This window comes from Idiotropiscis lumnitzeri, chromosome 4 (assembly GCF_059441095.1).
Source record: "Idiotropiscis lumnitzeri isolate Australia: NSW breed Sydney's pygmy pipehorse chromosome 4, RoL_Ilum_1.0, whole genome shotgun sequence".
Taxonomy (NCBI): domain Eukaryota; kingdom Metazoa; phylum Chordata; class Actinopteri; order Syngnathiformes; family Syngnathidae; genus Idiotropiscis; species Idiotropiscis lumnitzeri.
In genome coordinates, this window is record NC_142394.1 from 31,434,077 (window position 1) to 31,537,951 (window position 103,875).

Consider the following 103,875-nt stretch of genomic DNA (forward strand, 5'->3'; position numbering starts at 1 on the left):
TTAGGATTGATTAGACTGATTGATTTCCTGCAGGAGTCGACTAGCGGCACAGCAGCGTTTCATTTTATTATTTTTTTTCGGGCTGCTCTATTGCTCGTAAATCATCCAGGATGTTTCTGAAGCAAACGCGAAGGCATTGATCACTGCCCGCCGCTCGGCGGACGCTTCATTAGGTACACCTTGATCTAATGACAAATGCCGCATGCTTACCTTTGCGAAGCGGCAGCAAGTTAGTCAATGTCATACACGATGGATACCGTACCATTTGAGCAAAATCTTATTTGCTATTTTAAGCTGAAGCTATTTTCATGCCGTGGCCTGACGACACGTGAAGTGCTGCCACATCAAGGGAAAATGCAAGGCAGTAGAAAAACAGAACGGAACAAAGTGGAAAGTACACATGTCCGTTTTCAAATGGCAGCCGCAAGTGTAAATTTCCACCAAAAAAAATGCCCAAAAACATTGATCTGTCTGGTTGTGAGTAGGTTCCCTTTTCATATTTTGCCTCTTTCAATGGAGCTGAAAAACTGTGACAACATTGGGACATAAATAGTACCCAAAAACAACAACAATGGAGTGGAGAGATACAGATATCAGAGGTATAAAAATAACACACCCGTGTCTCAATCCCTTCTGATGCTGCTCAAGGCTCTCGTGTCTGTTTGCAATCGAACGATAGAGGGCGCTAGTCAGCAAGGAAAAGCGTTGCTTCGAGCCAGAGCCAATCCGCTTTTTTTCTCTCTTTTTTTTGTGCACCTCCAGTGCTCGCTCGCAGCTTCACAATAGTCTCAAGCACAACGTCAATTTCAACTCTCTTGAAGTTGCTACAGTCAGCTTTCCTTTTTGCGGTCTTTTCTCAAATCATCGCAACAGTCCGGTGTGCGCGCGCAGCCTGTCCCGCTCCTTGAGCGCGTCATCGAAATGGATTCAGATGTTACCAAGTCCTGCCTGACAGCATCGCAAGCGCGTGCATGTTTACGCGCAGTGCTGGAGAGGAGGTGGGGGGGGTGAAGCGAGAGAGAAGAGAGAGAGAGGAATATCATTTGCGCGTCCCTCTCCGGCTGCTGCAGAAAGAGGCTGCCGACACTCGTCTGCAGGCAAGTGGTCAGGTCGCTGCATCCGCGACGGCTTGTCGTCAAAACTAAAGAACAGAATTCACATGGGATCTACATTCATTTTGCAGCCGTGTCGTCTTTTTTTTTCGTGGATTTGCGTGGCAACGGGAAACATAACTAAGTGACTTGCAGGATGAGATCAGCTTGAGCAAGGAGGCTGTTTTTTTTTTTCACTGACTCGCGTGGACGTCAGAGGAATATTGGCCAGCAAGAAGGAGCGATCCTGCGCAGAAAAACGTGAGTGACAACCATGCGAACAGCTTTCACTCGCAGGCGCCTTTTACGCGAGTGAAAATTCAGCAGTGCGCCGAGCCTCCTTTTTTTTTTTTAACTCGAGGCATCATTTAAATTCATAGAGGAGGCGAGAGGGGGAAACTTCCTGTCTTCCACTGCAGCAGGAGTGATGTAGAAGAAGTCTCGCTTTATTCCGGCATCCAGCAGTGATTTTTTTTTTTTGTGGTCATTTTGGTGGACACTGACAAGGGAGCAATGAGGACTACTGGTGCAGTGGACTATTTCTACTACTGCATGCTTATCCTGCAGTTTGTGCATCAGCCCGCCGCCAAACAGGTGCTCCGGTACCGGCTGGCCGAGGAGGGACCGCCGGACGTGCGGGTGGGCAACGTGGCCGCCGACCTGGGCATCGTCGCGGGCTCGGGCGAGGTGACTTTCACGCTGGAGTCGGGCTCGGATTTTTTCAAGATCGACAACATCACGGGCGAGCTCAGCACCAACGAGAGACGTATCGACCGCGAGAAATTACAACAGTGCCAGATGATATTCGACGAGAACGAGTGCTTCATCGATTTCGAGGTGTCTGTCATCGGACCGGCCCAGAGCTGGGTTGACCTCTTTGAGGGAAAGGTCATCATCTCCGATATAAATGACAACACCCCGTCTTTCCCCTCGCCCGTGCTGACGCTGTCCGTGGAGGAAAACAGACCCATCGGAACCCTTTATCTGCTGCCCACGGCCACCGACCGAGATTTCGGCAGGAATGGCATCGAGAGGTACGAGCTGATTCAGGACGGCGGCGACAACGCCCGGCGTTCGTCGGGAGACAAGCGGCGATCGGACGAGGGCGCCGGCAGGAGCGGCGTTTTCGAGCTGCAAGTGGCCGACACCACCGACGGCGAGAAGCAGCCGCAGCTCATCATTAAAGGGGCGCTGGACCGGGAGCAGAGAGACTCCTACGAGCTGACGCTGCGCGTGAGGGACGGGGGCGATCCGCCGCGTTCCTCCCAGGCCATCCTGAGGGTGATGATCACCGACGTGAACGACAACAGCCCTCGCTTTGAGAAGAGCGTGTACGAGGCCGATTTGCTGGAGAACAGCTCCCCCGGCGCCCCCATTCTGCAGCTCAAGGCGGCCGACGCCGACGTGGGGGTCAACGGTCAAATCGAGTACGTGTTCGGGGCCGCCACCGAGTCGGTGCGGCGGCTGCTGCGCTTGGACGAGAGCACGGGCTGGCTCGGTGTGCTGCACCGCATCGACCGCGAAGAAGTGAGCCAGCTGCGCTTCACGGTGATGGCCCGCGACCGAGGTCAGCCGCCCAAATTGGACAAGGCCACCGTGGTGCTGAACATTAAGGACGAGAACGACAACGTGCCCGCCATCGAGATTCGCAAAATCGGACGCATTTTCCTGAAGGACGGCGTGGCCAACGTGGCCGAGGACGTGGTGGTGGACACGCCCATCGCCCTGGTGCAGGTGTCGGATCGCGACCAGGGCGAGAACGGCATGGTGACGTGCACGGTGGTGGGCGACGTGCCCTTCCAGCTCAAACCGGCCAGCGAGATGGAGGGCGAGCAGAATAAGAAGAAATACTTCCTGCACACGTCGGCGCCGCTGGACTACGAGGCCGTGCGGGAATACAACGTGGTCATCGTGGCGGTGGACTCCGGCAGCCCCAGCCTGGCCAGCAACAACTCTCTGATTGTCAAAGTGGGCGACACCAACGACAACGCGCCCGTCTTCAACCTCAATGTCGCCGAGGTGTCCTTCTCGGAAAACAACGCGCCCGGCGAGAGGGTGACGACGGTGGCCGCCGGCGACGCCGACAGCGGCAAGAACGCCGAAATCAGCTACTCGCTCGACTCGTCCGCCAACGGCGTCTTCTCCATCGACGCCGACAGCGGCGACATCCGGGTGAACGCCGTCCTGGACCGCGAGCAAACGGAGCGCTACGAATTCAAAGTGATCGCGAAAGATAAGGGCGCCAACGCCTTGCGGGGCTCGGCCACGGTCGTCGTCCTCGTGGCCGACAAAAACGACAACGAGCCCAAGTTCATGCAAGACGTCTTCACCTTCTACGTCAAAGAGAACCTGGAGCCAAACAGCCCGGTCGGCATGGTGACCGTCATCGATGCCGACCGAGGTCAAAACGCACAAATGAGTCTCTTCATCGAGGAGGAGGAAGAGATCTTCTCAATCGAAAACGACACCGGAACCATTTTCTCCAGCCTCTCGTTCGACAGAGAGCAGAAGAGCACGTACGCGTTCCGCGTGAAGGCCGTGGACGGGGGCCAGCCGCCGCGCTCGGCCACCGCCACCGTCTCGCTGTTTGTCATGGACGACAACGACAACGCGCCCGGCGTCACCTTCCCGAACAACGGCTCGTACACGCTCCTGCCGCCCTCCAGCAACGTCAGAACCGTGGTGAGAACCGTCATCGCCGCCGACACCGACACGGGCATCAACGCCGACCTCAGCTACGGCATCGTCGGCGGCAACCCCTTCGGGCTTTTCCAGATCGACGGCGCCACCGGCGTCATTTCACTGGTGGCGAAGCTGGGGCAGAAGCACTACGGGCTGCACCGGCTGGTGGTCCGGGTCAACGACAGCGGGCAGCCCTCCCAGAGCACCGCCGCACTGGTCCACGTCTACGTCAACGAGACGCTTTCCAATTCCACCGTGGTGGAGGCTCAGGTGGCAAAGAGCCTGAGCACGTCGCTCGGCACCGACATCGCCGGCGACCCCAACTACGACCTGAGCAAACAGCGCCTCAGCATCGCCGTCGGCGTGGTCTCGGGAATCGTGACCGTCATCCTCATCATCCTGGTGGTGGTCACGGCCCGCTACTGCCGCCCCAAGAACAAGAACGGCTACGAAGCCGGCAAGAAGGACCACGAGGACTTCTTCACGCCGCAGCAACACGACAAGTCCAAGAAGCCCAAGAAGGACAAGCGCAAGCAGAAATCCAAGCAGGCCCTCTACAGCAGCATCGTCACCGTGGAGGCGTCCAAACCCAACGGCCAGCGCTACGACGGCGTCAACGAGAAGCGCTCCGACAGCCCCGGCATGGGCCGCTACCGCTCCGTCAACGGGGGCCCCGGCAGCCCCGATCTGGCCCGCCACTACAAGTCCAGCTCGCCGCTGCCCACCGTCCAGCTTCACCCGCAGTCGCCCACGGCCGGCAAGAAGCACCAGGCCGTTCAGGACCTGCCCCCGGCCAACACCTTCGTCGGCACCGGAGATAACATTTCGCTGGGATCGGACCACTGCTCCGACTACAGCGCTCAGACCATCAACAAGTACAACAAACAGGTAAGAAGAGGCGTCGCCGCCGTGTTGCTTTTCTTTCGCCGCCGCCGCCACTCTTAAATGTATTCCGTTTCCTTCTCTCCGTGTTTTGTCTGGCGTAATGCGTTCTGACAGGGCGAGTCTCAGTAGTCGTGTTGCCTTTATGTCGCTAATGTGTGTCAAGTTAGCAGTATTGATCTGTTTTGGTTTGGAGTGCCATTCACATGCAATATCGGAAGGGAGCGCAATGCTTGCGATGAGGGAAATCGTGACCGCTCGGGGCCGGGCCCGACGTTTCTTTCGCTTGCTGCGAATGTGTCCGGAAGGTTGCAGGCAGCTCGCATAAGGCTTTGCTTTGCGCTTAATTTATCCCAGAGGCGGGGGGGGGAGGGGCGGGGGCGTGGGCGGCCTTTTTCTTCTTGCAGAAAGGGGAGGCAGGTAGACGAGAGTTCAGCAAACACGCTTTGGTCCTGGCCAATAAGAGGCCCCATCTGGTCATGAGATGGCGTCAACATTCCCGCGTACGTTTCATTCCGATGAGATTCCGTTTGCACATTTTCGTTTCCATCGCCATCGATATTGTGTCTGACTTTATCTCTTCCCCGAAACGCTTCTCTTGTCTCGTCTGCCCTGCAGCGAGTCTTAGCTTCCTTCTGTTTGCTTCTTCACAAAAGGAAAGAAAAAAAAAAAGCTTCTGGCCTAGTATGAAAACTCGGAGGCATGACGAGAAAATGGGAAAAAGAAAAAAAAAAAAAGCAGGTGATTTGCCGAGGTGCTCCGTCGGGCTAGATTAGGCAAAGAAATTAATTATTGATCTGTTTCTGCTTTTATTTGACATTGAGTATATCTTTTTTTTTTTCTCAACCCGGTGTGGGGCACGCACCCACCCGTGCTGTACAAGCTTTTTTTTTTCTTTCCCCATTCGCTGCCTGTCATCACATCACGCCCTTCGAAACGCTTCACTTGTTCTTCTTGGCAGGGGGTGCGGGGGGGGTCCTGCACATATATATATATATGTGTGTGTGTGTGTGTAATTGTCTTGCCAGCTTCTAATATTGTCTATTTGGCCAGCGACTCCCCCGCGGGTGTCGAGCGTTGTTGCTTTTGGATGTCTCCTACATAATTAAAAGGGCACTCTATCCTCCGCATTGTCTTTCGTGCCACTGTGCTCCACTTCTGGAATTATTTACTGCTGAATGTTCGCCGCAGTCTCTGCGTTTGTTGTCGGCAGCGTCGCTAATTGCCACTAAACGTATTATTGTTTTGGTTCGGATTTGAAATGCAATTTACATTTTTTTTTTTTTTTTTTTTGGACGTGACTGGGTCAGCGTTTTTGGGAGTTTTGATACGTAGCGGCTTGCGGGTGCGTATTGCATTTGACGGCCTTCATAATGATCGTTGCGCTCGTCCCGTCCATGAGAAGAGAGCGAAAGCGGCAACAAGAAAGACGGGCCTGTTGCAAGGTCCGGAGAAAGGCCCCCAGTGTTCCGACAAGGACCCTCGGGGAGGGGGGCGGGGGTGCGGGATAATAGCAAGCATTCACTGTAACCTCTCGCTCTCGGCTTTCTTTTCTCGGCGCCCTCATCCTGGTGATCTTGCCATAATTGCAAAGGCAACCTGGCCAAGTGGGTAACCAGGCAACCGTGCGGGATGAGCGGCCTTTCCGCTTTTGACCGACTTGTTCAAAAGCAACTCATCTGGACATTTCCAAACTATTAACGCACGTCGCGGCGGCGTCATCTTTTTCGGATTCTTGGCGGCGGTTTCCTTTGTGACACGAACGCAGGGCGGGGATTGAAATAAATGAGCAAAGGTCTTTGCTTGTGTTTTGTGATTGGGCCTCACAAGGATGACCTTTGACCTGCGGCAAGCGAGGCCTCGGTCCACACGCCGACGTCGGGATTTCTCGTCTCGGGGCCGACGCCTTGGCGATGCGTCGCCGTCCGTTGCCGCGGCAACACCGGGTCACCTGAGGAGCATTCGTAGCCACGCAAATCTTCAATCTGGAAACGTATGCGGCGCGTGGATGTACAAAACACGGCCGAGCGTTTGCCCCACTTGGCGAAGATTGAAAATCAAATTCAATCTTTTTGCAATTTTCATTCACGCGGCGAACGGAAAGCCAACGCTAATGAGCGCAACTTGACAACTCGACAGAGCGAAGATCAAGATGGCGGGCCTTCCTTATTTGTCTTTTAATCCATCGAGATCCACTTTAGCGAAGGTCGGATCGAGATATTTTAGTAAGAAACTGTTGAGTACAAAAAAAAACAAACTTGGGCCAATTTTCAAAAATAATGATCGGCTCAGCGTCTTTTCTTCAATTTCTTGTTCATTTTAATGTCTGCTGCCACTGAAAGTTGAACAAGAGACGAACTGACACGCAAAAAAAAAAACATCAAATGCTGATAGGCAAAATTTTGGGCTCAATAGAACGTCAGAGTTATTGATTTAAGATCTTGTGAGGAGAGTTTAGCTCTGAAAATATTTGGAAAGTGTCTCGATCCGCTCGGAAATTCAACTCGTAGGAACTCTTTTTGTTGTTGCGACGAAACAAGTCCAAACAAATTCGTTTTCAAATAAACGGGAAGTGAAGAAACAAGGCCGGTCAGTCCGTGCAGCTCTGCTTACCTTTTGACACGTTGGCGGGCGTGTCGTGCCCCCTTGTCGCTCACAAATATTTTCAGAAGAGAAAAGCGAGAAGTGGCCCGACATTCCAGAGAGCCAAGTGCTTGCATTTGGAAGCAAAACCAAAACAAATCTTTGCTTTCGAGGTTCCCAGTCCGGCTTTCAGACGGTTTGATCGCTGAGGTCGTCAGTCACTGTCCACGTCCGCAAAACGAGAGCGCTCTCGAGTGAGTTTCAATCGGCCCGCCGGCGTTGAGGTTGAGGCGAACGATCGTCGGGCCGACCGTCGCCCGGCAACCGCTCCACGCCGAGGAAAAAAACAAACAAAAAAACAAAGATGGGCCCTCCATCGTCGTCCGTGCCGATGCAAAAAGCGTTTGGTTCTCTTCAAATTGATTTGGATTCATTTTTGTTTCAAGCATTCGCTTTGGGAAAAAAAACGCTGCCTCGAGGTTGCGGACGTCAACTTGGACATTTGCGACGTGACGGTGGGAGGATTTATTGATTTTGGTGACGAAAAGGCAAAGCTTTGTCTTTGCGTTCAGTCGTCTTCTCTGCCGATGATAAATGCGCCCGCGAGCTTGAAATTCGTCTCAGAACAACAACAACCCCAAAAAACGCCACTTGTGATTGAAGGAGCCGCTCCCGCTCTCGACATCTGTCACGATAAGAAAGATACCGCGAGAAGGGGTTGGAAAGAGAGAGCGACTCTGGCGGCCCGCCATCTTGATTGCCCGTCCGGGATGCCGCCCCGTCTTTCAATTTGCCGTCATCGAACGTGGAATTGGATTTGGACGCCGCCGATTCACGTGTTTCTCCGCGGCGATTGTTAGCGGGAGCTTGTGGAGCAAATTGACTTTTACGAGGCTCCCCGGGTCGATGATGCGCCGCGCCGGACCGCCGTTTCCTCGTGCCGCCGCCCCGTATCGACTGCGGGAATTCACGGCGGCCGGATGGGAACATCGCTTCAGCGGCGGCGCGGTCGGACTCGGGGGAATGGCCGCCTGCCGACCGTTGGCATTGCAACGCAGATCAGACGTGACGCTCGTTTGTGCGACTCACGGCCGCCGCGGCGGTTTTGTGTGGAGCTCATCAAACTTGCAAACATGTCTGGCAGAGGCGGGCGGTGTTGCGGCGCGGCGGGTTTGTCGCGTTGTGCAAAAAAGCCCTCAGGCAGTCTGCTGTCGGGATTCAAAAAGGTTGCGTCTCGTGAGTTTTTGGTGGAATCCGTCTGCCGAAATGTGGCAGGAAGACCTGAGCGGCTTTCAAGTCTTAACCGGCGACTTCAGAAATCAAGCGAGTCGAGCGGGCACCGGACGTCAAGAAAATCAATTCCGACGGATCCATTCAATGCCGTAAGAATTTCTTTTCCGATAACTGACATCGATCTTCAATCGGACCAGCGATCGGTAAGCTAAACTCATCGGAGCTTTTTTTTTTCTTTGTTTTGGCGTCATCAACGGAGTTACAAGGCGCTCTAAATTTTCCTCGTCTTTGTTGGTTTGTCTCTCGAGCCATCAAATGAATCGCCCACGAGCAGGTGCGCTTACACGGGAGGGTCCAGGATGTCAAGGCGACAGCCAGAAGGCTCCGCCCCCCCCCCATCTAAAAAAACAAAAAAGAAAACCCATCTACAAGCTGCACCAGGTGAATGAGTTGTTTACTACATGTGCATAAACAGTGGAAACAACTTTGCTAATTAAAACAGAACAGACCCAAGAGGAAAAAAAAATGGAGATTTATTTAGCGTGTTTTCTGAGCCCTAGAGCACCCCTACTGGTGAAAGAAAAATCCACAGAAAAGTCGCATTGTTGTATTAGCCGCATGGTTCAAAAATGAGGAAAAAATACGGTAATTGTGATTAATCACCAAGACTTCATCCGACTGAACGCGATGAAAAAAATTTAATCGTTTCAAAGCTCTAATTAAGAAAAAATCCAATTCTTTGAAACAATAATTCTGTAAGTTGCTTTTGGGACCAAACAAAATGGATAGCATTGGTTCTTTAAAAAAAAATAAAATAAAATTTCCAATGACGCCAATTTGGTTGTGATTGTCTTGGAAATTGCATTTGGATGGCACAGCGGCACCACCACCAGAAGTTGCGAAAGTGACTTTGAACAAGAAAAAAAAACAAAAGCAAGTGGCTTGCTATTTAAAAAAATGCAAAAGAACAAGTCCGACCTTCACCTTGGGTTCAAGTTCACATTGATTTTTGATTTTTTACATCTGTGACAGCAGCAACCTGTTTTGGCGTGATGCACAAACAGGTTGCAACATTTGGACTTTGACCTTCCTTCCTTTGGAACGCGACAGATCTGAAATCTGAACAAATGCTGAAATCCGGCGACGCGTCTGAGGAGAAATTGAAGAGCTTTACATTTCCAGCGCGGCTTTTCCTTTTAACAGTCTGCGGGCGGAATGGCGATGACAAGAGGATCACTTGACTGCTCGGATTGGCCCCCCTTTTGGTTGGGTCACCCCCCCCCCCGTGTGTGTGTTATGTGCGCGCACGATGCAGGAGGTGCGGCGCTCGGCAATGCCTTGATGCCCAAAATTCAGCGGCGGTGCGCCGGGTTGGCGCGCCGTACACGATGGGAGCGTATCCTGCGAGGGAGCCGCGGTGCCGCCTCTTCATCATCTTGCACACCAGGCAGCGACATGCCTCAGAGGCTTTCAATATCCTGCATGAATGTGAAAAAGTCGTGAGTTGTTTAGCCATTATTTGAATGCGCGTCTCGGAGGCCGCGAGCGTGACCGGTGCTTTAACGACCCAAAAAAATAAATCAATAATGTTGGACTTTCTCCTTGAAAATCTGCATCACAAATGCGTGACACCTGATATCAACGTTTATTGAGTTATTCAGCGGCCAAAAGGCGAAGAATGAAGAAAAAAAGAATTGGCTAGAAAACGTTTCTCGCGACGTGCGACTCATTAAAAAAACAATTCATGCCTCACAGATGACATCTTCCACTAATGACATCAGTGATGAGCCAGCATCGAATAAATAAATAAAATAAATCACATGAGACAGCTCCGATAAATATTCTATTATTTTGCAATATCATCATATATTTTAAAATGTTCACTAAAATAGTCATTGATGCAAAAATAATGACGGAACGCAAAACGGGTTGGCCGCAGGTGGATGATTTTTACTTTAGTTTTCATTTCTATCGACATTTATTTCTACATACGCTTGCAGCCCTCAAGGACGTCGCGATACGACAAGTCGTGACAAGGCCAAAATATCCCAGCAAAGTCGTGTCTTCTCTGTCGGTGGCCGCAAAACAGAGATGGCCTAATTGTGCGGAAAAGTCCAGACGTTTCAATTTAGCTGCAGGCGCGTTGCCCGCTCGTTTGGGATTTGGCTTTGATATCACCTTTTACTCTTTGCGCCATCTCAAGAGACCGGAGCGAGTTGTCTCGCCCTCGCCCTCGCGCTCGTTCGCTCCCCGGCAACAAAGTCCTTAGCAACGAGCAGTAAATCAACCTGGCCACCGGGATGGAGCGCAAACGCCATTTTGGATGGAAAAGGAGTGGGCAAAGCCTGGCACGGGAATCATGCGGCATTTTGCGGTCTTTGCTGCAATCATGAAGCGAGAGAAGGAAGAATCGTGGGCGGGCGGCCGGCCCGTTGCAATCAAGACGCAAATTCCGCTCTTTGACACGCTTCGTTTAGCCGCCGTCGGTCCGGCGCGACACTTGGGACCCAATTGCAAAGGAGTCGGGATTCGGCGGCGGGAACTGCCTTGGGGGAGGTTTGAGGAAAGAGCCAATGAGGAGAGCATTTGTTGCTCTGTTCTGCTCGATAAGGGAAAGGGAAATCACATCAATCAAATGGTCGCGCCAGGAGGCGTTTAAACGATAAGCGAGGACGAAACAAGTTTTAGGCCAGCGCTTGACAAACTTTCTTTTTTTTAAATGGCTCTCCAACAAAGCTCCAAACCATGAAATGCAAATCCGATGTGCTTTCTTTAAGGGCCGATACCGATACCGATTATTAGTAGTCATGGAGACCGATCGCCGATATTCATATGTTGAAAAAAGGGTCAAATGGTGTCTACATTTTGAAAATCAAAACTCCCAAACTTTGTTGAAATGCCTTGAAGCACATTTTTATGAAAAAAATTGAGTGATTTACAAATTGTTGAAGCTTTTTTACAAAATAGACAAGTTTGTTTTAAAAGTCGAAAAAAAGTGCACGGAGCGCCCAGACTCAGCCGCGTGTCTTTGAGTTCGATGAAAACAAACATCTCATGAAAGTTTACGACGGCAAATCGTTTTCGATTAGTTTGTATTCAAATTTCGGCAAAATCCGTTGCCTCGACATGAAAAAAAGCAAACAAGCAACTTTCTGTTTGTTGGCTGCGACAAGCAACCAATCAGATGGTGCAGTGGGCGGGCCAATCTGCTTCTGCAGGCGGGGCCACCAGCACAGCAGCGAGAGAGAGAGAGAAAATGAAGTGTGCCGCAGTGAGCCAAAATAAGCCAGCTTTTAATTGATCGGCCATTCCAAGAATCGGTAATATCGGCACGGATTACAAACAGTTACAAGACAAGATTAGCTGAAAGCAAATGAAAATTGGTCGCATTTCCTTGGCGCCCCACTTTTGTTTTTTACCGGTCCCTTCCGCTTTTTGGGTCGGCTTTGACAAGCAGCTAAGCGCCAACACGGCTGACATTTAAATGTGCGTCGCGGAGCTCCCCAGTCGGACGTTTGCCGTTTAGCCGCCATTGAAATTCTGCAGGCGCCGTGGCAAATGTTTGAGCGGCTGCGATGACTTTGCCCCCGTGAAGCCAATCGGGGACGATTGTTTGACGTCTGCGCAAATGTGCTTCGTACGCAAACGTCGCCACCTCCCTCGGCGGCTTTTTTTCTTTTCGGGGGAGGGGGGGGGTTGGATTGATGTGAGGGCGTGCGCGCGCGCGCATGTGTGCGCCGACTCCTTTGAATAAGCTTTTCTTTACTCAGGCAAGCCTCCTCTCGTCGAGGATTGGGGACATGACACGACAATCGGAGACCTTGTAATTTATGTTGAAATCGTTAGCATTATCAGTGCCAACATGGTTTTGTTTGAACACGCGGGGGCGGGAAGGGGGAGGGGGGGGGGGTAATTCTGGCGAGGGGCCTCAGTCGTCGTTTCAAGCGTATGCCTGTGTTTGCCCAGGAATCCTTGGTGGGCAATCCATTGTTACTATGGCAATATAGAGCGACGCCCCCCCCACCCACTGCTAACTTCTCCCATGGCAGTATGCCTGGATTTTGGGGGGCCGAGGGTGGGGGAGGGGGATGAAGCCATTTTACAGCTTTCCCATCAATGCCCAAAGCATCGCTCAGAGACAGCATCCCCCTCAAAAAATGTCAGCACACTCTAACAAGTTGGCCCTCGCTGGCTTGGATGAGGCTCAGGAACGACGTGTTCCACTAAAATCTTGTGATAAAGCCACCTGGGGAAGCGGGGAACATTTCCAGCGCCAAGGTCCCTCAACACTAAATTGGCGGCGGTTGCTTCGTCGCGACGGGCTCATCTCGTCGCGGTGTCAAAGCCCCGTCGGGAGCCGTAATTCGTTGCCCCCCACCCCCTCTTTTACAGCTCCGCCTCCCCGAGATCAAACGAGACCATCGACGGACGTCGGTGACGGCGCGAGGCCGCGCCGTCCGGTCTGACACCGACATCCTTCCGAGTTCCTTTGTCATGAAAAATCGGATGTTGGCATTAAGGCCTCTCGGAATCGTTTTTTTATTTGAACTCTTTTTTCCACGGGTGAAAATTTATTGCGGCGGCAAGAGCGACCGTCGCCGATGCACCGAACAAGATCAGCAGCCAAACACAGCAACTCAAAATGACGGACGAGGCGCACCGCGACGCAAGCGGATGTCGAATTTGATGCTCGCTAGGGATCGGAAACACAAAAAGCAGTTCGGCTAAACCGAATGTCTTCAATGTAGAAAAGAAAAGTCTGGAGTCCGCGTGCCCGAATCTGAACAACAAGTCAACTATTTTGGTCTGAAGCAGGATGGCAGCCATTTTGCTTGCAAGCGGCCGTTTTAAGAGACTCAAAGGAGGAAGAAATCTTTTTTTTTTTGTTCTAAATGACAAAAAGATGCCCAAGTCTTCCATCAGGCATCGTGAAAACTTGCAAGCGGCAAATTTAATGAGCTTGATATGATGAAACGTTGAGATGGCAGGTCAATGCTCACTGTTGTCGCGTTTCAAAGAAGCATTCATCGGAAAAAAACAACGACAGTCGCAGATTTCAAAAGGCGACATGTGAAAGATGGAAAAGAAAGACGTCAACGGCAACGGTGGGAGGAGAAGACGCGTAAAAGTTTATTCGTGGCCGACGCGACATATTCGACTCGAGTCGACGCGCGTCTCGGGCGACGAGCTTCGATTCAAATCCAGCAACATTTGCGCAAAACCTCAACGTGGGCTCGGCCTCGGTCTCGTTTGCGGTTGCCTGCGGGAAGGAACCTTTTGTCGGAACCTTTGACTCCAGAAAGCGAGCGACGATGACGATGACCATGTGACCATGTGAGCGAGCGAGCGAGCGAGCGAGGTGTGTGTTTCAACCACACGCATCTTTGGCACGCCAGATTTGCACGGCCATTTTTCACCCCCCCCCCCGTGATTTCAAAGGTTGCCGCGCCTGCTTGCCAATTTTTCAAAGTTGTCACTCCCTTTCCGTGTCGTGGCGTGCGCGGCTACACAAAGGCCCCCCCCACCGCCGTCGCCGCCATTGTTGTTGTCATTGCGCTGATGCAAGGTAAACACCGTGTCGCCCGCCCCCTTCGCCACAATGCATCACTTAGACCTTTATGTAGCAGTCACAGCGAGGCGGAGACGGCGCGGCGCGGCGCGGCGCATATCCTTTCCGGCGGGGCTCGCGTTTTCGACAGCACATTTGAAGGATGGCGCCAACGGCTGGAAATATGACTTGTGTGAATAAGCGCCGACGGCTTTCAAAATCCAAGGACGGGGAGCTTCGACAGTTCATCAGATTCGCTGCCCTGCTTCGTCAACACATTTTCCTCCGACGCTCTCACTTCTCAACATCCTTGCACCTTCGGGCGTAGACGGAGAGGAAAAAAGACAACAACAAAAAAAAAAAAGATTCACACGTGCCGCCGCAACCACGCCAAAACGTTTCGAAAGGAACTGGGCCGCGTGCGAGGGTACCTTTTTGCTTCCGTTTCGAGAAATGACTAAATCACACGGGAAGCGAAGAAAAATAAAAAACGTTTCATGACGTATCCATTGACGAAGCCGAAACGCTGGAACAAAGAGAAAGCGAGGCGAAGACGGAGGCCGCCGCTTGAGGGTGGTCAAAGCTTTTGCTTTATTTTATTTGGCGAGCGTTCTGGTGCGCTTTGACGGAAAGCCGAGGTCAGCTTGGGAGGCCTCAATCGGCAGCTTTCGAGCATCGTGGCCGCCAATTAGCGCACATTCTTCGGATGCCTTCCCCCCCAAAGAAAAGTGTCAAGGACGCAACCTGCGGGGGATTTGACTTTGCCACTTCAAGCGGACTTTGACAAATACTTTCGCAGTCTTTTCACTCAAGTGACGCGTTGGTGATGACGGGCGGCTTTTTAACCTCACCAACGAGGCCAACATTTGGCAAAACATTGAAAAAAAAAAAAAAAAAGGGAAAAATGCTGAGTTTCATCGATTGTTGTAAGAATATGGTGGGCATTCCCAAAAAAAAAAAAACAGCTAGAAGTCAAATTTAATGAAGACCTGTTTTAGTGACCACCAAATTTGGTGGACAAAAAATGAACGGCAAGTCGGGCGTTTTGTTTTGAGCAATTCCAATTTTGTTCCGATGAGTCCCAAGCAAGCAAGCAAGCATCTTCTAAAAACGTTCAAGTACGCGATCCAACATGGCGAGAACTCGCAATCCCAAAAATCTGGCGACGAGGAACCTTCGATCAAGTTGCCGGAATTTGCAATGCGACTTTTGCGAAGCCAACTGGAAAGGCATCTTCAAAGATGTTTGTTTTGCCTTGGCGGAGGTCGGCGTTCTCGCCATCGTTTGCGTTGTCCGTCCTGCGGCACGTCGACCGCGTGATCTCCACGACGCGGCCGTCCTGACCTTCCTAATTAAACTCGGTTGACCTCAACGCAGGAAAAGCGGACTCGCGACTAATTATTAGCTTGGAGTCGCCCGCTCTGGTGCGAAAGCGCCGATGGCAGACGGGAGAGCAGAACCCGAGCGGCTCCCCCTTGGGCGTCGTTCTCGGCGGGGCCGCGTCCAACCGAACGGTCGATCGCGCGGCAACGGCGCTAATTAACAGTTTGAAAACATTCTTTTTGCTCCGAAAAAAATGCAGAGGGAGGAAGGACAACAAAAGAGTCCCAAAAATTCATTTGTTGGCGTGCAAGGGAGGGAAGAAAAGCTAAAGTTGACTGCGGCAAAGCTAAAAGTCGTTTGTGCGCCTTTACGATACTTTGTAACACTCCAAATGCATTTTCACGCCACTCTCATCATTTATTCATTTTGTATTTTTCCCAAATTGGAATGCAGAGCGATCTTTCGTCGCAATGCTTGAGGAAAGTCGTTTTGCGGAAAAGGCCAAAGTGAGAGGAAGCGCTAAAGAAGAAATAATTGTCAACCAAAAGGCCAAAGTGGCACGCTGAGAGGAAGCGCTAAAGAAGAAATAATTGTCAACTTTGTTGAACAAACGTTCCTTTTACATCGCAGCACTTCCTCGCTCACTTTTGTTTCTCGACACTCGCACAAAGTCGCACGCAGAAGCTCCGTTTTTTGAGTTTGAGGCGACGAGCGTAAACATGAAAGTCACACTTGCTCGTTGTTAAACGCGAGCTAGCTAGCTAGCTAGCATGAGCTCAAATGCTAATTGAGTGTTTTGTTCCCATCGAAGCCAAGACATTTGCCACAATTCACGTTCAACATCCACTTCACCTCTCCGTGGCAATTTGCCACCACTGCCGGCCGACCGTTGGAGAGAAAAACAGTGGCCTGGATTAAATAACACCTCATCCTTTGTTGAGGCTAAAGCCAACACCCGCGCTCCGCCTATATTGAGCTTCTAAAATGAGCATTCATACACACAAGGTATCAAGTATAGATTTCCAGTAATGGCAGTTACTGACAACGCTCGCTGCTCCCATCAAGCCGTAATGGTTGTGGGGGGGCTGGGGGGGGGGATCAATGTTGGATAAACAGCAGGCCTCCGTGTTCCAATGTTATTCAAACAAGCGCCAGGTCCAATCTCTGATGGGAGCGTTTATATAGAGCACCTGGCTCTCCAGCGCAGCCTCGCTCCCCCGGCCTGTCTAGACGGCCGTTTTGTCGCACAGAAAGAGGACCTCTTGCATACTTTCACCAACTCATTTCAATATACAGCCTCCGAGATCGGTCTGAGTCGGAGCAATCCAACGTTTTTTTTTTTTTTAAACGTGACCGGCAGCAGGAAGGTGGCAAGTTGCGCTTCCTGCTAGAGTCTGACCTTTGAGCACGTTCTGAAGTCAGCCGGGTCTGTTTAAGATGAAAGAGGCCAACGACACCCACCGGAGACAAAGTCGCCTTTTATTGCCCGCGCCTTTCGTGCGGGAATGAACAAAGTGGAATCAAATGACACGTGTCGGAAGGCGACATCCCCGAAGGCGAGACCATCGCAGGCTCAAAGGAAGAATTAAAAAGACGTTCTTCTCGCTTCGTCATTCCTCTCAGTGATCGCTCATTACGAGAGAAAAAGCAGCCCAAAAGGCAACAAAACGTGGTGGGAAAAAAAACACGCTGCTTAGTAATTAGACATCTTTAGTAATTAGCTGGAATCAGCACACAAGCACTCAAACGGAAGATTTGCGTGAAATGGACACGGCGCACTTTTTGGGGCTGCTCATTGAGAGGACGTCGAAATGGGAAAATATGAAAGTGACCAGCGTCCGCGCGCAACATTTGCTCTTCATCTCGACTTGACATGACGAGGAAGGACGACGCCTTTTTTTTCATCTCCGTTTTTTACTTTCCAATCTCGATACGATCGCGGTCAAGAAGGCAAACGGAACGTGCGAGATTGGAGACCTGCGCGAGGTTCCAATGGCTTCCAAATCAAAAAAAGGGGAGCGTCACGTTTTGCTTTTAGGAGCATCGTGAGAAAAGTCAAAAAGCAGGAACTTGTTTCATGACCTGAAGGCAATGGCGACTTGAGCCTTCAAGAAAACACGTCGTGACGTAACGGCCCGAAATCTCGCCGTGCCCGTCGGGCCAACCAACTGGTCAAGAAGGCCGTGGTGACTTTGCCGGGGGAAGTCATCCGATCGCATTTTGGCAGCTCTTTGCTCTCTGACCAAAATCGATAAACAAGCGCAGAAATTTAAAAAAAAAAAGACTTTTGTGACCCAGGTCAGCAAGTTTGGTGCCTCGATTTGAAATGTTGCAAATGCGGTCGCTCGAGGCCCAAAATCTTCCCAGCCGCCACGGCGCAACTTGACGCTCGTCTGCCGTCTGCAGCGAGACGGCCTCCGGGCACGACGACTTTGAAATGCGTCGGGCCTGAGAGGGCGCCGATTAACGGCGTCCAAACATTTGGCGAGTCGCAGGTGGACGCTCGAGCGAACCTTTTCCAGCGCTTTTTACGAGGTCAACGTTGGTCGCTCTTAGCGGAAATTTCATCATCTCACAATGTTGGGTCAAATAAGTGAAGGAAGCTGAAAAAAAAAAAAAAAAAAACTTGACACATTTCAGGTCGTAGCTGCTCTTTTTTTTTTTTCTTTTCTGGCTAACGTACCTCTGAAGTCTGTTCAAATAATCCTTTTTCGCGTGAAAGTGCAAAGAGTGCAAACTGTTCGCTTAAAAGCGCCGTTGCCGAGGACATTCATTTTTGATTGGCTCGTGTGAGATGACGTCAAATGCTGTCAATCTCAAATAAGAAATTGACCGCCTCAAATTTTGGCACGAAAAAGTCAATTCAGTTGCAAACGTTCCCATTCCACAGCTCACTGAAATGATAAAAAAAAAAAACATTTCATGACGCCGGATGGTCCGTTTGGTGCGCCATCGTATTCCGGCGCAGTCACAATTCTATTTTGACTTCAGATTTTATTGAAATGCGGCAAAGAAGCGAGCTTGCACACGCAGACGTGTGTGTGTTTTTTGTTTTTTTTTTCTAACTCAGACATCAATAAATTCCCTCTGGCAGAGCTCATGTAAGCCGTTTCTCGTCTTGCGCGTCTCCCCCCCCGCGACATCTTTTTGGCAACGCAATGTTGCATCAGCTCAGAAAAGTCCAAATAAGGTTCTGCTGGTCCAGCACGTGCACTCGTCCTTTTTCTTCTTCTCGTCTAAAAGGCGAGTGCTGGAAAACGACGGCAAGCGGAAAATAAATTCATTTGCTTTCATCAATTAAACATACATTTGGCTCTCCGTCTCGTACCTTTATTTTGTGTTGCGCTTTCATTAGCTTGGGATAATGAGAAAACTCGTGTCGCACCAGAATCGGGGGGGGGGGGGGGGGGGGGGGCGAAGGTGTGCGGGGGGGCGCTCATTTGTTTGCAAGCGCTCCAAATGAAAGGCCATGTTCGCGTGTATTCTCTGATGTGACGACGTCTTTACGTCTTTTAATGAGACAGCCACACCGTTTCCTGGACTCATTTTTAATTCATAAAAAAAAAAAAAAATCAAGCATGGAGGCCATTTTGTTTCCGTCAAGACTCCTAAAAGGTGAATTTGTCTCCAATGATTGTCAGCTTTGGAAATTCCCAAAGGCGTTTCTGGTCAGGTGGGTCAAATTAGGAGCTGGTCCTTGCGCTGTCCGTCCGGTTGCACGTGCGCGCCACTAATGGCCGCCCCGAAAAGCTGCTCATGTACCCGTCCCGAGAGCCGGCAAAAAAACATGAATCGCAGCCCGCCGGCAAAATCACCGAGGAGGTAGACAGAAACACGAAGTCACGCTCGCTTGCGGAAAATGCGTCGGCATCAGCACTTTCGGCCGTCGTGGGCGCTTTTAACGAGAGCGCCATTTTAGACCACGCGGCATTATTCAATTAGGCGGCGGAGAAAAAGTCACGTCTGAAAAGACCAAGATGGGGAAAAATACGCACGGTGAGGATGAGGAAGAGGAAGATGGCAAAAAGGACAATGCATTGCAACATTCAGCAGCGATAATGGCGAGCCGCCCACGCGCGCGGGCGACAACCTGCGTATGATAATGTGGCTTTTCTGCTGGACTGGCGCTGATGACGCTTGTTGAATTGCAAATCTTCTCGCTTCACTGCATTATGAGAGCGCCTCTTTTGCATTGGCTTGGTTTCCCGCAGTCACAAAGGCTCGCCCTCAAAAGACAAAGGCCCAAAATGTTTCGGGAAACTCCACGACATTTCCGACAACATCGGCGCGGCGACAGTAGCGAGGTCCAAAACGGCGAGGCCACCGAGCACGCGCCCCAAAAAACAAAGCCATGAAAGACGGAGGTCGTTTCTCCTCACGCGCTCGCCGACCGGAGCGCCATCTTCTCTGCTCAACTGCGACTCCGGTAAAGACAAGCTGGTGTTGCCAGGCGGATTTCACAACAGCAGTCGCGAGTCGTCTGAAGCCTTCAGATACAATTGTGCGGGCGAAGGGGGCGCTTTCGGTCGGCTTTTGTCGCCGGCCTCACCTTGAGGTTGACAAACCGAAGGAGGGAAAAGTGTGCATTTAATTGCAAGGCCATTTTCAAGACGGACCTTTTCAGAGAAGCTCTCTCGTGCGGAAGTGTGCGTCGGTCGATTATTTGTCCAGCGGCGGTCTTCTAAATCAAAGTATTATTTATTCAAGTCGGACGTCGTGCCAAATCCACGGCCCGCTACTCCATAAGGACAAACGCAAGAAGCAATAACCGCTCAACTGAGATGACCCGAATTGAGCCCGAGCTCACAAAGTTGGCCGAAAGAGCCGTCGCCAGTTGGTGTTTGTCGCTCAAGCTTCGAGGCGATCCGAAGCCAAACAACAACCTGGAATCAAAAAGTTAGCAAGGCTCCCTGAATGGGAGCGGCGTACAAATAGCCCGTTTTTGTACGTGGGAGAGCACTCAAAGTCTGGCAAATCCTCGGAGGCGCCGGCGGCCGTCACGCGCCAAGTGGCAAATCCATCGTGACGTGAAGCCGAAGCGTGCGAGCGCGTCGCAGGCACAAAAAGGAGGACGATGCGCGCACGCTAACGTATCGTACGGAAACGACCAGCACTTCGGAAATGTTTCAGCTGCATTTCATTTCAATGTGTCCCAAGTCCGGAAGTTTATTGTCAAAAGATTACACGTCAAACAACAGCAAATTTGCACCAAAGTTTGCAAAATGCTGCTTTTGCATCTTTAGGCCTGTTCCAAGCATTCCAAATTGCAAGCGTTCCCACGGCCCAAAAGAATCGACAAATTTTCCGCTTCGTCGCTTTGGTGAAATCAAATCGGGGCCTCGCATTTTACATTTCAACCATTCAATCGCAAAGCATTTCAGTTTGACGTTTTAGCTGAGCAATCATTTTGAAACTTAATTGAAGCCATTATTTCACGAAAGACGCAAATAAAATGAATGTGTGAAATATCGTCCGTTTGCAAAAGTGAAAGTCGTCGCCGTTTGGCAGTTCACCGAGGGTGCAAAGACGGTGCACTCTTAATCACACTTTAAAAGCCTCCATTTCGCACAATTGCTATTTTCTAGGTTAAACGCACCCCCCCCTTTACCCCCTCCCCCTTCCCGGCCTTTAGAAGTGCGCTTCTATGCTTGGAATATTAAAGGCTGCAACCATATCTGGGTGAATCCTCGCTTTGCCTTTTATTGCTTTTTCTGGTGGAGAGTGACCATCTGGATAAAGCCTGCAGGATTTAGTCATATATCCAAAATGGCAAAAAGAAAGTATTAGGTGGGAGGTCAGACGAGTGGAAGGCTTAAGCCAAACAATCTGCCGCTCCGAAGACACGCGGCAAAAAAAATAAAAAAAGCGGAGCTTTCAAACCAGCTGCTGGCGTCGGCCGCTAAAATATTCATCATAAAATGTTTTATATGACAGGCTGTTTTGTTTTGCTTGAGTGAGAGCTCAAGCCTTGGCGACATGACAGCGTGTTTTATGTCAACTCTTTTAATAGTTAATCAGAGGACCGGCCGGTCGCGGCGCGAGAACCTTTTGCGGAGAGCGACACCGAGTGGAACGGTTTGCGCCAACCAACGGGACCAACGGGACCAACTCCGAACGAACTCTTTGCTTCCTGTGTAGATTGAAAAACAAACGGAGAGTTGTCTCTTGGGAATGTTTCGGAATCAAGCCAATCTTTTCCGTTGTGCCTGCTTCGCGGCTCGACCTCTTGAGCTGCGAGAATGCGGAACGAGTGCCGCTCGGGTCGGACCTTCGGCAGAAAAATGTTAGCTCGGTCTCTGAGGCGCAGAGTCAAACTGGCAAACCCAAAAACGGAGCTCGGAAAAGCTATCTCGAGTCAGGTGCCGCTTTTAGTTTTCGGTTTCTAAAAGCGGCCGTGTCGCTATCTCAAGTCAGGTGCCGCTTTTAGTTTTCGGTTTCTTTTGCAAAGCGTCGTTGGGCCAAAACTCACGCGGCTTCTTCCAATCATTGTTTTTCTGTCAAGTCTGCGTCCGGACCTTTCGCTCGGCGCCACCAAGTCCAGAGTCGCAAAAAGGAGCAAAGGCTTGCGAGTTGCCGATTTTTGAGGGCTGCTCGAGTTTTGCAGGCTAATCCCATCCCGGGGATTCCATGGCCTCCAAATTGCTGACCTGGAAAACATGCGGCCGCTCGGGAGCCGGTTGGTTTAGCGACGGCGTTTAGCGCTTCCGATGCCATCTCGTCTTTTCTTCCATGACCGATTAGAGATTCCCTTTCCAGTTTTTTTATTGACATTGAACACAGAAGTTGGCGCAGAGCGCAAGATAAAAGGCCTTTGCGCAATCGTCGCCGCCCCTTTGACCTCGCTTTCTCACGTCACCCGTCAGATCAAATCTCGTTAGAGCACCTGATCGCGCCAAAAAGCCACCAAGGGGAAAGTCACAAGAATGAGTTCAACTTCTCTCCATTTTGGCCCTCAGCTCTCACCCAAAAGTCAAAAGAACGGATCCATCCTGAGGAGGAATGTTTTTTGTCGTTGTCAAGAATGTGGAAAGAGCCCAAGTTCTCAGCTTGGAGAAGTCTTTTTTTTTGGTTGTTGTTTTTCGAAGCGTTATTTCCTCAGGTGGGGCAACTGACAAAAGATTTTCATTTGCGACGCCGACCTGCAGAAGAGGAAATACGCAGGCAACACGCCGATTAAAAATTTGTGCAAAATAAACATCCGGAATCGTTTCCGAGGGCCTTTTTTGATCGTTTCAACCCTAAACACGCCGTAAAGTGCAAACCCAAAACATTTGTCGCGACCAAAATGAAAAATTTCCATCGGCGACAAAATGCAAAAAAGTTTGCGTTACGTTTTGCCAAAAGTGAGCAAGCGAATATCCGAATATCGCGGCGCCGCCGTTTCCTCTTTCTCCGTTGCATTTATTTCGTCTTTCTTCAGTCGCGCGAGTTTGAACTGAGCAGCGGGTCAAGAGCAAAGCAAATGATGGCGTGAACGACTTTGCCGCAGAAATGTTGCCAAGACATTCCATTGCCGGAAAAAAAAACATTTTCTTCCTTTGAAAATACGCTCGGCTTCCGAAACATTTTCTCCCGTCAACACATTTCTTTACGACGCCACGTCGATTGCGCCTCTGGCACTTGACTCGCAACAACAGCACCGGCAACACAAAAAAAAACGAAACAAAAAGGGCCGCACTGTTTCAATGTCAACACGAAGAAAGACGGAGCACGCTTCTCGACAAACCGCCTCAAGTCAATCGCGGCAGGTCGACGGCGAGTTCAAGGCGACGCCGAACGCTTCCGATTGTCGGCGACGTGCGTGCGTGGCTTTGTGTCGATGAATGTTCTTTTGCCGCCGCCGGTGAAGATGCACGTGCCGACTTTTCGTGACAGACTTGCCAACTGAAACAACGGGCGGGATGACGTATCGTCAAACAATTTGGGGCGGATGAACTGGAAATGCACGAGAACCTTTTCACGTTTGACTCGCAACTTTTCTTGTTGAATGTTTCGGCACTTTTTCACGCGATTCCGGATCGGAACAAGTTTTTTCAAATATCGGGCACATAAAAGCTTGATTTACTTATTTCATTCTGGCAAAAAAAAGAAATTCCCAAGACAATTTTCCACAATGCAAAAGATTGTCCTTTAATTTGTGAGTGAAAAAAAAAACAAAAAAAGTGCGCAAAGCGTTTGCTGCTGATTTGGATTTATTGAAGTTGTCGTCTTATCATAGATTCATTAAAAGATTGAGATCAAGAAGGAAATAAAAGCGCCGAGCGGCCGTTTATAAGGCGGATCAAAGTGGCCCCAAAGCTGGAGCAGCTCGCATGGCTAAAATGTGCACACCGGACACACACACACACTCCGTAAGCTCCTTTGTGATCCTCTTCCAGAACTTTTTCTTCATCTTTTCAATCTCATTCTTTTCATCGACTCTGGTGTACCCCCCCCCCCCCCCCCCTTTCGCCTCCTCGCTCTGTCGTCTTCGTCTACGGATGCAAAAGAAGACGTCTGCGCCGTCCCCTGATGCTAAAAGCAGCCCTATTTGGCCCCAAGACTGGAGGCATTTCTCCTCCCCTAAGACCCCCGCCCCCCCCCCCACTCCTGGCCTCTATTTTAACAAGTCAGCCAAGCAAAAGTAAGAAGAAGAAAATCCTCACTCTTCACCAACAAATGAAAGCGGCTGTGACGCTCGTCCAGCAATGTCAAAGTTCAGGCAAGGTTTTAGTGATGGGCGCCCCCTGGGGGCCACCTCATGTTAAGAACCACGATTTGGTTCAGATCTCGGTTTTCAAGTTGATGGTTGGGTTCACATTCGATGCGGTGACGTGAACAACCATTTTATGGAACGTATGAAGAGTTTGCCGTCCGTTTCAAAATTGCAACGTCAGTCGCTTGTTCGCAAAAAAATTGTCAAGTGCACGGGGGCCAAGTTAAGTGACGTGGATGTTGAGATCGGGCCCGCGGGCCTTCAGTTTGACATCCGTCTTGTTGACTTTTTCTCATTTTTCCATCATTACTGCCAACCGGCTACGCATCGGAGACCGGACAAAAACTGCTTCGACTTGTCCTCCAATCAGCGAAAGGTCTCGCGAGACAGGAAGCGCCATAATTTGGGTCTGGGCCTACTGACCTCGTCGACGTCGTTTGTTGCAAATTGAGCTGGGAAGGATAATGAGGAGCAAAAAAAAAATGTCTTTGGGAAACGCACCAAAAGGATGCCGACGGCTTTTCCGGTCCTGAAACCAACACGCAAATTATGCACAAAAAGTCACAATATCTTTACAAAGAAATTGGAATTATTTCACTTGAATACGTCGGAGAGGAAAAGATCCATGATTAGGCAAGACTGATCATCCCGTCTTTAAATTGACTTTTGCATATTGGCCGCGACCCCGACGGTAATGTCGCAATTAAATCGTTCACTTAAGCCGATTTTGCTCCCTCCTCGTTGGCTGTCTTCCGCCTCCCTCACACGGCCCAACACTCACTTGCTTCCCGGGCTGCATTATTAGCGTTCATTGCGCTCTCTTGCCTCTGCAGAAGCCATTAGCCAAGATTAGCAGAGGCTCCTCTCGCTCTCTCTCTCGCTCGCTCACTTTATTTCTCGCCGTAGCCGCCACGCGTGCTGAATGATTACCATCCATTATAGGGGCCTTCTTGTGCTGACAGAGGCAGCTTCAGATCCTGGTCCTGGCCATTAACGGGAAAAAGAAAACGAGAGAGCGCCTCACTCCCCGTAAGTGTGTGAGCGTGACGAGGAAGATGACATGAAGGCTTTGCGAGCAAAAAAGGAGGAGCAAGGAACAAGTGTGATGGCTCATGCATTCAAATATCAGAAAGAGACTTTCTATTGCAGAAAAAAAAGGAGTTTTTCACGCCATTGCGATGTTCATGTCATGAATGCGGCCGTTATCGCAAGCGCTTATCGTTCCAAGAAATGCACAGGAGGGTCGTCGTCATTGTCTCGATAGCGCCGCCCAATTGTTGGGCAAACTCAAACGCGGCGGCTAACAAAAATGGTCGACCGCGACTTCTTTTCGCATTTGTTCATCAAAACGGGTTTTTCCAAAACAATAAAAAGGTTTCACGCAGTTGCTAAGAAGTGAAACCACGCAAATTGTTGTGATTTCCTCGGAACGGGTTGTTCCTTTGGCGCACGAACAAATTTGGGCGCCGTAAACTCGCCCTCTCTCTCTATTTATCTGTCCGCGCCTCGCTCGCTCGCTCGCTCGCTCGGCTTCTTCCTCTGCGCTTTGCCGAGCTGCATTTCAATGAGCTTGTCCCAAAATGCACTGTCACTATTCCTGACAAATCTCCAAAGCGCCATAGCGGAGGACGGGAAAACGGCGAGTGGCCGTCAAGCGGCTTGCTTTTCGCCATCTTTGGCCTCGCTTCTCCGTCGCCGCCACACTTGAAGAGAAAACAAAGCCAAAAAGCAAACTCAAGGCTGCCTTCCACTTCAATTTCTGGCACGGCTCTCGTTTGGAATCGTCCACCACATTTCTTGTGAGATCGGTGATGAGGGGAAGCGATTTCATCGCCACTTGGACACGGCACATGTGTCGCGAAAGGTGACAATTTCACGCAAAGAAGGCCCAAAATGGCGGCTTCAAATGAAAATGGCTGCCGTCCTGTTCATTTTTCCAGACTTTTTGGTTGAGACAAATTTCCGCGTCGAACGGTCAAAGGTTGGTTTTGTTTTCATGTCGCTGCCGACGCCAACCTCGCGCCATCCAACATCCAAACGCTCTTTCCATCTTTCCTGGTCTCCATCACCTCTGTCGTTGGGCCCCGCCCACTCCTTTGCTCTCCTCGACTCAACCTTCCGTCTCGCCGTCACTCTTTCTCCACTTTTGTTTCTCCACGGTGCCTTCTTGTGCTCCTCCTCTCTGTTCGTGTTTCTCACCAGTCAATAATGAAAATTGCTCGCTACCTTGAATGGATTACGGGGGCCCGGCCGGGGTGTCAAATGAAAAGGCCCGGGCCATTTTCTACCTGCCGCCGGCTCTCAGCCTTCCATCACACGCACGAGCACGCGCACGCACTCGGACAGAGCAACGGCACACGTGATTAAAACGCGCTCGCTCGCATTTGCGATCGATGACAGCGCAGCGAGCTTTTACCGCCCAACCTTCCTTGCTTCCCCTCTGGTCATGTTTTCTGAATGTTGCCTAATTCCACCGCCCGGAACGCTTTGCACGGGTTGGCACGCGCATTTGTTTGCTTTGTATGGCTTTGCCGTCGCTCGTGTAGGCAAAATCCTTGCGCAATTTTCTTGTTTGTGCTTTTGGCGTGGTGGTGCGAGCAGATTGAGACGCCATCGGCGGTCAACCCTCCAGGCGACGGGAGGAGGAGTGCGCCGGGTTGCGTGGGGACGGAAAATGCTACCTTGACTCAATTTCCGACCTTTTTGCAAGTTCCACTCTGTCGCTTTTTGGATTTTTTTGGGGGCTTGCCATCTTTTTATTCCAACTAAAAAAAGCGACTGCTGAGAAGTGGATGTCCGCTGTCGAGATTTTGAGGAGTAGCGAACCGATTTGGACTCCCAGAACCAGTTTAGTGACGTCTTGTGTATTTAACTAAATGCCAGAAATGTGGCAAACCACGTTTGGCGAGCTCAATGCCGACAAAGTCCAAAAAGATGCAGACTGGCTCGTGAAATAATTGACGGTTATCGCGGAACCCGAACGGAGTCAAAACATTTCCATTCGTTTCTACGACGACATTTCAGTTTGTCGAAATTCAACTCACACGTGAAGGAAGCATTGCGAATCATAAAGCAACAAAAGCGAGACGGTGATGAATCCGAGCTGGCGTTTGTAGTCCAATTTGTTCCTCTTGGATCACTCCAGGAATTGCTCGCAGCCGGCCGGTGACTCGCCGAAGCCATCGGGCGGCCCGCGAGTGGGAGGACGTTTGGAAAATGCGATCAAGCTCCGACTGACGGCTGCGTCGCCCCAGACCAATACAAAGAAGGCACAAAACCGCATCGTGATCAACGCGTTGCCTTTTTCATGGCCGAGCCTCAAAACGCTCGGCAAATGAGGCGCTCGCTTCACATCGGACGGCAAACGCAAAAAGATGCGGACGAGCCGTTTTCTCCTTTTTTCCAACTTTGCGGAATTCAAGCAATTCGGCCCCAATCGTCTCTTTTGGAACAAATTGGCTGCCTTCCTTTACAGCAAACGACTTCCTTGTGAGCTTTGCAATTTGGTGACCGCCCGCCTGCGTTTTTCACGTTCCAGGCCCAAAATGCTCGCCGGTCGGCAGAAAGAAAAAAAAAAAATCCTCAGCATTTTCGTCGTTTGCAGTCACTTTGAGGACGTTGTGATTGGGAAGACGATGAACGTGCATCCAAATAGTGGTTTGATTTTTGGGGCATGACGACGCCCCGAAAGACGAGAAGCAAAAATCGTCTTTTCAAATGTTGACAAATGCATGTGGACGTGCTCATTTCAACCTCCGGAAAGCAGCTGCAATCCAAAAGCGCGGCCGCTCGCTTTTCCGCGTCACATCCGTTTAGGCGCCGCGTCAGTCGGCCGCCCAACGCGCCCAACTGGGCTTGCGTCACGTTTTGGTGGGTTTTTTTTTTTTTTTGTCGTCCTCAAAAGGTGGGCAGGCGTCGTGCGCTTGTGAGCCAAAATGAACGCGTGAGTGCTGTGTGTGTTTGTGAGATTACCTTTTTTGAAATGAACAAGAAAAAGAAAAAACAAATGAGATGCGAGTCGTTTGCATATTTTGTTGAGCTATTTTACCGCAGTGAATCCTTGCCTGCTAGAGCAAATATCTTTTTTTTTTTTTGGGTGGGAAAACAGAAAGGCTGCAAAATGAAAAGCATCTCTGACTGAAAGCCCGCGAGAGGAGCTTTGGGGGGATCTGATTTCACAGACGCTAATGAGCATTCAGCATCGGTCTCCTCCTCCTTCGCCTCGGCGGCGGCGAAGGCGTGACTGACAGGCCACGGCGCGATTTGATTTGATTTGATTTTTGGGCTCGATTGGGCCGCAGAGGCTCTCATCAAACATTCTTCTTTTGGACACCTGCACTTGATCAAAAACAAAAAAAAAAAAACGGAAGCGCTCCGCCGATCTTTCGGTTTTAATCCCAAGAGATGATGGTGGCCAAGACGTGGTCGGGTGGGCGTCAGCATCGGGGAACTTTGTGTTTTTTTATTTGATTTTGCCGCTCGCATGCTTAAATGAGCCCAGCAGGGCCAACGACAATTGGTGGCCATCGTCAAATTTCATCATTAGTTGCGGCCACTCCACCGTCTGCCTTCGCATCTCATTTGTTTTACAAGCGACCCATCAATAGAAAGCGGACGGAAGCACACACGAGCAGTCGGCCATTTGAGGGGGGGGGGGGTCGACTTGGCCGTGGGTGCTCAGTGCAAATGATCACTGGTCCCAAACCAGTAAGTCAAGGACGCCACCAGTTGCGAGCGTTTCACATTTGTCAGATGGCAGCCCGGCGCATTGTTCACCCAGCTGGCCAAATTTCTGTTTGTGTTTTAGCTCGCCTAAGCCGATAAAGGGACGGAGATCCCTTGAAATCGTTCCAAAGCAATCCCAAAGCTGCCGTGTGGACATCCCGCAACAAATCACACACGGGGGAATTCAAACCCAGGTTGCCCGAAAAGAAGGCCAACGTGGCCGGCGGAACGCGCTCGACAACAGATAAAAGCAAGTCAAGGCCTTTCGGAAAAAGGATCGGAACGACGACGGCCGCGCCGCAAAAAGCAAAGTCGCTCTTAGCCACAATCGCTTCGAGAGCTGACGGACCGCCACCAAGAAACGCCGAACGAAGCGTAAGATGGCGTCCCCTGACCCAAAAGGAGACGTCGTCGTTGTTTTGGGACCCCAAATGTTTTTGTCATCGTTGACGGCTAAGCCACGAGGAGCGGGCTTAGGCTCACTCGCAAACATCTTGCGTTCTTAATCCACTTCCGAGTGGGCAATGTAGGCCAAAGCCTCAGAATGCGTGCGTGACTTAAGACCCGCGCACAACATGTGAGCGACACGTGATGACCCGCCGTGCCCAGATGTCCCGTCCACAGGACAAACCAGATTTCAACACATTGAGCTCTTTTACTTGACCTCGGCTGCGGTGTCAGTTTCCTAAATGAGGAATTTGTCCAAGACCAAAGAGAACCTCGAGCCAGCATATCTTCATTTTGCAGCGCAATGCGTTCAAACGGAAATCCTATTTTATTCATGTGGATTCCGCCGCTCTCTCGCTATCTCCATTAGGCCCCCCCCCACCCCCACGCCCGTCCCCACCCTTCCTCTTGGACCTCCTCCGCCTGCTGCTACTCTGCAGCGGGCGCGCAAATTAATTTTCAACTTGTTAATTCTCTTTGAAAAAAAAAAGGGGGGGGGGGGCGAGGGGACGGGACGGAGAAGGAGAATTCAAGAAGCGAGGCCGCGTCGCCTGTTTGATTTCTGATTTGCCGGAGCCCGGCGTGCGACCCGCAGATGTGAGAATCCGCCAAGCTGATCAAATTCCAACAAGATGGTGACGCTCGGCCGTCACGGAACGGAGCAACGGCTGCAACCCAACACGCCTCGGGTTGAAAGGGTCATGTAAAGGAATGCGGGAATTAAATGGGGCTCGTTAGCCGCGCGAGGGAAGAGCGACGGGGGCATTTACTCACGAGTGCGCGCGGCAGATAGCGGCTCCTCCGAGGTCTTATGTGGCATGAAAGTGTAATGCGAAACGTAGCGCTAACCTTATCGCGCGGATTTACGAGCCAACAAGCCATTCGTCTCCTCGGCTACCTTGTTAGCCGCAAAGTATTGCGATAAGCGCAGCGCGAGACGGCAGAATGAGGGAGCGGAAGCGAATGTGACGGATGGCTGGCGTGGAGTCACAACCGTGACAGACGGACACAAAAATGCTAATTTGTTGCCCGACGACCGCGTCCCGACGGCCCCCTCCGTTAGCGTGTCGGATTCCCGCGTGGCCGCCGTCACATTGGGCACCTTTGAAACATCAAGACTGCACTTGAAAAAAAAAACTAAAACGCCACTCATGCCATTCAATTCATTCATATTGCACATAAGAGCGACGGCCACGAGTGCTAAAAGATCAATAATCGTGCCGGGATGGATTGAGAGCGCAATCCGAATCGCCTGAACGGAGAATTTTCTCGGACATGATATTGTGACACAACGTTAAATGAGTGCGGTGAGGTTGCCAAACACGTTTTTCTCGCCATACCAAACATCAACGTCGCGGTCACGCTTAATGCAGCCTTCAAAACGCCACTGCCGACTTTTTGCTCGACAAGAAACAAAAAAGATTCACTAGCGTGCCTTCTGCGTTTTCTTCCTGCTCTTCTAGGCCGACATATTTCAAATCTGGTGTAGTACCGAGACCGACCTGTGGGAGGCAGTGTGACACCGCGCGGCATCCAGACAGCTAGAAAATATTCTGGCTAATTGTTAGCGAGTAAGCAGGTTTCACGTCTAATGATGTTGGCACCGAGCAGGTTGGAGAGGAAAAAGCATCAACGCACCCCGCGGCAAAGGATAATCGCTCACGATCATCCTTTGCTAACTTTGGCCGCAGGTGAGAAAACTTTGTCAAATATGGCCGACGATCCGTATGCGATCACACCCGACAGCCACGTGGACAAAACGTGCCAGTGTGGCGAATTCCATCCATGTGTTTCTTCCGCGTAGCCGCTGAGCCGTTTGTCTGCCACCTTGGCATTAGCATACGAGACGCTAACACAAATTGCAGCCTCGGCTGAACGTCCTCAATTGCTCAAAGCGGATCTAATCAGCGCTTTGGCTTCGGTGTCGGATCAAGTCGAGCGAACTTCCTCGACAAAGCCTGAATTTACACCGAGGGGGACTTCGGCCGGCCCGATGGGGAGCGGCCATTAGTGTGCAAGCACGCGCCGCTATTTCCTTTCATCAAGTCAAGTCGTCGTCGGGTCAAGAGTACTCAAAGTACACCCACTGTACTCTCTAACGGTACACCGTAGCTGAAAGAAGAAGCAAGTTCCCACGAAATGGACGCGTTTCAGCCCCGATGGCCTTGCGTCTCCGTTGCCTTTTTTTTTTTTTTTTGTCACGGCAAGATGGAGAAGGAACCTGGAGAGTCTTTCCACCGAAGGACACGGCATTGCGGCAAAGCCGTCTCTGTGCCTCCATATTGATTCCACATCAAAGATACTTGACTACGCTCTATTGTGTGTCACCGCCAATCAATAACCATCTCGCGCGACATTCAATATCACCACCAACACGCCATCGCCAAAGATTCTTTCCTTCATTCCTTCTTTTCAGTCAAAGTCAGCAAACGCTCAGCGGTCCCAATGTTTTCAAACGGCGACGGCGGTGGGCCCGCCTACTGGCCGACGACAGCCGATCGGATAACGGAGGGATGGATTATCACCTGCGGGTCGCCGTAGCAGTGAAGCGAGCGTTCCGCCCGCGGCGAGGTGCGGCCACGCACAGGAGGGGGTCCGTCGGACAGAGCGGGGGCTTTGTGGAACCGGCCCGCTCACCCGCGCTGATGAATCGAGCATTCCTCGGAGAGCAGCTGTTGCCACGGCGATGGCCGCGCATGCACATGAGGGAAAATGGCGCTCGTCTCGGAATCTCACACGAGGGGAATCCGTTTGTTTTTTATTGTCTCTCACTGACGACTCGAAATTGCCGACTGGCCGGTGACCAAACTCGGGTGTGCCTCGCTCCGATGCGCCCTAATGAGGACCAGCGCGTCCTCGCGGAACCTGCGACGATTGCCTCCTCCGCGCCGGCGAGACAACACAACGACACGAGTTTGTTTTCGCAACGCCACACTGTTGAATTCTGCATTATTTGGACTTATTGTGCACGATGACAGGCGGGAATAAACGCTAATTGCCGAGGGATCAAAACAAGTCGACGCCGCCGTCTCCAATCTCCCATTAAGCGGCCCCCAACATGGCCGACCGGTCAACAAGCGCGGAACGAGATCTAATAAGGCCGACGCTGAAAAATGAAATCTTCCGAGCGTTGTTTTGGTGTCACGAGTCGCCGGGAACGAATGGAGCGCCTCAGAGGGGTGGAGCATTTCACGTGCGGATTAGCGCGCCTATCGCCATCATCGCGCGCCGATGTGACGGCGAGATAGACTTTGTGTCTTTGATGCCTCGCAAGGCACGGGGGCTCCTTTATCCCTTTTTTTTTTTTTTGCCGTCTTCTGGAACACACTGAGCCGCTGGAGATGGCGGCGATTGGATTGTCAGACGTCTGCATATCGCTTGTCGCCACTTATATCATCCACCTTGTAAATGATAGCGTTGTCATGCCGACGGTGCTGCGAAAATAACATTTTGTCAGTCAGACACACCGAAGCATTTTAGCATTCACTTCCTCCCGCTTCTTAATCTGCCGCGGCGTATCTTCATGATCTAAAAGTGTGCTTTCATTTTCATCTTAATTCCATTTTCATCCATCAAGCGTCGGGGAGGTTTGACCTTGCGTGATCGGGCTGGGGCAGCGGGCGCGAGTGACAGACATGAGAAGTTGCGAAGATGAATAAGGACGAGACGGCGAGAAATACGGCACGGGGAAAAATATCGCCGCCGTCAAACGTGGAAGGAGGAGTTACTGCGTTTTGCATCCGTTCGCAACCTAATCATCATTTTGAAGCTCTTTTGCTTCATCTGACTCCGACTTTTTTTCAGCCCCGCCCACTCTCAGCGACCGCACGGGAAGTCCAATTCTTTCAATTCGCAAGCGCATTGAATGGGTGCCCAAAATGATTGATTCATTTCTCAACGGCAACCACTTTTAGCGGCCGTTCCAACAAATGATGACAAAATATATCGCGCGTGCGTAACTGCAAGTTGCCATTCAAACAAGAAAATAATCGGCCCTGATTTCCGTTTGAGGAACCACATGAGATGAGGATATCATTTCACTCGTTTTTGTTGGGCGCTGCGCTGCGAGATTTTTCTTCTGCCTCAACTTAATAAAAGTTGAAGGAACATTTTTTTGCATCCTAAACACAAATGCGGAGGATGAAACGTGTGAGGCGAGAGTGTGGTGTGACTCCAAGGACACTCGGCAAAGGAAATGACGGCGCGGGACAATCGTTTTTTGTTTTTTTTAAATGATATTTTCATGGCGCTCCATCCTCCGTCTTGCTTTCCGATTGGAACGTGTCCTCTTGACTCATCTCTTCGTGCTCTCTGCCAGTTGACGTTTCTGCGCTAACGGTCATCAAATGTTCAATGTAGCAAAACAAGTTAGCGTCTCCTTCTCACATCTGTGACAGCAAATGCGGAAAAGTCGCATGGAGCCACTTTGCATCCACTCCGGGCAGGCCAATCGGCGAGCTCCCCGCTGACAGCCGACGTCGTGTCACAACAAGTCGACATCGACGGCGGCGGCGGGCTCGCCGCGACCTGACAGTAGCGGGCCACCGGTCAGACACGGTGACGGCTGCGGAACATGACACCTGCACACCTCCTCGCGCACGCGCTCGTTTCCTGAGCTGATGCCCCCCCCTCAAAAAAAAGCAGGACTTGCACTCGCACACGCAACTTGTGCGTCACGTGCGCACGGGTCAGCTCGCACACAAAACAAAATGGAGGAATGCGGCAGTCACGTCATCATCGTCGTTCGGCAGAATCTTCGCAAGGAAAAATTGTCGGTTCGAGTGTGACTCGAGTCAGGTCGCCCCCCTCGACGCGTTCTGAGGATCGGCGAGCGGCCAGGCAACGAGGTTGCTTGCTTGAGTTTATCTCAAAGTAGCAAGATTCCACCAAGGGTCACTTGGAGGACACCAACCAACAATTGCAAAGCCAACCAAGCTTGCGATGACGTTCAAATGCATCCCCGAAGAGTCGCGGTCACGCCATCGACCTAATCCGCCTCTTGAAGAGCAATTAAAAGTTTAGCGCACTTTTTTAAGAAAGGAACGGTGTGGTCTTTTCTTTTTCTGCCCCCCCCTCGCTTGCTTGCCTCTGCGGCGGTGAGCGCGTGGTGCATGCTCATATCATGGCGCCGTTCCAGAAACATTCCAAAGAAAAGACGCGGAAGGAGAAAAAAAGAAAAAAATCATTTGCCTTTGATTCCAAACTTTGGAGTCCAGCGTTGCCTTCAATAGCAATTCAAGTCCTCCTTTGCCATGCAAAGCCGGTCTGGGGAGGATCCAGAACAGATCCCATTCAAAGTGGTATTGCGGACCAGAGAAAACAAAGTCGTCGCAAGAAAAGCTCCGGCAAAGATTTCAAAGCGCGTTCAAGTACGCAACCATCGACACTTGACCAACAAAAGCAGATTTGCTGGTCATCGACTCGCCGCATTCGCCACATCTTCTTCCTCATTTTGGGCAGAAGACAAAACAGAATCTGCGGGTGTCCTTGGAAGAGCGCCCGCCTAAAATGAGGAATTGTTTGAGATTGAGTCGAGCAGGACACCATTTTTATTGTCAAATTCAAACGATGAACTCGCAAAAGTCGTTTCTCCGGGAGGCTCGGGTGTTTTTTTTGGAAGTCGCGACGCCGGTTTCATCTTCCCTTACGGGGGGAATGTGTGTGTGTGTGTGTGTGTGTGTGCGTGCGGAGGCGCACCGAGGAGACGGGAAGGAAGTGAAGAAGCGAGCCGGCTCGCCGGTGGGCGGGGGACGGGCCGCAACGTGACTCGGCGGGATTCGTTTTCAGAGGAAGCGGCAACTTTTATTGCCAACATTCCAGAGACTCACCCTTATTCAAATTCCCCTCGGCCGCGCACCTACGAGACCGTCCACAATCGGCCGGTTGTGTTTTTTGGACAATACGACCGCTGTGTTTTCGAGCTGACTTGTAAAAAAAAAAAAAAAAAAAAAGTGAGCTGCAACCGGATAGAAGCTAAAGCGCACGCCGATCACGTTGCAAATGACGACCCCCCCCCCCCCTTCCCCCCTCTGGACGTCAACCTTGAGGCCGTTCGGCTCATCTATCACCAGCTGGGATCCGATGATTGTTTGAATTCATGCGAGTGGAATTACAGTCGGGCTTGTTGTCGTGCGGCGTCTCCCACCATTCAAAATGAAAGGCGGCTTCTTCGTCCATTTTGGACGGACTCGCTCCCGTCGTCTGCTGAAGGTTTTTCCAGCTGGGGTGACTCCCCACCGACTCCAAAGAAGCTGCGAGTGTCGCGCAAATTCCAAACCAGTTGATTTGCTGACAGTTCAGGAAATGAAAATGAAATCCAAGAGGTGGCACATGATTGCCATGAATGGCGCGAGGCTCGACCTGGACGGGAGTGAGACAAGCCGCATGTTTTCTTTCCCCTCCCCGACAGGAAACGGGCGGGGTTAAGCCTCCAAATCTACCTGCGACTTTGTTTGCATTGTTCATGTGGAAGGATGGCAGCTTTGCTCAATCACCCGTGGCTGTCGCAGCTGGCTTTCAATCACAGGCACGCCCCCCTCCCCTCCTCACACCCACCGCGGCGCTCCCCCCCTCCCCTCCCCTTCCCCCTTTCAGAGGCTGCCGATGCTGAAGTCGACCCCCCCCCCCCCGGAGAGGTCCCAGCATCTGGTAAGCGTAACGCCGCCGAGTGCTAACTTGTCATGAAAGCGGTACATTAAAAGCCACGCGACTCTCGGGACGGGCGCAGCGTGAGGTTAAGCCGCAAACGTTTCGGCTCGCGAGCCGAGCAACTTGATGAGGTTTGGAGCTTTTTCTCATCCCTGAATTCAAGGAGAACAAATCCTCCGATCCCAGTCAGGGCCTAAAAACACCCGCCATGCCGCTTCCTGAATTACCATTAGCATAAATGTGGCGGCGACTTTTATTAGCTTTCCACCAGGTCAGCCGAGTAAAAGTAATGGTGGAGAATAAAAGCTTTTGCTTTTACAAGCTGGACTTGACTGGCAGCCGCGCGAACTTTCGGGCCAGCGGGTCGGAGGAGGTCAGCCTTAACAAACGCAGGGGGGGCGCGAGAGGGGGGCCGACGCCATTTCCACCATAATACTGACAGACAGCTTCTTTTTCGCTCCAAAACAGCAATGAAAGCGCTCGCATGTTGCCGGAGAGCTCGTCATTTGAGCGGCAAAATGGACAAAAAAGTCCAAAAGAAATAAAGTCACGGCGATCCCACCCGAATAACGATCAGCATTGACACCACATTACTATTTGGATTTCCAAGCGGCGGTTTTTCAAGACATAAGCCGTCGCTTGGGCGAGCAAAACGCAAACGTCCGAACCGCTTTCGGCGCGTCCGACCAACATCCGTCGTCAAAGCCAAGCGGTTTGCTTCGGGTCGCAGTTTTTTCCCGAACATTTGGACCAATTCGTCTCATTCCAAAAACCACGGTCAACTTTTCAGTCTAAGCGCATCAAAAGTCAAATTGCCCTTATTTATTGAATGGGCCTCGTTTTGCTTCTACTGAAATTGGAGAATTCTTTTTTGGCGCGTCGACGACAGTCCTGTAGAGAAGAAAAAGATTTGCTTCCGCCGCGCCGACTTGAAGAAAGAACGAAATCCTTCACAGATGGAAAAGTTTGAGAAATGAAAGGGGCAAAGGTCGCGGTGCAGATGGTGCTCCGGCAGATTCCGATCCAAAGCCCGCGGCAATCCTGGCGTGAACTCCGTAGCCGCTCTGCAAACAAATGAGCTTTCTCCCGGCCAGCGAATAAAAGCGGAAATTCAGGTGAATCAAATATTTCCCCCGGCTTCATTTCCACAAAAGTCATTTTCCCGTTTCCTTGCCTGAGTGTTTCTAATTCATTAGGTGGCATTCATTGCATTTGGGTCGCTTTTCCCAGGGACAGAGCGACACTCCGCTCGACAAAACTGCAAGCAACACCCCCCCAAAAAAAAACACGTTTGGGTGCATAAATAAAGCAACATTTAACATCGTCTTAACATCCACTCAAGTGTTGTTCCACTCAGCGAGACGTTTTCCTTCTGGGTCCGCGCTTTTAATTACACAACAAATGTTTGGCTATCCGAGTGAGATCTGCATAAATATTTATTCCGATTCATTTGTTGAGCGTTGATTGTGATGACACGGAAACATGATTTATTGCCAGGATTGGCGTGTGCGCCAGTCAGCCAGACAAAGCCAACTCGGTGGAAGTAACTAAATAAAGGCACGTTCATCGGCACGCAGCAGCGCTTTGCGGGGAAACCCGGGCAACCGTTACGCCGCATGCTTCAAATTGTGGGACTAATAAAGGACATCTTTATTCCCTTTTTTTGTTTTTTTGAATTTTTCGCTCTCAGACACATTTGGGATGCGTCATGGCAGCCTGAAGAGGACAAGAAAAAAAAAAAAAACATCATCAGAATGGAAAGGCAGCTTGGGAAGCAACGAGGGCCCGACGACCGAATGAAGCTGGAACGCATTCGCTCGCATTCGCTGCCGTTACGTCAGAGCGGCACGCCGACGGGGAACGAGCGCTCCCGAGATTGGAAAGAAAGAGGCTTCTACTTGAATGAAATGCTCTTCCTGCTTAACTCACTGACACGGCTCAATAACGCCTTCGATCCAGCCACGCGAATCGACAGCGGCCGCTCCGCCGAGTCCCAACGCTCTTATCTTTACCTCCGCGCAAACTGCGGACGGCGGCGAAGACTCGCGGGGCCCTCGTTCACTCAGCGTCACTCCTTGTTCAATAAATAAGTGAAAAAGATTCTTTGCCTGTTTCCAGGTCTGGTTTCGTGCCTTTGAGGCCGTTCAAAGTCGCGAAAGTTGTCGTGGGAGAACATTTAGTGTGGTCGCTGCGATCCACGAGGGCGCGGGACGGAGCCCTGCTGCTCGCCACTCTTTTTGTATTAGCCCAAAGATTGGAACAAAAAATGGAACGGCAGCAAAGCGGCAAACGTTGCTGCCAAGTTGCGCAAGTGATTTCATCAGCAGTTCCATTTTCAGCACATCCGAACCAACTTGAAACTCACCAATAGCGTTAGCTAGCATACGCTAGCATAAACTGACTCGACAAATATGCACACAAGCGAATGATAGCATTTGTGTATGGGTTGATATCGTACATTTCATACACAATGTGCTTCACGTCATGAAAAACTAAACAATTGAAGACAAGTAAAGAACTAGTAAGTGGTTTACTAAAATTGCTAAAGGAATATTCAGCGCAAGAATACCATTTTGCTTGTAAAGACCATTAAAAAATTCCTTTTTTTTTTAACCGGGATTTAAAAGAATTTCCACGCGGGGCGAAATTGAACTCTGTTGGCAACTTATTCCATTTGCGTGCAGCATCGCAGCTGATTCACCTTGTTTGTGTTGAAATGTGGCCTCCACTAAGTCTTCACAGCCCGACTGAATTTATATTCAATCAGCATTTCTTGGCACAATTTGAGAATCTATTCTGCAGCTGATGACTTCAGTCCGTAAACTCATCTTTATTTTTTACACCTTCAAGGACTATTAATAGCCACATGGGAAGCGAGACAAAAAAACAAACAAACAAAACAACAACAACAGAAACGGACTTTTCCCGTTGCCTCACACGAGGTGCATTCAGGGACCAAACGGGACGTTTCAAAGGCGGCCGGAAAAAGATAACGCCATCAAAGACTTCAACCCAACGATAACATCAACATTATTGCTTTGGCCTGAGCCCAAAAAGTGATTTGCTGACTCATTCGGGGACGAACCGAGGATCCGTTCCGGAAAATATCAGCCGCTGCTATTTGGGGAATCGCCGTCGAGTCGCTCGCTTTCGGCCCATTGACGCTCTTTGGAAAAGCCACCTTAGCTCTGTCTGCTTTGTTTCTTCCCTTCTGAGGACAGACGTCCCTTTTTTGAGTGACCCCCGGCCATTTGGTTTGTCTTGTAGCCGTTTCGCCGCGTGACCTTCTCGGTGGTGAGCCAGCCCCAGGACCCTCACCAGCAGGGATCGCTGCAGAGCTGCTACGACAGCGGCCTGGACGAGTCCGAGACGCCGAGCAGCAAGAGTTCGTCGGGGCCCCGACTGGGCGCCCTGCCCCTCCCCGAGGACAGCTACGAGAGGACCACGCCGGATGGCAGTGTCGGTGAGGCAGAGCACATGGAAAATGGTAGGGGCAAACACTGAAAGGCCGTTGAGATAAGATAAGATAAGATGGAGGGAACACACACACACACACACACACACACACACGCACGCACGTAGCGTTCAAGCAGGATGGCCGCTAAACGGTCACAGACGCGCAAGCGTGTCGGACTCGTTGGACGAGAGAGTCGATTAGCGGCGACGCGCTCACACGCAAAAACGACACGGACGCCAATTTGGCTTTTACGTGCATCTTCCATCCATTCATCCGTCTCTACGTTCGTCCTCATTCGTGTCGCAGGTGAGCGGAAGTCTTTCCGAGCTCACGTTGCGGAGGGAGGCGGGGCCGCAACCTGGACGAGCCGCCAGCCAATCGTAGGCACGCGCTAATCAAAACATTTGCGACTCGCATTCCCCGTTTTTGGAGGCTGCTTTGGATCATTCCCAAAGAACGCCATCTCCCGCCTTGTCGTTGAAAGAAAGTCAGAAGTGGGGGGGGCTAATACCCAAGTTGAATTGGAAAAGAAGCTGAGTTGGCGCTTGCTGTGTGTTTGCCTGGAGGCGTGCATGAAAGAACTAATATTTCTCTAAACGTGAGCCCGACCCGCTGCGCCAAGACCTCGCGCGAGATTGTCAAGTTGTCGAGTCGAGTCGGAGAAATTAAAGCAACGCACTTTTGAGAGACTTGGATATTTTTATTGAACATTTGCAGAATCGTGCGCATCCTTTATCAAGTCCGAAATCAAGCTCGAGACGGTTCGCAGGGGAACGTCGTCACGCCTGAGTTGAGGCCTTTTGGTACAAAATGTCAGCGTGGTCTCCCGCCGACATAAATGGATTCGCCGCTCGGCTTTTGACGGACGCGCAACGCAAACGGACGTTCGACGTCGATGGGCCCGTGGAAGGAAAGGAGATTGTGGCGTGGACAAAAAGGGGTGGGGAAAAAAATAAATAAACGCAAATCTTCAGACAATGAGCACTTTTTCAATTCTATTTCATGAGGCGGGAAATATTTTGTTGTCGGTGCTGCCATGCGAGCTCTTAAAACGAAACCAAAGCGTCCTTGAGGAAGACTTTTTGCTCGCTGGCGTTTTGCTCCTCAAGCGGACGGTCAGTTCTACACCAAAAGTGCAAACTAAAAGTTTCAAGACAATGTTGGCAAACTGCTCTGAGGGGGGAGGAGCTAACTCTTGTTTTGGTCTCGCCTGGCTTTCGATCTCGGCTGTTGTCACTTTTCACCGAGCTTGGGCAAAATTCCACGCTTGCCGGCAAATGTGACGGCAGTATGTGCCCGGAGAGCGCGGCATCCGGAACGCGGCGGCTTTCTTGGTCACCGAGCGCAGCTGGGCCTCTTCACTTATTCATGAGCTCACCCTCGCACGCCAGCTTCTTCGCCAAGCGACGCCTTGCGAGTCAAACAGCCAATTAAGTTCTTCCAGCGACGCGGCGCGCGCGCTTCTTATTGATCAGCGTGGCGGCGGTGGCGTTCCTCGGACCGATCCAAATAAAGAACATGCCGTCGGCGCCGCGTGTCAGAGGGGGCGGACGCCAGTCACGTGACTTGACTTGAATTTGGGACTGATTGGCGACTCGGCGTTCGTGAGACGTGACCTGAAGACGACGACTTGACGAACGTTGCTGCGGTATAATTGCAAATGTGAAAGAAAAGTTAGCGGCTTGCGTGGCGCTCAGCCATCCGCCGACACGTCGGAAATTTCCTATTCAAGCAATACGCAATCTTTGCAACTCAAATTGTACGACACACAAACGGGACCGAGGCGACGTGGTTTGTGGCTGTGGGTTCGATGCTCGGCCATTGGGACGCGTGTCCAAGCGTCCTTGAGCAGTTGCTCCCGTCGCCGGATGCTTTGAGGGAGGGCCTTTAAAAGTGCGATGCAAGTGACAGCCCGTTTACGGCGTCTCCCAACTCCATCTGTCATTTCAAAGATGGCGGTTTAGATAACCTTTGGCCTGTTGTGTGTGTGTTTTGGCTTTTGGAACTCTTACAACAGACATGCATTAGCAAATGAGTGCAGTAAACTAAAAAAAAAATCTAATCAAATAATTTTGCAAATATTGTAGCATAACAGCCGTCTATCTTTAGCGCAGCATTTCAGAACAAAACGCGGTGCTCAAGTGACCACCGGGCCTTGCAAAGCAACACTGCTGGAGCGCTGGCGCTGATTATACGATTAAATGCTTTTCAAGAATCAAACGAACCTATTAGAAGTCTTTGAATTAAATATACTTCATATATGATGATTATGCATCAGCGCCAAGATATTATTCAAGGAAATATCTGTTACAAGATTCACAAAAATATAGTGATTAATCGTAATTAATTTTTATTATTTTTTACGATGAGTTACAAAGATGTAATCGCTTGACAGCACTAAAATACACACACACACATATATATATAAATGTGTGTGTGTGTGTGTGAAAGAAAGTTGATTGTTGCCACAGTAACTTGTGACTTGCCAAGGTTAGCACTTGTGACTTCCTCCCACCTTTACCGAGCACAAGACAAGTTTTGAACAGCAGCATGACTCACACGGTTGTGTCAATGCGCACCCCGTTAGCCTTCAGCTTAGCTTTGGCGATGCCGCCGTCTGGATGTTTTCTGACAACGAAGCAAGTCGCCGGCAGCCAGAACACGGTTAAGGATGATCACTCGCCGATAGAAGAACCTTTTATTGGCCCGGACATCACTGAGAGTTCATTGGCGCCGACCGGCGAGACGGATGAGGAGCGCAAATATATTGCAGCCGCTAAAAAGAGTAATAGCTCGTCCGAGCATGCTTTTGCACGAGCTGCCAGACGGGCGAGCAAACGTTTGCCTTCCCGGGAGATGACAAAAGTCGCCGTTGGTCGGATGGCAACGCACAAAAACAGACGTGGGCAATAAGGGCACTTTGCGGTTTCTTTTTTCTTTACCTTCAGTAATCTTTTGCAGCGGTGTGCTTGCTGTTGTTTTTGCAAAGCCCGTTTGATAATGAGTGCGCGTGCGCGTTCACGAGGAAGGCCCGATCAAAGAAAGTGTGTTTCATGAAAAGCATTCACATTTCAAGCGCCACCGCGCCAATCGTGCTGGTCGTAGCGTTGATTTCCCCAAACGTTGCGCGATATCCATCCGCCTCCCAAAGGTCGGGCGTACAAATTAAAAGACGGCATTCAAGACAGAAACGGGCCGACCCGTCGCGTGTATTGTTCTCAAGTGGCGCAGCAAATTTGCAAAAAGAAAAACGAGTCCCATGAAACGAATTTCGATCCCCAATCGGCGTGAATCATGAACCGCAACGACGACGATCGTTTTTGTTGCGGTTCACGTGATCATTTTTCTAAAACGAGTTGATGTGCTTTGGCTAAACACGCAAGATGTCAAGGACGCTCTCGTATTCACATCCTTTTTTTTTTTTTTTGCGGCTTTACCTTTTACAGCACGTGCCTCCGATCCGTCACCTTCTCGATTTCTTTTTTGTGATCTCCTCCCAGGCGAGGCGACAGTGGGCGAGATAGGCAGAACAAGAGGACCGGGTGAGATAACGCAAAGCGAGGGACCCCGAGGCGATGAGACGGCCGCCCGGCGAATGACTAACACGGCAGAACGGAAGCGCGGAAAGCCGATGGAACGGCGGGGGGGAAATTAATTAATGAATGAGAAAAAGAAAGAAAAAAAAATGAAAAAGAGGGAGACATCGTCGGCTAAGATGCCAGTGGGGAGTGGCGGCTGACAGAGAAGTGATTGATCGGCGCTCGGCTGGAGAAGGCAGGTATGAAAATTCCAAAAGGTCCGGCCGGCTTCCTCCTCACTGCCTCTGCACGCGAGCGCACGTGAGCCAGAAAGCTCCCGTTGTGCGGCCCCCAAATCGCAAAACGTCCAAACGCTCATTCCGGAGGAAGAGATGCATGAGCACAAAAAAAAAAAAAAACACGTTGACTCAAGCGCGCACAAAAAGAATCTTTTAATGATCAGAAGCATCATCGCTCGCTGTCTAGATTTGAGACTTTCAGATTCATATTTTCCTAGAGCACATTTTACTGGAAAAAAAACATTTGGTTCCGGCAAACATTTGACAGTCAAATATTTTGAGATTTTATGCTGAATATTCCACTCTTAAATGTTTACCGGAACCAAACATCTTTTTTCAGTAAAATGTACTTGATGAAATTTAATGCGGACGTACAGATTTATACGCAAAGATGGAGCGCGATGATTATGTCGGTGCTTCCCAATTATTTTCTGTGCCGCCCCCTTAGGAAGAAAAAAAAGCATTCCGTGGCCCTTCGACGCTCGATTTACAAATAATTAATTGGATAATCTTCATTTTTAGTATGGAACTGAATATTTGAAGTGATTTGAATTAAAAAAAAAAAAGAAAGAAATTAAAACCAGAGCGTCAGTGACACTTACTGCAGTGAATGTGCAGTTGCATTTTCTAATCTGGCAAAAAAAATAAACAAATCAAATAAAAAACAGAAAATGCTCACTGAGCTCGCGCATTTCTTGCATTTGTAATTATCATTCATATGCATGTAGTTTTTATTCTTAAATTGGACAACTTCTCATGATTGCATTTTTGGAGGGAAGCGTAACACGATGTAAAGTACAGGCATACGTGCCCCTCCCCAAAAAATTGCCCCACCAAAAAAAAAAAAGAATTTAATGTGCGCCTCCAAAAATTCAAACGCAAGGACGTCATGGCGCCTTTTGTTTTCAACGCGAATAGATACCAAAATGGCGAAGTTGCCGCATGCAGAACGAGTTTGTCACGATTGCGTTTTTAATGAGGGCCTGCAGCCGTGCACTTTTGCTGCGATTCAAACCGTCGCCGTCCCGTTTTGTTCTCTCCCGCGAGCGTGGCGCGGCGAGAGCGCGCAAAACAGGTGCCACGTTTTGCCAAATTCCCTCGCGCCAACATGGCATTTTTGGGTTCTGTTGTGAGGAATCGCGAAGGAGCTGTAAGACGGAGAAAGTGCCAGTCGTCGTTGGTTTGAATACAAAAGTCATTGAGCCAGGACGGTGCAGATGCCGACGACAAAAATAAAAAGAAAGAAAGAAAATGGGATTGTTGGGGGTATTCAGGCTTTTTTTTTTTTTCCTCACTTGGGCAACATGTGCTGGAATTGCCAAGCGGCCCTCCACGAAGAAAAAAAAATATAAAGAAATAATAAAACACATTCAGGCGTTCACATATTCTGTAGCTTTGACACTCAGGCGGCGGCGCCTCATGCATTCATTCATGGAGCCGCCAAAAGTCTCTCGCAGAGGAGAAGCGGGCGGAGGGGGGGGGGGGTTGACGCGCATCGCACGTACGCCAGCTGCATAATAACTCCCGGACAGGAACAAGTTTCGCCGGCATGGCATTGGCTTGACGCGTCGCCATGACAACGAAGCCGCGCTCTTTCATTAGAGTCGCGATTGCGCAACGCGACGCGACTCTCCGATTGGAGGGCGTGTTTGCCCCTCCCGCATTCATCGCATTGATCGTATTCTCCGTCGGACGACCGCGTCGCCGCTTCCGCACCCTCTCGCCATTTTGACCTTTAAAGATGAGAATCGCCAAAATGTGGATACACATTTTTTTTATTTCCAATGTTTGTGCGAGTTCCCGTCCGCGCGCTCGGTTTGAATTTTGTATGCAGCAAGCTCGCCCGCCAGCTGCTTAACCTTTGACCTTTGAGATACTTGTGGAAATAAGAACTCGTTGGCCGAGAGAAAAGCTCGCCGTCCTCGCTCCCAACTTATTCTCGCGTTTGGGTGTTGTTCATTTTGGGGCTTTTGGCGTCTTGCCAGTATTGCGACGCCTTGAGAAACCACCGACGGGACTGATAACGTATTTTTGTTGGGTCTCACTTCACACAAAAAGCGACATTTTTTTTTGTTGTTGAAGTTCTCTATTAAATGGAACGTAAAACAGCCAAACGAATGCCTAAAGAAAGGCCTTGCTAGCGTCACGCTAATGCTAACGATGTTGCGCCTCTTGAACACTTTAGGCAGTGAACGAAACACAAATGCTTCAACAACATGCACACACAAAATAACATTGAGTTTATCCTCTGCGTCGAGCAGCCGATATTTGCGAAGCGTTCTCGGCAGGACACGCCCCCGACGCAATATGATTGGCTGCTGCAAAGAGGCTGGGACCGCTTCGAACTCAAGTATGTTTCTAATCTGACATTTTGTTGGTGACTTGTGAAAAATTCAAAAAGATTTGGGCGGGAATTAGATGATGACTGTTTGTGCACGACGGCGGTGTGCTATTTTTTTTTCATGAAAATAAAACGTCAACAATTGTTTTCATTTTATTGAGGACGGCAGCAACATCATCAGAGTCGAAAAAGACGATCGAGATGTCGTCGTCCGCCGCCTTTTCTCCGTTGGGTTCGGGTCAGGGGATGAGTTGTTCTCCCTTCCGAGGAAAACGTTCAATGTTCAACAATTTGGCAATAATGTTCTCAAGTGATTTCCTTCAAGGAGCTCGCTGCTCACGGAGACAATTACTGCGCTGAAGAAAGAAAAAAAAAGAGGACGGCTGATTACAGAAGTATCTAAATATTGCAGCATGCTCATTATCTCCTAACCCTGATCACACCCCCCTCCCCCCGAGCGGATGGCGTTGATTCGGGGGCCACTTCCGCCGATGCGCGAAACGGCGAGCATTAGCGTCATGCATGTTTTATGAAGGCCGAGCGCTACTTAAGATGGCCGTCCGTCGCCTTGTTGACCCATTTCAAAGGCTTTTTTGGCGTTGATCTTTTTGGCTTGGCGAGCGTCGTACACAAGACGGCCGTCAATTGTCGCCGCCGCGTTTGGCCTCCTTTGGCCGACTGGAAGCCGCAGTCAGACGTCGTCAGCAGTATGCAAAGACGCCAGCGAGCAGAACGCAAGCCGCTGACGGCTGGAGAATTAGCACGGCGGAGGGGGGGGGGGGAGGCGGAACGCTCGGCTGCCATTTTCATCTCGGTATGAATATGCATCCAAAAGATTGAAGTGGAGCAGCCCCGCCTTTTTTGCTCGTGTTTTGTTTCAGGGCTGAACAATTAATGGCGTTCAAACACGGCCGTGTTGTAAAAAGAAATTTACAAACGCAAGCGAACTTGAAGGAGACAAATTGGCTTGCATATTAATTCACCCTTCATTTGCTTTTATTTTGCATTCGCCTAATCTACGAGACTAAAAATGGACATTTCACAAATCGGATTTTGTGGTTGGAAATTCATTGCGCGTGTTTCAAAATAAAGAAAGAAAGAAATATGAAATCACAATTGCAATTTTGACTGGAAAAAAATTGCAATAACATTTTTCAAAAAAATATTCTTTAATTTGTGCTTTCATGGCCATAAGAAAAGCACAATGTAAGCATGTACTTTGCCTCAAATTAAAAAGAATTCAAAGTCAATTAAATGTTGCACGTCGCGGCGCTCCTCCTCGGTGCAGCAGGAATATAATAATAATAATGCCTTTATTAGTCCCACAATGGGGAAATTCGAGATTCGAACCCAGGCCTCCTGGGGAGACTGGGTCCTGAACGCGGCGCCTTAGACCACTCGGCCATCATTCCTTGTTTGACGCAGAGGATCAAGAATAGGTTTCAAGTTTCCCCAAAACTTTTTCCTGGTGGAGAGCAAAAATTCTCGAAAGAGCTGATCGGGTCGAGGAACCTTCAAATTCAGGCTCCCCGACCCGATCAAAAAAAGATATAATACCATTGCCGGGACTGTTATATTTCCTTTCCATTCTTTGTGTTCAATCTTAAAGGATTTAGCGGCGCAAAGCCAAAGCTATTTAGCTTTAGCACGAAGCTAGCAAGTGGTGCGGTTCTTTTCGATTCACAGCAACAAATCATTCAATTAGTTGATGTTTACTTTGAACCGGCTGAAATCTTTACTCAACTTCAAGTGCGACGAGCTGAGCTCAGCGGCAACACACAAAGCGGCGTAACGTGACGCTGGCTTTGGGCTGGGCTCAACACAAAAGCACACCTGGCCAAACGTTTTGACTGGCTGCTTCCTGTTCTTTGGTTTGCAGCCCAGCCCGCAGAAAAACAAAACCGACAGCATCCGTCTTTGTCGGCGGCTTCATCGGGCCCTCGGGCCATCGCTTTGCCGGCAGGACAGGTCACCAAAAAAAAAAAGGTGACGGCCAAGCGATGCGTCGCCTCGTTGTGCTGCGTCGGGACTTCGCAGATCGCCGTTTTGGGAACATGACGGCCGAGTGACAGATTGGGTTCACGCGCGCACAACGTGCACAAAGCGAACAACTTTCACTCAACTCGATTGAATCGGAGATAAATCGTCTTGAGCCATGACGGATTTCTCAGATGCGCGCACGCACGCACGTGGATTCATAAATCCAATCCAATGCAACTTTATTTCTTAGCGCATTTCACAACAGCTGGAGCTGGAAAAAAGCGCTTTTTATATGGTGACATGAAAATTGGTCGCTTGAGTGACGTCGACGTTGGCATGTTTCATGTTGCATGTCAAAATCAGGACCGCAACATTTTTTTACGCGAGGAGTGCAAAATCCAAAATCGATTCTCCACTTCCACAGGCCGGAGCAGACGAGAGCAAGAATGCGCACCCAAACCCCGAGCGGTTAGATTTCTGACAGTTAGCCGCGCTAAAGTCACGTCAAGTCGAAGGAGGCTGACATCAGACGGGAATGGATCTTTGCCGGTCGTGATCAGCAACGAAGCAGTACGCGAGTGCGCCGCGTCCCAACAGCTTCATCCATGTCGCTGTGCTCACTTCCACAGTTGCTCGTTCTCATCTAAATCGGCCACGGAGAGGTGAGGCCTTTGGATGTGTTCAAGTGGTCGGAATTTTGGCGCCAATTGATCAGCGTAGAAAGATTTCCAATGAAGAGTTTGGAATGAGTCCCTGAAATGACTTGGAATGAAACTTGAGGAGAGTGAAAGGGGGCGGGGCCCCAGCCGGTGTGAAACGCGCTATATCAATAAAGTTGGATGGCATCGTATTCCTCATTAAAAGTCGGCTTCACTTATTTCCTAATTTCATCCAAATGAATAGAAAATGAGAACTAATTTGAGTTTCCTGATCCAAAAATGTACAGAATGATCTTGTTTGTGAAAAATGGGCCATGTTGGCTCTTGTCCTCCTTTAAAAGATATTTACGGGAGCAGAACAGCGGCAGTCTCCCACTGCGCCGAAAGCCAAAGAATAAAAATGAGTTTAAAAGTGGACAGAGAGGGGTCTTGCTTTTTTTTTGGGGGGGGGGTAGATTTAACTGACTTAAACTCCGAGGGGGGGGGGGGGTCGCGCTTAATCTCAGTCGAAAGCAAGCGCAGATTAGGATGCGAGCAGATGGTTTTTGGAATACAAAAATGGCATTTCTTGATTGTTTCTGATGGCCGCTCCTCGTTTTGATGATTATTTTTATTCGCAAGCCTGCTTTGGGGCGACTTTGCGACGGTCTTTGGGGCATTATCCAGGCTTAGACCCTGCCGACCAATTCCCCCAAATGCTCTTGTGCTGACCTTTTAACGGCATCGCCGTCCTAATCCACGTCAATACATACATGCAGACGGTAATCTCGCTCGGCCCGGCGAAGGACGCGCCGTTCTTTGGTTCAACTCGAGGGGGGGGGGGGACAAAGCGCTTCGTGTTCCCGCAATCAAAGGTGGAGGCCTCCGGGCGGCGACTGGAAACGTTGGCTGAGAAGAAGCAACAACACTCGCTGTGGTTTTTGGCCCGATAAGACGCGAGAGCGCATCCGCCGGGAAAAGCCGGGAAAGCTTTTCTATTTTGCAACTTGAGCTTTTTCTTGCCCAGATGAATTGCGCGCCATCAGAGCGCCGATTTAATCGGAGGAGCGCCGGATGCAAATATAAGAGGGAGAAAATAATGAGAAACAAATAAGGCGAGAGCACTCGGCCTAATGAAATGGAACGTCCGGCGGGTTTTTTTTTTTTTTTTTGTGCACATTTTCGTAATGAAATTCCTTGGAGGTGCTGAGAGCGAGAAAAAAACTCAAATCGGCACCAAGTCATCGAGCTGGAGCTCTTGCACAAACATTCTCAGCGAAACACGTTGGCGGTCAGAGTGGAAACGGGGACACAAACTGTCAACCTCTCGAAAATGGAGAAAACGAGAATAATCACGCAAACCACAATCGAGTCAACTTTCTCCAATTTTCTCTTCCTTCAAAATCGGCAAACGCCTGATGTCTCCTTAACAATTAGCATGTGGTGTGGAGCATCTTAAGAGTCATTTGGGTTTTTTTTTTCAAAGCCGATCTGCTTGGAAAAGAGTCCGATTATTATTATTTTTTTTAAGAGGACACATACGTGAACATTTTTCTCCTACCGGAATTCCAATGGTGGGATGTCTCGGAAGATTATTCTGAGGGATTGTCGTGTTGTGTTACTGTGATTTTTTTCTTTTTTTTTTTAATCTAAATGGTTAAATGTGCACAAAGGTGATCAGAGCTAACAGAAAAAGGATAACCAAAATTTCCTTCCAAAATAAAAGAACACAACTTTTAGAAAAATGCTCTTTGCTTTTTGACTTTGACAATTTATTTAATTTAGGAGCTTTCAACTTTAATTGGAAAGGAAAATCAAACAAGCATTTGACAATTTCAGTCAACTTTATTGCGCCTTCGTGAACTATTTCTTTTCATGACCTTGCCTCGACAAATCCTTTTTTATTTATAAAAAAGTGGATAATTAATACGAAACCCCCTCAAATAAAAACGGCAACAAAGCATTTTGGGGAAAAAAATGTCAACAAATAAAAGCAAACTGAAAAACTCATGAAAACGAAACGAACCAGAATGGAAATTGCCAAAGTATTGTGAGCCCCGGTCAAATTTCCGTCATGGCTCGGGGTCGCTCGAGTTTGATAAATCACGTTGAATATTCAAAGTCGGTTAAAGCGCAAGCCAAATGTCCGTCCTCTTTGGATTTGAGAGCGTGACTATAAATAAATGTGATTGTCTCATCTGATATGAAGAGCTGCCTCGCTTTCTCCTCACTGCCTGCGTGCGGGCGTGCAATTGCATTTTTTTTTCCTTTCCTTTGCGAGCACACAAAAAAAAAACAACAAAAGAAAGAGATGCCAGAGAGACGACGAAGCAAAGGCGCCTCTTTGTTCACCAAACTTCTCTTTGTTGTTGTTTGAGCTCGGCCCAACGTCGTCGACGCCTCCGCCACGTAATTCGGTCAAGACGTTTTCCAGAACGGCCATCGTCGTCACGCGCTCGGCCAATCGGAAGGTCGCTCGTCATCGGCGGTGACGAAAGAGAGCGGGAGGGCGGCCGCTCGTGTGAAGACAGCTGCAAAGGGGCTTGTGATGCCGTCATCTTGCGCAAGCAAAAAAATAAATAAATAAATTAACTGCTGGCGTGAAATGTCGAGGAAATGCAGTCTGACTGTGTGGCAGATGTGCCTTTAAGAGGCGGGGCTGGGCGTCGTCCTGCGAGACGTCGAAACGTCCAAAAAAAAAAGGTTGGATTTTATTCATCTTTTAGGACTCAATTTACAATTTCATCAGATAAATTCAGAGGAATAAACATTTTAGGAAAATTGCGTCTTCATAGAATAATAAAAAAATATCTATATCAATTCACGCTCCTTTTCATTTGCATTAGAAACTCTCGGAAAAATATCGAGGATATATTTCAAGTTGATCCATTTTTGTGACGGCGTTGGATGCTCGGGCCTCACTAATTCGGCACGGCCCTTTTGGAACGCTAACATTATCGTTAAATGTAGCACATGAAATTTCCCAAGAAAAATGTTTTATATGCACAGTAAGTACGTTTTACAAGAATGAGCGTCAAGTCAAGGACAGTTAATGAGCGAAGCCGTCTTGGCCAAGAGCCTCGTAAATATGCGCACGCTCTCCTTTCTTCGTCGACCAGCCGGGACACTTTTAGCCGAGCCGCCAAACGCTCGTCGCCTCGCCGGCACCACCGAGAGTCGCAGCGCGTCGTGGCGATTCATCAATTCTGGCGGCGTTATCGCTCGCCGTTCGGCGGCGTTGACTTCCATATTGGGCTGTAGTTCTCACGGAAGACGATCGAGTAGCAGAGGCAATAAATGTCACGTGCACTCGCTTGTGTCATTCGGGGCCACGTTAACGTGCGCATGATGGCAATGAGGGCCTCGAACCAGCGGCCGCTAATCACGTTAGCATTCATCGCGCCGCCGCCCTGGCTTTCACCTCGTCGGACGTCAAGTCGAAACATGAAAGCTCATAAAGTCCCCCCCGAGCCCCGGCCGTGACATGTGAGGGGGGGGGGCCGGGCTACCCCCACGAGGACTAGCTTGTGGTGGCTTCAATATTGGCCTTCCCTCAAATTGAGCCACGCCGGGAAGAAAATGATGACGAGAATGTTTCTTTTCATCACATCAAGGACGAGGTCGCCCACTGAACGATTCCCCTCGACGTAAGCCCGCCAAATGAGGCTTGCACTTTTCAACGACAGTCCATCCCCATTTGTGACACCAGTTTCTTTCTTTCTTTTTTTTTCTGCCACTCTCTCGTTTGGAACTGTAATCCCCCTTTGAGGATGTCGGGCGTATTAGTTTTTTTTTTTTCTTATAGAATATTCCCGCTCTTAGAATGGACACAATAACAGCCGCAAGCTTCTTGAAATTTTGCGTTTGGATGCTTGCCCACCTCCATCGTGTGTTTTTGGGATGCATTTCTGATTAGTGTGCAACCGTTTAAAAAAACGTCATGACGGTGCTGCTAAAGCAGGATCAAGTCGTTGAAAGTCGGCCAGTGGACAAGTGAGTCTCCGCCGCTTCGACTCATGAAGCCGTTTTGGGTGGAGACATTGTCACAAAAATGGAAAGGCCCCATTTCTTCCCACTTTAAACATTCAATTTCAATCATTTGAAGCTTTTACAAAAATATTTAGTATGAAACAAACTATTTGAGGTGAAAAAGAAAATAGAAAATGTGTCGAGTTACGTGGACGCAAAGTGGTTCGCGACTTTACCTCATTAAATATTGTCAGAAAGAAAAAATAAACAAACATTTGCGTGAAAAACAGAATTCAAATGTTTTCTGACCACTTCAGCCTTTGGATTTTTTTTTTTTTACCTCTCCCGCAGATCGCTGCTTTTAACTCACAAAGTCATAAATGTTGAATTTCTTTGATTGAAAAAAAATATTAATTGAGCTTTTGTCATTGAAGAACATTTTTTCTTTTGAGCTTGAGTGGCACCTTATTAATATTCTGGCATTTAAAAAATATATTTTGATTTGGTCCAAAAAAAAACCATTTATGTCATCCACTCACAAAAACTAATCACAAGGACCGCAGCTAAAACAGATAAACAAAACTGTTTGGGTCCAAGAATTGATCCTTGCGGCACTTCATCGCAAATTGTTTTCTACAATGACGTTTTTTGCCCGTTGCTTTGTCCAACGGTTTCAGTACATTTTAGCGCAACTTTTTCAAACTTAAATGCGGAAGCCGAAGGGCACGGCGGTTAGCATTTGGTTGCAACACAGACATGTCGTCCAGCTCGTTTTTAGCGGCAGCAAGTTCCGGTTGGAAGACTTGGACGCAAGTTTAGAGGCGGCATCAAGTGACGGTTCGTCGTGCATTTTGGTTTCATCTCAAAGTTGCACCACGAGATGGACAACTTTTAGTGCGTCGCGCAACATCCCTCAGTCAAAGTGAAGTGAGAGAAAAACGAGCGGCAGAGAGCACTTTTGGCTGAGCGCCTGCAAAGTGTTTATTGGTCTCCGCCGATGACAGCCCCACCCGCTTTCCGAGCCGAGACGCGTTCACAAATAACTCCACCTTATGGAGCGTCTTGAGCCGGCGTCTGGATTATTTGGCTTCCGCCTCAATTCAAGCACTCAAGCTTTCAATTAGAGAGCAACGGCCACAGAAAGGTCACCGCCGTCCGTCGGCTTCACCGGCGCTCGTCTGAAGACTCATTTAAGGCTCGCCAACTTTCAATTGCTGACCCAGACGGACGGGGCCGATCTGCGTACGCCCAAGGTGGTGCGCTGTCATGCCCCTCCTCCTCCGCGCTCCGCCGCCGCCGTCCTTTTGCATTAGCCGCTCTGACTGCTTCATTCAGTCAGACGACTCCCTCAGCGCCTCTTTTAAACGCTTAAGCGGGCTAAATAGCGTGCGGAATATGCAAAGATTTCTCAAATTGTGGCTGTGTACTTTGTGGCACCGACAAGGAGACATTGGATGGAAAATGTTCTTTTTTAATCGCCCGTACACAAACAGTTTGCTTCGACGGTCATTTTTCATCGAGGACAAAGAATATATGCCTGCAGGCGTCCTCCGTGTGCTCGATGGCTGCAAAAAAGGGACTCGTGATGCTAACCATTAGCATGTCAATGGCCGTTTGCATTCTATGTTAGCGAGAAGCTAGTGGCGGCTTAACGACAACATTGTTGGGTGGTTTGAAATGAAAAATGGGTCATCGTCTTTGGTAGGTTCGAAAATAAAAGAAAGAAAACAGCTCGTATCTCAAAAAGCTCCTCAGTCGGGGCACTGGCATCGCACGGCGACTTGTTGTGACACCCAAAAAGTCAAATGTGGTTCGGGAGGCCCAATTCCGAGGGCGTGGCCGTCAAGCGTCAAGGTGTATATGGTGCCGCGTGCACGTGAGACACAAAGGGAATCTTTTTTTGTGCGAAATCCAAGTGGATGCTGAAGATGAGTTGTGTTCTCACATGGAAGCTATTACGGCAGAATGAAAGCGACACCTCCCCCATGTTTGAAGCTGATAGCAAGGTATGACGCTAATCGCTTGCGACTGGCGTGGCAGCACCGAGGGATGAAAGAAGAGAGGCGAGGGCGGCCGCGGCGTCACGGAAGGAAGCGAGTCGACGCGTGCGAGCCGTAAAACGGCCGCGGGGGATGCTGTTGGCAAAAGCGGGCCATTTCTTTGCGCGGCTTCCGTAAATATGTGTCAGGCCTCATGGTCTTTGGCGAGCTAACGAGCCGTGGCTTTCTCGCGAGGTGAGGCCGTGAGGGCGCGCAGGTTAGGAACGGTGACAAACCCGCTTAGCCGACATGCAGAGATGCTCTTAATATCGGCAGGGAAAAAAAAAACACAAATCAGAGCAGCAGCAGCAGCGCCAAGTTTGATGCTCGCTACTTTGTTAAATGGGCCAGCATCCGCTCGCAAATCAAGCCCGTCTAATGGCGACGTGCCTCGGGCTGCTATCGGTGCGACCAAGGTTCTTATTGGCCATTTGGGACTTTTAAAACATCCCGGCAGATGACAGGAATAAAATGCTCGGGGAAACATTGAAGCCTTGTCGTTGTTGTTCGACACGGAATTGGAAGCCCAAAAGATTGATAGATTGTGACAAATTCCACCACGACAGACTCGATGTCGTCCGCTAGCTGGCGTCGCCGCGTCCGAGGACGTCATTTATGGACGTTTTCTTTTGGTTTTACTGTCACACGGCCGCATTTACGCTTTTCGTTCCTCTTGATGGCCTGCAAGCAAATTGAAGCGAAATGTGTTTTGTCTCCATGAGAGTGCGAATGTGTTAGCGTGTTGACGATACGCAGCAGCCGCGCAAAGAATCGCAGAGGGAACACCGATGCATTGATTGTTTTCTTTTAGATTTACCAACATTATGACGTCATGAGAATCATAAGAAAAGCCGTCAGCGCTGAAATGACCATGACGAAATATTTCTTAGCGTACGTGACAGCAACCCACCGTCCCAAAAAAAAAGAAGAAGCGCTCAGTTGGCAGCGCACGTCGTCGTCGTCATCTCATTGTTTTGGGCGGCAACACGACGACTGCTGCGCTAGCGTAGGCAACGGCTAGCTCCGATAGCGGCGAGTCCAGACAAAGCGAGAACGCTCCTCATCATCCAAGACGTGGAAAATGTCCGCACGCCGTGAGAGGACGCCGCAGAAGTCCTGGCCTACTTTTCTCTGGCCTCACTTCTTGATGAGGACAGTCATGATGTCCGCCGTCCGTCCCTTTAAATAGACTCGTTCCCAAAGGGGTCGGTGAGGTGGGGGGGGGGGGGGGGGGTGCACGGCTGGACATGTAAAGTCAAGAGCGTTCACCTTGAGACACAAATCGTCATTGAAGGCTTTCCATCCACCGGCAGATATGAGCAAAATCCTCCAAAAAGTATCGATACTAAAGTTGATTTAATGTTCAACGTGGCTTTCGTGGTTGAAGCGCCTTCTCATTTCCAGACAGCAGGTTCGAAGAGGAGATGAATCTTATCTCGCCGCGACTTTAATTATTTTTTTTTTATTAAAAGGGTGGCGTCCAATTGAATGGAGGAGCGCGGCGGCCCCAAAATTGGGGAAGCAATTAAAGTTGGAAGAATGGAATAACATTTGAGTTCATTTTACGGTCACAATCGGTTCTCGCCGACTGCGAGGGAACGAGCGCATCGCATCGTTTCCCGTTTTGCCAACGAATGGCCACGTGCCGACACGCCATCCATCCGCGCCTACGCTGAGCTTTGGCGTGACTTTTTCTGGAAGGAGGTGGTCTCCCGAGCCCGACGGTGATCATTAGCCGCTAAAGTGCAGTGCAGCGGCGGCAAAGAGCACAAAGACAACTCGGACGCGATGAGAGGGGGCCTTTCATTGCGCAGCCGGAACAAGTGGCCGCCTATTTTTCTTTCCTTAGCACAAAGAAAAAGACGGTCTCAAACGAGGGCAATTTTGGATGAAGTCTGTCCAATGTCCAGCAGAGGGCAGCGCCATTTCCGCCATCCCACCACAATTTCGCTGGCTTTCCTTTCTCCAACGTCCCCACGTGAATTCGTCCCCCACCACCCTCGACTGCAATGCAAGCAAATAGTCACCGGATTACATTCGGGGGGGGGGGGGGGCTCGGCTCCGAGACAAAATAAGGACACGGGAGGAAGAGAAAAATGTGGAATTGCAGAGCGGAGGGAAGCTCGCTGGCGTGCGTGCGCACGTGCGTGTGCACGTGTGCGATACGCTTGAGGGATTGGGCTGCAGAGACAATGAGCTCATTAGTGCTTACTCTACAATATATGAAGGCACCTCATGAAGTGGGCTCGCGTGAGCACGACTGCCGAGCTGCTTTGCATTTGCATATTCAAATTTTTACGGCCACATGCGTATAAAGGCAAGGCAAGTTGATTTGGAGAACACATTTCATGTGCAAGACAATTGCAAGTGCATTACAGAAAATATTAAAAGCATTACCGAAAGACCAATCATTTCAAGACGTGATAAAAATCATAATGAAATCATCCCAAATGAAAATAAGTCGAATAATAAATGTATTCATGAATGATCGACGGCGGTATCGTCGGCGTGCGATTGCGCTCGTGTTCGTGACCCGAGCCCAAAGACGGACGGGATGAGTGCCGTTAGGCCCTCGCTGCAAGCGGCAAAGAAGCAGGTCAGGTTTTAGGGGAGGAAAAGGCAACCCCCCCCCCCCCCAAAAAAAGGAAAGTGCGGCATCGCCTCAACTTGACGCGGCATATGCAAAATCAAAATGGCTGCCGTGGAAAAGGCGGTTATCCTCGCTGAATGCGCCATTCGCTGAGTCACGGGCTTAGCTCTTTATCAACGCTTTATTACTCATTTCACACGGTGGAGTTTTCCATCCGACGAAGGCGGCAAAGAAAAGAACTTGGTCCTCGGGCTGGGGGGGGGTTTTGATTGACTGGGGGGGGCGGCGCAGCAGCGATGAGCAATCTTTGACTGTCGTCCTTCCTGAGCCATTTTTTTTTTCCCGCTCTCTTAACGATGCAAGCGGCACACGCAAAGCTACGTCCAGTCCAAGTGGGCCGCTCGCCTCGCTTGCGTCCACGCGCTGGCATCATTAGGCCACTCCTTGAGTCAAGGGTCGCGGCGACCATTCGCCACTGCCGTGTTTCGAAACATTAGCGCCATCACTCACAGCGGTAATGAGAGAGCAGCAGATGGACGCCGTTCGAGAAACGGCTTTTAATGACCAAACGGGGGAACGGGCTCCTCAACGGACTCCCGCCAGATAGCCACAAGAAAATCAAGGCGGGGGGAGGGGGGGCGACATCATCATCGTGCCATCATCAGTTTCTCTTTTGTAACGTATGAGTTCTTTGCGAAGCTCAATCTGGCTGCCATCATTTCAGGAATCTGATTTTGTCACATTTTTATGTCATCCTCGAATTTGGGCAAACAGGCGCGATGCACCGCAAACACAAACACGTTTTACAATCTAAACGTGATCGTTGAAGGTCGCAAACGTTCACGACACTTTTGATGAGGAAGGCCGGAGGGTCAAGGTCGGAACGGAAGCTGGGGGACTGACTGGCAAAAAAGGGTCAAGTGCCCCGTTCTGAGATTGGATTTTTTTTTTTTGGAACGGTGAACAACGCACAAAAACTATTCAAACTGTTGGCAAAATTGTAGAAAACGTCCGGCCAACATTTGCGACCTTGAACAAACCCTGACGCAAACGTTCGCCCCTCATGTACACTGAGACCACTTAATGTCTATTTTTGTTTTGGGTGGCTTTTTTTCTTTTTTTTTTCTTTCAAAAGTCCGAGCGTCGCGCCGATGACCGGAGACAAATTTGTGGTTCATTAGAACAAGATTGAACCAAAGACGATTTGAATTGCGAGTCTCCTGTGCCGTCCTTTGACCGCAAACGGCGGATTCCTCCGTTTCATAAACAGATTTGATGACGGCCAATCAACACTGGCAGATTAGCGACGGGATTTAACATGACAAAAGGTGTAATCCCCGAGCGATCACGCCGGTTGTTGACAGTGCAAGAAATATCCTTTCTAAACAGAAAGCAGCTTAAAGCGGGTCTCGCAGGTTTGCAAGTGTGTGCGTGTGCACGGCGCCAATGTTTGTTTGGGTTTTCCCTCCCAAACGCTTTTCAAGCTTGCAAGCAGTTTTGAAGGTCGCCAACATTGACAAACCTTTTGAAATTTGGGATGAAATTCTTTGCGACCTTCAACCAACCCTTAGAAAAATCAAAAACATTTGCTCGGCGCCAACCTCGGGCGCTCAGTGAGACACGACCGAAAGCTTTTTTCTTTCCGTTTCTGCTCACGCACAGCAGAGAAAATTCTTCCTTTCACGTCTTGGAGGTGTGGTTGCTTAGATATGAAAATGTCACAAAAGGCCAACAGTCAGGATGCTTCATCGCCGCCCCCTTGAGGCACTTTTGGAGTTAGCTCACCCCCCCCACCCCTGGCATTCATTAGCGACGCGTATTAGCAATCCTCCAGCGCAGAAGCGAGCCGAGGACATTTGGGGGGCGCTTGGGGAGGGCGACGGCAGGATATCAGCGCCTCTTATCTGCGCTCCCGGAGGGCGAGCCAGAAAAACAACTTAAGCAAACAAGCTCCCAGGTAGCCTCCTCATTAGCGCTCGGCGCTATTAGCGGCTTTAGCGCCCGGCTTCTGATTGCCGTCATTAGCGTTAGCGGCTTAAGCAGCAAACGGCCACTTTTAGAACCTAATTGACACCCGACCCGGAATAGGTTCCAAAGTGGAACGATACCACAAACTTTGATCCCGAAACACTTTTGCATCATTCCAACCCATCGGAAGGAAGTCACCCTGAAGAATGAAAAAGCTTGCAGATGATTACATTTCACACACTTCTCGGACACCATTGACTACTTTTCGGATAGCCAGCCACGGCGTTGGCATTTTTACGGAAAGAGAGAAAAAAGAGGTGAGAGGGCGTCGCAAATGAGCAAGTCGTCAGTTTCAAATATCAAAGCGCTCGCTTTCAAGCAAATGGCTTGCGTCGCAAAATCGTGCACGATCACAAAAGAAATATGAATAATTTTTTTCAGTTTGAATCTCGCGAAAGCCGTCTCGGTCTTCTCGTTGAAGCAGAGTTGATGTTTGTCGAGCGACCGCTGAGCAAAGCGACCTTGGCGGGACGGACGATCGTTCTTTTGCTTCTTAACGTTCTTCGCACCTTTTTAATCAAAAGCGTCATCGTAGAATTCGAATTTGACGTATTTCACGAAGTGCCCTCTGTTGCCACTTTGGCGCACGCTCCACAAAAAAAAAGAGAAAAAAAGCCGACGATGGTCGAGACAAGGCGAACAAGGAAAAAAAAAACAGAAAAGAAATCGAGCTGCACCGAGTTGCTCCTCGCGTGATCCGATGGCGCCAAAACGCCGCCGCCGAAGAGCAAGAATGAAGCTTTTGCGTCAGCGCATTCTGAATAATCATTTTGGCGAGAAAACGCAGGCGGCAAGCGAGATAAGAGAAGGCAGGCAAAGATAGTCGCCTCTCGCCGCGCTCGTCGCCGTCTTCATTTCACAAGATCCTTTTTGTGCATCATTTTGTGGGCTTGTGATCACGCCGGCGCCGAGCGGTTCACATGTGACACAAAGCAACCTGTCGCTCGGTCGCTTTGGGGCCGGAAAGCGGCACCGGCGGACGGCGACGGGGAACAATTGCGGTTATTGTCCTCAACCAATATCGGCAACGTGGAGAGGCGAGCTGGCAAAAAAGAGCGGCGAGCCCAGAAGAAATGGAAGCTTGCCTCCTCAAGGTTCATTGGTCGGACGTTATTGGCAAGCGTCGCCGTTTATTTAATCGGGCCACTTGTGCGGAACCGCCAACGCCGGCGGGTCGGCCGACGCCAAGCCAAGCCAACGAGCCGCCTTATTGATGTCAGCCGACGTGATTCGTCGCTGCGCCCGGGCAGGTTGCAAAAGCAAACGCAAAACAATTTGGATCAAAGTCGGTCAAGATCAGATTGTCATCCGAACACAAACGGAAGTCGATCGCCGTAAAGCCAAAATCCAGCGTGAAAGGATCAAATTCAGCCGCCGGGCAATTGCCGGACGTCTTTGGAAGGTGATCGCAACGATCTACACGTCAAACGCGAAACACAAACGCATTCCGATAATCAGCTGCAATTGGAGCATTTTCACGATTTGTGTTACCGAAAAAAAAATAATATTGCATGCTTGAAAACTTTGAAAAGTGATTTTTTTTTTTTAAACAGTTTTATGTCGCACAGTTGTTGGCGATCCATTTTTAAAAATAGCCTTTATTTCTTAACGTGAGCTAGGCCAAAAAAACAAAATGACCTCTGCGGATCTCCGGACTGAATCGATGAGAACGGATGGTCGAGATGAACGTTTGAATTTGAAAAAAGGCAAGATGGGCCGCCCAAAGCGAGCTAAAAGAGTGAAAAGCAAAAAAGAATGACGACCCCGGGGACACTTGCGGACGATTGATCGTCTTTCCGCATCAGAAGCATCCAAAGCTAACATGCCTCAGTTGTTTGGAGATTCGCATTCCTGCCAAAGAGTCACTTGTTATTTGCAACTTGTTTAAAGATGACTTTGGCTTCACTTTGGAGAAGTAAGGAGAAAAGCTCACAAACGTTTGCTTTCCTCGGCTCCTCGTCCCGGTCCGAATGGAAGCGGAGAATGATGCAGTACACAAGCGAGACTTCTTCCCAAATAAGTACAAATCGCAGTACAGTGTGAGATGGATACAAAAAAAATAAATAAATGTCCGAACGCGGTGCTAATACGTCAAAAGATCAACAGGGGCCGCGCGCCCATTCTCGTCTTATCGTTCCAACTCGAGTGCGGCCTCGTCGTCACTCTTTCCTGTTCCGAATTTGCTACACCGTCGACGAGTACCCTTCGATTCACTCCCGTCTGGGGACGTACGAGTGCAGAAGAAAGAGAGCGAGATATGAATAAATAAAAGCGCCAACGAGGAGCTGAGCGGAGCTGAGCTGGTGTGCGAACGGACGCCTGCTGTCAAGTCCTTCTGTCAGTGTGAAATATTGCTGATCCGGCCGCACTTGCGGCGGGGAGGTGCTCGTAATCGTTCAGTGCTTGAGGGCCTTTCCAAATGTCATTCGTCTCGCCTGCCGCCACCGCGCCACGAAGACGGATTTCCAACTTTTGGGAATTAACGGGAGGTGGGGGCAAAGGTTAGCCGACAAGTCAACTTGGGTTTGATCGAGTCAAGTGATCGACCGATTATCAGCCGGGCTGAATTTTCTTTTTCTGACTTTTTTTTTTTTTTTTGGAACTTTCAAGGCCGATAAATGAAAAGCTGGTTCATTTTGGCTCGTTGCGGCACACTTCTCTCTCTCTCTTTGCTGTGCCGGTGGCCCTGCCAGCAGAAGCCGATTGGCCCGCCCACTGATTGCTTCCTTTGTTACAGCTCCAGCTGTTGTAAAATGCGCGATAGAAATAAAGTTGGATTGGATTGTAGCAGCCAATCAGAAGTAAGCTGCCTCTTTGCTTTTTCACCTCGAGAGGTCCTGCGAGTAGAGGATGAAAAGGCAGCAGACTTTGGCCAAATTTGAAGACGGCGCGGCCTGGGCAACACATTGCCCCCCCCATCGGAAAGTCGGTCAATTTTTCACCTGGTGTTGCTCGTGTTGTCTAAGTACGAAAGGCAAAACTAGCATTGACGTTGCGCCCGTTCGCAACGGAGCAAATGATTCCATTCAAGCTCATGAAAGTTCAAGTGGCACTCACTGAATTGGGGAAAGTCATGTCGGGCGTTCTCCTTGATGGTTTTACGGCCGTGTTTGCGCTTAAGCACCAATTTGCGGGTTTCAAATGACCGCAGGGCCGAAAACTGCGGGAAAAAAAAAGTTTCGGCCTCCACTCGCAACTTGTTTGAGATTTTCCTCCTTTGAGACAAGCGTCCTCACCGAGAAACGGGGGGGCCGTTAATGAGAAGTGTCGCAGATGACGGCTAATGGGCCGCATTCCAACTCTTTTCACCGGCACGCTTGACCCGCTCATGCACCCGCGCTGCTCCAACACTCCAAGAATCAATAAGCCGGCCGCATGACGGGAGGCTTCCCCCGTCACGAGCTCCTCGGCCAGCGAGAAAATCAACGGGGAGCAAAACACGCAAAGCGGGACCTCGAGGCCCGTTTGGTTTCGGTCCCGTTTACAAGCCGAGGAACGGAATCCAAAACAATGAGACAAATTGCGGCTGAGGAAAAATGTTATCATCGCCGTCTGCCAGGAAGTCAGAAATAAGAAAAACAACATACGTTTGTGAACAGTCAATGCTAATGCTAAATTAGCATCTTTGTTGCCGCGGTGACAGAGACAATATCAAAGTCATTTTCTGACCCTGTGCCATTATTAGTGCTGAACCGACGAGCTGAGAGGAACACATTAACCTCATGACATCACTGTACACATTTCGATCCGCCGTTATTAGGATTATCGTTATTATGACATGATTAAGTTTTTCACGCAGGAGCTTTCAGTCCATTTGCCGCGTGACGCAGCGCTTCTATTCTGCGTCAACGTTGCGGATGAGAACGATGTACATTGCAATGTGGCATTCCTTTCATTGTTTCATTATGTTTGCAAAACAAGACATTTTTTTCCCCCCAAGCATTCCAGGGCATTTGTATTGATGCGAGGCAGCACTCGCAAAATATAGGACAAACACACTCCAAGAATAGATGCTTCCTAGCCAAAGATTATCCTTCTCATTCTGCTCACAACTCCAAAGCCGCTCATTTCTTTTCCTTTCCGTTTCGCTTTCCTTTGCAATATGTTTCGCAAACCGGCAGAGTTTGGACTCGTTAAACCGCCGCAACAACGGTGGACGTTTCCCTTCGTTCTGATTCAAGTCGAGGCCGAGCAAAAAAAAACGTTTTCAAATGTTATCATGTAACGAGGCGGAGTTGGATTTGCCATTTGCTTTTTGGAGCGAGCTCAGCAAGGCTACAAAACGAGCACGGACCACACGAATGCAGTAGCGTCAATAATTCAAATATGGCTTTCGATGGCTCAACACTAGAAAAAAGAAACATTTATTCTTGTTGTCTATGAGAAGTGACACACTGTCACAACAAAACAAGACAGTCAAAGGTTCACGTCGCGCGACGGTTGCGCATTTTCCCGCGAGGCGAGCGCTTCGTCCAAGCCAGAACGCGCCGCAAAAAGATGGCCAAAATAAAATATGGCCGCTAAAGTACGGCCCCGTCGGCTCTCGGCCTTCAATATTAATGAACGCCGGCGAAAATAGAAGCGCGTTCTTCCTGCCATGAAACATCAAAAAGGGCACATTCTGCTTTTTTTTTTTTTAATTCCCTTTATGCTCACATCAGGTGGAAAAATGGACAATCAGATGAGCCAATGAAAAAAAAAAGAAAAAGGCTGCAACTAAAAGATGCCAGTTGTGAGACCGCTGGCATTTCTGCAGCCCAAAGCGAGCACGAGCTCGTTAACATTTGATGGCCGGTCGCAAGCGGAGGAAATCTTCCGGAAGGTCGTGAGGACGATGGAGCGACGTAATGTCGGCAAAGTCACGTGGGACTGGCCGCTTAATCATGCTGATGGGGGACTCTTTCCTCACCCACGCGAGCGACAAAAGCACTCCGACGAATATTCCCACAAGAATTTGGATTATTTAGGGGACATCATTCAAAACGACCTCTCGCACTCGAACGCGCATTTTGATTTGGATTTTTGTTCTCACACACACACTTTCAGAACATTCCAAAAAAGCCTAAAGTTGGCGCAATAACTCTGATCTGTCCGTCTTCACAACGTTTTGCATTTCTGGTGGTCTCGTTAACAAACGCAATCTAATGTTGAAGCAATCAACGCGAAGCAAAGTCCAAACAGCCGTCAGTCACTTGTTCCAATTCTTTTCACTTCAAGTTGGGTTGACTTTTGATCTGAGGCTCAAACGTCGTGGGAATTGAAACAATCACGCGGTTGAAACGCTCTCACGCGCAGCTAAAAATCTTTCATACGCCACTGAAAGGCACTACTGACTGTTTTCACACCGCCCAGCATGGAAAGACGTACAGTACAAACGTAAAAAGAACTTGCGATGGCGGAGTAGCGCCTGGAATTCCGATGTCATTGTGAAGACGTTTTATTCCTCGAGTGCCACACTTGATTAGTATTCTGCCTCCGATTCCGCCTCGGTTTCCTTTCCCCCTGCGAACGTCCCCCGGGGGCGGGGGCGGGGGTGGATGTTGAACCCGATGCATGTTAAGCGGTCGGCCTTCAGGAGTCTCGCCGCCGGGGGATTTCCGCAGCCAAACAAGCGCACCGGTAGTTTAGAAGAGCCGAGAGGGACCCTTTTAGTATACCCGCCGACCCGCGTTTCAAAAAAAAAAAAAAGATCAATCTCATGAATTTGCCGACAGGGAGTCGTTGGCCGATCAGCAGAGACGCAAGCAGATAATGAGAAATGGGGGAAGGAGGACACCGGAGTGAGGAGTACATTTTCAAAAGGTATCGAAGGCAGGTGGAGCGAGCGAGAGGACGAACGGATTAGGGAAGACAAAAGAGCAGGTGAGCTTTGATAGACAGAAGGAGGGAGCGCCAACATCAATGACGGCTTAGAGAAGAACCAGCTCAGCCGGCGAGGGGAGCGAAATGGACAATGTTTTGGGATTTTTTTTTTTCTCTTTTGCCTTTCACGTCATGCATCCGAAAGCCGAAAGCCGAAAGCCGCCGGCGCTTTGTGGCCGCAGCGGAGCGAGCTGCGTGTTTGGCTTTTATTGTCAAGGGTGAGCGAGTCCCGGTAAGGTAGCGACAAGGGAGATTGATCGGGAAGCCTGTCCGAAATTTGAGGTCTGGTACCGCCCGAGGGGGATTTCGACACGAGCGGGCAGCGCGGTATGTAAATGTCATCCGAGTCGACGGAGCGAGAGCCGCGTCGCTTGGCGTCGCGTCGCGTCGCATCTGCCTGTGCCGCTTTGACAGGACATTGCGGGTCCGGAGCACTTCTCGGCTGTGTCGCTGTCAACTGTGAACACACGTAGCGTACTTCTGATGTATGTCAGTTGAAGGAGACTCAGATGCATCTCGGCCAAACTCGCATCTACCGGATCAGCGCTAAACGACCAGGTTGGCGTTAAAGGCTCACCGGCACGGCTGAGCAGCAAGAAATAGCGTGTTCCAGGAAAAGACACCTTCCATTTTTTGTTTTTGTCCTGATTTGGGCCAAACATGGCGAGCAGGAGGTGAGCGACGCAAAGGTTGCTTTTTAGAAGTCTCATTTTGATTTGACGTGCGGCTGTGAGTTGCCTCGCCAAGCGATTCCAAAGCAGAAAAATGTGAGGTGTTCACCGGCGCCAATGTTATCTGGCCGCCGTTCGCCTGCTTAATAAAACGGCAACCGGTAAACGAGGCAGCGCAAAGCTCCAAAAATCCTGGCCAACGTTTGCTCAATGATCAACTTCAATCCTTTTGGCTTTGCCAGCACGCGTAGCTTCTCGCCAAGCTTTTCATTTCTTTGAGCATGCGCGGCATCCGGCAAAGATGATCTTGCTCAGAGAATCGGAAGAAGCAATTTTTTGCCCTTTAAGCACAGATGGTATTGTTAGCATCCGCGTTAGCATCCGCGCTAGCCAGTTTGTCGGAGGACATCATCGGCATCATCCCTTTTGGGCACATTCCGTGTTCCCAAAAGCACTCTGCGAAGCCGGCGGTGATAATATTGAAGAGCGTTGAGCCTTATTAAATTCCCAAGCATATTACGAACTCCCTCGCTCGCGTCGCTCAAACGCTGGCTGATTGTGTGTCGCTCGCTCGCTCTCGCTCTTAATTTGGTTGCACATTCGACGGCAGCCTTTCTCATATGCTCCTTTTTTTAAGAAGACAAAGCGTCTCTCCCCAATCTTCTTCCCTCGCTCATCATTTCCAACTCGTATTGTTTCACGGTGAAATGTGGAACTCGCGTAAAGGAAACGAGAGGAGCAGTTGAGTCGGCGCGTGCGACGGAGGCGAGGGATCCTTTACAAGTTTGGGGGCAGACGCCGTCGTCTCATCGGATTTGACACTTTTTTTAATGGACGTTGGTGTCTCTACATCTGCAGTCTTGACATCTTAATCCGGTTTCAAAACATGACAATTATCCACGCGCGTGCTTGCGCTTCTTATCACCGTGACAAATTACAGAAAAGAAGAATGATAAGAGCTCAAGAGCCTCTTTGAGCCACGATGACCGACATGACTCTCGTCCAACCGACACTGACCAGCAGGAGGCAGCACCGCACCACGCGGCATCCTCACTGAAGGAAAACGCAAAAGAAGGCGTAAGTGAAGACGCTCGGCGAGCTCGTTAGGTTGTCTGGTCAACTCCGTCGGATTCATGAAGCGCCAACTCGCAATACATTAAAGAGAAACCACTTGGCCACGTAAGCGGCTGCCGGTCGATCGGGTTGAGAAGGAGACGCGGCGGAGGGAAGACGCGGAGAACAATGGGCAGAACGACAGCTTTCCGTTGCCGTGGGAAACGGTTGTCGAGCGTTGGCGAATGCCACGGTAACGCCCGACGCAAGTCGCCGATTGGCGCGCAAGCGTCCCGATTGGCTATCGCGAAGCGTCGCCTCACAATCGCGCCGTTCGTGGCACAGCCGACAACTTTGCCGGTTAGGATTGGCGTTTGTTTTCAAAGCGGATCGGAAAAAAAGATCATGGAGGAGAATCTTTGGGAAAATGTTCACATTTGGCCGGGAATTGACATTTATAGTTTTTATTTCATTTTCAGTTTTGTTTTTTAGTGTTCAGCGGCTCGTTCATTTGTATTCATTTTAGCTTCTTCAAAAAGGCTTTCAAGTTAAGTTAAACTCTTTTGCTCGCGTGCAAGATGGACAAAAGACCAAAGGAAATATCGTGCTGTAAAAATTCGACAGAAACTTTTTCATCAAACACTTGGCAGTTTTAACAGTGCACAGATTGTGAATGACAATTTGTGCCGAGCATCTTTCGTACACACCCAAATTCTAATAAAGCGACCGTGTCTTGTTTGCCAAATAAGTTGCCAACTTTGAAAATGGATTTGTGGCTTCGATTCATGTTGACAAGTATTCAACCTAAGGATTTTTAAATCGCGTGAATTTTATCAAGCGTTGCGTGAAGTGACAAAAACAGGCGAGCCATCGGAGACAAACGCAAAGTGGTCTCCGAACGGCGACGTCATCCGCTGACTCCTTTTTTTTTTTTCTTGGCTGCTGCTCGATGACGTGGCTTCTGCGCGACAAACGCGAAGAAGACGACAACTCCCAGACGAGCGTCGGACCTTCGGCCGCGCTCTTCCTATCGACTGAAAATCAAGCCGAAAAGCTCGTCGTGTATCTTTCTCGACAATTATAGTTTGAGTTTGTGATGTCAACAGAAAATCAAATGAAGTTTTCGTTTTTCATTTTATTTCTTTAACAAAAACGTTTTATCGATTTATTTTTTTATTCTTCTGAACTAAATCAATCTTGTCAGGATGTTGAGGATGGGCGCCATCTTTGAACTGCGACATCCTCGACTTCACGGCGACGGTGTGTAAAAGCGCGTTGCATGCCGCGGCAGCGTGATGAAAATTTGATGCGCTCCGTTTTAAACGTCCGCTTCCATCTCTTGAGGATTCCAAAGAAGTGATCGACACATTTTCCACTCGCGTTCTAACATCACCCAAGCCGGTGGCAGAGAAAACGGTTTGACTCGCGGCGCTCATGAAAGCGCCATCGGCTCGGCCCTCCGATCAATGGCGATAGACATTTCCCACAACCCACAAGCATTCCGATCAAAGACGAGGGGAGGCTGGTAGGTAAGACTTGAGAAAAGGGGAAAAAATCAATTGGACAAGACGGGGCGATAAAGAACGGAGCAGACTTTCGACGCTGACTCAGAAGAGAAGGAAAGACTGAAATGTGACGTGAGGAAAAACATCACGATGACCGCGCGGGGGCACTCATGCGCTCCGAATTCAAGAATATTTTTTGGGTTACGACGCATCGACCTGTACAGCGGTGTTGTTTTTGGCAGCCATTTTAGATTTAGTCTTAGTCTTTTGGACCAAAATGCTTATTAGTTTTCGGCACATTTCGTCATTCCTATTCGTGATCGTTTCAGTCGACCAAAACCCCCCCAAAAAAGGTCAAAGTCGAGTTTTTGTAAATGTAGTCAACGAAAATTCAAAAAGGTTTGAGTCCGTTTTAGTTCAAAATCAAAGACTTTGTGATCGACGACTCGGGGTGACGCGTTCCAAACAGATCAAGCGGTAACAACGCTCGTGGTTCCAAAATAAGCCCAAAACTTTTGATTCGGCAACAGAAATAAACAAAATCCAAACCTTTTAACAACGGCAACTTGTAGTCGGTCGCACAAGCACAAAGTCGATCAAACGTCTTTGTCTTCTTTACTTGATGACAACCAAGTCGCCCAGCGAGCTTGATTCACTTTTAGGAAAGCGGAAATCTCCAAAATGGTGACGTGTGCAAATGCGGAGGGCGGAGCTTGGCTGAGGACTCCCTCTGCCTTACCGTCGCTCACTCTTTGATTGCGACGTATGCGCCGTGGTGGGCGTGGCCAAACCAGGATAGGTCGCACCAGCATTGCCATTTTTGGAAAGACAGATGTCATCAATTTGGAACATCTGACGATCAAAAAAACATTTTTTTGAACGTCTGACAGATCAAACGCTAACAATTCCGTCCCGTCTCGTCACCGCAAAGTCAAGTCGGTCACGTCATGTTTTTGTCATCAAAGCGCCACGTTCAGCTCGTCGTCGTCTCGTTATCGTCATGAACGTTACGTCAACGAAATATTTTTGTCATCGTCATCACTGACGAAAACAACAATTGCCGTTCCAGCGCTTGGAGCGGCGCCGCCTCGGAGGCGAGCGCGGCTCGTCGGGTAACCGGAGGGTCCGCTGTTCGATTGCCGCTCCGTCCGGTCCTTGACCCGGCTGGCTTCCGCCGTCACTCCCGCTCGCCGCGTGTGAATGTTTGTCGGCGCTCACGGGCAGCTGTGGCTACAAAACCACGTTTAGCGCCACCTGAGTGCCAATGCGTGAGGCGCATGAATAATGGATCCAAGGCGAGCGCTTTGAGTGTCCGTTTGTCCAGAAAACGGACGCATTATTCCAATCTATTTGGCAAGCCCCTCTCTGTTGTTTCAAAAGGGGGATGGGCTCAGTTGGGATTGACTGCTTTTGTCAGCGGGAATCAGCTCGGGGGAGGATTGGCCGGGCGGCGGCTGCTTTGATCTCACCGACAGACGGTGTGAAAAATACATTTCAGAAAGGATATTCGCCTGTGATGGGCCCACCAGAGTGACAAATTGGGCCTCCAGTGCTTTAAATAATACACTGGCATCGGTTGGATAGTGACTGGATAACCTGCCTGGCGAGCCAAGGTCTGCCGATTGAATGAAGAGGATATTCAGAAGAGGAAGAAAAAGTAATCACACGCTGCACGGAAGATGAATAACACAAAAAAAAAAAAAAAAAGGCTGCGGTCAAAGTAGAAGTACTGGCAGACTGATATGAACTTGAGTGGGATTTTTTTTCCCTCTGTGTCAATTAAACAATGCCAGTTGCCATAGCCAGGTTGTGTTTTTTTTTAGTTTTTTTATACCTTACTGCAGTGGTGAGCGGTCAAGGCCTTCTCTGCTGGCCTAACATAATCCTTATCATATTTAGGATAATTATAATATTATATCTACAACTATGATTTACATGTTATATGATGTGGTATTTTTAGAAAAAAAATATTCTTCTTCTATTGTTGCTTTTTGAAGCCACAATGGCCGAAAGGGGGACTTGAATCGCAGTTGTACTTGCAAGGCCATTTTCAAGAAGGACCTTTCAAGAGGAGCTCTCTCGTGAGCGGAGGTGGTCCGACAATTAAGTGTCTTTCTGTTCATTATTTCTCCAGCCGTGGTGGCATAAATGAGGGTGTTATGACGGGTAGTTCCTCAAGTCCGACGACGTGGGACTTCTGCTTTATTGTTACATTCAATCAAGATCTCAACCACTCCCGACTTTAGCGTTCTTTCGTCATACGTCGACGTCGAGAAAATATCACTTTGAAATGTCAGGACTAACAGTCAGCGATTCGGATATCACGAGAAGAGACGTGATAAATAAAGGGCAGTGCGGTACAGACAAAAGGTGGAAACAAAGCAAAAAAATAAATAAAGAAATAAAAACCCGAAAGACAGCAGAGGAGCCCTCTTCCTCTCGTCTCCAGTGGATTGAAAAATGGACTTGATTCAAAGTTACACAGCAAGTCTCAAAGGCAGCAGCGAAGGTGACAGCTGTGCGGGAAATCCAACGCAGCATTCCCGGAGGGGACAAACTGTGGCCTATCTCTCCAGAATCCGGGACACCTTGGCGTTATCGGGCCGGATCGCTCGGCCCGGATCACGTTTTAAGGCTCTCCGCAAATCAAACGTGCCCATTTTTAGAACGCTGATATTTGACATGTTTTCAAGCAATCAAAGCCGAGATCAGATGACTTTGCGAGCGGCACGGGAAGCCTCGACGCGCTTTTCCCGGAAGCTTCCGTCGGGCAACAAGCCGTTTGTTTGCTGACTGACGCGCTTTCATCAGCAGACAGTCGACGGATGCGCTTCATTTTCAACGTTCTCCGTCAGTCCTCGAGGGAGTCGTGTGATCCTTTTGCCGGCGACCCGGGGCAAGTGTCATCTCATGACCACGCAAATACGCGCGGAAACATTTGCCGGCACATTTTTTTAACCTGCAAAACAATTTGGTGGGTAGAGCACCAAGTTTATCGGGCGATCTGCGTCATTCGCCAGCGCGGCGCTTTCCAGCCTCGTCGTCGTCTTTCCGAATGCAAGTTGTCATCACGCCGCGTTCATCGTTGCGCCTTGGTTGGAGCCGCGGAACTCATCGCGGACGGCGATGACGCGTTGACGTTGCCCATATCAGATGTCACACATCACAAATCTTTTTTTTTTCATGGCTCATTGCTTTAGATGGTTTCGAGCGCACGACTCGCTCAAAGCAAAATTGGATTTTCAAGTTCATTTTCAAGGGAGACTTTTATACAAATGATACTTTGACAAATAACCATTTGGCACCAGAAAAGCGGAGAACCTGGCCAAGGGTGAGAAGAGCAACAGGAAAGAGAAGCAATGACGGTTTTTTTTTTTTGGTTTGTTTTTTCCTCTGAAGAGAGCCGTTTTGGGGTGTAATTTGCACCAACACACACGCACACACACACAAGCTGAAGAGTAGCGCAGAAAGCCCTACCATTTTCTTTCATGAATGTTGTCTTTGTCTTGTTGGAAAAAAAATATCAAACATGTCCTCACATTGGAAAGTTCATTTTGATCAATCAATGCTAATATCCGGCGATGCTCGTAAATGAAAAAAATAACGCAAGAGCGACCGAATGATCAAAGTCGCCTTCTCGTCCCGTCCGGAGATCCGAATCAAGCTACACATTTCGACAAATGAGTCAGATTGTGGGATTTCACCCCCCCCCCCCCCCCCCTTGCAATCAACGTCAACAAAAAGTCCGATTTTCTGATAACGCTGAAACGATGGCAAATGCGAGTTTCCTTGAAATTTCGTTTTCCGACATTCGTGCCGCCTCTCGCAGGTTTGTCTCGGTATTGCGACAGCCGTCGTTCCATCTCGGCAATCTGCAACAAGACGTTCTTTCGGGATGCATGTCGCCCCCTCCTGGTGGGGAGCAAGACAACATTTGCCGCTGTCACCGACCAAATTGCCACCCTGCCGTTAACACCGACAATTAACACCGTTGCTCGGGTGCGCATTCAAAAAGGTCGCCCCCCCCCCCCCCCAAGACTGCCTTTTTGTTCACGTCTCCCCGCCGCCTGTCTGCTGTCACTCCTTTATTTGTCTTAGACAAATTTGGCTCTTTTTATGTGGCTCGTCTGAACTCGCTGTCAAGCTCTTATTAATTGAGTCGTCATTTTTTTGTCTCTTTCTGCTTTCTTCTCTCCCACAACTTATTGTTGCCCCTTGGCTGTTCTTTCTTCTTGACGCCGGCGCCGTTTGCTGGGCTTCCTTTGCAGCCCGGGGCCGCCTCGTGTCGCGTATTCGCCCAGCGCCGAAACACGCACACGCCCGTTTCCTCTTTGATGACGCGGCCCTCTGTCACAGGGGAGGGGGGAGGGGTTGTTTGGGGGGGAGACACAGGGGAGACGCGCCTCGGCCATAATGAGTCGCCAACATCGGCGTAACGAAGCCTCAGGGCTCGATGCTGCCTCCACCTCGCTGGGGTGGGGTCCGATTTGGTCATTTCCGGCGCGCGACGACTTTGGCCATCTATGAAAACGAGAATGTGAGGCGAGCAGAAAGGGATCGGGTCGCCCGTTTCCTGGTTTTTGTGGGCTAAATATTTCATTTGTCCCGCTTGACGGCATGAAGTCATCCGCACGACGTGCGGCAGCGTCCACAGCCATCTTGGCACTCGGCCGCATCGAATCGATCCTCGTGAGCACCAAGACCTTTAATGAGAACTTCCGACGCCCGTTTCCCAAGCTTTGTTCTCAACAAGATCTCCTCTGGTGCGTCTTTGCACTCCACTCAGCCCGTTATTACTCTTTGCCCTCAAATCCGCAACATGTGCAGGCGTATAAATTACACTTGGAGGTTAAAGTGTTTAGACGCTTTCTTGGGAATTGTCTGGAGATGTAATAAATGTAATTATCTGCCGCAAAAGACTGGACTCGCTTGTACAGGAAGGAGTTGACCGCGAATCGCATTTTGGGTGGAATCTTATCAAATGCGAAAAAGTCACTTTTTCACTTGACTTTTTGAAGTGGGTCGTCTGCGATGGAATCGGTGTCGGGGAAGTACAAAAAGTAAGCGGCGCTCGGCTTTCCAAAGTAGCTTTTGAGATGATTTGATTCTGCAAGTAATGCGACAAAGAAACACTCGGAAACAATGTGGCCCAAAACAGGACTCCGTGGACAGTTTTCAATGAAGCCAAAGCTCAAACGGTCGACAAGGAGTAAAGCGATTGATAAGATCCCGTATGAGAGCGCATTGGCGAACATGCCGCGATGGATCGGGCACAAAGTCGGCGCCGGTCGCCGGCCGATCCGTCCTCCTGCTTTGCGCGCTGCTCTCTTTTGGCGCCGCGTTTGGCCTCTGACGGCCCAGAGGCAGCCAGGCTGTCTTCTCCGCTCAATCTGCTGCCTCGCCTCTCGCAGGCCCTGACCTCGCTACACTCGCAGCATTGTCACTCTTCTTTAATTCTCCTTCTCGCTGTCCTCGCAGTGTCGCTCTCCGTTTCTTGTGGAGCCTTAACGGACGGACGGCCGGCTGCGACCAAAGACGCTCAGCACGCGCAAAGGTTTCCGCGGTCAGATTAATTCGATGGCGTCCATGTAGTTGCTTTTGGTGCAGCCCAAACAAGGCAAAAATAAAATAAAAACGGTGACAAACAATCCTCCTGTGCATCATTTCGGAAGTGAAGGAGGCCCATTATGAATTTAGCGCCTCCCCGCGGCTAAAAGCACTTCTCCCGAGCGCTCGCCAAAGCTCGTCGCTGGCTAGCAAATAAGGCCTGCGCCGCGGGGGTCAAAGCTGCAAGACAAGGGCCCGCCTTTGCTGGGCTTTTTTGCCGTGCAGTGAAGCTTGCGACCGCGCTCGTATTGTGTCGCGGCGTGCTCGATTGCGCATGTGACAAAAGAGCACTTTTAGCAACGCCAGTCCTCGGAGGGCTCGGCTTTTATATTGTTTGTCATGTCCTGATTATCGGATGGCGTCCTGGTGGAAGCGATCTTGAAAATGCTCAGAACCAAAGTTCTCCTTTGAACCCGTTTCTGGTATGACATTTGAAGTTTTAAGAATACATCATCACGGGCCACAAAAAGGCATGTTGAGTCTTTGCAGTTGACGTCTCCGTTTTTTTTAATGGTTCAACATTTGGGATTTTCTTCTTTATTTATTTGCAGACATTTTTCACCACAATGTCAATAAAGCGTTTCGCTTTGCCGCCATCTTGTAGCCAACAAACTATGTGCTACGGTGTTGAGGAGCTCCATTTTAGACCATCCGTGGCATCTATGAGCGGAGGTGGGAGGGGTGGGGGGGTTGACTTCCCGGTGGATTTCATGGCTCGATTCCTCCCCCCTCGTGTAGCTCAGTTATTAAAATGTAACGCGTGGCTTGAAGCATGTCGTCAAAAGATCCAAAGATTCTCCAAAAGTGAACGGTGAATATTCTTCACGTGAAGGGGAGCTGACAACAAACGCATTTTTACCTTCCAAGTCCCGACGAGTCGATGGGATGAGCGATCGTCAAGATTGCCGCGTTGCATCGTGGCTCGTTGGGGAGTTTAAATGAGCAGGACCATCAGCGTCCGCTCGTCTCCGTGTGTCTGCGCGTGTGTGTGTGTGTGTGTGTTTTTAGGGATGTCACGCCATCATGCATCACGTCATTTGATTCCATCTCCCAATTTTGTCAACTGCTCTCACCTTCACTCGAATTCATCGAGACCGGCTCGTGATGAAAGCGATGAGATTTTTGTCGACAAGCGATGCTCGGTCGGCCAGGCCTTACCTCGATGCCGTCGGAAACGAATTATGAGCGGCAGAATGGCGCTCGCAAACTGCGTTTTGAGCTTCCCCTTTTCTGTCCTCCCCGCCATGGAAGCGGTGCGTCTTTCATACATTGGATGTGACAAAACAGAACAAGTGATTTCTGTTCTGTATTCTTTCTTTTGCAGGAGAAAAAGAGCATTAAAAGTAAGCCACGATACCAACTCTTTTGGTTTTGGCCAAAGGCATGCTTGGCTTGCTTTGGTTTGCTTTGCACTCCCCCGTCGCTGCTTGATTTTGATTTCACATGCATCCTTTCATGACCAAACTGCATCAACATGTCGCGAGAAAAAAGAAAAAAAAAAAACATCCGTTACTTGTCCGCTCGGCCAGCCGCGCGTCACCGACGACAACCTTCCCGCTTCGTTTTTGCCACAGCCGAAAGTCTTTTCGAGCGCCTCATCACACAATAGCAAATGTCGAGGCCATCGCTAAAGCGGGTAATTGCTTAAAAGCTGAATTAGTGGATTAAAGAGAAGAGCGGGACGCTTGAGCCACACCAATCTGTAAAGCTCCTTAGATCGAGACGTGATTGCCAGCTGTCAATCAGCAGATAAGGAAGGAAGGAAGGAAGGAAGGCGCTGGTGTCTCCAACAACACACCAAAGCGCGACATGAATAAAAGTTGAGTTGTTGATTGTTGGTCGCCGCCGCCTCGGCACAAACACATTTTTCAAGCATGACATGATTTCAAGCCCTTATTCACGCCACCGCTGTTTAGTTGAGAGCTGCCGGCCGCGTTGTCTCCTTTTTCATTGTTGTCTTGTTCCACTTGCTGTGGTGGCATGCATGAAAACAAAACATCGCTTTTAGTGCTGCAAGCGCCACAAATAAAAGAAGACGCAACTAGCCTTCGCACATCACGTTTGCCAGCGCATTTAGTCAAGGTTGCATTCAAGGATTTTTTTCTTTTTTTTTACACTAAAGTCAACTCGTTGCTGATGACGCATTGATTTGTTTTGTTTTTTTGTAGTCATGAAAAGGGAAACTCAGTTGAAAGCAAAATCTCCAAATTGAACGTTTGCACCCAAAAGTGCAAAGCTGCTCGCGGGGCAACGCGTACAATTTCGAAAAATGAGATGATTTATGCAGCTCGTACCGCGTGATGAGGGAGCGCTTTTATTCTTGCAAATGTTGCAAGTCACTCAAACGCAGCGCGGTGCTTAATTGAACAAAACTAAATGAACTGAAACGATTCAATTAAAAGGTAAAAAAAAATAAAACACATTTGACTTAAATGGCAACAATTTGTAATTGAAATAATTTCTTCTGTAAAATGATGCAACGTTTGGCCAATTGTTTGATGAAGGTTTGGACGAGCCGGCACAACAGCGAGCGAACACATCAAGGCAGATTGTGACATCTGTCACACAATTCGTCTTTGAAAATCCAACATTGGCGAAAACAAAACAAAGCGTCCTGACGCTTGTCTTTTGTCTCTTTGCAGACTCGCGGCCTTTGCCTGACGTAGCCATGACCGGCAAGTGCACCCGGGAATGCGACGAGTACGGCCACTCGGACTCCTGCTGGATGCCCGTCCGCACGTCGCCCGAGCGCCGGCCGTCCAAGTCCACCACCACCCCCCAACAACCAAAGCTTTCCACTTTCATGAGCGGCAACAGCAGCGGCAGCAGCGGCAGCGGCGGCAGCGGCAGCCAAGAGCAGCCCGGCAGCCAAGAGACCCTCGCCATGGCGGCCGTGGCCAACGGAGACGCCGCCGCCGGCCACATGCTGGGCGACCGCAATCGCAACCTACTTAGTAAGAAGATGGCCTCTTCTCCCTCCTCCTACGAGGCCTTCGGCTCGCCGCCTTACGGTTCGCCTCCGTACGGCTCGCCCGGCGCCGCCGAGGAGACGCTGGGCCACCCCGGCGAGGAGATCCCAATGGCGCCCGCCGGGGAGTACAAGCCCACCTCGTGCGGAACTCTGACGCGACGGGAGGTGTACCTGTAAGCGGTCGGCAGAAAGTCGCGGGAAGGAGAACACGACCGCGGCTCGAGTTATCGTCACCACTCCCTTGCACCGAATGAGGTCGGACTCCAAAGACTTGAACAACAAATACGCAAAGAAGGTGGCCTTTTCTTTTTTGCTTTTCTTCTCCTTTTTTAAGCGCTACTACTGCAATGTCAACGTGGCGAGACGGGCTCTTGCAACGCGGTCTGCTGCCTGATGGTCCACCCAACTTATTTTACACGCAGACGCGAGAGTTCATGCATGCATCCACATCCATCACACACGCATCAAGACTCCTGTTAAAAACTGAAAGAAAAAAAAAAAAAGAAAAAAGAGTGGCCAACTTTGCTTCAAAGTGCGTCCGCATCGGACTGTTTTCTTTCTTCTTCCGGAGCGGTCGGCGCCAATATACCGGATGTCGCTCCCAAGCATTTGGAGCATCCACGGACGCGAAAACCAAACGAAAGGAGACGTCGGCAAAAAGACCGAGCTTTAAATGTCTTCTGCCGAGACTTTTTGGCACCGGACGGTGACGTGAAAAATTGTACAGAAACACTCGGACTGGCTTTCTTTTCTTCTTCTTGGTTGTGATTGGTGAGGCCGAACATCTGGACTGCATCCGTTGCGGCCGTGGCGCGGCGAGCCCGATTCCTGAATTGAACGAGGCCGATATCGTCCCGATCGGCAATTAAAATGAGTAATAGGAAAGCACGTGTGCAAAAACAGGCACATCCTGTTTTTTTTTTTGTCAAGGGACAGACTGAGCAATAAATGTCATAATGTAAACATTTGCCATCAAACAATCATCAGATTTGATCTCCTTTTTTGTTTTGAATGATTCCCCCGCCAAGCATTGAAAGGCAACGAGAAGTACGAGATGTCGCTCGGCATCTTTTGAGCATGAATGTAAGAATCAGCTCAAGCAAACGCAAAACAATCAAAAAGCAGAATCGTAATCCACTTGACTTTTGAATCCTTTTGTGTTTTATGACAGACGCTGAACTTAAAACATTCCACATGACGATATTAGATTGGTCATAAAATGAGTCATCTAAAATGCATTTATTTTTTTTCCCCGCAAAGCCAACGGGATTTGCTCTCGACTTGCAATTTGTGCATTCTGGCTCTTTCTATAGTCTGTAATTACTACTCGTCGTCGGAAAGACAGTGCTCCTATACTTAGCAATTGTACACGTGAATATTGCCTTTTTTTACTGCACGCTTTATGGAACTGACTTCACTTAATGAGAAGGAAGAAGAAAAAGAAAACAACAAAAAAAAAATAAAATCCCCTTTGTAAGATTGGATTCCACCTTGTTGCTTGCTTGCGTACTAACGAATGAAACATTAGCCATGTAGTCCAACTTAGTACATTGCTTTCTCTTTTGGCTACTTCATCTTATCGCACAAAACACTCAACTCTCCGTGTGTCTTAAAGGATTTCATTTTCATCCTTTTTGTTGACAGCTGAAATTGTAGAAATGATCATGAAATTGTAACTTTTTTTCTTTTCCCGGTTTGTATACTGTATCGTCTCTAAACGAAACAAAACCTGATGGAGTGAATGCAAAATTGCAATTGTGCCTTTTTATACGAATGGGTATGATTGAACGTCGGCCGGCTGCGGGACGGACTGGGGACACATTTCCACAGGATACGTGTTGCGGAAGCTCGGCCAAACCGGAAGTGGGCTTCAATCTGCCGTTGGACTTTCCATTGCTCGTGTCGTGCATTGCGGCGACGTTCCAAAACGCGCTTGTTGGTCGTGATCAGAACGATGGAACGGATTCTTTGTCACGCTGTGCTGATGAACACGCGCTCGCTACGCAACTTGGAGGCCACCTCACAAATGACAGCAGCTATTACAGATTTGTCAAAGTCGTCGGCGTGGGAACGAGACCAGTGAAATTCTCACCCTCATATTTTTTTTCCATTCGTTTTGTACGGCGTGAAGATAAATTGACAAGCGAATGTGTACGACATCAGACGTTCTTTGCATGAAACAAGCTCTAGGGTTGAATATAGAGACATAGAATGATAAAGAGGTAGTTGGGGAGGGGGCAAAAAAAAATAAGCAACAATGGTAAATGTGTGATTCCACTCCAACGCCGCCTGAGCCCGAACACTCGAGTGTCCACAACGTGTAACCAGATTTGTAATATTAACCGATGCTATTTGTCCTGCGACTTGGATGTTGATCTAGAAATCGAGGAAACCTGACTTCTCATCGTTAAATATGAGTCACTATGCACGCAGCTTAGCTGAACGTGGCGACGTGTATTGAACGCAAGTCCACTTCTATTTATGAGATAAGTTCATTTGCTTTTGTACAGCTTTGTGTAAATAAAATCGCTTGTCATTTTTGTCCCTGCAAAAATTAAAATATAACATGGTAAATCTTCACCGTGTCCACACCGTCTGTCCACTCGGCTTCGGTGATTTCATTATTGTTATCCACAAATTGCCAAATTAACTCATTTTTAATGATAATGGAAAAGAAATATCCTCATTTATTGATGCAGATGTTCAAAATTTGTTTGTTGAAATTCATTCACCGGTGACTTGCTTTTCAAGTCAAGAGAAAAATCCTTCAATGATGATTTTTGTAAAGACACCACTTTGGAGAAATCTGTTGTTGTTATGCAAATGTCGCTTATTTTCCTGTCTTGTGAAGCATTGTGAATTGCAGGAATAAGCAGCGGGTAGCGTATTTTTAAGCAGAGAAGTGGGGGGGAATTAAGACAAATTTAAATGTTATTAATGTTCGGGCAATGAATACAAATGATGCTTTTTTTATATTTAATGAATAAAACAGTGAGTGAATCAGATAAATACAATTAAAGTGCAGAAATTGCTCGTGGCAGGCGTCAGCAATATAACAATTGCATCATAAATGATGCTGCCACCATTGTAAACGGGCCGACTGTCATGACACTTTTCAACAGTAGGGGGAGCTCCAGAGAAGATAAAGACAAACACGATGAACTCTGCTAAAAAAGAAAAAGAAAAAGAAAAATGAAAAAAATTTGCAGAGAAATGCATCACCTCACCACGGCAATCTGTCATTCCAGCGCCTCGTCTCGTAGGACACCCGAGGGGTGAAGCTTACGATCTCCGTGGCCGTGTTGTTTACTCACCGCTTCGAACGGCGGCGTTTCCTGACCCTGCGCGAAAACCGGCTGCCTTCCTCCCCGAGTGAGCAAGTGCGTTGCGCTAATGAGCCCCTCGCACACCAACACAAACACGGCAGCGCGCGGTCGCACCGGCGGTAATGCGCAAAACGGACGCGTGACGAGCCCCGCGGGGATTTGATGACGCCAAACAGTCGAAATCCCCGCGGGCAGCCTGTCTCAATAAAACACGTTTATGAAGCGAAAGTGAGCAGACGGAGGGACTTTGTCATTTAGAATATTTTGTTACTGTACAGATTTTTTGTCAGGTAATTTACTTGAGTAGAAAAATATCGGTACATTTTCCTGAAGTGCACGCCTCTAAATGTTTGTATTGATCCACCGTGTAATTTCTGTGACTGATCATTGGCGAGCGCCTCCTAACAAATGCTGGCTTGCGTCACTTGCGCGGAGAAACGCAACGGCAGCCCGTGCGAGGCCTCCAACCTGGCACATGAGATTAGCGTCTGCTCCCGCTGCTGCCGTGCCAATCAGCTCAACGCAGGCGGAGGCAGTGGCAGCCCACCCGCAAATTTGCGTGGCAACGCGGGCCAATCGAGCAACCGTTGCCACCCGCCGCTCGCCGAGGACCAACGGTGGCGGCTTGAAACCGGAGCGCCGGTGACAGCTCCTCGCGACTCCACGCGGGGGTGAAAACAGACAGATGTCGCCTGGAGGGGGATGCACCGGACACCAAGTAGAGGCGACAAAAGTCTCGTCCAGGCATCTGCTGGTTGAAGAAAAACTTTCCAAAGTCCAACTCAAAGGCACAACTTGGAAGACATTCCACGGTGATGTCACATCAGGCTCAGATATCCTCAAGAGATACTAGAGCTCTTTGAAAAGAAGAGCTTCGGAGCCCACCGACATATTTACACAACAGTCCAACCCGACTAACCAAAGCAAAACCCCAGTGCTGAAGTTTTATGTTTCGTTTGGACGAAGAGGAAGTGCCGAGAATAACCGACATGAGGTCAGAATGACTCCCAACCACTAAACTCACCTACAAAACGGCATCTTGCTGCCCTTATTACCAACTCAACCTCAAAGAGTTGATGTCTCCTTTGGCTGAATGGGTGTCCTTATTGGTGGACATGACGTTGTGCGTGGCAGGCGGCGTCGAAATGTTTGTCTTGGAGCAGAACGCTGGTCAGCCTTCCCCAGAGGAAGGCAACTATTTGCTCAGGAGCACGTAATCTACTCCAGAGTGGCGCCACAGATAAGACGGGACTCCCCAAACGCCGCCAGGTTCACTCACTTATCTCGCTTGTATGTGAGCTTTTGCCCCCGACATCACACGTGTGCGGCGATGATGGGCGAAATAAAATGGAAAGCGGAGAGGTGCCCAGCCTGACCCTTTGGCTTTCCGGTCTTGTCTTCAGGCTTGCCGGGCTGAGCTGGCAATTAAGATTCTGCTCAGCGAAGGCTCAACGGGGCGAGAATGAGCAAGCCTGCTGGTGATAAATGACCCACATTGCTGTCAATGTCCTTCCTGCGTAACCTGGGCATTAATTACAACAAGTGGTCTTGCACCGTCATCAATATCAAGCTGCTCGTTTTGGGCGCCGCATGACTTTTATTTGAAGAAATCCCGTGAAATCATGTTAACATCTGAGCTCAAGTGTGACAAAGCCCACCAATGACAAAGTGGTGTTCTCAAGATGACGCAAAACGACAATCGCAATCCTGACGGAGCATCAAGACAGACCAATTCTTCGTGACGGGCTGCTTCAGAGTCCAGAATCCAACATAACTCAGCGCTGACCACAAACATTAGGAATTACAAATCATTCACAGGTTGGCGCGTTCCACGTTTAGGGCCGGAGGGTGAGTTTCCCGATTAGATTGGGGAAGGAAAATCCCTCTAAAGACACCACACGAGAATCACTCGGTATCATCTTTCAGAGACGTCTGACGACTGAACCTCCCAGACTTGGACCCCAAGGAAAGATAAATTGCCGGTATGTGTGTGCGTGCGGACACCACGTTGGCCAATAAAACACAACAACAGACCACACACAATTACGTCACACCGGTGCGCTGTTTCTCAAGTTTCCAAGTCATTATCTCTCGCCAAACTTGCAGAAATATGATCAAATTGAGTCGAGACAGTCTGTCTCTGCCAACCTTAAAAAACCTCCCAAAACACACTCCCAATCTGTCAATCAAAACCACCGGGGAGAAATGTCAGGCTGGAGAAAATGCGCAAGAGTATATTTCTGGAAAGATGAGCCGATACGACGCTGGAAGCGAATACGAGTGGCTCAGCCTACGGGGGGGCTTTTTTACTTGAATGTTTCTGACTCCAAACCAGCAAATCAAACGCACGGAGGGGAAAACTTCAGTGCAAATACGACCTTTGATTCTTGGTGTTTACTGGCATTTAAATATCTCCATGTAGCACTCGCAACCAAAACGAGAAATCCAGTGCCGGGCGACCTTGAGACCGGAGCGCCGACTCAGCACTTGGACCAACAGTCGCAGCACCGAGGTGACAAAAGTCCAACGAAGGAAAGTGACTTTGGCTTCAGACCATCTGGCCTGCCACGTAACCCGCACCTTTACGTCCATCCAAACTTCCCGAGCACAACTCTCGCTTCCCGCCATCGATCAGCAGACGTACACTTCAAGATGGACTTATCGTGGATGCCATCCGGTCGACACGTTCCCGTGACGAGAAGCATATGGCGAGCGCGACCTTTGACTTTTGGAGGGCCTCGTGTGACTTTCATTTCAAGTTACACTTGTTCATTGAATGCAATTCTTTTTAAAATGTGACCAACCTTTGGCTGAGTCGCTTCATCTCTGTGTGATTATTTTGAGATCTTTAATAAAATTGAAGACCTGGAATGAAATTAAACTCCAAAAACGTTCTTTGGTCTTGATATTTGTGCAGTGAGAAAGCGGAACATTTGCGGTTATTGGCTTTTGATTTCGTCAAAGTCGTTCGGCCAATTTTGCATCAAACTGGCGTCACGTGCTCCGAATAAGTCTTCAAAATTGGGAGTCGGCCTATTTCAAGTAGTCACATGATCACAGTAAACACGGACCAGAGGAAGTGAGGGAGATTTGAAAGAAAATGATAGAGCAACACATTCGAGGTAAATGCTTTGGATATTTCCGCGACGACTGTTGCGCATTGTCAGAACACAAACAAACTGAAAGCAGCGCGGCCTCGACAAACGCTATCAAATGAAGACGAGACACCGTTGGGAATAAATGAATACAATTTCATGGAACAAATATTCAAATATAGTTTGCAAAAGTAGGTCGGCAGAGAAGGCCTTTCCCAGCACTGGCTGAAAACGACGTGGCCATCCTTCCCCTTGCAAAGTGAAAGCGAAATGACAAAGTATTGTCTTCTGCAACGGCAGCGTGTCGACACGCACGCGGCAAACTAATTCATGCATGGAAGCATTGTTGGTGCCGGTGAAAAATTTCACTGATTCCAGATGCCAGAATCCACCACGGTATTATTCATGAAGACAAGTGAAACGTTGGGAGGCTACAAGTATATCTCCAAACGGAGCCGACCATATGTTTAGTGTCAATACGACTTCACGGTCGCCCATGTGGAAAATAGCTGCGGGCCACAGCGCGCACACACGCACGCACACCCCCACACACACGCAGGGCGCTGTTTAGATAAATCATCTTGAACTGTGAAATGCAAAAACAGGAACCAAGAATCACGTCTAAAAATAATTCCCATCTCGTTCTTTTTAATTGTGAAGGAGAGAAATGTTTGATTGTTTGCGGCCACCTTGGGGATTCTCCAAGCACCGCTTTGGCAGAAAATTGGCACGAGAATTAATATTAGCGTGCGTAAAATGTCTTGGGAACCAAAATATTCAGACGGGAGCCCGTTGAGTTTTTCCAAGCTCATCTTGAGCACTTGGTTTTGCACCAAACAAGCAAGACCCGCTTCTCCTCACGAGGGTCGCGGGCACGCTGGAGCCTCGCCCAGCCGTCTTCACGCCCTCGGTGGGCTCCACCCGCGAGCTGGTTGTCAGCCACACAAAGATAAAACAAGCATCATAATCACACGCAGGGGTCTTCAATGGTGTTCGTCAACGGCCGGCGTCCCGGCGGGACATCGGCCCTCGACGAACAGGATTGAGGACCTCTGACTTAGAGCGCCCACTCAACCCACCGCGCATGTCTTTGGGAAAGTGGGAGGAAGCCAGAGTACCCGGAGAACACGCAAACTCCAAACCCACGACCTTTGCGCTAACCAGTCGCCAACAGTTGATACCAATGGGCGGTAAATGAGGCCATGTTAAAGCGTATCGCGACTATTTGTCTGTCTCTGCTGCGTCTACGGACGCACGGGCTGCTGGTTGCACTTGTTGTTCGATGCGGAATTTGTGCGGTCGCTCGACTTTTTGCTGGCGTTGCCCTGTCGGCTTCTTCCAGTTTTAATGGACGACTTTAACGAGCCACCGAGCTTGGGGGGGTCCCACAGGAGGGCTGAACTCTCTCAGAAAGGCGTCTTTTGGTGTGCATCATCCTCCGCGGAAGATGCAAAAGCCTCAATTTGGGAAGAGGGGCACACAATGAGAATGTGCTAATTGGCTTGGCATTTCACAAAAGGCAGATTTGACTTTGTGCAAATGCGATGGCTCTCTTCGTCGTGCTGTGCTCGCTCACCACAGAATGAGGTGGGCGAGCTTTGAAGGAAAAGCACACAAGTGGTTTGTTCCATATAGAGTTAAAAGCTATTGTTTAGTTTTTTTTTTCTCTCCTCCCCCTGGTATGGTTCGACTTACCTCCCGAGGCTTGCCTGCATCAGACGCTCGACGTCTTCAAAACCATTCCCAACATTCCCTCTTGGGTGGTGTTGATCAAACTTGGTTTGTAGATATTTCCAGAAGATTAGAGGGATTCTTTGGTCTTGAACATTATTTTGGCACCCGATGCAGCTCAAGTGTGCATAACAAATGCACTGTGCAGGATTAAAAAAAAAAATCTTAAAAGAAAGAAATTGACGACCAGAAAGCCTTCCGGGGACTAATCAAGCGCCTATGGCTTTGTTTATTGGTCCGGAGCACTCCCCAATTACGAGCTCAGCGGATATCAAGATGCTGACGAGCGCGAGGGCATTACTGGCCGATGAAAAAGCCACGCCACGCCACCGAGACGCCCGCGAGCATGTCATGCAGCTCCGAGGGGAAATGCTGAGCTGCCGATGTTGCGCAATCCCACCACGACTAAATCCGTCGGCCTACAAATGGTCCACATCTTTTCCAAAGGCCACCACACCTGTTGCCGATAATCAGTCGAGCCTTTCGGGAGCCGCTGCAGCACTTTACGAGCGTCCGACGACTCTATTATGTTGATTGTTTGCTTTTTTGTTTGGTTCAGTTTGGCTTTTCAACGTGTTTCCTGGCAAGCCGTGACTTGCTCAATGCGTTGACCCGCACATCTCCTGCTCATAGGAAGTATTTCGTCGGGTGTGTTCTGGTCACAGGTTCAAAGTCGTGGCCTCGTCTCTCCCTTTGTGTTTTTCTAGAATAGGAGCAACCTTTCGTCTCTTGGGTTGTGCATTTTCTATCCTCATGTTCTCGTGTGCATCCTTGGTCTCAACGTGATATAGCCCGCGAGAAGCCTGAATTGTCTGGCGGAAAAGCCAAGATCGGAATGATTTAGCACCCCCACCCGCCCACTCCGGCGAGCAAATCGGCTGTCATTTTAAGGTGTCGAGTTAAGTCTTGGATTAATCCAGTGGCCTTTACCTTCCCCTCTGGCGGCGGAGAGAGCAATTTGCCTAATTGTGTTGGCGCCACGGGTGGCTCTCGCCACAATGACACCGCCCGCTGCGTGCCCGGCATCGGCCGGCGCGTTCCCCCGAGAGGTTGTCGTGAAAGATGGCGGGAAAAGAGCTCGCTATCGCCGGCCACATGAGAGCAAAGCGCCGATGGCGGGAGAACTTTGACCTCCGGACGACGCAAATCTGTCGACGCCGCGTTGAGCGATCAGGAGCCACAATTTTGTGACGCTGATAGGCGGAGAAGGGAAAAGAACGGTCGGTACTCTTGCTCTGGACTTCAAAATATTGAGACCGTGCTACAAGTACTGACTCAACTTTTGTAATTGAAAGGAAACAAACGATTGCTGCATTCTAGCAGCGTTCCCAAGACGGGTGTTTTTGCAACAAGTGGGTGATGATTGGGAGGATTTTGAAGGCTCGAAACCCCGACCGCTTTTCTTCACACTCAGCAAATTGGCCCATAATCCCGCTGAGCACGAGCGTCGGCTGTTTGTACATGCAGACGGCGTCTTTTAGCCGCTTTTAAGGGAATCTCCTGCGGATGCTGATCCTCCGAGGAAGTTCTTATTAGAAGGCCGCGGAGAAAGCGGCCGAATGGAACACGTGACAATCCAAAGCAAGGCGCGGGGCGGGGGCACAAAAGAGCACAGAATTTTGCCCGCCCCCGTTTGAAATCGAATCCATGTAGCCAAGAGAGAATCCCGATGAAGCGCATTTTTTGCGAGCGTTCCACTATTTCCATCGAACAGCATGCGGCTGTCAACGGATAAGATGAGTTAGTTTTTTTTTCAATTTAATCTGAAAGGTCAAACGCTCGTAACAAGTAACATGCTGCGCGTCCATGTTCTTAATCCTCGTCGTCTTCCTTGGCTTCCCTGACAACATGGATCCTCTTTCCTTTCGCGAGTTGCTAATACGCACTAATCACTATTTGTGTCCTTTGGCGTGCTGATGCGAGCGCCTAATCACTGTGTTGTGCTTTTCGCAGGGGGGGGGGGGGGCTCGCACCGGGATGCAAACCTCCTAGCTTGCAACCAAACGGGCATTCGGATCCTTCCGGGAAACATTTTGTTCAACTGATGATATATTTTTTTTCTCACATTGCAAAGCCTTTTGAAAGCAGTACAAAGACTTTTTTTTTTTAATTGTACTTGACTCCCATTTTTTTAGGGACGTGTACTTGAGTATTTCATTCCTATTTTATTTGACATCTTGGCTGGATTCACGTAAAGCAATTTGATTTGAAGTCAGGCAAACTTTTTTTTAAAGAGTATTACAGCGATCTTAAGTCAACTCATTGTTTTGTTTTTTTACACCAGTATCTGCACTTCTACTCAAGTGCGAGTACATTCACACCTCTGTTGGAAAGAAAACTCTCGCTCGCTCGGATGAAAACAATAAGCGCTGCAAGGATTTGGAATGAAAAGGTCTCTGTTGAGCAATGCAATTTATTTTTGACGATTATAATCCGAATAAGGAGGAAGAGATTTGCACTTAACCAAATGGCCTGTGCCTAAAACAAAGCAAAGCCTTTAAACAGACGTTGTGATTATGCTGCAAAGTGGAAGGAGGCATTCTATAGGGCGGTTATGGAAATCCGACAGTTTTCGGGCAAATACGCTGCGAGGGGAGCTAAGAGGGAAAGTATAATTCCACAAACTAATCAAGCCCAACAAAACGGAGTCTCTCCGCCTTAATGCAGAGAACGCCTTTTTGTCACGTTCAACAGCAAAATATTCAGGAGTGAGTGAGTCACTTGTAATTGTGGGACGGAATCATGCCGGTGGACGTGCACCGCTGGGACTAAAACGTGATGAAGGATTCTCGCGTGCCCCCCCCCAATGAGCTCCCATTCAATCGGCAATAACGCCTCCGCTCGTTCTCTTGCAATTAGCCGAGCGCCTAAGCGTCCAAATGATGAGAAGTGAAAGACCCGGCGCCTTGTGCAGTCATCTATCAGTGACGAGCGGCACCGTGAGGGTCACGCACGGGCCATTTCCATCAACGTTGAACCTTTGGACATTGACACCTGCAGAGGTGACATTCAACGGAAATCGCTCCGGCTGCTCATCGTTCCTTGAATCCCCCGTCAGTGATTGTGATTGGCAAAGGTAATATTAGAAGAACGCAATTTGGATCTCTATTAGCCGTAATATCCAAATTTTCCAAGATGAGTGCAACTTAACGGCTCCATATGGAATAAAACTTCCATCTGGATGAAATAAAAAGGGCGCTTTGCATCCATGAACGCACACGTAGTAATTCATGTTCGAGCAACTTGGGGGTGCCCCTTGGGAGACGCCTCAATGTGACTTTGTAAACATACGCGGCGGGATTTATGACCCCGCAACATGTTTGAAATATTGATGAGCTTGTTGTGCCTTTCTGAACCTATGAGATGCAATGAGCAAAAAAATGAGGCGACTCAACTAGATTTGGGATTTTTGGTGTTGGTGAAGCGTGAGCTCGCCGGGTTGCAAACTGTGGAAGGCATTTAGAACGCAAGACGTGCTGCCCAGTGGCACAAATTTGACTTGATGCGAGTTAGCGCTCTGGGGCGCACAAAAGGAGAAACTTTTGTTCCTGATTCTAGTCTTTACTATCAAACATTAAGACAATCAAACAAAGGCGTTCCCAGAACAAATCAAATCAGCGTCCCAGAGTCAGATTGCTTGGTCTCGGTTACGTTCGGGGCTGTCTTGAATCTGCGCAAGGTACAAAGACATTTTCAAGACCGGAAAGGCATTCGCGAGTGAAAAGTGCTGTCCTGCAACCCGATAATAACCCAACAAAGACAAATAAGGAGCAAAACTAATATACTGCCGCATTGATATGGGATTTGTTTTGTTTTTTTGTTAAATAATTCCTTCAAGCCCTCCAAAAGATTTCTTTCTTCTTATTTTTGACACCACTGGCCATGCTTCCAAAAAAAGCACCTGGAAAGATGCGGCGGACGATGACGGCGCAACTAAATGTCGTGTTTCAAATGGTGGAAATAACTGTAATTGAGCTGGCCATATGGCGACCTTATGAGGCAACCAACAAGAACATTGCCACTTGCTTAGACTTTGTCAGGACCTTGATAATATATAATAGCATTTGGCAGGCGAGTTAATTATAAGCTGGCCCCTGACACTGCGTCAGAGGAGCGTCGCCATCTGAAGACGAGGCAAACAGGTTATAACTGCCACATTCACTTTGGAATAAAAAAAAAAGTGTCGGCAAGACTCGAGCGCTACACAAAGTCACACGCGTTTGCTTTTATGCAATGCGGCAGATGCTACGAGAACAAAGACGCAAAACTATCGTCCAAGCTTTGAAGCTGTGCAGCAAAAAATTGTTGGACAGAATATGCGCGGCGTACACTTCCAGAATGTAAACATCAGAGGCACCAGGCTACTTATTTGGAGCCCCCAAACGACAAAGCCCCCCCCCCCCACCTGCAATGTGCAGAATATTGTTGACATTTTTATTCTCATGGTTGACATTTTTTGTTTTTACAATTTTTGTGAAGTGAGGGATTTTAATCCAAATGATTCTTTCCTCGTTAAATTGGCTTCATATTTTACATTCTTGTAAACTTTTTTGTTGCTTGCTTGAAAGTACTTGCATATTCTCATACCTACATTATACCTTTTTTTTCACCCCCCCCCCCCCCCAAAAATTTGCCATCAATGACATTTCCCCCCAAAAAGGCAACGTCATCATTCCGATGAGATTTTGGGGTGATCCTTATTCTGCCACAAACGCTACAGCCAACTGAAAATGATTTTGATCGAAAGCGACGGCATTACAATTTGAATTTGGTCCAAAGACATTTTGATTGGCTGACAGATGGTGTTGACTTTTAACTCTTCGCTTTGCTTCGATAGAGCTGGCCTCTCCGAGGCTCACTCGTGCACATTTAATTTAAACAGCTGTTCATCCGGACGCAAGACGCCTTGAGCATTTCATGGCCGGAAAAGGGGCGGAGTCGCGAGTGCAGACGGATGCCGAACCAAAGTGGGAGACGAGCTCAGCCAAGCGTTGCCAATAGTTACGTGAGGCCCAAACTGCCATTGTGTTTTTGTTCCAACGATCTCGGCCGATGGGCGGCCGTGTTCCACGGCAGGTGGCCGTTGCGTGTGCAGTTGTGCGTGTCCTCAGCGGCGCCGCCCGCCATCTCACTGAGCAGATTGCTTGGCCGCTAAAGAGGCGCCGAGGCCCGTGGTTTTGGCCCGGCTGTGCCCCGCAGATGCTCAGGTGTGGTAAGCGGTCGCGAGCCCCCATCCGGTGGAAACGAAGAGTCACAAGCACGGCCACACGCTGATTGTCAAGCTGTGGTGTTGATCTGCTCCCTCTGCCTCTCTTGCCGTTCATCTCGCTCTCGCTCTCGCCACTATTTTAATGTGCCCTCAACATGGCTTTGACGGAATCACAAATAAAAGAAATCAGAGCAAAAATACAGAAATCGGTGTCAGAAAAAGGGAAAGTGATCAATTCAGATGCGATCGAGCTCATTCACTGACATAAACGACAATGCAAACTTTCACTGCCATCAACCAACATTTCAAGTTGAGCACTGAGAATTTTCAAAAATTAATCATCGGATACAGAGAAACTCGGATTGCGTGTGTGTGTGTGTGTGTGCGTTCGTCGCCCTTTTGAAGAAAGTTTTGGTGGGATATTGCCTTGAGGAAATCTGCCCCCCCCAAAAAAAAGTTCTAAAATTAAAGACAACCATTAAAGTTTCTGACTGACTGACAAGTTTCGGTTCAACTATCTCTGTCCCTCACCGGTCAAGGACGGATCCTAAAGGCAAGCGCTCCAAACCAGAGACGGGTATAAAATGGATTTTTAGTTCCAACTTTTGTCGGGGTCCCAAAACCCAAAGCCCGATCCCGAAATGAGGGCCTCATGGTGGGATGGAGGAGCGCCTCCGGAAAAAAACTTTGGAAAGCAAACTAATTCTGGGGCTGGATTGTATTTTCCATTCGCCCGCCAACCACTTGGAGGAGTGAAATTTGAAATCCAGAGAATCTTTGGAACCGGAGGTCCAATTATTCTGCGGGTGGTCAGGCAAACTCTACCGTTCAGTTCAAATAAACTTCATTAAACGGGCACAGGGCAAAATGCTTGCCCAGGACAAAATGGGCCAAAATGAAAATGGCCTTTCAAACGGCAATCAACTCCTTTTCATTTTTTGATCGTGCTTTTATTGTCATGCAACAGAAACATTCCGTGACTTTGAAAGATCTGATCAGTGAGCACTGAAAAGCAGCTTGCAGTCAAAGACAATCAAACTTACTGGATGAGGCAACAAACCAGCTTGTTTTTTTTTTTTATATATATACTGAGAAGTGTACTTAAGTACAGTAACAAAGTCATTGCAGTTGCACGAAGCCGGACGGCGGCGGCGGCGACAACTGAGCCAATGCACTTCATTAAGTTGAAGAGCAAAAATGCTGCCCATTTTTCTTTGTATCGTTTTTCATTTTCATTCCCCCCGTTAACACATTTCTCGCTTTTATCACAGTGGCGACGATTCACAATATATTTCCATGTACTTGCTGATGCAGATCGCCGCACGCTGCCTTCCGCCTAATGCAATTGCGATTTGAGGAGAAAACAGCGTCTTGAGTTCATCATCCAAATCGGCAGCCGCATTCCTCGCGCAGGAAATAAAAGCAAGGGGGCCGTGCTAAATGGGAATTAATTCAGCGCGAGACGAGCAGAAGGACAAACAGAAGGAGCGGAATATGGAAGGTGAAAGGGGCGCCAAGCGCATGCGATGGCGACGGCGTGCAATCTGATTCGCACTTTGTGAGAAACGACGAAGGACAAAATGCGGCTCGCTCCGCTCCATCGTGTGAGCCGACTGAATACGCGTCATCTCTGGAGTTGGCCGCTCTACGGCATTTACAATCAAGTGCTCATGTTAGCATCATGCTAGCGAACTGAAATGCAAAAAAAGTACAAAATGAATTTGACAGTAAACTCTGCCGCGTGGGTCGACGTTACGCAACTGCCCCAACACGGTTTGCTCTCGGGGGCTAGGCCGGGTGAACATCCCGACTGAGAGAGTCACCTTCGAGCCGCTGATGGAGGATGATATTGTCAAAGCTGTGATGAAATTATCCTTAGCGCAAGGTAAGCAGAGCTGCATTGGCTTTTGTCGGATGCCTACAGTGTGTTGGCTTCTGATAAGCGGCACTGTTGACAAGTTTTTGGTTTGGTGGGCCGGGCTGGGTGACATTTTGGTAAGCGTGAAAAAATACAAAATACTTTCCTCGCATCATTTTCTCAAACTTGTATTTCAGCACAGCGGCTGTTTACATGTTGCTTTTTAGATTTCAAAATAAGAAGAAAAAAAAAAAAAAAGGTCAGTGGCGGTGCTGACAATGACGACGACGACCGGCCACTCGACATCCATTTGGCCGGGTGAAGTGTACGAGCAGAGTGGCCAGAGAGAGTCGTAATGATGCTCTTCATCATCTCGATGACATAATTGAGACGCCACCTGAAAAGCGTTATCCAGAGCGACCTTTGCACCTTTCGGCAGTTAAGAGCGTGCGCCACACGCGGCCTCCACCGAGGGCAAACAATGGCATCGCAGCCGGCACGCTAAAGTCCGATGGCAATTCGCCGTCCGGTGAGACTTTGCGCACGGCACGACCCTCGGTTTCGTGTTCCTCTTTTGGACTCGCCCCGGACAACTCGGGCATTGTCCGCGGCGCAGGAATCTTGAGCCGATGAGCTCAAAGAGACGCTTTGGTCCACGGCCAAATGTTCCGAGGCCGACCGCATGCTGGCCAAGCCGCGTTTCAAAAACTACTTTGTGCTTTCTCGGAAGACGAGATTTAAGAAAACGTTTGTCAAGATCAAGAACGGTGGTAAGAAGATAAGATAAGATAAGATAAGATGTCCTTTATTAGTCCCACAATGGGGAAATTTGAGACGCGAGTCTCTTTGCAAATGGCAGCAGTCGCGTACCGAAGCACGAAATGGATCTCGGCAGATTTTGATGGCTAAGTTTCCAGTCTTCGTTAAGCTCGACGACAATTGGAACATCACTTGGACCGTGACGTTTCAACATCCCAACGTCTTTAGTGATTTTAGATGCGGCTTCAATGCACCAAAAATATTAAAATGGTTTTATGGAGAAACTTGGGTGACGTTCGAGCAGCCCTAATGCATTTTTGTTTGGCATGAGCTCTGCCTTATACAGAGGCGGGCGATATGCAAATCAAGCGCTAATGAACTCAAAGTATTCTCTTTGTGGAGAACTGATTAACCAAGGGGCTGCTCTGCCGTTCATTTGCATTTTTCTCAAGTCAAGTCCGGGTTCCCCAGTCACAAATTACGATGCTATTCCAGGCCAATTACATGGAACAAGTGCGCCATTAAGCAGTTGTGAACATCACACGCGTGACGTTTGCCGCCTTGGTTTTGCCCAGATTGCTTCAGGCCAAGGACTTCTTCAGACGCGAGCGGACAAGGAGGACGCCGGATCAATGTTCAAAGGAGAAGCAGGGTCAAAGAGATATTTGGTGCAATGGAACGAGGTGCGAACAATTCCCGTTTGAAGAGAGAACCGGAAACGTCGGCCATTACCGTCGCTTTTCGTTTTCTTCCCATTTCTTTTCCTCATGTCGCTTTTGCTCGTTAGGTTTTCGTTTCCACCGGTCGTGGTCAGCGGGCTTCCCTTTGGTCGACCAATCAGCTGTCAGCAGCGACTCGCGAACGTTATGGTCTCATTACTTTGCCTGTTTTTAGTTTTCCGGTTTCTTCCTTGCTTTTTTTTCGGTCTGTCGTCGTCAATCACGTTTTCCCGCAATCTTGCCCATCGTGCTGAATTGATTTCCAGATTTAAAGAGAAAGATAAAGATGTCCTTTATTAGTCCCACAATGGGGAAATTTGAAATGTGTTACTTTGAATTTTGTTTTTGGGACCATTTCTGAACGGCATTATTTGTTTGTTTTTGTTAAATACTTTTGGAAACTCCTGCACTCGTAGCCAACCTTCAACTTTGACACGTTGACCCTCCAAATGGATGATTTCATCTTTCTGATGACATTCACACCACTGTCTCCCGACCATAAAAACACCAAGTACTACTTTCCTATTTCCTTTTTCGAATGATTGATAAATAAATGGCAACTCGTTTTAGTAGTTTGGCCCCCACTGTGGTCCAAATTGTTTTGAACGTTTGACTTTCTAGCGGTTTTGGGGTTGACCCGAATGCTCTCAATTCATGTTAGGATGACGTGACGTGATTTTGATATATACAAACATTCAGATGGATGGGTTATGCGTGATGATTTAGTTGTTTTATAGAAAGAAAGAAAAAAAAGGAGCTGAGGGTTTAATATATTCCAAAGATGTTTTCATATTTGTGCCTGCCTTAACTCTGCTGCGTGGGCAAAAATGCAGTCATCCGAAGAGCAAGCAAAAAAAAAAAAAGAAGCCATGATGCCACCTAATCATTAGAATCCGACGGGAGGTGCAAATGAAAATACTGTTACTTTTCCCATCAAAAAGCAGCACACTTGTGCGGCTCTGCAGGCGCGCGGGCACACAGAGACGCCCCTCTTTGGCGGCGCCACAATAAAATAAAAAGAAGCGGCCCAAAATGCAATCTCACAACAGAGACGACGCCTGTTGAGGTGACAAATGTTTGGGGGCCGTCCGCAGCCATCTTCCAACTGTTCTATTCATTAACTTTGTGCCTCGCTCAGCCGCCTTCCGTCGCTTTCTCGCCGTGGAGCAGAATCTCCGGGAGGTGCATTTTGTGCAAAGTCTCCTCCCGCTGCTACACCTGATTTCACAAATGATAGGGGAAGAACAAAAAAAAAGAGCCGGCGGAGGCTAGAAAGGAAAACAAAAAGGATGGCTGGCGCACGCTGGCGCCGTGTTCCTCCCGGCTCCCCGTTTTGTTTTTTTTCCCCCCCTCACACATAATGGCGCATGATTAGTAAACAGCAATTGGCAGCAGGGTGCGCCAGTACCAATGACGGAAAACTGCGTATTTTCACTTTGCACACTGCACGCCATTTCTTGCCAAATGGAGGTCGGACACACAAGCTGATATTGGCGACATACGGCAAAAACGTGAGCGCCGGCCGCGGCAATAAACTAACTTGAGCTCGCGGATTGCGTATTTGTGGCAGGACATTTGTCATCGGCTGATAAAATCGGGGCTCCGGGGCATTTATGTGCGCCGCCGACAATAAAGCCTACTTGTAAAAAGTTTAGAAGTTCGACTCAATGACTTTATTGATGTTAACACGTTATTTATTCGCCGTTAAATCAGGGTGACGTCCATGCTAAATGCCGCCCCATAAACAAAACACCCGTCGGCAATAAACAGCGACGCGGTAATAACTGACTGAACACGCACAGCGGAGTGAGGGACAGTCCCACTGAAAATGGAGAACATGACAAGACAGAATGGCCGCAACGTTGCCAGGAACGCCAATTAAAGGACGCTGGTGTTAAAACGTTTTAGTTCAAGCCAAGTTGACGCTCCTCAAAAGAGTCACGCGCAAAGACAAAAAAAAAACGCGTGTCGGTGTTTTCAACTCAATGACGGGTGTCAGCAAGCTTATGAAGAAAATTGCAATTCAATTCAATCCATTTCCCGCTTAGTCTTCACGTGTTGAGACGAGATGATCCCGTCCGGTCATTTAGAAGGATCAAACTTGAAAGAGAATATTGAAACGCTGACATTGGAGCAGTGAGGCGGAAATGTTAAATGCAAAGCGACGGCCATCACAATCAAGGCCGTTTTATAATGTTACACTTCTTCTTTTTTTTTTTTTTTTGCCCGATGTGATCGTTCTGGCTTTTGGCTGCTTATGAGCCTAAATATGACCCAAAACAATGCCAAATCCGTCTTGCCGTTGGCTTTAACTACGACGCTAATTCATTTCATGCTGGTCATAACGTCTACATGCTAAGAAGTAAGAATTTTCTGTGTCTAAACCGCTTGACAACCACTGATAGAGAGAAGGAACATTTTTTAGTGGGCGGGGCTACAATACACCATCCTGACACAAAACTAATCTATTGTCTTGATTGTTTTTTTTTCCCCCACTTCCGCTTTGCTCCTCTCACTGTACAAACACAACTTGGACTGATCTCCTGCCCCCCCCCATACGCATACAACAAGACGAAATTATTTGTGCGAGTGAATGTCATCTCATTTAGTGCAGCCGTAATCCAGCATGCTGATATGATCTTCCACCACCGGTCGCTGCACGTGCCGACAGATATTGTTTGGCAGCAGCTCCCTTTTTAAGATCTCAATCTGCAGAAAGCGCCTTGGTGATTTTTTTTTTTTTTTAAATCCCCCTCCCCCTTTTCTTTGCACCCCCGCTTCCGTGTGCTTCATTTTATTACACCGAGGGCATCAGACTAATGCAATGGTGCTGGCCTGCCGCCACACGCCCATTTATGACATGATAGCGCTGGCCACTCTACGCATAGCAAGTCCCATTTGTTCTATCAGCCGGACTGCATTTTCAACAGGAACAGCCAACTCGAAACCTAATCAGCCAACATTTGGAAAGAGCGTCGCTGATGAAGTAGATGATTGCAAGGAAATCTTGCAAACTCGGTGTTGGAAGTAGCACTTGACAAAGACGCACAACGCCGCAGAGTCACGGAAGCTCCACGAAAATCAAACACGCGCAATTGCTGTGGTACGGAACATGCCAACATTTCAGCCTCAAAGGACCTTCCACGTACGTTTAAGACTTGGTGTTTGTTTTGTGCCTTCCGTTTTTCAACCTTTGGAACACGATTCCTCCTCATGTTTGTGACGCTGCTTTCCGGATAGTTTGCAAAACGCGCACATCTGTTCACCAAAGCATACAGAACATTCAAGAACATGAAAACACACACACACATTCCTGCACGCAAATGTTGCGTTTGACGTTGTCCGTCAGGGTTGAGTCAAGGTCGTCAATGTCCTTGCGACAAAGAAGAACCCCCCCCCCAAAAAAAAACAGACCCCCAAACTGCTGGCAAACATTGTCAACTGCAAACGCATAATTGGCGACGTTCGCCAACTGTCGCAATTGTTCACCCTCCCCTCAGTGACTTCTCAGTATCAGCCGCACTCATTCACAAGCGCACACTCGCGTGCGACAGTCATGCACATAAACTTCACTCACACATGCATATTCTAGTTTGACACGCACGCTCAAGCGGCGCGTCCGTCCGATTGACTCCTGGAAGGTGCAAAGTGCAGATCGCACTGACCCAAGTCACTTGTTGGATGGCGTCACGAAACAACGTTGGCACCAGAAGTCGGCTCGCAGCCCTGCAGTCGTTGCCGTGCGACAAGATCAGCATGAAACATTAAGCTCGCAAATGTCACTCGCTGGCAATTTGCATCCTGCGAGTGCAAAAAGCGTCAAACACCTTTTGCGACACGGTTGCCGTTCCCGCCTTGTGAAAATGTCAGCAACTCTCAGTGAGCCCGTTCCAAAACAACTCGTGAACAGCTGCGCGGCGATCCTGGCCTATTAGCCGCATGGATCATCTGCAAACCTAGCCGTCGGCGGGACAAATGGCCGGGCTCCAATCGGAGCGGAAACTGCTGCATCACCAGGATTTCAGAGCCCGGTTGGCAAAACGGCCAAATGACGACGGCTGCTTTTCTTTGCAGCACTTTGGGGAGCTTTTGGCCTCGGTTCTGGTCCTTGATGGCATTTCAAATCACGCTAATTCGTAACAAAAGTTACCGACTGGCGTATTAACCCAAGTGGATGGGCACCATCGGTGTGAAACGCAAACCGGAAGCGCCGCGTAATCTTTGGGTCAGTCGGCAACAGAGAGTGCTTTGGACCGGAGCCCGGTAACAAAAGGTTAGCCGGCTATAAATAACCGGCAAGGAGGCCGAGCGCGTCGCACGTGTCGGCGTCTTACCTACTGACGCTGCCATCTTTGCTTTCACTGGACATTTCCCGTGAGCTCAACCAAACGGCGCCTGATGACGGAATCTTGACACGACCGTTCATTTCATAATATCTCGCAGAGCCCAAAATGAAATGCAGACTAAAACAGACGACTTTTTTTGAATTGACGATTGTTTTCAAATATCTTTTCAAAGCAGCACACGACGATGACAGCAAAGTGACGTTGTCGTTTCAAATCGCAATAAACTCAAAGAAAATTGCCGCAAATTCGTCTGAATGACGTTCGGCGGCCTTTTAAGGTTCGCTAATTTAAGATGACCTAAATAAAACTTTGCAACCCTGATCCCACCAACCGTTGCCGGTCCCAAATGCAAAAACATCAAAACGCAATTCATGGGGAGATTTTGCCGGCACTTGATTTCAGAATCAGAAATCCCTTTATTGTCACTGTACGGCAGGGGTCTTCAATCCTGTTCCTCGAGGGCCGGCGTCCTGGCCGTTTTCCACCTCTCCCTGGCGCAACACACCTGAGCGATCGTTATACAGCTTCTTGCTGATTATCTGATCATTTGAATCAGCTGTGTTGCAGCAGGGAGAGATGGAAAAACCTGCAGGACACCGGCCCTCGAGGAACACGATTGGGGACCCCTGCTTTACAGTGAGCAACGAGATTAGAGAGCTCCCCTCTCCAGTGCAATACAACACTAATTCAGATAAATATTAAAATTAGAATAAATAATTTCATCTGGAATGCGTCAAAGTCTGTCGGCATGTCAACTGGCCCAAAGACTTTATTTTTTTTTTTTTTTCAATGAATTCCGTGTGGCTTTGGAAGAAAAACAAACCCAAAGAAACAAGCCTGGCTCTATTTTGCTGAGCGTTCCAGCAATATGGCGCCACTCGGCGCATTTCAAGTTGATTTCGAGCCTCTTTGCTCAGTGGCATGAATATTCCACCTGAGTGTTCTCACCGAGTCGTCTCCAGAGAGCCGCTCGCTGCTCATCAGGCCCCGATGTGCTCAAAAGCTGAGGCCGATGCCAATCGCGCTGCAATGTGCCCACGCTGGGCGGAAAAGTACATTAGTTTCCTCAATTCACGCCGGAGCACTGTTTAACCTTAAATTGTCTATCGCTAAGGGCAACGTAAACTTTTTCTGGATCAGTCCGACATCTAATTAAGTGGAGCTCGTCAGTGTCCACGGCTGCAATCAAGGCTGACTGATTTCACTTTTACGTTGAGTCGTACTGCGGCTAGCCGCGAGCTTACTCTTTGATTGACTTTGTCTGCTCGTGCTTACGCAATCATATCGAAGACATAAACAAGCAAGCGAACACTCGTCCTCATTTCGGGAGTTTACCCTGTACGTGGACACGCCGCGACGACTCGTCGTCATTTTCACTCACGACCCAGACTACACAAATTGTTCGTCTCTCTTACTTGATGAAAAAGAAAAGCTTATTTCCAGTGACTCGCCAACGAGCTCTTTGTCTTCATCGCACGCAGCTTCCGAAAAGAAAAACAAATGCAACAATCTAACAAAGCATCAAGATTGTGAGCGGGTCCGTTTGAAAAGCACAAATCTCCCGTTGACTAATGCGGCGTTTGACGATCCATGGTCGTGCTTTCTGTGATTCTGCGAGAAAGCTGATTAGAGAGGGTGTTAAATATTTCACAGCTAATTAGCATGTTTCATGTCGGCTTGCATTTTTGGCCGCAAATGATGCAAAAGAAAAAAAGAAAGCAAAACCTTGACAAAAGAAACAAGTCCAATTGCGGAGGAGGCCGCGGTGGCCATTGCAAACTTTCCTTTTGTCCTTTGCTCAACGAGTCTTTTAGTGGTGTGGCATTTTTCCGTCAGGTGACGGCGCACAAAGGGGACGGGTCATTGGGCAGCGCCGAGGGAGAGTGGTGGCTCACCGGGGGGAGGACAGAACGCCATCAGCTCTCCCGACCGTGCTCTGATGCCATTAGGCACGGCTGGGCACGTCTCGCAGTGCCAAGCGCACACGGGGGACCCCACTTTTCACCTGCACCGGCGTTTGCGAGTGCACGAGTGGGCCTGTGCACGTGCGCACGCGCGGCTGCGGATGAGTGGATGCCACTGGATTCTCTCTCGGGTATCACATCAGTCGTGGATCTTTCTCCACACAGCAATGCAAAGTACGATAGGTCATTTTGGGATATAAGGTGCAACTGAGGTGATCGTCGGGAAATATTGGACAGGAGTTTGTGCTCGAAGGCCTCAGTCGAGGTCCGACGGGCAGGCGAGGCTCCGTCGGGGGTGGACGCCAGAAGAAGGACGGTGAGAAACTTGAAAGGTCCATTTGCAGCTGATCGGGATATGAAATGATCAGCAACTTATGACAAATGGTTCCGCACCAGCGTCCGCTTGGTTTTTGTAAGCCGCAGACAACAATTGAAAACAACGAGCCTCGGCTTCCCAGTTGGGAGCACCTTCGCTTTAGAGCACGTGCTAACAATTAGCATTCATGTTACCCTTCCAGCAACAGAAGTGTGAACACAAACGGTGCAGCAACACAAAGTCGGGCCAGAGGATTAGTATTGACGTGTGGAAGAAAAATTCATTTGACCGTGCGAGGTTTCCGCCGGACAGTGACCAGAAAATAATAGTTTGCTCTCTGGAATGGCAGCATGCAATTTTTTTAAAACGCTATATTACCGGAAACGTGTCCGTTCTGAATTGGGCAGAATTGAGACATTGCAATAATCCTTTCGCAAAAAAGCGTCGAGTTCAATGAACTGGACCCTTTCGCAAAGTGGAAAAAAAAACAAGGCCACGGAAAGGTCAACGACGTCGGCAACTTGAACAGCAAAAAAAACCCAAAAGCAACTGAGCAACCGTCCAAGCAGTTCACCAACGGAGATGAAAACAATTACAAATGGAGCGCCGGCGCCATTTCTATTCTAGACTGGAACGTCTCCCCTCACACCACAAGAAATTATAATGTGCTAATCCATTCTTAAATCTGCACTCTCACCCAAAGGGAAATATTTCACGGGGCCTTTCACGGCGCTCGGAGCACGCTTCTGCAAAGTTCCGTGGAAATTGGCCGGCGATGCTTGGCAGCGGGAAAAGAAAGAAAAAAATAAATCACTGCTGACTAATGAATATTGTATGAACAGCTTGTGCATATGTCTCCCTTCTCGTAACCCGCGCATGCAAGAGGCGCCCTTTGTTCGCGGCAAGGGTAAAAACAATAAATTAAGAGCGAATATGCATACGGCTCCCAAGAAATAAATAAGAAAATCATGTCAGAGTTGGAGGTTAGCTCTGATTAAAACGTGCGCAGCTCCCAGAGGGATGTGTGGCAATTATTTGCAGGGATAAGCCATAAACTTGCAAAATGAAATACGGCCTAATGAAGAACACCGACAACAACAGGGGACAGGCCAGACAAGAGACGATTTGTCTTCCGCAATTGCGCGATCCGTCCCCCCCCAACACCTAAAAAAAAACAAACGATTCTACGCCAAACTTTCTCTTGAGAAATCACTTTTCAAATGACTGATAATCTCAACTGCTGATTAGTTCAACAATGCGGCAAAGTGCTGCTCGGCTTCCTCAAACTTTGACAACTTTTGCCTTTGGGGAGCTTTTCCACCACGCTGCAACACGCAACCTCCTCTCAATGACGCATGCTTGTGCCAAGAAAGACCTACCTGCAAACGGGAGGGAAAATGAGTTCTTTCCAGATGTGCCTTCATGGCAGGTGCGCCGCATCTGCCTGGACTTTCAAATTCAAGGATTAACGAGGACAACGGGGAATAATTAGCCATGCAAAAGCCCACCTTGACTTCTCGTCCACCTGCCTGATCAGGAGTGATAAATAAATGGATGACCCGAGCAACCATTCAAATGAGACCTTCGGCAGAGGGCTGAAAAAGTTCCGTCTTGGATGCAAACAGAAGGTCCGCCATAACAACGGCGATCAAGTGAAGTGTAGTGAAGAAAAAAAAAATGGGGGGGGGGGCTCATTTTGCAGAGCAGTGTCAAATCCCCGCTTCCTCTTCCCATCGATCAGAGTTGAAAGAAGCCTTGAGTGCTGCATACAAATGATTTGAAGGCGAACCGCAAAGGCATCGGAACCGTCGCCGCGTTTTCATTTGGAATCGATAGGTGAATTTATTCACTCAAAGCTACGATTTGGCAATCATTTCACACTCCACTTTGCTTTCGTGCCCTTCGCATTTAGCGCTCGAACTTTTTCAGACTCAAAATAGAATGGAAAGACTCCCGATTGAATGCAGCAATGGGCTGCTCCTTGTGGTGAGCCAACGTTGGCCACTAGGGGGCAGCATAATGCAGTCATGCAGACACAAAGAAGACCACATCGACCTCTATCCAAAGTCACCCAGTAAGATGCTGTATTGTTACTTCGCCCCCCCAAAAAGTGCTTGCTACGGCAACTATGTGTAACGCTTAGCATGTCAATGACATTTTGCGTGGTTTGCTTTTATTAAATTAATCGGACATTGAAGTCAAGTTGTGCGGTTTGTTGCAAACAATGTGTCATATTCTTTGTTTCAGGTTTAGTTTGACAGTAAACGTGAATTGGGAGTGAATTAAACAGCTTGCATCTTTGTTTTTATTATTAATGGCCAACTGATATTCTTTATGAAGGGAGGTGAAATGAATTCAACGCCACCTTAGTCAAGTTAAACCAAGCAAAAAAAAATCTTCACTCGCAACTCAAATGTTTAAAAAAAAAAAAAAAAGGTGCCGTTTCAAATGTTTTGGGAGTCTTATAAATTGCTTGGATGGAACCATCTACGGACCACTCGGATGCTGTCGAATCAGCGCGTAGGCAGTAAATCATCCCTAAGAAGAAACATGAACAGGCTGCTCTGATGGCGATTATTTCTACAGATGACGCCATTTCGCAGACGATTGTGGAGGTTGGCATTTTATGTCCAAGTAATAGGATCGCGTTAGCGGTATAAGGTGTCACTTAAGTTGGCCTGCTCAGCCATTTCTGGACATGTTGAGGATGGGGGGGGGTGAGGTGGAGGGGGGCACACATAAGGTAGTTGTCAGGAGGCAGGTGGCAAAGGGGGGGGGGGGCTTTTTTCCCCTCTTAAAGCAGAAGGTCGGAAGATCGATCCGAGTAAAGTGAGTGTCCGCCTGTGACAAAGTGTCCTTGAGTGAGGAAGCAAGCGGCTAGGAGGCGAAGACGACTCCTTCATCACCTCAGCCAAGCATCAGCGCGTTTCGCTCCTTAGCACTTTGTCACATAGGCAAAAAGGAGCGAGGTGATTTCCCAAAAATCTTTCAGCCGAGATTTAACACATTTGGATAAAAAGTGCGACCTTGACTTACAAGTTGAATTTGGTGCCAGAATTTCTATTTCCACGACCACAAGGCGCACCGCATTAAAAAGTTGCGGGCGCTATTTCTGTGTTGAACACAAAGGCAGTGGAAGCAAAACGGCGCTCAGTTGAACACCAACATTTCCCGCTCGTCAGAATCAGTCCATCCGGTTGCCACGTGGCTCTTCTGAAAGGATGACGGCTATTACGAAAGCTCGTGAAGTTCCGGTTTGTGGGAAATGTTCTGATTTTAAGAGGACGACAGGTTAATAGCATACCAACAGCCGTGGATTCACGATGAACATGTGACTGAACACGCTACCTGAGGCCCTCAAGAAAGACAGAGCCAGCGCTGCCGCCCTAAAACACTATTTTCAAATGACATATTAATATGTTATGGATCATTTGCTCTCCCTCACCCCCCCCCCCTCCCTCCTTCCTCGCAGCCCCGCGGAGACAAAAGCGAGTTTTGCAGGCAGGGGCGAACAGCGGCGGCTCGTCTAATGCGGCATCCGGCGAATGGTGAAATATCAGAGTGTCGTCTAGTGACGATGTCTGGGGAGCGGCAAGATTGGAGCTCGCAGCCTATAAAAGTGTCTGTCCGTGGGGTATAGAACATTCGGGCCGCTCTCTTTCCTGATGCTGGAGGGTCTTTAAAGTGCCATTCCCCCCCCTCCCCCCTTCCCTTTCTGCAGCTGGGTGCTAAAGAAGTGGTATTACTGGAGCTCAAGAGGCTTGGCCGCATGATTCAGTGGGCCATTGTGGGGAGAGGTGCTCAGGGAGTGGAACAAACTGTCACAAGAGAAAATTGGGTAGAGCCAGTATGAAGATGTGTGTGCTGTGTACGGGGAGGGGGGGGGGGGGGTCGTTTCTGAGAATGGGAACAGGTTAGCAGGCAAAAAATCATTGTGCGTGCATAGGGGTGCCGTTTACGATGGTATTTGCCTGCGGTATCGCTTCTGTGACCTTTTCAGATGGTCCCCCCCTTCCCCCTCCCAAAAAAAAAAATAATAAATACTAAATAAAAATAATAGTTCCTTTTAATTGGGACTTCTTACTCGGATAAAAACACAAGCAGATTTACAGTCCAGTGAGAAGCAAACTAAATGGGACCATGGAAGGGAGAGAAACTTCAAAAAAG

At 49.1% G+C, this 103,875-nt stretch overlaps 1 protein-coding gene across 6 annotated transcripts; it reads left to right on the top strand.

The window, feature by feature from the left end:
• The first annotated feature begins 997 nt into the window (after window positions 1–997).
• On the top strand, window positions 998–77,864 carry pcdh7b (protocadherin 7b). Of its 6 annotated transcripts, XM_088294512.1 has the most exons (4): window positions 998–4,661; window positions 39,125–39,344; window positions 74,739–74,757; window positions 76,057–76,195. In XM_088294512.1, exons 1-3 carry the CDS (start codon window positions 1,605–1,607, stop codon window positions 74,753–74,755), a joined length of 3,294 nt encoding a protein of 1,097 aa, XP_088150638.1. In that variant the 5' UTR covers window positions 998–1,604; the 3' UTR covers window positions 74,756–74,757; window positions 76,057–76,195. The 6 variants fall into 6 exon arrangements, with proteins under 6 accessions (XP_088150638.1, XP_088150633.1, XP_088150634.1 ...); XM_088294507.1 differs by lacking the exon at window positions 74,739–74,757 and having other exon boundaries at window positions 76,057–77,864; XM_088294508.1 differs by lacking the exon at window positions 74,739–74,757 and having other exon boundaries at window positions 39,125–39,320; window positions 76,057–77,864.
• The last annotated feature ends 26,011 nt before the right edge of the window (window positions 77,865–103,875 follow it).

Coding starts and splice junctions, on each gene's coding strand:
- pcdh7b (XM_088294507.1), top strand. CDS start 1,605: ATGAGGACTACTGGTGCAGTGGACTATTTCTACTACTGCATGCTTATC. Junction 4,662..39,124: donor TCAACAAGTACAACAAACAG/GTAAGAAGAGGC, acceptor TTTGTCTTGTAG/CCGTTTCGCCGCGTGACCTT. Junction 39,345..76,056: donor GGCAGAGCACATGGAAAATG/GTAGGGGCAAAC, acceptor GTCTCTTTGCAG/ACTCGCGGCCTTTGCCTGAC.